Source organism: Leopardus geoffroyi, chromosome E2 (genome assembly GCF_018350155.1).
Source record: "Leopardus geoffroyi isolate Oge1 chromosome E2, O.geoffroyi_Oge1_pat1.0, whole genome shotgun sequence".
Classification (NCBI taxonomy): domain Eukaryota; kingdom Metazoa; phylum Chordata; class Mammalia; order Carnivora; family Felidae; genus Leopardus; species Leopardus geoffroyi.
Window position 1 is genome coordinate 16,709,470 of NC_059335.1, and position 109,329 is coordinate 16,818,798.

Sequence of the window (109,329 nt, forward strand, 5' to 3'; positions counted from 1 at the left end):
AGAGTAAACTCTAAAGAGAAAAATAAAGCTTGGAAATAGGATAGCAAGTGCCAAGGGAATTGCAATTTTATGGTTTTTTTTTTATTTTTTTTAACGTTTATTTATTATTGAGAGACACAGAGACATAGAGCATGAGCAGGGGAGAGGGAGAGAGAGGGAGAGACACAGAATCTGAAGTAGGCTCCAGGCTCCGAGCTGTCAGCACAGAGCCCAAACGCAGGGCTCAAACTCCCAAACTGTGAGATCATGACCTGAACCGAAGCTGGTCGCCTAACCAACTGAGCCACCCAGGTGCCCCTGTGTTGTTTTTTTTTTTTTTAAGTTTTATTTATTTAGGTAATCTCCACACCCAATGCGGGGCTCAAACTCACAACCCCAAGATCAAGAGTTGTGTGCTCTTCTGACTGAGCCAGTCAGGAACCCTGGGAATTGTCCTTTTAAATTTTTTTTTCAACGTTTATTTATTTATTTTTTTGGGACAGAGAGAGACAGAGCATGAACGGGGGAGGGGCAGAGAGAGAGGGAGACACAGAATCGGAAACAGGCTCCAGGCTCTGAGCCATCAGCCCAGAGCCCGACGCGGGGCTCGAACTCACGGACCGCGAGATCATGACCTGGCTGAAGTCGGACGCTTAACCGACTGCGCCACCCAGGCGCCCCAAGTCCTTTTAAATAGAATAGTTAGGAGAAGCCTAAAAAGAAAATATTTGAGCAAAACCAAAAAGAAGAAGCAGTGGCATTTAAAGGTATTTAGACAAAGCGAATTATAAACAGAGAAAACACCAAAATAGAAATGCCATAGGTTGGCTATAAGCCTGGTATATTCAAAAGCAGCAAGTTGGTCACAGTGACAAAGTGAAGAATAGTAGATGAGAAGAAGGAGCTAATGAGGGGACCAATTATGGAAGGTCTTAGCATTGTAAGAACTTTGCTTATTTTTCTCAGTGAGATGTGAAGGCAATGTTGGTTCTGCACAGAGGAGTGACATGATCTGACTTGTATTTAAAAGAGATCACTTGGGGGTGGGGGTGGGGGTACCAGGGTGGCTCAGTCATTAAGTGTCTGACTCTTAATTTTGGCTCAGGTGATGATCTCACGGTTCATGAGTTCAAGTCTCGCATCAGGCTCTTCACTGACAATGAGCAGCCTGCTTGGGATTCTCTCTCTCTCCTTCTCTCTCTGCCCCTCCTGAGCTCTCTCTCAAAATAAATTGATAAGCTTAAAAAATAAAAATAAAATAAAAGAGATCACTTGGTGCATGGCTGATTCAGTCAGAAAACTGTGCAACTCTTGATCTTGGGGTAGTGAGTTCAAGCCCCACATGGGGTATAGAGATTACTTAAATAGCTAAAACTTTAAAAACAGAGAGAGAGACCAGGGTGCTGATTAGAGAATACAGTGTAGGGGGACCAAAAAAAAAAAAAAAAAAAAAAAAAAAAAAAGAGGAAGCAGGGAAACTAGCTAATGAGCTGTTGGAATAATCCAGGTAAGAGATGATGGTAACTTGGTCTCGGGTGATTGCACTGGTAGTCATGAGAGGAGTTGGATTTCAGATATATTTGGAAGATAGAGCTGAAAGAATCAGGTAACAGATTTGATGTTGGAAATGAAAGATAAGAACCTAGGCTCATGCGAGTATTTCAGCTTGAGTAACTGAAAACCAGAATTGTTATTTACTGAAATAAAACTATGGAATGAGCAAATTTTAAGGGGTAGATGAAGAATTTTGTCTTTGCTCTCCTAAACCACTGAGACAGTCCATGTTAAAGAGAAACATTTATTTGTTGTCAGTATCTAGATGTCATTTATAACAGTAAGAGGATGAGGGGTGCCTGGGTGGCTCAGTCTGTTAAACCTCTGACTCCTGATATCGGCTCAGGTCATGATCTCATGGTTCATGAGTGCGAGCCCCAACATCGGGCTCTCTGCTGTCAGTGCAGAGCCAGCTTCAGATGCTCTGTCTCCCTCTGTCTCTGCCTTCCCCACTCACACGTATGTGCACGTGCGCGCTCTCTCTCAAAAATAAATTTAAAAAAATAATAGCGGGAGGATGAGAATTCTAAGGAAATCTATTAGGGTAAGAATAAACATAGTAACAGATTGCAGTGGGTTAAATTGTGGCCCCCAGAGATATGTCCATATCCTAACCCTGAGACTTGTGAATGTGACCTTACTTAGTAAAAGTAATTTTCTTTTCAGGCATAATTAAGAATCTCTAGGTGCATTCATTCTAGATAATCTGGGTGTGATCTAAATCCAATGACAAGTGTCTTTATAATAGAAGATGAAAAGACATACAAGAGAAGGCCATGTGAAGACAGAGTATAGATTGAAGTTACACGGCAACAAGCTAAGGATACCTGAGTCTAGTTAGGATTTTTTTTTTTTAATCTCTTGGGAACATCTTGATTTTTTTTTTCTTGTATTTTCATATGCCTTTTAATTTTTTTTTGTTGTTGAAAGCCAGACATTTTGTTTAGGACACTGGTGTGCAGAAAAGTCTTAGCATAGCAGACCTGAGAATTCTTATCCCTGGAAATGTCTGCTTGCACAGTTGGCCCTTGGCTTGCACCTAGAACTTAGATTTCCAGAGGGGATTCACACTATCCTATTTGACAAAAATGGCTCACTATGCCTGTTTGTGTAAATCATATTTGTTAAATATCTGCTTTCCTTCTGAAATTCTAGTATGTGCCTGGCAGAGGCTCCCTATGTGACCAGCACACAATAAAAACTGTAGGTACTGAGTCTCTAGTGAACTTCCCTGGTTGGCAACATTTCACATGTGTTGTCAAAACTTGTTGCAGGGGAAATTAATGTCCTCTTTGATTTCACTTGGAAAGGATCCTTGGAAACATGTGCTGGTTTTTCCTGGACTTTGTTCCATGCACGTTTTCTCTGCTAATTTCCCTTTGTATTGTTTCACTGTGAGTTCCTCTAGTGAATCATTCAACCTTGGACAGAGTGTTGATCTTGGGGTCCCATGACACAACAGTAATGAGGAAAATAATTTTCACCCTGAGTGGGCATACATTTTCTTCTGCAAAGTCTTCAGTGTAGAGTTTTGAGTTAATTCAGTTAGGATTTTAAGAACTAAGCAAGATAAATTCATACAATTTGATATGTGCTTATGTAAATTTTAAAGATAGAGAACTGACAAGCCAAGATATTTGTGGGGTCCCCTGATTCGATGGGAGCCACCAAATGTGGGGTGACAAGATCTGGTAGAAGCTGACAATGGGGATGGTGAAAGAATTCATCCAAGGCAGAACAAAGGAGATAGAAGTTTATAGAATATACCGCAAGAAAGCAGTGGGCACAAAGGCAAAGCAGAGACTGTCTGCAGTGTGGCAGGGGTGGGGAGCTGTAGTTAATTAAAGAGGGAAAGTGAGGAGGTGTGGTAACTAATTACGGCTTCCCACCCCTTAATTTTCCTTTTATGGTCCCCGTGTCCTGGTGTAAGTAACCCATTGGTCAGCTGGGGCTTATGGATATTTTGAGGTGGGTCACCTAAAGAGCATGTTTATATTCTGCCAGGGGGTTACTATGGGCCCTTCTACCTTACTCAGGTTTCCATTGTTAAAGTTAATTGCCCCAAAGCAGCCTTCACAATATTATTACCCCACCATCCAGGCAGGATAGTTAGTGATCAGCTGGGGCCTGAGGATCAGAAATATTATATGCATAGGCTGTTTCTTCTTGAGATACCAAATATACTCTTCATTACTATTGAGTTACACTGAACATACACATTCTATGCACTTGTCTTCAGGCCTTTCCTATTTCACAATAAAAATATTTTAAAGGCAATTCTTTTTTTTTTTCTTTTTTTTTTTTTTAATTTTTTTTTTTAATGTTTATTATTTTTGAGAGAGGGAGAGAGAGAGAGAGAGAGAGAGACCAAGCAGGGAAGGGGCAGAGAGAGAGTGAGACAAAGAATCCGAAGCAGGCTCCAGGCTCTGAGCTGTCAGCACAGAGCCCGATGTGGGGCTGGAACTCACAGACCGTGAGATCATGACCTGAGCCATAGTCGGCCGCCCAACTGACTGAGCCACCCAGGCGCCCCAAAAGGCAATTATTTTTAAAGGTTGGATTTGAAAGTACTGAAAAAAGTCACTCCATCAGAAAGTTTAGACATAGTGTCCATCTACATAATGAGCACAGAGAAAGGGAAGCAAATTTTAAAAGCCAGCAAGTATTAACTTCAGGAAAAAAAAAGGCTAAGACCTGAACAACATTTACAAAATACTAATGTAAGCTTGAATATTAATTATTTTTTTCAACGTTTATTTATTTTTGGGACAGAGAGAGACAGAGCATGAACGGGGGAGGGGCAGAGAGAGAGGGAGACACAGAATCGGAAACACGCTCCAGGCTCTGAGCCATCAGCCCAGAGCCTGACGCGGGGCTCGAACTCACGGACCGCGAGATCGTGGCCTGGCTGAAGTCGGACGCTTAACCGACTGCGCCACCCAGGCGCCCCAGCTTGAATATTAATTTAAACCAAACTCTCTAAGGGTAACTGGAGGATAGGAATAAGGTATTTGAGGATGTAAGGGATACTACACCTCATTAAAGACGCAGCTCCCATGACTTCGCAGATAGGGGACCCTCCTGGGGCCGGGCCCCTTCATCCTACCCCCAGGTCGAGCCTTGTGGGATAAGAGATATCCACCACACCTGGCCAATGCTCAGACGGAGATAGTAAGGACTCGCTGGTCCCCGGACCATTCTGTCACACCATATCTATCAGATGCCCAGATAAAGAACTCAACCTGCGAAGAATTACATCCTTCCTCTGAGCGCTGAACTACGTTTCCCAGGGGCCATCGCGTCCAAAGCTACTTCCGGTGAAAGGCCGCGTTGGTTTATTGTCCAGGTTTTCAGACTGGAGCATCCATGTGTGGGGAAGCAGCGTGGAGTCCTGGGTTGAGTCTTGCATTCTAAACGCGGCCTGGAACTAATAGCTCCTGGCCACGGATGTGAACAACTGTGAAGGCGATGGTTTTGCCCAGGGAAAGGATGTGGGCCCGGGGCCAAGGCCTGTGAATTGAGATCGTGAGATCTCTGAAAGGCTGTCCATGCTCTGACTGCATTTTCCAACGTCCATCATAGCCGAAGCAGCTTCCTGTCCGCACACTGGCCCTTTCAGGACCATAGGAAGGCTTGCGCCCGAGTCCCTGCGGAACATTTTTGAAGGGACCGCAGGGTCAGGTAAGTCTAAGATCCGGAAGCGGAATGACCCTGAGGAGTGCAGTGAGGGCTTAATGTTTTCGGAGTCTCAGGCCTTGCTAGCAAGAGGGTTTGGGAAGGCAGACGGTAGGGAGCTGTATTTGTGTGTGTCCGCTTCCGCGCCAGCGATCTCGATGGGATCTGTGGGTGCCTGTGTGAAATTGGTACGAGATCGGGATATGGGTAATCGCTCAGGAGCGGTAGGGGTGGGGTGTGTGTGTGTGTGTGTGTGTGTGTGTGTGTGCGTTTGCATGGGCACGATGGTGACGGGAGCTGTACGTGATAGTAATGACGTATTTACTAAATACGTATTTACACACGTATTTAGGTGTGACTGTGCATGTATATGATTGTGACTACATCACTCTGTGCGTGACCATGTGTGGAAGTGTAGTAACAGCAGCGGTGGAGCCAGAAACAGACTATTGTGTTTAGTAACAGTCATTCGTAAATGTGTGGAGAGCAGTTTCTGTGGTGGCCGTTAGGTGGATTGGGTAGGGTAGTGTAGAATGAGGGGAAAGTAATAGGAGACAGTGTAGAGAACACATTCCAAGAGTTTCTCTGTAAATATGAGCAGAGAAATGGAGCAGCAGCTGATGGGGGCAGAGACCGGGAAATAACGCCTCAGTATGCTGGTGGTAATGAGCCACGAGGGAGGGAAAAAGTTTTAAGGGCAAGTAAGAATGAGTGAGCCAAGCCCAAGAATAAAGCAGGGTACTGTAGTGTTGCAGAGAATGAGCCATGAGCTCACGTTTTCAAAAAACAAGGGGAAATATCCTGAGATGTGGTGAGTTACATGTAATCGCAAGGCGTGAAATTCCAACTTGGAGATTTTCTGGAGGAGGGAGAAAGGTCTGAAAGTAATAAAAGCAAGGAGGATACCTGCCCTGCTTCCATACCCAGTGGCAAGAGTCGGGGGGGGGGGGGGGGGGGGGAGAAGGGGATGTTGAAAGCCTTCAGAGTCCTCTGGGGAGAGCCAGGTTTCCCTTAGACCCAAAGGTGAAGGGAATATTCAAAGTGGTTGGAGATAAAAGAGGAGTTTGTTATTAATGAATTATGAATTCCAGAGAGCTACTAGAAAGTGTCAAGAGTTAGAGAGGGATGGGAAGAGGGGACATTCAGCCAGTGGGGAGTGCACTGTCTGAAAAGAGAGATAATCAGGGAATCTAGGGCTTCTTATGATGGACACAGGGACAACATGGACACAGGGGATATTGGTGCTGATATTCTGCTTGGATTCAAGACTGTTGGACAGGAAGTGATGGGGTAGAAAGAGGTGGATTTTTGAGTATCCCTCAGAAAGAGGGAAGCCAAGGATAGAAGCTTTAAAGATGGTTGGGGTAGGCAGAGTAATGCCCCTGCATAGGGTATAATCCCTGGAACCTGTGAATACTTTGCTTTACAAGGCAACGAAATTAAGTTAAGAACCTTGAAATGAGGGAGTTATCCTAAGTTATCCAATTAGGCCCAATCTAACCAAATGGATTCTTAAATCAGTAAACCTTTCGGATCAGAGGGAGATGTGATAAAAGAAGAATGGTCAGAGATATGCGAAATTGCTGACTAAAGGCAGGGAGCCAATGCCAGTGGCCTCTAGAATCTGGAAAACATAAGGAAATAAATAATTCTCCCTTAGAGCCTCCAGAAAGGAACACAGCCCAGCTGACACCTTAATTTTAGCCCGGTGAGAACCATGTCTGACTTGTACCTAACTGCCTAACTAACTGTAAGATAATAAATTTGTATTGTTTTAAGCCACTATGTTTATGATAATTTGTTACTCAGAAAACTCATATAATGGTATAGCGTCTTAGCCTTTAGTACTGTGGAGGAGTCTTGAGCCCTATGACATGAAGGGAACTCAGTCCCTATTGATAAAGATGAGGAATTCAGGTAAAGCACATAGGCCCTCTCTTCACATGTAATTTCCAGTTTTGCTGCATTGTGATTTCTTTTAAGTTTTTAAAAAATATTTATTTTGAAGGAGAGAGCAAGTGAGCAGGAGAGGGGCAGAAAAAGAGGGAGAGAATCCTAAGCAGGCCCCACACTCAGCTTGAAGCCCGATGTGGGCTGAATCTCACCATTGTGAGATCATGACCTGAACTGAAATCAAGAACTAGATGCTTAACCAACTGAGCCACCCAGGCACCCTTGCACTGTGCTATTTTTTAACTTTGGAATTTAATGAACTTTTCCTTGTGATCTAATATATGGCCAGTCTGTAGTTACTTACTTGTTTTCCACTTTATTTGTCTTTGATTGATTAAAATGTATTAAAATACTCTATGAATGAAATTTTATCTTATATAACCTGTAACTTCTGCTTTAAGTTGCTTCTGTGAGTTGATATATGAGATATTCATATTTATTTTGATCATGAATTTTAGGCTTTTGTATTTTAGAATGCCCAAGATCATGGCCCCTGCTTATTATTTTTTATTTGCATTTGCCTTTTCTATATTTCTCCATAATTTGTACAATGAACTTAAAAAAAATTTTTTTTAATGTTTATTTATTTTTGAGAGTGCACATGAGCATGGGAGGACAGAGAGAGAGGGAGAATCTGAAGCAGGCTCCAGGCTCTGAGCTGTCAGCACAGAGCCCAATGCAGGACTCAAACTCACAAACTGCGAGATCATGACCTGAGCCGAAGCTGGATGCTTAACTGACTGAGCCACCCAGGTGCTCCTGTAAAATGAACTTTTTATTCGAGTTTATCATATATAGTCAAGTGTATACATGATAATATAATCAAAACTGTACAGCTTAAGTGAATTACCACAAAGGGAACACCCATAAAATAAAAGCTCAGATGAAGAAGTAAAACCTGCACCCCAGAAATCTCGCTTGTGCTTCTGTTCAGTCAGGAGCTCCCCAAAGTAACCACCATATATTGTCTGTTTTTTAACTTACACATATGTAGAATCATACAGTATGTAACCTTTTTTGTTGGCTTCCTTTGTTCAACATTTTGTCTGTGAGATTCATCCATATTGTGTGTTCACCTTTCTAGGTGCATGTTCCAGTGCATGAATACACCAACTGTATTTGTCTGTTCAATAATTGTCATAGTATTGATGCACATATGTTTTGTTTCATGAATAATGATGCTAGGAGCATTCTTACACTTGTCATTTGGGGTTCATATGTATCCATTCTTTTGAGTCTATTTCTAGGAGAAAAATTGCTGGGTCATAGTGTAAGCGAATCTATTTAAGCAGATAATCTCAGTTTTCCAAAATAACTGAACTCATCAACAGCGTGTGCAAGTTCCAACTGCTCCCCTTTCTCATTAACACATAGTATTGTCAGACTATAAAATTTTTGTCAGTATGGTGGCTATATACTGGCATTGCAGTGTGGTTTTCTTAGACTAATGAAGTTGAATGCTTTTGTTTTAATGTCCATGGACCATTTGGATATCTTGGGGAATGCTTGTTCATGTCCTTTGCCTTTCCTTTTGGGGAGCTGTTCAAATTTGGGGGAGCTTATCTGTCCTTTTATTGTTGATTCGTGCAAGTTCTTTATTTAGCTTGGATGTGAATCCTTTGTCAGCCATTGTATTGCAAATATCCTCTAATCCATGGTTTGATTTTCACTAGTTCTTTTCTGATTAACAGAAATTGCTTTTTAAAATGTAGTTTTATTTAAAAAATAAATAAATACAAATCAAGAAGTAAATTGTAGTTTTATTTATTATCTTTCCCTTTGTGGTTTGTACTGTCTGTACCCCATTTAAGAAATCTTTCCTGGGGCACCTGGGTGGCTCAGTTGGTTAAGTGTCTGACTTCGGCTCAGGTCAGGATCTCACAGTTTGTGAGTTTGAGCCCTGCGTCATGCTCTGTGCTGACAGCTCAGAGCCTGGAACCTGCTTCAGATTCTGTGCCTCTTTCTGTCTCTGCCCTTCCCTGCTCATGGGCACTCTCTCTCTCTCTCAAAAATAAAATACACATTAAAAAAAAAAAAAAGAAATCTTTGCCTATCCCAGAGGCATGAAGATATTTGTATCTTCTATATTAATATCTTTCACATTTAGGTGTACAAACCTTCTAGAATTGATTTTTGTGTATGTTGTAAGGTAAAGATCAATTCATTTCCCCCTTATAGATATTCAATTGACTTGGCATCATTTGTTGAAAAGTCTATCTTTCCTCCCTGATAATCTCTGCTCTGAAATCTACCTTGTGTCATATTAATGTAACCACTCTAGCATCCTTTTGATTATGATTTCCATGGTATATCTTTTGCCATCCTTTTACTTTTAACCTTTTTATACCATTATATTGCAGATAAACTGACATCTTGAAAATAATCAGCCTTTCATCTCATAAATGTGATAAATTCCTCCATTCATTTAGATGTTCTGCAATTTCACTCTATTGTTTGTAGTAATTGATGCAGAGGCCTTGTACTTATTTTGTTAAATTTATAAGTATTTGAAAATTTTGTTGCTATTGTAAAAGCTGTTATTTAAAAAAAATTTTTTTATGTTTATTTATTTATTTTTGAAGGAGAGAGAGCATGAGTGGGTGAGAGGCAGAGAGAGAGGGAGACAGAATCCAAGGCAGGCTCTAGGCTCTGAGCTGTCAGCACAGAGTCCGATGCGGGGTTTGAACCCATGAGCAATAAGATCATGGCCTGAGCCGAAGGCAGACGCTCAACCGACTGAGCCACCCAGGTGCCCCAAAAACTGTCATTTTAAATCTAACTTTTAATTTCCTAATTTTTACTTGTAAGTTGAAATGTAGTTGACATTTTACTCTCTCTGACTTCATGTTTTTATTCTTAAATATTTCTGTATTTCTACTAATGACTTGGCTGCTTTAAATGATATCCTTTCTCTCTCAGTTATTATAAATGAGGCAATCGGTGAACTTGTCTCTTTTCCATTTTGTAAGCTTTATCCCTATATTAGTTATTGCTGTAAAACATACTACCCTAAAAATCAATAAAACTGTATTATCTTAACACCATTTTTGCAGATCAGGAATTTCGGAGTGGCTTAGCATGGAGTCTCTGGCTTAGTGTCTCACAAAGTTGCAGCCAAACTCTTGGCCAGGCCACAGTCATCTGAAAGCATGACTGAAGCTGGAGGATCACTTTCTAAGATGATTCTCTCACTTGGCTATTGGTAAAAGACCTCAGTTCCTCTCCATGTGGACCTCTGTAAGGCTGCTATAGTGTCCTTGTGACATGTCATACAGCTTTCCCCAGAGCAGAAAGACAGCAAGAGTACGTACGGTAGAAGCCATAATGTCCTTTTTGACCTATCCTCCTCCATCGTTCCCACAATGTCTTCTTGGTACATAAATCTGCTCTATTCAATGCAGGAGGCAACTACACAGTGTTAATACCAAGTAGTAGATACCTTTGGGGACCATTCAGCATACTGGTACCATAATCTCCATCTTATTTTTTAATTTAGATTTGCTTTTAAATGTGTTTGGCAGTAACGCCGAATATGTCCTCCAGTAATTTAGAAAGCACTCCTGGGAACAATATTCCCTAAGTTCGTGCAGCCTAAAACTTTTTATATCCTTTATACTTGAAGGACAGCTTGACTGCATATAAAATCTTTGACTCTGGGGGCCCCTGGGTGACTCTGGAGGCACCTGGGTGGCTCAGTTGGTTAAACGTCCGTTTTTTTTGCCTTGGGTCATGATCTCGCAGCTCCATGATCACGCAACTTGTGGGTTCTGGCCCCCTGTGGGGCTCTGTGCTGAGAGCTTGGAGCCTGGAGCCTGCTTCGGATTCTGTCTCTCTCTCTCTCTCTCTCTCTCTCTCCCTCTCTCCCTCTCTCCCTCTCTCCCTCTCTCCCTCTCTCTCTCTCTCTCTGTCTCTCTCTGCCACTCCCGACTTGCACTCTGCCTCTCTCAAAAATAAATATACATTAAAAAAATTTTTTTTAATTCTTTGATTCTATCATTTATTTTCCCACAAGTATACTGGAGAGACTAACCTCACTATTTGGGGAATTGAATTTAGTGGAGAAGTCTAATGACAACTGAATTTCCTTTTTCTCATGGGTAACTTGATATTTTTATCTTGATTTCCCATGGGTTTTAGCCTAATAATTTTATTAAGAAATGTTTATTAAGAAATTTTATTAAGACCCAAAATGAACATTTTGAGTCCTTTCTCTCTGCATATGGGGTGTCTTTTCATTATGTATATTCATGCTTTATTTCAGGAAATTATTTTTTAATGTTAAAAATGTAGTTTTTAATATTTGTTCTCTTCCTTGATTTGGATTTCATCTGTAGGGATCTGCTTAGTTACAGGTTGGATTGTCTCTGACTTTCATTGTTTTCTTCCAATAATTGTTATCTCTTTCTTTGTTTCATTTTGTTCCATTCACTAATTTCTGTATTCTTTGTCCATGCTACACTTTCTATGTTTGTCATACCTTGTGCTTCTTGTAGTTTATTCTTTGTTCCTAAAGTGGTTTTGCCTGTGTTCTCTTTCATACTTGAATTCTACTAACTCTTGTATATAGTCTATTCATCATTTCTTCCCCATTCCTGAGATCATTGTAACATTTGTGCATGTAGTCTTGCCTCAGAGCTGTGATTGTATCATCAAATATTTTTTTACTCGTAGTGGAATGTTAGGTAATACTTCTAATATTCTCTGATTTTTTTTAGGCAGTTTTCTTTATAGTAATGGGAATTCTGGCATTCATTTCAAACTTATACCTAACAATATCTTTGGACACAGTACTTCTAATTTTTTGTGTGTGTTTGTTTGTTTGTTGGAATGTGATAGATTACCTCAGAATAGCTGTCACTGGTACTTTCCCCTGAAAAGGTAGTTTTTAGGTTCTTCTGCTCAAGAGTTCCCTCCTCTGTTACTGCAGTAGAAGACAATTTCTTTAAAATATGGTTCCTCTGAACAACCAGGTTTTCCTTGTTGTTCAGAATGTAACCTGGTTCAGGAGGACTCCTACTATCAGTTCTGAGTTCCCCAGTACCTTCTCTGCTGCAATTAAAGAATACAGCCAATCCCTCAACTTATTTGATGAGGCCAGTATTACCCAGATACCAAAACTAGGCAAAGCATATCTCATAAGAATGAGTTTAAAAATCCTCAACAAAATACTTGCAAACCAAATCCAGCAACATATAAATGCATTCATACAATATGACCAAGTGGAATATATCCCAGCATTGTCTGAACATCCAAAAATCAATTAATGTGATACATTACATAAATAGAATAAACCTAAAAATTACAGGGTCATTTTAATAGATATAGAAAAAACATTTGACAAAAGCCAGTACCTTTTCATCATAAAAATACTCTATAAACTAGGAATTAAAGGGAATTTCCTTGACGATATAGGGCACCTACAAAAATTTCATACTTAGTAGTGAGTATCTGAATGTTTTCCCCCTAAGATCAGGAATAAGAAAAAGAATGGCTGCTTTTGCCACTTCTATTCAATATTGTAGAGATTTTACAGGGCAGTTAGACAAGAAAAAAGAAATAAAAAGCATCTATATTGGGAAAGAAATAAAACTCTCTATTTACACATGACATGATTTTTTAAATATAGAAAATCTTAAGGAATCCATATACAGAAAAACCATGAGAACTAATAAAGGAGCTTAGAAAAGTTTTAGGATACAAAGGACGCCTGGGTGGCTCAGCTGGTTAAGCATTCGACTCCTGATTTAGGCTCAGGTCATGATATCACAGTTGCGAGATTGAGGGTCAGGCTCTGTGCTGGTTGCTGAGCCTGTTTAAGATTCTCTCTTTCCCTTAGGGGCGCCTGGGTGGCTCAGTCGGTTAAGCATCCCCCTTCAGCTGGGTCATGATCTCTCGGTTTGTGAGTTCAAGCCCCACGTGGGGCTCTGTGCTGACAGCTCAGAGCCTGGAGCCTGCTTCAGATTCTATGTCTCCCTCTCTCTCTGCCCCTCCCCCACTCATGCTCTGTCTCTCTCTGTCTCTCAATAATAAATAAACGTTAAAAAATTAAAAAAAATAATTCACTCTTTCCGTCTTCCTCTGCCCCTCCCCTGCCCCTGGGGTAAAAAAAAGGTTTTGGATACAAGATCAATAGATAAAAATCAAGTGCAATGAAGAATCCAAAAATGAAATTAAGAAAATAGTTCCATTCACAATAGCATCAAAAAGCGTAAAATGTTTAGGAATAAATTTAATTGGTGAAGTGTAACTCTCATAGTCTGAAAACCATAAAACAGGTATTCAAACAAAAACTTGTACATGAAAGTTCATAGCAGCATATTTATAATAGTCAAAAGGTGGAAACAGCCCAAATGTCCATTAACAGATGAATGGGTAAACAAAATGTGATCTAGGTCATACAATGGAATATTATTCAGCCACAGAAAGCAATGAAATACTGATACATGCTACAACTTGGATGAACCTTGAAAGCATTATGCTAAATGAAAGACACTAGTCATAGTAAGTTCACATATTATAAGATTCCATTCATATGAAAGTCCAGGATAGAGAAATCTACAGAGACAAAAAGTAGATTAGTGGTTACTTAGGACTGAGAGAGAGGAGGAGGGAGAATGAGGACTTGGATTTTGGTTTGGGCCAGGATTTCTGCAGACTCCCTCTGACCTTTCTTCAGGGAAGAAAATGGAATTCTTAGTCCATTTGAAAGCTGTGAGGAAAACCTGACCTCTCACGATTCCTTCCCTCTAGCTCTGCTTTCTCAAGACTGTGCTTCACCAGGAGAGGAATCTAGAAGACTGATTGAGTCTTAGAATTTTAAGTCATGGCCCATGTGAGTTGGAATTGCCTCTTTCCAAAAATTATACCATTTATATCACATCATATGAGCATTTTTATTTCTTATCCTTAAACTGCTTGCTTAAGTCACTATTCAGTGTGGTAAGTGATAGCTGGGAAACAGTCCACTGCCTTCCCTAGGTGTCCCTCTTCTGTCCAACATGGCATTCGGCCCCCCCTGCATCCTAATACTTTGACAGAGCACTGAAGGAGGAGAAATATTTTGCCTTAAAGGAAATAGTAGAGACTTTCTTTTCAAATCCGTTGCTTGACAAAGTGGAACTGAGTGGCTAAACAGGATATACTACATGAAAGCTTTTATTTACTCTGTAGAATGGGATATATCGATTTTTAAAGGTGAGAGTTGGTAATGGTTGGTATTCATTTTAGTATGTGGCACTTTATCATGGCTTTTAAATAGAGGGTATGATGGAAGGTTAATAAGTTCAGAGAGATCAGGGATCTTGCCAGGAAATCAATGAGAGATTAATATTAATAAGACATGTGCTGATTGTCACTACTTAGCCTAGAGCCCAGAGATTTTATACATTCCCACAGAAAATGGTATTCTCCACAGAAAATGATACTCAGTTAGGGAGTGTATCTCTTCCAAGAATCCTTTCAGTTTCAGCTAATAGAAAATTCAACTAAAAATAGCCTAAGGAGGAAGGGAAACTTGGCACATAATAAATCTGGAGTTAGTCATTTAAGCCTGGTGTGGCATCCCTGTGGTATCAACAAAGAACTCATGATTCTGGGCTGTCATCCTGTTGTCTGCTATTTGTCACGGAAAGGTCATAAGGATGTTGTGACTGAACAACAGGAGATTTTAAGAACATATAGGCATTCAGCTTCCATGTCATTTCCCCCTGTCCCCCATACTACAGGCAGCCAACTTCAGTTTTTTGCTCAGTGAGAGTCCCACTTCCTACAGTGCCCTTTTTCATTTGTATCCCTTCTACCTAAAAGATTTCTTTTAATTTCACCATTGATGCTTGGGTTTGTTGTTTCAGCAGTTGATGATATTCAGGGATATAGCTGTAGACTTCTCTCAAGAGGAGTGGGAGTGCCTGGACTTGGAACAGAGACATTTGTACAGAGATGTGATGTTGGAGAACTACAGCAACATGATCTCACTGGGTAAGATTCACAAACTGACCCCAGAACTTTCTGCTTTCTACATTGTGAATTTTTAAATTGTCTTTCAAGTGTCTAGGGGAATGTCTGACTTCTTTCTGGAAAAATGGCTTACACTTTGTAAATTTGGTTCTAGTGATCCTCAGTGGGAACATCCACCCTCTCCATCCTTTGGAAATACTTTATGCTTTTTTCTTGCTCTTCCTATAAGTGTTTTTCTTCCTTCATAACTAAGGGACTAGATGCAAACTTTGAAACCTCTACCATTTGGTCATTTTTTGTTTCTTATCTCTAATCAGGACTTTGCATTTATCAGCCAGATGTATTCTCTTTACTGGAGAAGGGAAAAGAGCCCTGGATATTTTTACAGGATGAGACAAGAGGACATTGCCCAGGTGAGTGATGGTTGAGCCAGCACAGGAACACCATCATTGCAGCTAAGAGCCCAGATGTTTATTGAGGCAGCACCATCTCTGAAATATTGGTCTCAGGTTTCTTCCTCAGGGAATAAAAACCCATGGACAAAAGCCTGAGACCTAGAGCCAAAAGTAACCTTTTCAACATGAATTTCCAAATGACCCTTCTCTTCGCCTCCAAATTCCACTCCCAATTCAGTCCTCTTCATTTTCTTTTCCTCATATTATAAAAAGGTGTCATTCTTTTTCTCCAGTAGTCAATTTATTAATGCTTTAATTGAGTTTCTTTCTCTTTTTTTTTCATTTAGATATTTGTAAATGTCTTCATTTAGATATTTGTAAATTTCTAAAATTTTTTTTTTAATTTTCCCTACTCAATCTTGTATTTTTCTTACTCTGCCTAAATTCTCCTTGGTTCTGTATTTCTTGCACTCATTAATTCATTCTTTTAACTAACATCTATTAATTTTCCAATTTCATTTTAGGATAAGAAAGGTTGACAAATAGTATATAATCTATTAAGAAATTTGTATTTTTTTTTTGACTGGAATATGTCCATAAATTTAAGCAAAATAGGCTCTAAATTAAGAGAAGATGTAATAGGTTGCTTAGTTGAAAATCAGGAATGTAGGGGAAAATGGCTTCTGGCTATAGTGAATAGGAAGTGGCAGAAGAGAGGTTAAGGCTAATGGAGGACAACAAAGAGAATGCAATGTCATAAAAGTCCTAGCAGTCAAGAGGAAACAAGGGGTATATTTGGCAAGTTGAGGTTAATTAATGAATTTTCTATTATGAGCAAGACTCAGATTGAAATAACATACTCTTGGAGCTTCTTTTTTATTTGAAATACCGAGGAAAGAAAATAAATTTTATTTCCTTACTGGACTCATGTTTGTAAATTCCAGAAACTATATTTTGTATTTTAAAATTGTTCTTTTTCTGAACTATTGATACTGCAACAACTTGAATGAATCTCAAGGACATTGTGCTGAATGAAAAATGCCAACTCCAAAGGTCACATGCCAAATGAATCCATTTATAGAACGTTCTGGAAATCACTAAATTATAACCATTGAAAACATATTAGTGGTTGCTAGTGGTTAGGGATGAGCACGGGAGAGTGATGGTGGTGATTATGGCTATAAAGAGGGAGCACAAGAGGTAAAATCGGTGTAGTAATGGTCTTGGTCTGTGTCTTGATTGTGGTGGTGTTTACAGGAATCCACGTATGTGATGAAATGATATAACCATACATATGCGTTGTGCCAATATCAGTTTCATGGTTTTGATATTGTGCTTTATGTAAGATGTATTCGTTGGACAAAACTGGGTAAGGGGTACTCTTGCAACTTCTTGTGAACTTATAATTACAGTTGACCCTTAAACAACTCAGGGTGTTTCAGGGCACCGACCCTTGCACTGTCAAAAATTCATGTATAAATTTTGACTTTCCAAAAACTTAACTACTAGCAGCTTACTGTTGACTGGAAGTCTTACCAATAGCATAAATTAACACATACTTTATATGTTACATGTGTTATATAATGCTTCCTTAAAGTAAGCTAGAGAAAAGAATATGTTATTAAGAAAATCATATGCAAGAAAAGTTAATTTACAGTACTGGAAAAAAATCTACATATAAGTGGATCCATGCAGTTTAAACCTGCATTGTTCAAGGGTCAACCATATTTCAAAATAAAAGCTTTTGTAACATATTCTGGTCCCTAAGATCTATGCAATTTTATTTTATATTTTTATTTCCTAAACACTGTTATATACTTTTAAAATTTTGGTTAAATTATAAAATTTTCCATACTATAAATGTAAAATTTTCACATACTATAAATGTACTATTATACATTAAGGTTATTCTGTATTTCTTTTTTTTTTTTTTTTAATTTTTTTTTTTTCAACGTTTATTTATTTTTGGGACAGAGAGAGACAGAGCATGAACGGGGGAGGGGCAGAGAGAGAGGGAGACACAGAATCGGAAACAGGCTCCAGGCTCTGAGCCATCAGCCCAGAGCCCGACGCGGGGCTCGAACTCACGGACCGCGAGATCGTGACCTGGCTGAAGTCGGACGCTTAACCGACTGCGCCACCCAGGCGCCCCTGTATTTCTTGTTACTAAAGTTATAATTCTTAGTACACATCAATTATTCATGGGTTTTTTTCCACATTGGATGATGGTTGTGTCTCAGATATGAAATTCCCTGGCCAAAGGATTTAAAGTTAGAATACAATGTGCCCAATTAATTTAAGATAGTTAATTGATTTGTCATTGAAAAAGTTACTTTAAATCATAGAAAATTATGTGAATACCTTAAACTATATTTATTTACAACCCATAACCATTTTACCCGTGTTTCATTATAGGGCCAGGGCATGCTCTCCCTAATTGGAGTTCTGCCTATTCATATATTAACCACACTAGTAATTCATTCTCCTAATTTTTTGGTTTCTGTTTTGAATAAGAATTTAGTTAATCTTACTGTGGAATCTTTTCCCCCCAGTCTTTATAATTGACTCCAAACTACTAAAATAAAATTTGTAGCCTTCTTAAATGAGTTTTTTTAGAGTATTCACTTAGTTTTCATAAAAAACAATCTTTCTTTCATATTTCTTTATGAAATTTATCTTTATATAATGATACTAACATATACAAGTTAAAATGTCAAAAACAGTTGGTATAAACAGGTTTGGAAACAAATAGCAGATTCATGGTAAACACATGGGTATCTGGGAGGTAGCTATGACTTGAATGTATTTGTATATTGTGGAAATTAATACTTATGTTTTCAGAAGGATCAGAGGGCATTGGTTCACATGAAGGTATTTTTATTTTTTTTAATGTTTATTTGTTTTTGAGAGAGGCAGAGTGCAAGCAGGGGGAGGGACAGAGAGAGAGGGAGACACAGAATCTGAAGCAGGCTTCAGGCTCTGAGCTGTTGGCACAGAGCCCGATGTGGGACTCAAACTCACTAACTGTGAGATCATGACCTAAGCCAAAGATGGATGCTCAACTGACTGAGCCACTCTGGTGCCCCCGAGTGAGTTATTTTTAAGTAGAGACTTCTAATAATTTAGTAGCTTAAAGGCTATTGATTTCTGGGGAGGATGGATATTTCTTGTTTACTGAATTACTGGTTGTATTTATTTGATAAATGTCTGCTGTGTGCTTGATCTATCCTTACCATTTGTTGGCTGAATATTTTGTATTTTTGGTGTGAGTGGGCATTCACATAAAAGAAACACTAATACACTAATACCTAGTTAGGGTGGCCAGAAGAATATTTATCTTTATTTTCTTTAAGACCTTAGTTTTATTTTGGTCCTAAAATTTTTGCTTTACAACTTAAGATAAAATGGAAAAATAATAAGCTGCATATATTTGAAATCTGCAGTTTGGTCTGTTCTGACATTATGCTATATACATGAAATAATCACCATAATCAAGAAAAATATACTTCAAATATATACTTAAATATACAAAAGTATACAAATATACAAAAGTATACAAATATACAAAAAGTATACAAAAATATACTTCAAAATTATTGCCAGATTTTCCTTGTGCCCCTTTGCCATTCATTTCCCTTTTGACTCCCATCTTTGAGAGATCACTACCTGCTTTTTGTAACTCTAGATTCGTTTATATGCTCTAGAGTGTTACATAGATTGTTATACAATGTATACTTTTTTCCTTTTTGCTAGCCTTGTGTCTTTTGCTAGCATGATTTTGAAATTCATCTGTGTGGTTGCATGTATCAATAGCTTATTTGTTATTTCTCTGTAGTGTTCCATGTATGGCTATACTTTATTCATTCATTCACCTGTTCATGGAATTTGTTCTGAAAATTCTCAGCCATTATCTTTTCAAATATTGCTGCTTCTCCCATTCTTCCTCTCTTCTCCCTTTAAGCTTCCATTTACATTTACATTTAATCTTCTAACTGAATCTGTCATAATGCTTCTGTTAGGACTTTTCCAACCTTTTTCTCTTGGAGTTTTTCTTTTGACTTGTATTGGTTTCTTTCTTTCTTTTTTTTTTTTTTTTTACTTGTATTGGTTTCTTGTTCTCTGCTAAAATGATTAATTTTGTTTTTAGCTTTTTGAGCATAGTTACTTTTAAACCCTGTCTCATAACTCCAATATCTAGAGTGCTTTTAGGTGTATTTCTACTATTGTTTCTGTGGTCTGTTTACATTCATATTGTCTGGTTATTTATTTAATTTTGTGCCAGACAGTGTTTTCAAAATGGTAAAACTAATGCCCAGGATACCTTCCTTTATAGAGGATTTCTTTTTTTTTTTTTTTATTTTTTTTATTTTTTTTTTCAACGTTTATTTATTTTTGGACAGAGAGAGACAGAGCATGAACGGGGGAGGGGCAGAGAGAGAGAGGGAGACACAGAATCGGAAACAGGCTCCAGGCTCTGAGCCATCAGCCCAGAGACCGACGCGGGGCTCGAACTCACAGACCGCGAGATCGTGACCTGGCTGAAGTCGGACGCTTAACCGACTGCGCCACCCAGGCGCCCCTTTATAGAGGATTTCTATTTGCTTCTCTCAAGTACCTGAAGGCATTAACATTTTGGTTGATATCTTAATCCATCACCCTCCTTAGATAGTTTGAAACTGAACTATAGTTCCTGTGTAGGTCTGCCTCTGTTTTACTCAAGTTTCTTATTTCTAGCCTTTCAGTTATAACAGCATGAGGAATGCAGACAGACCTTGGATACTAATCTCTGCCACCTTAGCCCTGAGATGTCATAAATTCTATCAGTCTTTAAGCCAAATGCTAGTGCCAGTACAATCTGAATAGTAAAAATTGGCTGAGCCTTTTCAGTATATCAAATAATGTCATAATATTTTCTTATTTTGTTCATCTAAAATATTTTACCAGTAAGTTTGACAACACATAGAGATTTGGTTAGAGATGTTTGTTTTCTTGTATAAGTTTTAAAGTTTTTTTTGCCATTGATGTCTTTAATTTACTGGTAGTTTTTGTTTATATATAGTATAAAGAAGAGTTACAATTTTTTCCCCACACAGTTATAGTGAAACACCACTTGTGGAATAATCGTATTCCTTCTGTCATAATCTTAAGTTTCTGCGTTGTTTCTGAGTCCTTGATTGTCTTCCACTGGGTTATATGTAGAGATACTATTTGACCAGAAATATGTAAAAATTCTTGACACGGCTGAGAACCTACTCATGGGTGTTTTTTTTTTTTTTTTTCTTTTTAATATAAATTAGAAGTGATTCTAGTAGGCACTATTTTATTTTTTCCAGCTATGTTCACTTGTTTAGTTCAGGCTCAGGATAAGCAGCAAGTTAGGTTTCACCAAGAAGAGATGTATAAAGAGTCATAATTAAGGACCTGGAATGTAAATAGAAGTGAGAAAAATCGGAGGGTGATACAGAGTAAAAATGTAGTAGGATCATTATTTCTAACTTTCATGTTTGTGCTGTGTTTGGGGTGTCCCATAGCTTGTTTATTAAATTAAGAATATGCAGATCGTGACCTGCTTAATGAGGAGGCACAAGCCACCCACACAGGGTTGGCAGGTAGCTCCCTCAGCATCCAAGCTTGTACTTTGGAGAAGTGAAAATGCTGGAGTCATTGTGATTGAAGGCACAGGTTTAATACAATTACACAAGGGAAGTTAAATCACAAGATTTATTACTTATGAATTGTAGAAATTGGGGCAGGGGCACACAGTGAGCTGTGGGAAGGACAGTCCTCCATCCCAGGTCATGAGCAAGTGGGAGATAAGAAAGCAGAGTAGCAAGCACCTTACTTAGAAGGTAGTTGGGGTTGAGGTCACTAACTTTTTGTGGGCTCAACGCTATGTGGCTATTTTTAAAGTGACTGGGAAAAACCACACAGGAACTCATGGTGGGAATCCTAAGCTCAGATCTTTATCTAAATGCTGAGGTTCTGGGTGTGGGCAGGGTTGTCATACTGTAAGATGCCTAGGCAAACATCTCAAAGTAACTTTTCTCATCACATTCTATTATGTGAGGAATTTATTTTAATGTCTTTGATTTATATTCATTTGATATTTCATTTATCTTAAATGCCTTGCCTGTAATAATTAGCACAGTAATAATAATCATTTTCTAGTAGTTGTTTATGTGTGAGATACTGTTAAACCATTTCCAGTCCCCTCCGTTTTTCTTCTCTAATCGTTAATCATCATCATCATCGTCATCATCATCGTCATCATCATCATCATCATGTACTACTTGTGTGGTGCTTTTTCTGTGTTAGACACTTTATAAAAATAGTATGTTTTCCCAACCCTCTCAATAAATCTCTTTAAAAAATATATTAATGTCCCTATTTATCATATGGAAAAATAAGAGCTCAGTGAAGCTCAGTAATTTTCTCATAACCTAAAGATGGTGTTAGTGAACAGAACTGAGCCTGAAACTGTGGTCTGTCCTTTTTCCACTACAATACACTACTACTTATACATGTAACTGAACTGCCTCTCAACTTCTTCAGTCACTGCTAGAGTACTTGCTCAGTTCTCACCTCTCTCCTCCCAAGAAAAATTTGTAGCATAACCACATGACAATTGTATCAAATCCTAGCACATATCAAAAATGAGTCACGCAGGGGTCCTACTTATTCTTAGCTCATGCCAGACTCCTTGCCCTTGACAAAACTTCTCAAAGTATTTTCCTTTTTGAACTATTACCCATAATTATGTCCTTTAACCTAAATGCAACATACCTGTGTTACTGAGTTCCTGCTCTTCTGTTAACTCTAGACCAGACAACTTCCCACATATAAGACTGATACTCTTATTTCCCAACATTACTGTTTTTAAGCTCGGAATTATGTAAGATATTCATTGTAGTATCTGGCATAGTATTTGAAATTTGTAAATATTTTGTGAAATATTTTCAGTGGCCTTGGATAGAAGGGAAAGGAAGAGAAGACCTGTTGGAAGGGCCTGAAAGCATAAAGCAGAATGGTTGAGCAATACTGTAAACTCAAGAATAAAGAAAACAAAAGCACCTTGGTTGAAGTCATGTGACAAAAAGATGGCTTGGTTTTATACAGTGGAGGAAATGAGCAGGGTGAAGTCTTTAAGTGTGCAAAGGCAAATTGAAGCATAATTAAGTAGCTGTAATTACATTTCTGCATATTTGTCTTTGAGTTAGTTTAGATGTGCTCTTGTTTCATCCTATTTGTACAGAAAGTAATATGGAAGCAGGATATTCAGTAAACATGGAAGGGATTAGACAGTGAGATGTGTTATGTTGTTCTCATATGACTAAATGATCCCAGTTGTGCTTCCTGGTACCTGGTTTTTGTAATATTATCCTTTATTCCATCCTAAATTCCCCCTACTCAACTTTTTTTGTTTGTTTTATAGTGTATTTTTTACAGAATTATTTTTTTAATGCCTGACATATGCTGAAGGTTGATTTATCATACTGAGTGAAACAGTTTTATCTTTACATTGGCTTTCCATGATTGGGTGGTACCTGAATAATTATTTTCTTAAATTGAATTGCTCAGGTGAATTTGACCAAAACAAAGGTTTTGGGTTTTTTTTTTTTTTTTTTTTCCTTGAGAGAGAGAGTAGGGGAAGGACAGAGGGGGGAGAGAATCTTAAGCAGGTTCCACCCCCATCATGAGCCCAATGCAGGACTCAGTTTCACAACCATGAGATCATGACCTGAGCTGAAATCAAAAGTTGGATGCTCAACCGAATGAACCACCCAGGTGCCCCTAAAACAAAGCTTTTATATATCGAAACACCCACCTCAACTTTTATTAGTTCTCTTAAATTTCTATTTATTTTCCACCTTTTTTTCATATCACCCAGAATTTGAGAATTTCTTAAGCCATTCACTTCTTGTGTGCTTTATGTATTTTAAGATTTACTTCTTATATCTACATTGGAGGTTTTATTTCTTTTTGAACAGTAAAACAGTAGGAATTTACCTTCTTATCTTTCAGACATGCCATTCAGATGTCAAACCAAGGAGTTATCACAAAAAAGTGTTACTTTTGAGAGAGAATTATCTCAATTGGAAATCTGTAAAAAACACAACCTTGAATATTCATGTTTTAGGGCTGATTGGGAAAGCAAAGGTCAGTTTGAAACACAACAGGAAAATCAGGCAGAATGTTTAAAGCAAGTTATACTCACCGATGAAAAAATGTCCACTTTTAACCATCACACAGTTCACAGACTTGATACAGGAAAGAAACTGAATGAATTTAAAGAGTGTGCGAAAGCCTTTTGTTCTGGCTCGGACTGTGATCAACATCAATTAATTCACACTGGTGAGAGATTTGAAGATAAAGAATATGAGAAGACCTTTCTTTCTGATTCAGAACTTACTCAATATCAGACAGTACACTCTGCCAAGAAAACATATGAATGTAAAGAATGTGGGAAGGCTTTTAGTTTGCGTTCAAGTCTTACTGGTCACAGGAGGATTCATACTGGTGAAAAACCTTTTAAATGTAAGGAATGTGGGAAGTCCTTTAGATTTCATTCACAACTTAGTGTTCATAAGCGTATTCATACTGGTGAGAAATCTTATGAATGTAAACAATGTGGGAAAGCCTTTAGTTGTGGCTCAGATCTTACACGACATGAGAGAATTCATACCGGTGAAAAACCTTATGAATGTAATGAATGTAGAAAGGCCTTTAGTCAGCGATCACATCTTACTAAACATCAGAGAATTCACACTGGTGAAAAACCTTATGAATGTAAGCAGTGTGGAAAAGCGTTTACTCGTGGTTCACACCTAACTCAACATCAGAGAACTCATACTAGTGAGAAATCTCATGAATGTAAGGAATGTGGAAAAGCCTTTATTCGTGGTTCAAATCTTGCTCAACATCAGAATGTTCATGTTGGTAGGAAACCCTATGAATGTGAGAAATGTGGAAAAGCCTATATCTGGAGTTCGCACCTTGCTAGACATCAACGAATTCATAATGGTAGGAAACCTTATGAATGTAAGCAATGTGGGAAGACATTTATTTGGGCCTCCTATCTTGCTCAACATGAGAAAATTCATAATGAGAGGAAACTCTATGAATGTAAGGAATGTAGAAAGACCTTTCGTCATGGCTCAGAGTTTAATCGGCATCAAAAAATTCATACTGGTGAAAGAAACTATGAATGTAAGCAATGTGGAAAGACCTTTTTTCGTGGTTCAGAACTTAATCGACATCAGAAAATCCACACTGGAAAGAGACCATATGAATGTGAAGAATGTGGAAAAGCCTTTCTCTGGGGTTCACAACTTACTCGACATCAGAGAATACATACTGGTGAGGAACCTTATGTATGTAAAGAATGTGGGAAATCTTTTATCTGGGGTTCACAGCTTACACGACATAAGAAAATTCATACTGATACAGAATCATATGAATGTAAAGAAAGTAGCCAGATCTTTAGTCCCCATCCATATTTTACTGAACAGAAAATTCACAATGGTGAGAATCTCTATCAATGGAAAGACTATAGGAACACCTTTAGTCAGGACTCAGACTTTGCTCAACATCAGGATATTTACACTTTTGAGAAATCCTATGAATGTAAAAATTTTGAGACATTTTCTCCAAGCTCGCATCTTATTTCACTCTTGTGAGTTCTTATAATATAAAAATATAGGAAGTCTTTATTCATAACTCCTTAATTGATGTCAGTTAATTCCTTCTTTCGAGGAACTCACAAGTATAAGTAATATTGGAAGAACATTTGACAGAGCACACAACGCACTAAATAGCAGAGAATTCATAATGCAATCTATATTAATATAGGAAAGCATTTACTGATTGGTTTTCCATTTGGAATATCAGGGTAAAACCCTATGAAAAAGATGACACTGTGATTCTCTTGAATCATTCTTAAAAGCATTCTCCACATCATTGATACTACTCTGCATAGAATTTAAATCTAACTCACATAGGGAAACCTTCCATTCCTATTAAATTTTGTTATAGTTCCACAAAATTATACCAAAGGTGAATTTCTGTTACGTAATTAATCTTGGAAAGCCTTGAGCTGTGTCATGCAGTTTATTTGGCATGTCTTAGTTTCAACACCTCTTATCTTTGTATTTTTTGGAAAGTAACTTGAATCTGTGTTTCCTTATTTGATTACAAGGGTTAAATGAGCTTGATGACTTCAATGACTTAATAACCACCATTAATATTAGTGTTAGACAACTTCTATGAGAGGAAGACCTTAACAATATAATGAATGTAGACAAATATGCCATCTATATGTGTGTCTTATTGAACAGCAGGATGCTAATTCTGAAGAAAAACCAATCAAACGGAAGGGAAGAAAGCTTTGAATCAGTATTAAATTCATGTGCTGCATAAAAAAATTCATACTATAAAGAAAGCCTTATGGTTTTAATGAAAGTGGAGTTGTTGAATGCTCACCAGTGGTTTTGTTTTTTTTTTTTTTTTTTTTGGTTTTGTTTTTAAAGGCATTTAGAAATGATTTGTCCCTAACAGATTTCTAAAGCCAAATGTCATATCCATTTTATCACCACAATGACAATTTATTTTTTTTAAGTTTATTTATTTCGAGAGAGAAAGCATGAGCAGGGTAGGGGCAGAGAGAGAGAGAGAGAGAGAGAGAGAGAGAGAGAGAGAGAATCTCAAGCAGGCTCCCCACTGTCAGCAAGAGCCCAATGTGGGGCTCAATCTCATGAACTGTGAGATCATGACCTGAGCGAAAATCAAGAGTCAGATGCTTAACTGACTAAGCCACCCAGGTGCCCCTGAAATTTAGAAATTAGAAAATAGCCAAATGAATTCTGATCTCTTGGAAATTTAACACTACATTTATAAATTATCAAAGTAACGAGCAAATCAAAAGTGAAATTACAGGCTTATTTAGATGTGAATGATAACAAAACTCCTATATGTCAAATCCTATGAACATGACCATGGCAGCTCTCGATGGAAATTACTCTTATGTATATAACAAAATTGAGGGAAGTTTACTTCTTGTCACCACTGTATTTCCAGCACTTATAACAGTGCCTGTCATATTGTAGAGTCCAAGTATTTGTCAAATTAAATAATGATTACTTAACAAGCTAAAGTAAGAGCTAATGCCCCAATGGGCATTTGAATTGATAGAAATGTGGTTTTTTCTTAATTTTTTTTATGTTTATTTATTTTGAGAGAGTGTGTGTGAGCAGGGGAGGGGCAGAGAGAGTAGGAGAGAGAAAGAATCCCAAGCAGTCTCTGCACTGCCAGAGCAGAGCCTAAGGTGGGGCTTAAACTCACGAACCATGAGATCATGTCCTGAGCCAAGATCAAGAGTCGGATGTTTAACCGACTGAGCCACCCAGGTGCCTCTGAATTGATGGGAAGCTTTATTTAACAAAAATAAAGAAAAATTCATGGAATAAATAACAATACAGAAGGTTTTTTATTTTCAGTCAAAATGTTTCTTGGTAGCAATGCCTTAACATTATCATAAGAAAGGAGAAATGTGGTACATGTTTTAGAGGGTATTTTTAATGGCAATATAAAGAGATATAAACCTTACTAGAAACAAATTTTAAATAGAATATAGTTTTCTAGGAAAATATTAAATTTCAAGAGTAACTAAAAGGGGCCAAAAAATTTAACAGTTAGAAAAAATAATCTTTATAACTCATGTAGGAGTACAGGCTGCTCCCTGAAGAAACAAAATCCTATGGAAAAATTGCTAGCAGATGCTAAAAGACTAACGTAATTCTGATAACAAAATTAGATGTGGAGTAGCCCTTGAACAACAAATTCCAGAAGAATTTTTCTCATGAACATACATGACAAAAACTAATACAGGGGCACCTGGGTGGCTCAGTCAATTAAGCATCTGTCTTTGGCTCAGGTCATGATCTCATTAGTTTTTGTCATGTATGTTCATGAGAAAAATTCTTCTGGAATTTGTTGTTCAAGGGCTACTCCACATCTAATTTGCAAAATTAAAAATTTAAAAATTTTTTTAGCAAAAACTAATACAGGGGCACCTGGGTGGCTCAGTCAATTAAGCATCTGTCTTTGGCTCAGGTCATGATCTCACAGAAGTTCAAGCCCCACATCAAGCTCTGTGCAGAAAGTGCGATGCCTGTTTGGGATTCTCTTCTCCCTGTCTTTCTGCCTCCCCCACTTGTGCTCACTCCCTCTTTCTCTCTAAAAACAAAAACAAAAAACTAATACAATAGTCAAATGATGTTTACCCAGAATGTTTAAACTCTGACCTGGATAGGTGATAATTCTGTAGTTTATGCATAACAGCAAGGTGTATCATTGATGAAGATGTACTTTACCAGTTCAGCACTTAATTTATTCTAAGAGTATTTTCTTGATATCTTTTAGTATTACATAAGTTAAAGAATATTGAGTTTATGTACATGTATGTAGCACATAATTCAGTTCTTTAACAGTAGTTAAACAGTATTAGGGAACATACTTCCCTCTGAAATTATTGTCTTCTGTGGAATTTCTCAACTCATGTGGGGAAAGTGAAATTTTTTGTTATATTACGTTATTGTAATAAACCAGCCATTTTCATTCATGCTGACTATTTTTGTTAAGGTGATGATTACACTGAGAAATGTAACAGCTTTCTGGACGTCCATATACAGATAACTATGGCCATTCCTTTTTCTTTTGGCCTAGACTTCTGTGTTGAGTTTAGTATCAGTGTGCATATCTGGTGCTCTTGTCTCCTTCATTGTGAATTCCTGGATCTCCTTGAATGCCTGAGGTACGTGTTTCTTGAACCCCTTTCCATTGGTATGTTTGTGAATTTTGATAATGTCTTCTCTAGTCTACCATAGAGATAACAGAAATTCTTTAGTCATTCCCTAATCACCTTTCTTTGCAGGAACCATTCTGCTAGATTCATTTTGGGAAAGAATTTTTTAATCATTAGTATTAGCACAATTGGATGAAATTTATGGAAAAAAAATCAGTTTCCTCTCTGACAGTGTAAAGTAGGATGAATTCCCAATAAATCCAGATATCTAAATGTAAAAACTAAAAATAAAACAGAAAGAAACTTTACAAATACTACATGGGTGAATTTCTTTATAACCCTGGAATGGAGATATTCAGAAGTATGACTCAAAAATCTAAGTAGAAATAAAGAAAAAAGTAAATAATTTTTATAGGACTCCATGTTAAAGATAAAGGACAATGAAAAATTGGAGATATTTGCAAGTATATCACAGACTAATATCCTTAAAGATTCTAAAATTTGAGATGAGCATGCAAGTTACACTACATTGAGATACCACTTCATCCCTACCAGATGCACAGAAATCCTAAAGGGTATTAATATACACTATTGTCAAGACTGAAAAAACAAGAACTCTGAAATTGCTGATGAAAATGAAAAAATATAGTACGGTCCATATAGGAGGGAATTAAGCAATGTCCAGGGGTAGTCTCGTGCATTTACCATAAGACCAGCACCCTTATTTCTATCCCAAAGATACACTCATAAAATTACAAAATATGGTATACACTAAGGAATTTTTTAAAAACATGATTTGTAAATGCAGCAAATTGGAAACAACCTAGATGTCCAGCAATAGACTGGGTGAATTAACTATCATATGAATGTACAGTGGAGTATTGTGCATCTGTGTTTTTCTAGGGAGTGATCTTCAGAGTATCTTAAATGAAAAAGAGGTAAGTGCAGAATATGTTTATTATACTAATATTTGTGAAATTAGAGGGGGATACTATATATACCTGTACTTTAAAAAAGAAATCTCGGGGCGCCTGGGTGGCTCAGTAGATTAAGTGTCCGACTTCAGCTCAGGTCATGATCTCATGGTTCATGAGTTTGAGCCCCACATCAGACTCTGTGCTGACAGCTCAGAGCCTGGAGCCTGCTTCAGATTCTGTGTCTCCCTCTCTCTTTGCCCCTCCCCTGTTCACACTCTGTCTCTGTCTCTCAAAAATAAATAAACATTGAGAAAAAAAAAAAAAGGAATCTCAAGATGAAACAACAGGGGAGGGCAAGGGTGAAAGGTTTATCTTTGGTTATACCTTGTTTTTTGTTTTGACTTTGGATCCATGTAGATATTTTACATATCAGCTTTTATTTTAAAAATTAAGTCAAAAAGGAAAATAAACCTGTATCAAAACCAGTGGATTTGATTCTACATCATGTTCTGGTATAACAACATAAAGAATAATAATTTCAAACGGTGTTAAAATATTTTGACTTACCATTAGGAGAATATCTCAAAGATATTCTGTATCTCAAGCACAAAGAGAAATATAAAGAAATCTAAACTGCCTTTATTAGTCTTTTGTTAGTGGTAATATTGGTATTATTTTTCTACCTAAGGGGTTTATTTATTTTTTTAAGTAGGCTCCATGCCCTATGTGGGGCTTGAACTCATGATCCTGAGATTGACAGTTGCATGCTCTACCAACTTAGTCAGCCAGGCACCCCTACTAAGGGGTTTAAAAACATTAGTGACCTAGAAGCTATGAGTTGCCCATGTATCCAGACTGTAGTTTTCAAATTCCATTTTCTATAAAAAGAAAAAGTTCTCCTTAGAGAAATGGCATAAGACAGGTCAACAGTAGAAAATGTATATATAATTATCATAAAATGTCTTATTGTACCTAAAAGCAATAAAGCTATCAAAGACTACAGGATCATTAACCTAAAGGAACTGACCAAAGATAGGATCAGTTAAGCATCAGAAACTATTGCAATGGGTTGAAACTGTGTAGGTAAAACTGCCTAAATTCAAAATGAAAATAAAAGGGGGGGGGGGGCTTTATGGAGTTTGCCAGAGTACTAGCATATTCTGAAATTTTGGTAAGGAACAGAACAGAATTTTGGTAAGGAACCAAATTTCCTTTGGTAAGGAACAGAACCAAGTATTTATCATGATTTTTCTGTACAAGCTGTAATCAAATAGTTGGCAAGAGGAGGTTCAGAAATGACAGAAAGTTACATTTGGCATCATTTAATAAAATAATGGAATTGGCAACAATTCATAATAAATGGGTTATTGGGAATTTCAGAAGATAACAATAAGGTTGACAACACTTCAGTTGGCCAATCTTAACACTAAATTGGAACAACATGGTATTAATATGCCTCGTGTGATGCCATAGGAAGTAGGAAGTACTACCTAAGTTATATTTCCCAACACTGAATCTTAATCTAATTTAACCTCCAGATCTAATTACCAATTTATAGGAAATAAAATGAATAAAAACTTGTGAGTGGTGTATGAAGGTCACGAATTGGCCAAATCAGAATGTGAAAAATTCTATGGGACAAATTGCCAAGTTTCTTCAGTAAATGAGTGGCATGGTAAGGAGGGAGAAAAATGAACTGCCTTAGTTCAAAAGAGACTTAAAGGTAACTTATCAACCAGATTCAGAGTGTGGAACATTCTTGAGTCCAGACTTGGAACAAATAACTGAACAGATATTTTGAGGAAATCATGAAAAATTGAACATGGATTGGGTATTAGATACTAATTAATTTTGTTAATTTGGTTGGATGTGGTAAAGAGACTGCATATGTCCTGGTGCACATGCCTGGGGCGGGAGGGGGAGGGGAGCCAACCCCGGGCTTGGTAGCATTCTCAGGGGTGCACTTTGAGAAAGCCCCCTCCCTTGAGCACTGTGGGAAGAAGGTTTATTGCCCCTGCAAAGACAAAAGACCCTGAAGGCGCCAGCCAGAGGCCCTTTGTCAACTGAGCAGAGTGCTATTTCAGAACTGGGTGTCCACATGGAGCAGGATCCTTTAAGACATTGGGTTTTGGATCCCAGTCGAGCACTGGGGAGTCAGGGGAGACTGTAAAGCAGGGCAAATCGGCCACTGAAGTCTGTGCTGCTCTGTCAGGGCAGCATAAACAGTGTGGTTTGGGACACCTGGTAGGAGGAGGAGAGATTGGGGTGTCGCCATTTTCCTCCCCATCACTAACACAGTGGGGCTTCAGGGAGCAGCACAGCCACCTCCAGTGGAGGTGGGACCCACTTACACCAAACGTTGCCCTTCCGAGGCCAGGAACTGCTTATTTGCCAGGGTGAGATTGACACTCACTGAACTAGTTGGTCCCTCCTCCAGACCAGCACAACCACTGTTTCCAAGGCACCAATAGACAACTGTCCTGCAGTTTTGTATGTTAGTCTGTTTTTTTTTTCTTTTTAAATTATTATTATTATTACTTCTTCTCTTTTCCCTGCATTACCTTTCTACTCTCCTTCCCCCCCACCCCCACCTTAGAATCAGCCTTATAGTTTCTGATTTGATTTTTGGTCAATACTTATATATTTTTCCTTTTTTTTTTTTTTCTTTTTAAAATTTCTGTTCTGGTTGTTTAATCCGGCATTTTTACTCTATCCTTTTTTTACCTTTTCTGTATCTCCTTTATTTTCCTCTGTCTTTCTGGATTAAGCCCAATAGTTTCTTTGATTCTCTCTGCCTGGTCTTTTTTCCCCTCCCCTATCATTTTTCTCTTTGTTTAGGATAAGGTTTCTTCCCCACCCCCACCAACTCCTCTTTTCCAGGGTTACCTCAATGAACAAATCAAAGCACACCTGGTGGACAGTCCAATCCACCACTATGAGTAGTTAGATAAAGCAGCCAAGACACAATAATAGAGTGCATGTAACACATTCCAAAAACACCTCCTAAAGTGCCAGGCCCTGAACAGTGTATGACCCCCCCCCCCTTTTTTTTTTTTAAGATTAAAAAAAAATTTTTTTTTTTTAACATTTATTTATTTTTGAGACAGAGAGAGAGCATGAACAGGGGAGGGTCAGAGAAAGAAGGAGACACAGAATCGGAAGCAGGCTGCAGGCTCTGAGCTGTCAGCACAGAGCCCAACACGGGGCTCGAACCCACGGACCACAAGATCATGACCTGAGCCGAAGTCGGACGCTTAACCGACTGAGCCACCCAGGCGCCCCACTCCTTTTTAATATAGTAGTACTTGCAGGTGCAGGACACATGACAAGCTATTAGAAGATGTAAAGGACAGAAAACTAGCCAAGATGATGCAACAGAAGAATTATCCTTGAAGGGAATCCCAGGAAGAAATGACAGCCAGAGAATTGCTCAGAACAGATATAAACAATATATCTGATCAGGAATTTAGAATAATAGTCATAAGACAAATAGCTGGGCTTGAAAAATAGCATAGAAGACAGCAGAGAATCTGCAGAGATCAAGGACCTAAGAAATAGTCACAGTGAACTAAGAAATGCTGTAAATGAGCTGCAAAATAAGCTAGATGCAATAACACCAAAGATAGGTGAAATAGAAGATAAAGTATGGAAAATGATGAAGCTGAGAAAAGTAGAGAAAGGAAGTTACTAGATCATGAGGGAACAATTAGAGACCTAAGTGATTCAATGAAATAATATCCATATCATAGGAGTTCCAGAAGGGGGAAGAGAGAAAGGGGAAGAAGATTTATTTGAACAAATTATAGTGAGATGTTCCGTAATCTGGGGTAGGAAACAGGCATCCAAGTCCAGGAGGCACAGAGAACTCCCAGATCAACAAAAATAGGTCAACACCATGACATATCATAGTGAAATTGGCAAAATACAAAGATAAAGAGAAAATTCTGAAAGCAGCTAGGGACAAATGGCCCTTAACATACAAGAGTAGACACATAAGGGTAGTAGCAGATCTGTCCACTGAAATTTGTCAGGGCAGAAGGGAGTGGCAAGAAATATTCAATGTGCTGAATAGGGAAAATATGCAGCCAAGAATCCTATATCCAGCAAGGCTGTCATTTAGAGTAGAAGGAGAGATAAATGTTTTTCCCAGACAAAAACTAAAGCAGTTCATAAACCAGCCCTGCAGGAGATCTTAAGGGGGTCTGTGTGAATGGAAACCAGAAAAGACTACAAAGGACCAGAGACATCACCACAAGCGTGAAACCTACAGATAACACAATGACACTAAATCCTTATCTTTTAATAATCTGAATGTAAATGGACTAAATGCCCCAATCAAAAGACATGGGGTATCAGAATGAATAAAAAACCAAGATCCATCTATATGCTGCCTACAAGAGACTCATTTTAGACCTGAGGACACCGGCAGATTGAAAGTGAAGGGATAGAGAACCATCTATCATGCTATGGGATGTAAAAAGAAAGCCAGAGTAGCCATACTTCTATCAGACAAACTAGATTTTAACCAAAGACTGTAACAAAAGATGAAGAAGGTCATTATAATTGAGGGGTCTATCCATCAAGAAGCGCTAACAATTATAAATGTTTATGCCCCAACTTGGAAGCACCCAAATATATATATCAGTTAATCACGAACATAAATAAATGTATAGATAACAATACTGTGATTGTAGGGGACTTTAATACTCCACTTACAACAATGGACAGATCATCTAGGCAGAAAATCAGGAAAGAAACAATAGCTCTGAATGACACATTGGACCAGATGGGCTTAACATATATTCAGATCTTTTCATCCAAAAGCAGCAGAATGCACATTCTTCTCGAGTGCACATGGGACATTCTCAAAATGGGTCACAAAACAGACCTCAACAAATATAAAAGGATTGAAATCATGCCATGCACCTATTTTCAGATCACAACGCTATGAAACTTGAAATCAACCACAAAAATAAATTTGGAAAGCCTCTAAATACATGGAGGTTAAAGAATATCCTAAGGAATGAATGGGTCAACCAGGAAATTAAGGAAGAACTTTAAAAGTATATGGAAGCAAATGAAAATGAAAACATAACAGTCCAAACCTTTTGGGATGCAGCAAAGGCAGTCCTAAGGTGAAAATACAGCGTGATCCAGGCTTATCTCAAGAAACAAGAAAATTCCGAAATACAGAATCTAACCTTACAGCTAAAGCAATTAGAAACAGAGCAGGAAAGAAGCCTCAAAACCAGCAGAAGAAAAGAAATAAAGATTAGAGCAGAAATAATATAAAATAATTTAAAAAAGAACAGAACAGTTCATTGAGTCTAAGATCTGGTTTTTTGAAAGGATAAACAAAATTGGTAAACCCTTAGCCAGACTTCTCAAAAAGAAAAGAGAGAACCCAAAGAGATACAATCACAAATGAAAGAGATCACAACACCACAGAAATACAAACAATTATTATAGAAAACTATGAAAAATTATATGCCAACAAACTGGATAATCTGGAAGAAATGGGCAAATTCCTAGATACCCATCCACTACCAAAACTCAAATGGGAAGAAATAGAAAACTTGAACAGACCCATAAGCAGCGAAGAAACTCAAGCAGTTATTTTAAAATCTCCCAACAAATAAGAGTCTTGGACCAGATGGCTTCCCAAGGGAATTTTATCAGACATTTAAATCAGAAAGAGTTAATTCCTATTCTTCTCAAGCTGTTCCAAAAATAGAATGGAAGGAAGGCTTCCAGACTCATTCTATGAAGCCAGCATCACCTTGATTCCCAAACCAGACAAAGACCCCACTAAAAAGGAAAATTACAGGCCAGTATCTCTGATGAACATGGATGTGAGAAATCTCAACAAGACACTAGCAAATTGAATTCAACAGTATATGAAAAGAATTATTCAGGGGCGCCTGGGTGGCTCAGTCGGTTGAGCGTCTGACTTCAGCTCAGGTCACGATCTCGTGGTCCGTGAGTTCGAGCCCTGCGTCGGGCTCTGGGCTGATGGCTCAGAGCCTGGAGCCTGCTGCAGATTCTGTGTCTCCCTCTCTCTCTGCCCCTCCCCCATTCATGCTCTGTCTCTCTCTGTCTCAGAAATAAATAAACATTAAAAAAAATTTTTTTTTAAAAAAAAGAATTATTCACCATGATCAAGTGGGATTCATTCCTGGGTTGCAGGGCTGGTTCAATATCTGCAAATCAATCAGCGTGATACATCACATTAATGGAAGAAAAGATAAGAACCATATGATCTTGTCAATAGATGTGGAAAAAGATTTTGACAAAATACAACATCTTTTCTTAATAAAAACCCTCAATAAAGTCGGAATAGAAGGAACATACCTTAACATCATAAAAGCCATATATGAAAGGCCCATAGCTAATATCACCCTCAATCAGGAAAAACTTTCCCCCTGAGATCAGGAACATGACACGGATGTCCACTCTCACCACTGTTGTTTAACATAGTGTTGGAAGTCCTAGCCTCAGCAATCAGACAACAAAACAAAAGGCATCCAAATCGACAAAGAAGTCAAATTTTCACTTTGATACTCTACATGGAAAACCTGAGAGACTCCCCCCAAAAAACCTGCTAGAGCTGATACATGAATTCAGCTCTGAGCCTGGAGCCTGCTTTGGATTTTGTGTGTCTCTCTCTCTGCGCCTCCCCCACTCACACTCTGTTGCTCTCTCAAAAATAAATACACATTAAAAATTAAAAATATATATATTACAAAGAAAGAATTGAAATCATACTGTGTTCTTTGACTGCAAAGGAATTAAACTAGAAATTGTTTAGCAGAAAGATAACATGAAACTAAACAATACACTTTAACTCTTGGGTCAAAGAGGAAATCTCAAGGGATGTTTTTTAAAAAGGTTACACTGAATGAAAATGAAAATAGAACATAGGAAAACTTGTAGAATACAATTAAATCTGAATTTACAGAAAAATTTATAGTACTAAATGCTCATCAAAAATGGGGTAAAGTTCTCAAAAAAAAAAAATACCGCTCAAATTCCTTCCATAAGACACTAGAAAAAGAGCAAAACAATGCAAAGTGAACAGAAGGAAGGAAATAAATATAAAGAGCTTAAAATCAATGAAATTGTAAACAGAAAAACAATACAGAAAAATAAACCAAAATCTCATCTTTTGAAAAGATCAGTGAAACTGATAAACTTCTAGCAAGATTGTCATCAGAAATGTAAGAGAATATTAGTAAAAATCCAGCAAACAATGATAGGATAATAAGGGAGCATTATGAGCAATTCTACTCACAGAAACTCAACAACTTAGAAGAAATGGACCATTTCTTATAAACCATGAACTAACTAATGCATCCAAGATTAAATAAATAATATGAATAGTAAAGTACAACTACTTAAGTTAAATTCATAGTTTGTTTCTAATTTTGAAATAGCTTTATTGAGATATAATTTACATTCCACATACTTTACCCTTTTAAAATGTATTATGTAATAATTTTTGGTAGGTTACATTACCAACTTTTTACAAGTTGTAAAATATATACAACATAAGATTGCCATTTTCACCATTTTTAAATGTACAATTCAGCAACATTAGTTATATCACATTGTTGTGCAACTATCACTGCTATCTATTTCTAACCTTTTTGTCACCTCAAACAGAAACTGTAACCATTAGGCAATAACTTCTAATCTACTTTCTATGAAAATCTATTAATTTGCCTATTCTTGATATTTCATATAAGTGGAAACATACAATACTTGTTCTTTTGTGTCTGGCTTATTTTACTTAATGTAATGTTTTCAACACTAATCCATGTTGTAGCATGTGCAAGAATTTCATTTCTTTTTGTGCCTGAATATTATTCCATTGTGCATATAAACCACATTTTGTTTATTCTGTTGATGGATACTTGAGTTGTTTCTACATTTTGGCTATTATGTATAATGCTGCAATAAACATTTGTGTACAAGTATCTATTCAAGTCATTGCTTTCAATTCCTTTAATACCTGAGTGGAATTGTTGGGTCATATGGAAATTCTGTATTTAGCTTTTGAAGAACCACCAAGTTATTTTTATAGGAACCACACAATTTCTGGCAATATCTGAGTGTCCCAATTGTTCCATATCCTCATCAGCAGTTGTTATTTTTTAATTTTTAAAATAGGGATCCTAGGGGGCCCCTAAAAGCCTCCAACTTCAGCTCAGGTCGTGAGATTGAGTTTTGAGTTCATGAGTTTGAGCCCTGCATTGAGCTCTCTGCTGTCAGCACAGAGCCTGCTTTGGATTCTCTGTCTCTCATTCTTTCTGCCCTTTCTCCCCACCGCCTCAAACATAAATAAAAACATTTAAAAATAAATTTAAAATAGGCATCCTAGTAGGTGTTTAGTGTATTTTTCATTTCAGTTATTGTACTTTTAAGTTCCACAACATCTTTCAGCTTTTTCAGCATATTTAGGACAGTTGATTTTGTTTCTTCATTCATCTGGTGATGGACATTTGGGATGTTGGCTCAGGTGCATATATCCTTATGATTGTTATGTCTTCTTGATGGATTAGCCCTTTTTGATGATAAAGTGTACCTCTTTGTCTCTGGTAATTTTGTCTTAATGCCTGTTTGATCTGATAGTATAGCCACTCCATTTCTGTTATGATTGCAGTTTGCATGGTGTATCTTTTTCTGTCCTTTTGTTTTGAAATTTGATATTTGAATCTAAAACGTATATCCAGTATATACTTGAATCATATTTTTAAATTCTCTGCCAATCTCCACCTTTGCCTGGGGACCTGTATATACTCTTTCTCACCTCCAGGAAGAAGTAGGCAGCCTCTTATTTTTGCTCACTCAGTCTGTGCTGAGCTGGGAATGGGGGGTTGTGGCATCTATCAGTTGAAACCATTGGTTCTGTTTTCCCAAAGGTGGATAGGCTGTGCCAGACCTCTCAGAGCTGTAAGACTAAGTCAAATGCCAAGTCGTTGGATGGCCCTAGCAACACTGGAGTGTTGGACACACAGATCAACTCTTTTCTTCCCCATGGGAAAGCTGAGGGCTGAGGGCTTGCTTTGTGTTGAATAGAGGTAAGGATTAATGGTATCTACCAGCCCAACCCACCATCTCTGTTATCTACCCAGTGGCTAGATTTTACTGGACCTGTCAGAACTCCACAACTGGCAAGACCTAAGTCAGTGTTCTGGGAGCTCCCAGGAAACTTAAGGTACAGAATGTGTAAAATATCCCCTTCCCCACCCCACCCCACCCCCAGGTAAAGCTGGTAGCCAGGAGCCTCTCACTGATCATATGATGTTGTACCGTGTGCCTGGACTCTGGCGGAAGGGTGTCCCATATCTCCCTGTGGGTTTTGAGGAGTCTGGCTTTGCATTCTCCCTAGGTACAGAGGCTTTCACTCAGTTTTTGGATTTCTCACAAAGGGAATTTTTCCATGAATTGCTGTATCAGTGTGTTTGTTAGAGGAGAGAGGGCCTAGGACATCCAATTTTACCATCTTGCTGACATCTCATTTACACAGAACCTGCTTTAATTTGTCCACAGGTCATTGAGGCTCTTTTCTTTCCGTCTTTTTCTCTCTGTGCTTCATTTTTCCAAACATATTTTCAAGTTCACTGAATTTTTCCTTCCTCTATGTTTAACCTCCAATAAAATGTTCTTCTCAGATATTTTTCTTTTATAGAAATTCCATTTGTATCCTCTATATCTGTCCTCATTATGTTGTGGATTTTACAAAATTCTTAAGCAGAGGCACCTGGGTGGCTTGGTCAGTTAAGCATTTGACTTTGGCTCAGGTCATGTTCTTGTGGTTCATGGGTTTGAGCCCTGCATTGGGCTATGTGCTGACAGCTCAGAGCCTGGAGCCTGCTTCAGATTCTGTGTCTCCCTCTCTCTACCCCTCCCCATTTGTGCTCTGTCTCTCTCTCAAAAATAAACATTAAAAAAATTAAAAATTCTTAAACATATTAAGCATAATAACTTCTTTAGTAATTTTGTACTGATACCATTTCCCCTGCCATTTTATTTGGCCAACCAATTGATTTTTTTCTGGTTTTGTGTCACGTGGTGGGGGGCTTCTTTATACAGATAGTGAACATTACGCAATTTACATTGTTGAATGTGGCTATTGTTACATTTCTTTTAGAGGGTGAAGCTTTGCTCTGTAGGCAGCTGGGTTACTTGCTTGATTCTTTCAAAACTTTAAAAAAGCAGTTTAGGACAAGTCTAAAGTGCTTTACAGATGGTTGACCTCTGTTCCTCATGTGTGACTCTTCTGGGCTATCTACTAAATGGTATGGGTGATCATCAGGGTCAAAATTAGAAACATCTCTGCCCTGTGTCAGCTCTGGGCATTTTACAACTTGCAGCTCTCTGATTACACTTTGCTCAGACTTGTAGAATCACAACCTACACATGTACTACTTAATGTTAGGAAAGACTGAAGAGGACCCTTTCACACATTTCTGAAATTCTCTGCACAGCTTCCTTCTCTCTGGAACTGCTCTGCAACTTCCAGGAACATCAGTCTCTTTGATCTCAATCTTCTCAACATAGACCAGCATGCTCAGTTTGGGATAAACCTTTTTCATTATCTAGAATGTATCTCCAGGTAGGAAGTTGGTGTGATCATACTGCTCACTTAATTTGTATCTTTCTTGTTGAGGATCACAGTCGCTGTTTAAACCTGTTATTCCACCATGGCTCCTTTTGGCTTTATTTTTTTTCCTGGTGATGGTATAGGGAATGAGCACTCTCATACGTTAATGATGAGAATGTAAACTGACTGTTTCAAAACAGCATAATCTATTAAAACAAATGTAAAATGTATACATATTTTGACTTAGCAGTCTAATCTGTAGGAATATATTCTGTAGAAATAAAAACACAAATATGCAAGAATAAGCATATAAAGACATTTATTGCCTGGTTTTCAGCAACAAAGAAATAACCTGAATATTCAATCTGGAGAATATAGGGAGGATATATCATGGCATTGCTGTTACCATGTTTCTGTTTTGTTCTGTAGGCATTTTTAAAAAGACAAAAGCAAGTGTACAAGAGACACAGCAACCAAATGTAATGAGCAGATGTCTTTTAAATCCTGACTCAAATAACCCAACTATAATCACTAATATCTCAAAAATTACTAGATATTAATTAAGTCCTTATCTGTTGAAGATACATACTGAAATATGTAGAGGGGAGATGATAAAATATACTGGTTTGGGTACAATAAGGAAGATGGCGGCGTAGGAGGACGCTGGGCTCACCGCGTCCTGCTGATCACTTAGATTCCACCCACACCTGCCTAAATAACCCAGAAAACCGCCAGAAGACTAGCTTGGCTCTCTGGAGCCAAACGTAGACAAGAGGCCCACAGAAGAGGGTAGGAAGGGCGGAGAGGCGGTGCATGCTACATAGACTGGCGGGAGGGAACCAGGGCAGAGGGGCAGCCTGCCGGCAAAGCAGAGCCCCTGAGTCTGGCTTGCAAAAGCAGAGGGGCCGGAGTATATTCTGACAGCAAGCGGGACTTAATATCTGGGAGGTTATAAATTAACAGCTCTGCTCAGAGAGTGGGAGGGCTGGAGGACAACACAAGGGAGAGGAATTGAGCCCCAGATGACAGAGCACAACTTGGCGGGGAACAAAGGCACTCACCAGCGCCATCTCCCTCGCCCTTCCCCAGCCAAAATCCCAAAGGGAACCAGTTCCTGTCAGGGAACTTGCGTGCACCGTGCAAACACCCAATGCTGTGTTTCTACAGATCCATCCCTCTGGCGGTGGGTCTGACTCCCTCCTGGTGCCGCAGGGCCCCTCCTGAAGCGTGTCACCAAAGGATAAGCGAGCTGAGCCTACTCCTCCTGCCCCTGTGCACCTTGCCAATCCACCCCAGCTAATATGCCAGATCCCCAGCACCACAAGCCTGGCAGTGTGCAAGTAGCCCAGATGGGCCAGGCCACACCACAGTGAGTCCCGCCCCTAGGACAGGGGAAGAGAAGGTACACACCAGTCTGACTGTGACCCCAGCAGTGGGCCGGGGGCAGACATCAGGTCTGACTGCCGCCCCGCCCACCAACGCAAGTTATTCAAGACAGCACAGGGGAAGTGCCCTGCAGTTCCGCACCACTCCAGGGACTATCCAAAATGATGAAACGGAAGAATTCCCCTCAAAAGAATCTCCAGGAAATAGCGACAGCTAACGAACGGATCAAAAACGATTTAAACAATATAACAGAAAGTGAATTTAGAATAATAGTCATAAAATTAATCGCTGGGCTTGAAAACAGTATAGAGAACAGCAGAGAATCTATTGCTACAGAGATCAAGGGACTAAGGAACAGCCAGGAGGAGCTAAAAAATGCTATCAATGAGCTGCAAATAAAATGGAGTCGACCACAGCTCGGATTGAAGAGGCAGAGGAGAGAATAGGTGAACTAGAAGATAAAATTATGGAAAAAGAAGAAGCTGAGAAAAAGATTTAAAAAATCCAGGAGTATGAGGGGAAAATTAGAGAACTAAGTGATGCACTAAAGAGAAATAATCTACGCATAATTGGTATTCAAGAGGAGGAAGAGAGAGGGAAAGGTGCTGAAGGTGTATTTGGAGAAATAATAGCTGAGAACGTCCCTGATCTGGGGAAGGAAAAAGGCATTGAAATCCAAGAGGCACAGAGAACTCCCTTCAGACGTAACTTGAATCGATCTTCTGCATGACATATCATAGTGAAACTGGCAAAATACAAGGATAAAGAGAAAATTCTGAAAGCAGCTAGGGATAAACATGCTCTAACATATAAAGGGAGACCGATAAGACTTGTGACCGATCTCTCTACTGAAACTTGGCAGGCCAGAAAGGAATGGCAGGAAATCTTCAATGTGATGAACAGAAAAAAATATGCAGCCGAGAATCCTTTATCCAGCAAGTCTGTCATTTAGAATAGAAGGAGAGATAAAGGTCTTCCCAAACAAACAAAAACTGAAGGAATTCATCACCACTAAACCAGCCCTACAAGAGATCCTAAGGGGCATCCTGTGAGACAAAGTACCAGAGACATCGCTACAAGCATGAAACCTACAGACATCACAATGACTCTAAACCCATATCTTTCTATAATAACACTGAATGTAAATGGACTAAATGCGCCAACCAAAAGACATAGGGTATCAGAATGGATTAAAAAAAACAAGACCCATCTATTTGCTGTCTACAAGAGACTCATTTTAGACCTGAGGACACCTTCAGATTGAAAGTGAGGGGATGGAGAACTATTTATCATGCTACTGGAAGTCAAAAGAAAGCTGGAGTAGCCATACGTATATCAGACAAACTAGACTTTAAACTAAAGGCTGTAACAAGAGATGAAGAAGGGCATTATATAATTACAGGGTCTATCCATCAAGAAGAACTAACAATTATAAATGTCTATGTGCTGAATACGGGAGCCCCCAAATATATAAAACAATTACTCACAAACATAAGCAACCTTATTGATAAGAATGTGGTAATTGCAGGGGACTTTAATAGCCCACTTACAACAATGGATAGATCATCTAGACACACGGTCAATAAAGAAATAAGGGCCCTGAATGATACATTGGATCAGATAGACTTAACAGATATATTTAGAACTCTGCATCCCAAAGCAACAGAATATACCTTCTTCTTGAGTGCACATGGAACATTCTCCAAGATAGATCACAGACTGGGTCACAAGACAGCCCTTCATAAGTATACAAGAATTGAGATCATACTATGCATACTTTCAGACCACAGTGCTATGAAGCTTGAAATCAACCACAGGAAAAAGTCTGGAAAACCTCCAAAAGCATGGAGGTTAAAGAATACCCTACTAAAGAACAAATGGGTCAACCAGGCAATTAGAGAAGAAATTTAAAAATATATGGAAACAAACAAAAATGAAAATACAACAATCCAAACGCTTTGGGATGCAGCGAAGGCAGTCCTGAGAGGAAAATACATTGCAATCCAGGCCTATCTCAAGAAACAAGAAAAATCCCAAATACAAAATCTAACAGCACACCTAAAGGAAATAGAAGCAGAACAGCAAAGGCAGCCTAAACCCAGCAGAAGAAGAGAAATAATAAAGATCAGAGCAGAAATAAACAATATAGACTCTAAAAAAACTGTAGAGCAGATCAATGAAACCAGGAGTTGGTTTTTTGAAAAAATAAACAAAATTGATAAACCTCTAGCCAGGCTTCTCAAAAAGAAAAGGGAGATGACCCAAATAGATAAAGTCATGAATGAAAATGGAATTATTACGACCAATCCCTCAGAAATACAAGCAATTATCAGGGAATACTATGAAAAATTATATGCCAACAAATTGGACAACCTGGAAGAAATGGACAAATTCCTAAACACTCACACACTTCCAAAACTCAAACAGGAGGAAATAGAAAGCTTGAACAGACCCATAGCCAGTGAAGAAATCGAATCAGTTATCAAAAGTCTCCCAACAAATAAGAGTCCGGGACCAGATGGCTTCCCAGGGGAGTTCTACCAGACGTTTAAAGCAGAGATAATACCTATCCTTCTCAAGCTATTCCAAGAAATAGAAAGGGAAGGAAAACTTCCAGACTCATTCTATGAATCCAATATTACTTTGATTCCTAAACCAGACAGAGACCCAGTAAAAAAAGAGAACTACAGGCCAATATCCCTGATGAATATGGATGCAAAAATTCTCAATAAGATACTAGCAAATCGAATTCAACAGCGTATAAAAAGAATTATTCACCATGATCAAGTGGGATTCATTCCTGGGATGCAGGGCTGGTTCAACATTCGCAAATCAATCAACGTGATACATCACATTAACAAAAAAAAAGAGAAGAACCATATGATCCTGTCAATCGATGCAGAAAAGGCCTTTGACAAAATCCAGCACCCTTTCTTAATAAAAACCCTTGAGAAAGTCGGGATAGAAGGAACATACTTAAAGATCATAAAAGCCATTTATGAAAAGCCCACAGCTAACATCATCCTCAACGGGGAAAAACTGAGAGCTTTTTCCCTGAGATCAGGAACACGACAGGGATGTCCACTCTCACCGCTGTTGTTTAACATAGTGCTGGAAGTTCTAGCATCAGCAATCAGACAACAAAAGGAAATCAAAGGCATCCAAATTGGCAAAGATGAAGTCAAGCTTTCGCTTTTTGCAGATGACATGATATTATACATGGAAAATCCGATAGACTCCACCAAAAGTCTGCTAGAACTGATACATGAATTCAGCAAAGTTGCAGGATACAAAATCAATGTACAGAAATCAGTTGCATTCTTATACACTAATAATGAAGCAACACAAAGACAAATAAAGAAACTGATCCCATTCACAATTGCACCAAGAAGCATAAAATATCTAGGAATAAATCTAACCAAAGATGTCAAAGATCTGTATACTGAAAACTATAGAAAGCTTATGAAGGAAATTGAAGAAGATATAAAGAAATGGAAAGACATTCCCTGCTCATGGATTAGAAGAATAAATATTGTCAAAATGTCAATACTACCCAAAGCTATCTACACATTCAATGCAATCCCAATCAAAATTGCACCAGCATTCTTCTCGAAACTAGAACAAGCAATCCTAAAATTCATATGGAATCACAAAAGGCCCCGAATAGCCAAAGGAATTTTGAAGAAGAAGACCAAAGCAGGAGGCATCACAATCCCAGACTTTAGCCTCTACTACAAAGCTGTCATCATCAAGACAGCATGGTATTGGCACAAAAACAGACACATAGACCAATGGAATAGAATAGAAACCCCAGAACTAGACCCACAAAAGTATGGCCAACCAATCTTTGACAAAGCAGGAAAGAACATCCAATGGAAAAAAGACAGCCTCTTTAACAAATGGTGCTGGGAGAACTGGACAGCAACATGCAGAAGGTTGGAACTAGACCACTTTCTCACACCATTCACAAAAATAAACTCAAAATGGATAAAGGACCTGAATGTGAGACAGGAAACCATCAAAACCCTCTAGGAGAAAACAGGAAAAGACCTCTCTGACCTCAGCCATAGCAATTTCTTACTTGACACATCCCCAAAGGCAAGGGAATTAAAAGCAAAAATGAACTATTGGGACCTCATGAAGATAAAAAGCTTCTGCACAGCAAAGGAAACAATCAACAAAACTAAAAGGCAACCAACGGAATGGGAAAAGATATTTGCAAACGACATATCGGACAAAGGGCTAGTATCCAAAATCTATAAAGAGCTCACCAAACTCCACACCTGAAAAACAAATAATCCAGTGAAGAAATGGGCAGAAAACATGAAGAGACACTTCTCTAAAGAAGACATCCGGATGGCCAACAGGCACATTAAAAGATGCTCAATGTCACTCCTCATCAGGGAAATACAAATCAAAACCACACTCAGATATCACCTCACGCCAGTCGGAGTGGCCAAAATGAGCAAATCAGGAAACTATAGATGCAGCAGAGGATGTGGAGAAACAGGAACGCTCGTGCACTGTTGGTGGGAATGCAAACTGGTGCAGCCGCTCTGGAAAACAGTGTGGAGGTTCCTCAAAACATTAAAAATAGAGCTACCCTATGACCCAGCAGTAGCACTGCTAGGAATTTACCCAAGGGATACAGGAGTACTGATGCATAGGGGCACTTGTACCCCAATGTTTATAGCAGCACTCTCAACAATAGCCAAATTATGGAAAGAGCCTAAATGTCCATCAACTGATGAATGGATAAAGAAATTGTGGTTTATATACACAATGGAGTACTACGTGGCAATGAGAAAGAATGAAATATGGCCCTTTGTAGCAATGTGGATGGAACTGGAGAGTGTCATGCTAAGTGAAATAAGCCATACAGAGAAAGACAGATACTATATGTTTTCACTCTTATGTGGATCCTGAGAAACTTAACAGAAACCCATTGGGGAGGGAAGGAAAAAAAAAAAAAAAAAAAAGAGGTTAGAGTGGGAGAGAGCCAAAGCATAAGAGACTCTTAAAAACTGAGAACAGGGGCGCCTGGGTGGCTCAGTCGGTTAAGCGGCCGACTTCAGCTCAGGTCAAGATCTCGCGGTCCGTGAGTTCAAGCCCCGCATCGGGCTCTGTGCTGACAGCTCAGAGCCTGGAGCCTGTTTCAGATTCTGTGTCTCCCTCTCTCTGACCCTCCCCCGTTCATGCTCTGTCTCTCTCTGTCTCAAAAATAAATAAACGTTAAAAAAAAAATTTCTTTTCAAAAACTGAGAACAAACTGAGGGTTGGTGGGGGGTGGGAGGGAGGGGAGGGTGGGTGATGGGTATTGAAGAGGGCATCTTTTGGGATGAGCACTGGGTGTTGTATGGAAACCAATTTGACAATAAATTTCATAAAAATAAAATAAAATAAAGTATCTTAAAAGATTAAAAATAATAATAATAAAATAAAATAAAATATACTGCTTGGCTTTAAAATATTTCAGCAAAAAATATTTGGAAGATTAACAAGAAAGGTAAAATAGAAGTGATTATTAAAAATATGTGATGCTCGGTGCCTGGATGGCTCAGTCGGTTAAGCGTGTGACTTTTGATTTCAGCTCAGGTCATGATCTCACACTGTGAGATTGAGCCCTGTGTTGGGCTCTATTGCTAAGTGTGGAGCCTACTTGGTATTCTCTCTCTCTCTCTCTCTCTCTCTCTCTCTCTCTCCCTCTGTCTCTCTCTCCCTCTGCCCCTCCCTGCTCGCTCACTCTCTCTCTCTCAAAATAAATAAACATTTAAAAATGCGATGTTGTATGTTATCTATAGTTGAATTAAAAAAAAAATAAAAACGTGATGGGTACATGTCTGTTCATTTTACTATTCTATTTTTGTTACGTTTGGTATGTTCTACAATAAAAAGTTAAAATAAAACAAGTTACAGATGAGTGGGTAGCTATCTCATTAAAACATACTTTTGTTAGACTCAAATGTGGACCATATTTGAGAACAGAAGGAAACATCACAAGATAAAAACCAAAGTTTTAACAGTAGATGGATGAGCAATAGTGAATGTGATTCTTTTTAATTTACACTGTAACTTTGGTATGGGGTAAACTTTGTTACATAACTTTGTAAGAGGAATGTAGTGACCTTTGAAAAGAATTGTATGCATGTAGGGAAAATAAAGCTTAATTTGAACAGGTATCATGGTATCAGTATACCTTAAAGTAGCAACTAAGGCAGTATAGCAACCACAACCTGTTTGTCTTTATGAATTCTTTGATTAGTGTACATTCCTATCCCCTCACCATTACCTCAATAGGGAAACTCTTAGTTTCAAAATGATTTATGAAATAAAGTACTGATAATATTCACTCAAGTTTCATACTAAACCGTCTTTTTTAAAAAGTTTTTTATTTATTTTGAGAGAGACAGAGATAGCACAAGTCGGGGAGGGACAGGGAGAAAGGGAGACAAAGAATCCCAAGCAGCCTCCCCGTGTGGGACGTGGGGCTCAAACTCCTGAAACTGGGAGATCACCTGAGCCAATACCAAGAGTCTGATGCTTAACTGCCTGGGCCACCCAGGCTCAACAGTCTTATAACAACAGCATCTAGAATAAAAATCTAATTAAATAAATCTAGATGATGAGAGAATAGGGAAAGGGTTGTGAAAACTTGAGCTAGAGGGACTCTTCTTGTATAGTGTACTGATTAATTTTAGAACACAAAAGTACTGCACCACCCACTAAATTTAACTAACTTCCATAATGCCTTAAATTTTCTCTTATAATTATTCTTTTTGGTCAGCAATGGATTTCTCAAAGTGTGTTCATAACCCAAAGATAGTAAATATTATGGAGGGGAAAGAATTCATGGTCTGGACTGGGAAACAGTGTGTTGAATAATGGTAATGTTTTCTTTATTGCAGGTCTTCTTACAACCTTTTAATTCGGCTTGCTCAAAGTGTAATTCATTGGCAATAAGGGAATTTGGTTATGTACCACAATATGCAATGAGACAGAGTCCTCTCCTCCAATGGTATTTAGGAGATTATTATCTCTTGAACATATTTTGGAGAGTCTGGTTCAGAGTATTTTCTAATATGCAAATATGTTATATGCCAAATATACGTCAATGAATTATGATCAATGTAGCAAATAATATTTTAGGGGCGCCTGGCTGTCTCAGTCGGTTGAGCGTCCAGCTTCAGCTCAGATCATGATCTCACAGTTCGTGAGTTTGAGCCCTGCCTTGGGCTCTGTGCTGACAGCTCAGAATCTGGAGCCTGCTTCGGATTCTGTGTCTCCCTCTCTCTCTGCTCCTCCCCAGCTTGCACTCTGTCTCTCCCTCTCTCAAAAATAAATAATAAACATTAAAAAAAAATTTTTTTTAAGATGAATTTAAGTTACATTTCGGAAAACTGATCAGGACACTTGAAAGGGCCAGAAGCATCATTTTCCCCACTTAAAATAATGAACGTAGGCTCTGAAATGTGGGCATCTGAAAATTTACTCTTCAACATATTATCAGATACAGATAATGAGAAAAGCTGTAGTTAGTAAATTTTGTTTTGATTTCTCATTTAAGACAGTAATAATTTATATAGTTTTATTTTAATGGAGCCACTTGGCTATAATTTTCTTGATAAAAAATTATCTTTCCCTTAAAGAATTAGAAAATGTAGTAAAATGACTTCTGCTTTTGGAATTTGCTGTAGAAAAATGACCTCCCCTTGATTTTATAAAAAATCTCTACAACTCTAAAGGAATTTCTTCCATAGTTTTTTTGCAGTATGAATTATCTGGTGCAGCAAAATTTATGAGCTCTAAAATGGAGGCCTTTCTGCCTTTATGATGTCCTAAAGCTTCTGTCACAGAATAAATTATCTGGTGTTCAAAAAGGATAGATGGTAAAACCAGACCAAACCCAAACAAGAAACAGAAAGGGATAGATGGTAATAGAATGCTTATATCTTACTGTACTCAAAAATATTCCATGGGGCGCCTGGGTGGCGCAGTCGGTTAAGCATCCGACTTCAGCCAGGTCACGATCTCGCGGTCCGTGAGTTCGAGCCCCGCGTCGGGCTCTGGGCTGATGGCTCAGAGCCTGGAGCCTGTTTCCGATTCTGTGTCTCCCTCTCTCTCTGCCCCTCCCCCGTTCATGCTCTGTCTCTCTCTGTCCCAAAAATAAATAAACGTTGAAAAAAAATTAAAAAAAAAAAATATTCCTACCCTTTGACTTCTCTAATAGCATATAATAATGATAATACCAGTGATAATAATAGATACTATCAGATGCTGTCCAAAGGGAGTTACATGTGTTTAATCATCTATAATTCAATCCATGTAATATCATTACATTATTTTACACAAAGAAGCTGAGGCACAGAGAGGTTAAGTAACTTTTCCAACTTCACAGGAAATGGTGAAATAGAGATGGTACTCAATAAAGGATATATTTTAGATTACATTCCAAGGCTATAGAGATTGTTAAAATTGTTTAATAGGGGGTGCCTGGGTGGCTTAGTTGGTTAAGTGTCTGACTCTTGATCTCAGCTAAGGTCTTGATCTCAGGGTCGTGAGTTCAAGCCCTAAGTTGGACTCTGTGCTGGGCATGAAGCCTACTTTAAAAATAAAAAATAAAAAAATGAAAATGAAAATAAATGTTTACTGTGTTTCAGAAGTTATTTCTGCATTCATTAATATAGGCTTTCTAAAAATGAGTTCATTATGAGCACAAGTAAAAGGATGTCCTACATTCATTACGAACATAATATGGGTTCTCTAATATTCCAGAGGTGTTGAATACAGTTGAAGTCTTTCTTATATTAAATCATATTCAAAGCTTTTTCAATTATGAAGCCTCATATGTTGAGTAAGTTGTGAATGACGTCTAAAGTCTTTACCACATTGGACACATGCATAAGGTTTCTCACCAGTATGGATCCTTTGATGTAGAGTAAGTTCTGAGCCACGACTAAAGGCCTTCCCACATTCCTTACATTCATAGGGTTTCTCACCAGAATGAGTTCTTAGATGTTCAGTAAGATGTGAACCACGAATAAAGGCCTTCCCACACTGCTTACATTCATAGGGTTTTTCACCTCTATGAATTCTCTGGTGCTCACTAAGTTGTGAGCCATAAATAAAAGCCTTGTCACATTCCTTACATTTGTAGGGTTTCTCACCTGTATGAATTCTCTGGTGATATGTAAGTTGTGTGGCACGAAAAAAGGTCTTCCCACATTCCTTACATTCATAATGTTTCTCACCATGAATTTTCTCATGTTGAGTAAGATATGCACCACGAATAAAAGCCTTTCCACACTCCTTACATTCAAAGGGTTTCTCACCTGTATGAATTCTCTGATGTTCACTAAGCTGTTTGCCAGAAATGAAGGCCTTCTCACATTCTTTACATTTGTAGGGTTTTTCACCTGTATGAATTCTCTGATGTTGAGTAAGATTAGAATTAGAAATAAAGGCTTTTCCACATTCTTTACATTTATAGGGTCTCTCACCTGTATGAACTCTCAAATGGTAAGTAAGTTGTGAGCCACGAAAAAAGGCCTTCCCACATTCTTTACATTCATAGGGTTTCTCACCTGTATGGATTCGCTGATGTTCATTAAGTTGGGAGGCACATAAAAAGGCCTTCCCACATTCTTTACATCTGTAAGGCTTTTCACCAGTATGAACTCTTTGATGATAAGTAAGGTGTGAACCAAGAATAAAGGCCTTTCCACATTCCTTACACTCATAGGGTTTCTCACCACTATGAATTCTCTGATGGTAAGTAAGTTGAGAGCCAAGAATAAAGGACTTCCCACATTCCTTGCATTCATAGGGTTTTTCACCACTGTGAATTCTCTGATGGAGAGTATATTGTGAACAATAACTAAAGGCTTTTCCACATTTCTTACATTCATATGGTTTCTCTCCTGTATGAACTCTCTGATGTTCAGTGAGCTGTGAACCACGAATAAAAGCTTTCCCACATGCCTTACACTGATAAGGTTTTTCATTAGTATGAATTTTCTGATGTTGAATCAGATCAGAACTACGACCAAAGGCCTTCCCACATTCCATACACTCATAAGGCTTTTCACCATTCTGAATCCTTTGATGTTGAATATATGTTGGCTTTTTGCTGAAGGTCTTCCTACGTTTCTTAACTTCAGAGTGTTTTTCTTTATTATGGCTTTTCTCATGTTGAGTAAGGCATGACAGGTAGCTGAAAGCTTGTTCATATTCCTTACATTTGTACAATTTTTCCCTGGTAGGATTTAGCGGATGAAGAGTAGGTGACACAGAATGGCTTTGGGTGGCCTTTTCTCCATAGGTAATTTTCATGTGCATGTAAAGTCCTTCCTGACTTCCCTGATGATCCTCAAATTTGCCTTTGCCCTCCATATTATCTCTAAGACCACTGTAATCAAAATTATGGCTGATAGGTTTCCTCCTATTTTCCCATTGCAGTGATTCCATTTCATAAGCTCCCTTTTCTGGAGATGACTTTTTGGTCTCACAACTGGATTCCAAGTCTGTAAGATAACAAGAGAGCAAATTCCTTCTTTTTTTTTTTTTTTTTTTTTTTTTTTAACAAGGGGAAATAAAACTTCTAAAATAAAAATGATAGGTAAAATAAAAATTCTGATAAGAACAAATGGCTTAAACAGTGCTGAAATGTTTTGTGCAATTAAAACAAAAGGCACAAGGAGAAAACATAGAATGAGGGGAGTTTATAGGGAGCAAAGTAATTAGGAAAACAGTTTAAGTGTGTGGTTCTCAAACTTTGGAGTAGATTAGAATCCAACCAAAGAAGCTTATAAAATAACAAAAACACTCCCCTATAAACATTCAATCAAATGTCTAGTTAGATATCCAATCTACCAACAAGACCTACTACCTGTCCTATTAAAAGTTTATCAAGGGACGCCTGGGTGGCTCAGTTGGTTAAGTGTCTGATGTTGGCTCAGGTCATGATCTCACCTGGCTTTGAGCCCCACATTGGGCTCAGGGCTGACACTCAGGGCCTGGATCCTGCTTCAGATTCTGTGTCTCCCCCTCTCTGTGCCCCTCCCCTGCTCACACTCTGTCTCTCTCTCTCTCAAAAATAAATAAACATCAAAAAAAATTTTTTTAAGTTTATCAAGTATGACCACATCCACTACTATCACTCTAGGCCAAGCCACTTGCAATTGTCCCTGCAATCTGTTCTTCACACAGCAGCCAGAGGAATTCATTTACAATGTAATTCATATCACCTTATTCCCCTATAAAAATCTTCTGAGTTTACCATCTTAGAATAATATCCTAAGTTCTTACTTATTATGGCTCACAAGACCTTACTATGGTCCACAGACTCTACATGAGTTTGCCCTTGGCCACTTTTCTGATGTCGTCTCTTGCCACTCCTAATTATTCATTTTGTTCTCACCACAATGGCTTCCTTGCTGTTCAAAAATACCAAGTGTATACCTCCGTGTTTACCTTTTGGAATGCTCTTTTCCCAGATACCTGCATGGTTTGCTCTCTCATTTCAGTTTTCCATTCAAATGACACATTACCAAAACACCCAATATACAAATGCACCTATATTGCATTTATCACTAATGGATATACTAGTTTTAAAGTTTGTGCCTTGTCTGTCTGCCCATGCTTAATCAAAGCAATGACTTTGTTTCATTCTCTGCTTTATTTCTAGTACCTAGAGCCATTACTGGACACTCAGTATTTGTCAGCAACTTTAAAAATACAAATTTTCTTTCATTTTTCATTTCCCCAGATGCTTCTGATATTAAAAAAAGAAAAAATTGAGAATACTGCTTAAAACCTTTCAATGGTTTACCCCTTTGTACTTCAAATAAAATCCAAATTCCTGTTCAAAGCCTAAAAGCCCCTGCATGATCCATTTCTTGATTACTTTTTTCACCTCATTTTGAACCACCACTATCTTCAGGAACAATGCTCTAGCCTTACTGGCTTTATTGAAGTTCCTGGAACATATCAAATCCTTTCCCATTTCACACTCTCACATGCTGTTCTATCTGCCAGGAATGCTCTCTGCATGGCCAGTTCCTTTTTGTCTGAAATGTCCTAACTAAAATGGCAGCTGCTCAGAAAGACTATCCCTGAAAACTCGAATTGGGTTCATGCTTTATCTTATTCTCTCATTTATCTGATTGTCTATACTTGTCATATAACTTTAATATGTAGAAGAACACTATCTAATGTGACTGGAACAGCAGCCACCATCTCTGACAACAATGCACATAAGCTGTAGAGTGTAATAGAGGATGGTGTTGAGAAAGGAAATAAACATAAATCAATAAATTGAAGATTGAACAGTCTTTAGAAATGAGTCAGAAATCCAAGGAAAACATGCTTTTGTTGAAAAGCAGAAAGAAATTGTAAGCAACAACAAAAACAAAAAACCCCACACAGCTCAGTTTAACATCAACTCATGTCAGCAAAATGTACTGGGATGAGAGTACCTGGCTTTTTACTTTGTCAGAGAAGCACAATATCATTTATAAAACACTAGGTAAGAACCCAACTGGAATATGGTGATCAAGGGAACAGTGTAAGAAACCAAATGAATCCATTTTAGGTCCCAAACTGCTCTCCATGTCACATAGAGTAACATGATCAAATAGTTCTTTTTTGATGTTTATTTATTTTTGAGAGAGAGAGACAGAGCACGAGCAGGGGAGGGGCAGAGAGAGAGGGAGACACAGAATCTGTAACAGGCTCCAGGCTCTGAACTGTCAGCACAGAACCTGACGTGGGGCTTGAACTCACGAATTGAAAGATCATGACCTGAGCCAAAGTTGGACGCTTAACCGATTGAGCCACCCGGGTGCCTCTAAACAGTTCTTTTTATTGTCATTAAATTAATGGAAGAAAAAAATGAGAAAATACAAAAGGGGTGATGGCTGAAAATGACAAAATGGCGTCTGAAAAGCAGAAGTCATTTCAGGAGGCCTCTTTCATACTTGCCCCCCTCAACAACTCTGGCTGAATTGATCCTCTAAATCTCTCTTGAATCTGTTTCCTTATCCCCAATGCCATTACCAACACTCAGAAAGCCCAGAGAGCACCACACATTTGAAGCAGAACAATAATCCCCTCAGTCGTATCCTGAGATCCTTTCTTCTAATCTCCATCTGACAGTCAAGAGTGATATATTAAATATGTAAATCACATTATGTCACTGTCCTACTTAAGATTCTTCATTAGCTTGCAAATGCTTTGGGGACAAAATTCAATGAGAGATAAGAAATACATGTTATTTTACGGTCAAATACACACCCACAACATAAAACAAACAAGTCATGAAATAATCTTTACCTCTGCTACATGTGATGCATTCTGATATTTTTAAAAATTTTCTGCTCTATGTTATTGTATTTAAGAATCAAAACATGGGGCGCCTGGGTGGCGCAGTCGGTTAAGCGTCCGACCTCAGCCAGGTCACGATCTCGCGGTCCGTGAGTTCGAGCCCCGCGTCAGGCTCTGGGCTGATGGCTCAGAGCCTGGAGCCTGTTTCTGATTCTGTGTCTCCCTCTCTCTCTGCCCCTCCCCCGTTCATGCTCTGTCTCTCTCTGTCCCAAAAATAAATAAACGTTGAAAAAAAAAAAAATTAAAAAAAAAAAAAAAAAAAAAAAAAAAGAATCAAAACAAAACTGGGGCGCCTGCGTGGCTCAGTCAGTTGCACATCCAACTTTGGTTCAGGTCATGATCTCGATGTTCGTGAGTTTGAGCCCTGCTTTGGGCTCTGTGCTGACAGCTCAGAACCTGGAGCCTGCTTCAGATTGTGTCTCCCTCTCTGCCCTTTCCCACTCACACTCTGTCTCTCTCTCTCTCTCTCAAAAATAAATATTCTTTAAAAAAAGAAAAAGAAACAAAACAAAAACAAAAACAAAAACAAAAACAAATGCTGTTCACAACCTATCAGGTCATTTTTATAATCCCTAAGGTTCTGTCTGGCCTAGACCCTGGCAGACTCTCCAAACTCACACCTGGCACCCTTCCCTCACTAGGCTCCAACTATAAGGGCCTTCTTTGAATACCTCCTATTACACCAAGCTGCATCACTCTATGGCCTTCAGGACACCATTTCCTCTGCCAAGAATGTTTTTCTCTCTACCCTCGGCCTCCCTACTGCTTTACATCCTTTCAGGGCTCATCCTTTCACATACCTTTGCTTTTCCTCAAAAGTCCTTCCCAATCTCAGACTCCAGCAATGCTGCACCTGCAATTCTCTCTTACAGTAAGACAGCCACAGCTCATGGGCTCATGATAGTGAAATTGAGCCCCACATTGGGCTCTGCACTGAGCATGGAACCTGCTTGGGATTCTATCTCTCTCCCCCTCTCTCTGCTTCTCCTACCTCCCCCCCCCCCACCTCTCCACACTCTCTTGCTCTCTCAATAAATAAACAAACAAACAAACTAAACTAAACTAAACATAAACATAAAAAAAAGACAGCTACTCTACCCACTGCAGCCTACAAGGGAGGCCCCCCATAGCTTTGGATGCTGGTAAGACTGCCACATCCTGCTCTTAATGCTGGATTCTCCTAGGAGGTCTTGACTTCCATAACTCTCAATGTGACAGTCTCACTACCTTTAGTTTATGACAGGAATAAGTACTCACCCTCCCCAAAGAAACTACTCCAAGACCTATCCTGTAATGCTTGGCATCTCTGGGTATCCCAATACTCCTGAAAAGCCCTGGCTTTCTGTATCCTTGTTCATCACTAGGCCTCTCATCCCATTCCAGGTCTAGACATCTTTTATTGTGACTCAGTGTTCTATTACTCTCTGACCACTAGGGCTCCAGGAACTCACTATATACTTTCTGCAAATACTCCACAACCTCAGCCTCCTTCCCTCTGTGTATTCTCTTCACCTCTTGCTCTGATTGCAACCTTGAGCACCCTGCTTCCCAGAAGCACTGTTTTCCTCCACCTCACTCCACCTACCATCCCCTGAAGTAGACATAACAGACCTTGTTATTTCTAATTAGGACAGTACCTCCCAAAACTCAATTTCAAGTAACCATCCTTACTGACCACTACCACCCATATTTCCAGATCACTTACTCTTGTACCATCTCTCCAATATTTACCTCCACCTTAAAGACTCTCCTTCAAAATCAAAACAAAACAACTCCTTTGATTCTATGGTTCACCCTGTAGCTCCTATCCATTTACTGTACTCCTTCCTGGTAAAACTTCTCAAAAGAGATGTCTGTATTTCCTGTCAATACTTTTTCCCCCTTTGTCTCCCACCCTTATAACTAACATTTTTCCCATATTTGCTCCCAGGATTTTTTTTTCTTGCACTTTTATACAGTTGAAATAATTCTACATATATAAACTTAAACCATACTTCTTTGTCCTAATTATTAGGGCACTATAAAAAACTTCTAATACATTTTAAAACTCTATTTGTACTTTTGAGAATTCCTCAAATGGGTCCTCAACACTGCCTGGTGAGTTAAGTCATTACCCCACAACAGTTTTTATTGTTGGCTTATTTCTTCCCTAGTCTCTCATCTCGCCCCATCATCCAGAGATTTACCTTATATTTATCCCTCAGTCCTGACTACCATCTTGCAGGCTTTCAAATGCTTATCTAACTTCTCTGTCAAGAATATCTAATGGCCATCTCCAATGCATAACTCTTGACTTCCTTCTGCAGGCTTCCAAACTCTGATGCTTCTTTCTATTTCCAATCCTTCAGCAAATCCTATTAATTGTACCATCAGATATAACCCATTCTCATTTTCTTCACATATTAGACCCCATTCCAAGACACTATCATCTCTAAAGTGGACTCCTGAACTAGTGTCCTCTAACTGGCCTTCTTGCTTTCATTCTTAACCTCATTCTACATAAGCACCCAGAGTGATGTGTAAACAAAGATCCCTTACTCATCTGCACAAAACCCTTCAACAGCTCCTTATACTTAGAATAAAATCACATTCCTTGCAATGGCCTACATGGTCTTATGTGATCTGTTCTCTGCCTATTTCTCTGACCTCATCACTAATTTCCACTTTCACTCTCCTTGTTCTAGCCATGCTGACTTTGTTCTAGCCATGCAGCCAGAAGGCTGATCCTCAAATAAGTGAAGTTCAGCATCTCCTCAGGGCCTCTACACTTCTGTCCCATGTGACTGAACACACACTTCCCTTTTTTTGCATGGCTAATTTCATTCAGGCCTCAGTTCAAAATTACTTCCTCTGGGAGATCATCCCTGATTATCCTAATCTAAGAACACAGCAAGCTCTCCATAAACATTTGCTGGCTAGAGACACCAACTCAATTAAAAATAAATAAAAGGATTATCTTTGGAAGAAATGAAAAGTAACTTCCTCATTAAAACAAAAGGGGAATATGAGAGAAGAAGAATGGTAAATGGGAGTTGGAAAGGAAGTTCCTTTGGCAACTTATATTGATACCACCTTCCTGCTGAGACCTTAGACTTCTTTCCACAGGCCTTTGAAGAGAGCTTCATGCAAACATCTCCAAGTGTTGCCACCTCACAGACCAGCTGTATTATTATGAGCAATAGCTGCTCCTATGTGACTTGCTCTTTATTCACCTGAGCTCCATCTTCTTGTCATGGCTCTTGTCACCATCCAGGGGTTCTTCCCTTGCTCCAATAAAGAAAACACATCTGGTTTAGGGATCGCACATCCAGCTTAAAAGAAAAGAAATGGGATATGGTCATGGTATAAGAGTCCCAGATTCAAATCCAGTCCACTGGTCATCAAAGACACTGAAGGAAGTGACAGAGGAATATGTGAAGGTCTGAAGGATGAGAAATAAGAAGGTACACAGTGGAGGGGCTCCTGGGTGGCTCAATCGGTTGAGCGTCCGACTTCAGCTCAGGTCATGATCTCGCAGTTTGTGAGTTTGAGCCCCGTGTGGGACTCTCTGCGGACAGCTCAGACCCTGGTACCTGCTTTGGATTCTGTGTCTCTCGCTCTCTCTCTGCCCCTCCCCCGCTCACACTCTGTCTCTCTCAAAAATAAATAAACATTAAAAACAATTATATAATGGGGCGCCTGGGTGGCGCAGTCGGTTGAGCGTCAGGCTTCAGCCAGGTCACGATCTCGCGGTCCGTGAGTTCGAGTCCCGCGTCAGGCTCTGGGCTGATGGCTCAGAGCCTGGAGCGTGTTTCTGATTCTGTGTCTCCCTCTCTCTCTGCCCCTCCCCCGTTCATGCTCTGTCTCTCTCTGTCCCAAAAATAAATAAACGTTGAAAAAAAAAAATTTTTTTAATAAATAAATAAAATAAAATGTCTGGAGATTTAAAAGTTAAAAAAAAAACAATTATATAATGAGCACTGGGTGTTGTATGGAAACCAATTTGACAATAAATTTCATATATTGAAAAAAAATTATATAAAACAAAAGAAGGTACACAGTGGAGCTGTCTACTTCTGTTAGCTAGAATGAAAGGGGAAGTTATTCCAATAAGAGGGCCTAAAGCTATCAGCAGAAGGGAGGAGGGGAAAAGACAAAAGCAGAATCAATAATTGTTTGCAGAATGGTTTTCCAGAATCAATATTTCCAGCCAAGGAGACACCTAAATAGGTGTTTCACCTGACAGTTCCTTGCTAAGTATGTCTAGCCCATTAGCTCCTTATGTGAGCCAGTCTGAGCCAGAATAGAGCTGAGGACCCGCACAGAAGCCCCCCTGAGCTGACCTGAAGTTACCTTAGCTCATTATAATAATAAGATGTCCTCTAGGGTGCCTGGGTGGCTCAGTCAGTTAAGCATCTGTCTTGATTTCAGCTAAGGTCATGATCTTGCAGTCGTGAGATCAAGTTCCATGTCAGGCTCCATGCTGATCATGCAGCCTGCTTGGGAGTCTCTCTCTCCCTCTCTCACTGTCCCTCTCTCCTCCTCAAAATAAATAAATAAACATTAAAAAAAAATAAGATCTCTTATCATGGGTAGAGTTTTCCACCATTTTTTGAACATACGATGTACATACTGGCATGTTGATATGCTGGACATGCTAATTGAACCAAAAGTGCTTACTTACACAAACTCCCTGCCCCCACCCTGATACACTGCATAAAAATTTCCTGTAATAATCCCACAGGGAGACAGTGCATTCAGACCAATCTCCCTGTCTCTGTAGCAAGTAATACAAAGTTCTTTGCTTTCAACATTTCCTTGGCTTGTGTGCAATTTACTGCACCTTGAGTTCGGTTACATTTCTACCTCCAAAACACTCAAACCTTTCTGTACAAGATGATCTTACCTAGTGAGATCAGGTTGCTGTAGTTCTCCAACATCACATCCCTGTACAAATCCCTCTGAGTGGAGTTAAGGCATTCCCACTCCTCCTGAGAGAAGTCGATGGCCACATCCCTGAAAGTCACCAACCACTGAAACAACAAATCCATTTATTGTTGGTGAAAATATGGCAATGACTTCGAGGTAAAATGAGGAAAGAAAGAGGAGGGTGTGAAGGAAGGGGATGACAATAAATAGGCCATGGCTGAACACACTGTAACATTAAAAGAAATTAGGTGCGGGGCGCCTGGGTGGCACAGTTGGTTAAGCGTCCAACTTCAGCCAGGTCATGATCTTGCAGTCCGTGAGTTCGAGCCCCGCGTCAGGCTCTGGGCTGATGGCTCAGAGCCTGGAGCCTGTTTCCGATTCTGTGTCTCCCTCTCTCTCTGCCCCTCCCCCGTTCATGCTCTGTCTCTCTCTGTCCCAAAAATAAATAAACGTTGAAAAAAAAAAAAAAATTAAAAAAAAAAAAAAAAAAAAGAAATTAGGTGCCTGAACAAAGACAAATCTTCCAGTGTATAGTAAGACAATTCTATTATCCAGAAAAGTCCAGGAATACAAAAGGCCAGATGAATGCAGTTCTCCAATTAAATGAAATATTATATGTAATCACACAGTATATTAAGCTTTGCAGATTCTCAAAAAATAATAAATTCTCAACAAATATGAGTTCTTTCCTTTTCTTCTCCCCTTAAAGAAAAATATAAACAAATTTAATGAAATCTTTCCAAACAATTTTTAACAAATCTCTAGGCTAAAACATAGAATTTGGATATAACTTAAGAATTTTTTGAAGATTAAGGCACCTGGGTGGTTCAGTCAGTTAAGCATCTGACTCTTGATTTTGGCTCAGGTTATGCTCTCACAGTTCGTGAGATTTAATCCTGAGTCGGGCTCTGTGCAGAGCCTGCTTGGAATTCTCTCTCTCCCTCTGTCTCTGTCCCTCCCTGGCTTGTGCATACATACACACTCTCTCTCTCAAAATAAATAAATATTTTTTAAAAAAGAATGTTTTGAAGATTTGAATTCTTCAAGTCACAATATTATGATGTTTCCATTTTACGTATGAAATGATCTGTTTATTTGGGAGTATTTCATTTAATTCTCCAATGTCTTTGAGCTCTAAGAATCTACAGTTCTCAAGAGAGTAGGCATTTGGCAGGTTTTATTTCTACTTTCTGTGTTCCTAGGCTACAGCTAGCTTATGGATGCCAATCTAGGTGCCTCAGGTATCACTGACACATTCTGGCCAACTCCAAGGTAAACCTGACTGCTGGTCATCCTTTCATTGGTTCCTGGGTAAGAGGACTGTGGTACATAGAATAACACCCTCCCCAAGATGTCCACATCTGAATCTCTGGAAACTGTGAGTATGTAACCTTATAATGCAAATGGAACTTTGTAGATGTGATTAAGGATCTTTAAAAGGGAAGATTATCCTGGATTATCTGCTTGGGACCAATGTAATCTTAAGAGTATTTTATTTTATTTATTTATTTTTTTTTTCAACGTTTATTTATTTTTGGGACAGAGAGAGACAGAGCATGAACGGGGGAGGGGCAGAGAGAGAGGGAGACACAGAATCGGAAACACGCTCCAGGCTCTGAGCCATCAGCCCAGAGCCTGACGCGGGGCTCGAACTCACGGACCGCGAGATCGTGACCTGGTTGAAGTCGGACGCTTAACCGACTGTGCCACCCAGGCGCCCCATCTTAAGAGTATTTTAAATGGTAGAGGGAGGGGCGCCTGGGTGGCTCAATAGGTTGAGCGTCCGGCTTCGGCTCAGGGCATGATCTCACGGACTGTGAGTTCGAGCCCCATGTCGGGCTCTGTGCTGACAGCTCAGAGCCTGGAGCCTGCTTCTGATTCTGTGTCTCCTTCTCTCTCTGCCCCTCCCCCATTCATGCTCTGTCTCAGAAATAAATAAACATTAAATGGTAGAGGGAGGCCGAGAAGGAGATGTGATAATGAAAGCAGAGGTCAGAATGATGACTGCTGGCTGTAAAAATGGAAGGGAGCCACAAGCCAAGGAACGTGGCAGCCTCTAGCAGCTGGAAAAATGCAAGGAAATAGATTCGCCTCAGACCTACCAACACCTTAAATTTAGCCTGTAAAACTAATTTCAGACACTGACCTCCAGAAATATAAGATAATAAACTTATGTTGTTTTAAGTCACTGAGTTTATAGTAATTTGTCATGGCATCAACAGGAAACTGCAAGAGGCAAGATCTCTTCCTTCTCGGGACTCAGTTCCTCACCCAATCTTAAAAGCCTTGCAGAAAATCTTATCATACACTGAGACTTGGAACACCCAGCAGAAATGCTGTCACTTCCAAGTGGGAAACCCAGGTCTATAGAGATCAGTTTGCCATATGTCCCATGTAACTACCTCACCAAACCATTATACTAATACTGCTCTTAAGGGGAGTATTAGTATTAGGAATACTGCTCTTAATACTGCTTCCTTAGGACTCCTGGCAGAAGACTTTGCATGTAAAATATGTAGAATGATCTGAAAAAATACTTAAACACTCTCTGGTGAGGGGAAAAGCATTTAGAGAAGAATGGAGCTCTTTGCTAGGATTAGCCACTGGAATGGGAGAAAATTGGGAGTGGTTCCTTCAGGCAGCTAAGCAAGGCAGAAAATCTGGGGATAAATAAATCTGGTGTTCACATCACTCAACACATCACTTCAAGAAGGAAAAATGAGGGGCCCCTGGCTGGCTCAGTCGGTAGAGCATGCAATTCAATCTCGGGGTCGTGAGTTTGAGCCTCACATTTGGTACAGAGATTATGAAAAAATTTAAAAAAAAAGTCTAAAAAAAAAAAAGGAAAAATGAAATAATAACTCACATGGGGCATGTTTTCTAGAACTATCAGGACTGATTGGTTTTCTGGGTTCTTTTCCTGGAGATGTGCAGAGTTCAGAGAACGCAGGGCTGGAGAGAGAAACAGAAGCCATGAGATAAACCTTGCCTCAGAGCCCACAAAATAAGCACCTTGACACTAACTTTATTTCACCTCTTTTTTTTTTTTAATTTTTAATGTTTATTTATTTTTAAGAGAGAGAGAGAGAATGTGAGCCTGCCTGAAACAGGCTCCAGGCTCTGAACTGTCAGCACAGAGCCCGATGTGGGGCTCAAACCCACGAGCTGCAAGATAACGACCTGCACTGAAGTCAGATACTTAACCAACTAAGCCATTCAGCCACCCCTATTTTACCTCTTTGAGGGAGTTTGGAAAAATCTTAGCTTTCCTGCAAATCCAGTGGAATACAGCTACAGCAGAAAGAATTCAGGCCAAACTTCTCCTGAATCCCCCTGATGCTGAATAGGACCTCACAGGGTGCTAGTTTTCCAGGGCATCTCACATCTTTAGGATAGGGGCATACCTAGGGAGCCCTGAGATCAGCTTCTCCAGATACCTCCCCTCCCCCCCCTCCCCCCACATATACACACAAAGTGAGATGCTTTGCTCCCACAGCTTAAGGGCTCAATCCTACAAGACTGCTCCTGACTTCAGAAGTCAGTCTGAAATCCCTGGCCACCAGTACTTCTGATCACTCAGCTATAAATTGGGGGCTCCCACAGTCCCCTCCTAGGTTTGATACTTTGCTAGGATGGCTCACAGAACTTAGGAAGCCACAAAAAGGATGAAGTATCTAGGCCTAAGGTTGACAAGAAATGCATAAAACCTGTAGGAAGAAAAACTTGAAATACTTCCTGAAAGACATAAAAATAGATTTGTGCAAATGGCTAAAACAGTATTTCCCAACATTGTTTTCTATCATTGCCCCTCTGAGGAGCCATTTTAGACATTTTTTCCTAGTTGTCCCCCTCCAGCATGAAATTTTAATAGGTCAGATACACTGTAATATATGTATTTATGTAAGTATATATAAGTTATATATAAGTTTATATAAATATATATAAGTTTATATAATATAGAGGAGCCTGGGTGGCTCAGTTGGTTAAGCGTCCAACTTCAGTTCAGGTCACAATCTCAGTTTGTGAGAGTTTGAGCTCAGTTTGAGCTCCACATTGGGTTCTGTGCTGACAGCTCCAAGCCTGGAGCTTGCTTCAGATTCTGTGTCTTCTGCTCTCTCTGCTCCTTACCTGCTTGTGCTCTGTCTCTCACTCTCTCTCCAAAAATAAAAAAACATTTAAAAAATCAAAAAAAAAGTATATAATATAAACAATGTAATTAAAATTTTAATATATCATTCAAAACCATTCTTTTTCAACAAAAGGTAAAACAATTGAAAAATTAATTTCTTAAAAATTCTTTTTAGTGAACTTAACTTCTACTAGATAGAAGAAACTTTTAACTGGTCACTTGATCTTCATTCACATATTGTCAACATTTTAACTTCTCAGCCCTTGACATAATTGGTGGGTTTCACAATGTTAAACTTTATCCAAGAACTATGATCCTGAAAAATAGCCATAGCCACAATGAGAGATACCCCCTCATCCTTTATACACTAGGAAACAGCTGAATGAAATGAACCTCCCTTCCCTCTATGACTTAGATAAGACTGTAGGATGACCCTTCCTCCCTTTTTTAACCTATGAGAAGGCCAGGCAGAACCTCCAAATGGCCATTCTTTGTCTCATAAATGACTAGCTGAGCTGTTTGACCCCACTCACTAATCTGGACAAAAATGCCTGATAACTTTACTTGACCAAACTTTAGCCAGGCTTCTCTCCTTCTCTCAGGCCTTTGAACTTTGGCCTACCCTGTATTCTGAACCAGCAAAGGATGCAAACAACCCTCTTAACAATGATACAAGCTTCAGAGAACAAAATCTACACTTCTGACTCCCCACTTGTCCCAGTTCTTTCTGGCTTTATCTTCCTTATAAAAAAAAAATTCTTTTCTGCCTGACCTTTTAGATGCCTGCAGATCTTATGGTTGGAGTGTTCTCCCAGTTACAAGTCTTCCTTCCCTCACTGCAGTGATCCTTTAAATAAAGTCATTCCCAGGGGTGACTTCAGCTCAGGTCATGATCTCACAGCTCGTGGGTTCAAGCCCCACGTCCGGCTCTGTGCTAACAAGCTCAGAGTCTGGAGCCTGCTTCTGATTCTGTGTCTTTCTCTCTGACCCTCCTCTGCTTACACGGTCTCTGTCTCTCAAAAAATGAATAAATGTCAAAAAAAATTTTTTTAATAAATAAATAAAGTCATTTGTTAGCTAAGTCCAAATTTGTCTTTTATGAGACATGGTGAATAACTTTTGTAGAATAAAACATTACTTTTATTTAATCCTCAAATCCCAAGTCAAATAAAAAAGCATGATCAAATACAAACAACATCCACAAGGCAGCCAATGGGCATACACAAGGAATTATTTCAGATTAAATAAGATTAAAGAGATGTGATAACTAAATGAAATATTTGATCCTAGATGTGATTCTGGAATGGATCCCAGATCAAGGGAAAAAAGGCTATAAAGGGCAGTACTGGGACAACTAGTGAAATTTTTCTATGAATTCTGAATTAAATAATTATTATATCTATGCTACATTTCCTGATTTTAATAAATGAATGATAGTGGTAGTCCTTGTACTTAGAAAAATACACTGATGTATTTTTATGGATAAAGGAACATGATATCTGAAAATTACTACCGACTGGTTCAGAAAAAAAGAACATATGTAGAAGGAAAGAGCAAATGAAAAGCTAATGTTAACAATTTAATAAAACTATAAGGGCATATGAGAATTCATTCTACTATTTTGGGGGTGTAATATTATATCAAAACAAAAATTTTTTGGGGCGCCTGGGTGGCGCAGTCGGTTAAGCGTCCGACTTCAGCCAGGTCACGATCTCGCGGTCCGTGAGTTCGAGCCCCGCGTCAGGCTCTGGGCTGATGGCTCAGAGCCTGGAGCGTGTTTCCGATTCTGTGTCTCCCTCTCTCTCTGCCCCTCCCCCGTTCATGCTCTGTCTCTCTCTGTCCCCCCAAAAATAAATAAACGTTGAAAAAAAAAAATTAAAAAAAAAAAAATTTTTTTTTGAATAAATGTTATGAGAACATTTATACTTGATTAAGATATTAAGAGACATAACCAAATGTAACACATGAACCTTAAATATAGGGAATATGATAACCAAAATAAATTTACAAACATTCCCTATTTTGATAGTTGTAATGTTGCCATTGTTGTTTTGACACCATAATAAGTACATTTTCAAGTAAAACAGACTAATTATATTAACGTTGTTAGCAACCAAGAATGTCAGTATAAAAGGAGAGACAAAGTTATAAAATCAAATAGAAAAAAACCTTGTTATCATTGGTCTAAATGGAAATATGATTATGAATTCATGATTATGGTTTATACATTAAAAACAAGTTATGAGCTTTGTCCTCTGAAAAGCCTTAGAAGAAATGACAGCCCTATGACAATGAATATTCCTAATATCCAAACTGTAGTCTCTATATGCCATGATCCATAACAAGAACCAGAACTCCTTAGAGAGATGGCTCATTTTGGATCTGGCACAGGAAATGTACAAGGTGAACTTGGGACAGCTTGTGCCAGAAAGTAAATAAGCTATCAATCCTTATATGATCATGTCAAAAGACATAGGAACTGACCAGAAGGGACTCCCACTGGCTAAAGAGAGAGCAGTTCAGGGTACCTGGGGGGCTCAGCCGGTTAAGTGTCTGACTCTTGATTTCGGCTCAGGTCATAATCTCACAGTTGGTGAGTTTGAACCCTGTGTCTGACTGCATGCTGACAGCACAGAACCGGCTTGGGATTCTCTCTCTCTCTCTCAAAATAAATAAATACATTTTAAAAAGTCGGGGCGCCTGGGTGGCGCAGTCGGTTAAGCGTCCGACTTCAGCCAGGTCACGATCTCCCGGTCCGTGAGTTCGAGCCCCGCGTCGGGCTCTGGGCTGATGGCTCAGAGCCTGGAGCCTGTTTCCGATTCTGTGTCTCCCTCTCTCTCTGCCCCTCCCCCGTTCATGCTCTGTCTCTCTCTGTCCCAAAAATAAATAAACGTTGAAAAAAAATTAAAAAAATAAAAAAATAAAAAGTAATAAATACATAGAGGGCAGTTTGAGATAAAAAGGAATAATGAGGGGTACCTGGGTGACTCAGTTCGTTAAGTGACTGACTCTTGATTTCAGCTCAGGTCCTCATCTCACAATCATGAGATCAAGCCCTGCATTGAGCCCTGAGCCCTGATATTCTCTCTCTGCCCCACCAGCTCATGTACACATGTGTCCTCTCTCTCTCTCTCTCTAAAAAAGATTACAGTGGTTGGAAACCTATCAAATGTATTTCCAAAACCCATGAATACTCCAAATAAACTGACTCACTTACTTTTGGGACTCTTTAGGAGGTTGTAGGATGCGAACTAATTTCTCTGAAAACTAATATATAAAGGGAAAGAATCAAATAGATATTGTCTTTCTATATGAACTGAATTTGAGGATAACCAAATAGTTTTGAAGCAAATTTCTTATTTATAGAACTCCAACTAGGAAATGCAGAAGGAAGTGAGAGAATTTAAAAATCACTATATGTAGGGGCACCTGGGTGGCTCAGTCAGTTAAGCATCTGACTTTGGCCCAGGTCTTGATCTTGCCGTTCATGAGTTTGAGCCCCATGTGGGGCTCTGTGCTGACAGCTCAGAGCCTGGAGCCTGCTTCGGAATCTCTCTCTCTCTCTCTCTCTCTCTCTCTCTCTCTCTCTCTCTCCTTCCCTCTGCCCCTCCCCTACTCATACTCTCTCTAAAATAAATAATAAAACAATTAAATTTTTAAAAATCACTGTATGTAATCTTTAATGAAATAACAGATCTCACCATCAATCATAAATGGATGTTATAAACTTTAGGTGTTTCTTGACCTTTTTTCCCCTTGTTTCCCCTAAAAAGGCTGAAAGAGCCTTTTTAGACACCTTTTTTTCCCTAACCACTATTCAACTATAAAATTTTAATGCCATGGTTATACTGTATATGTGTTTATGTACTGTGTGGCTCCAAGGGCCACAAACCATTGCAATATCTTAAGAGTTTGCCCTGCTAAGAACCAAGTTTTATCCCCCGGGAGGGAGGAGGGTGGGTGGGTGGACAATACCTTCCTCTATTAATAGGTGAAAAAAGAAAGGAGAGCCTTATAAAAAGGTTAAGTGGACAGCCCTTGAACACTGATCAATATAGCATCACCAGAAGTGGGACACCAGACTTTAAAAGCCTCAGGATATGATGTAATAGGAAGTACAAGACACCAACTATGAATTATTTTTGTCTGAAAGTGGGATTTATGCAAAATATGATCTGGATTTGATCAAGTTTCTAGATCTAACTACTCATTTATAGAAATACGGGGCATAGGAGAACAAATTATATGACACCCTAAGGAAGCAATTAGCCAAAAGCAGAATGTAGAATATTCTATAAACCTAGTTTTTTTAAAAAACAAATCAGTAATACCAATTAAAATAAAACAAAAGCAAAAAATAGAAGGGAAATTTACAGATTAAAGAAATTAAGATGTTTGGCAACCTTATGCACTGTGTAGACCTTATCTGGATCATGATTTGAACAAACCAATTGTAAAAATCTATCTTTGAAAAAATTGGGGAAACAAATATGTATGTATTGCATATATGATATTATGGAATTACTGTTAGTTTTTCAAGTTGGGGTAACATCACTGTGGTTACCTAAAAATATGTTTTTTGGTTATATATGTATACATATGGATAAAATTATACAATATTTGAAATGCTACAGAAAAAAAGGAGGAAGGATGTAAGGATATTTGCAAACGTTTTAAATTATAGGTGGGTATTGAGCACATTGGGTTTATATTACTTTCTATCCTGCTTGAAATTTTCCATAATAAAGTTAAAATAAAAATCTTCAAATTTCCTCCGGAGGGTGTAGTTCTCTCTCATCAAAAATCTTAGAAATGGCCGACTTGCCATTGGGTGGAGAGAACAGGTGTAGTGTGGTTGGGAGTGGAGTTAGCCTAGTGAGCTCATCCCTGGAGCGCCATCATTTATGGGGATAGCTAATGCCTAAGGACAAGTCACTGAATGGCTGGTTCTTCCTTAAGATGTTGCAGAACGTACTGCAACATCTTGAAAAGAAACTTGAGGGGAGGAAGAAAATGGTAGCTCATTTTAGGCGTCTTTTAGATGTGCAACATTCTTTTCCTTTCCTGTGTGGCTCTGTTAGAAAAAGTAGAAGGGACTAAACAATCATAGGCTATCAAGCCTTTCTCACAGCCAACAAAATATTTAGGATCATCTCCCACAACTTCAGGCCAGAGAAAGGGATTGATTTTCCCCACAGGGCTCTCAAAGTAGAATGGGGCATCCTATTTTGGTGGTCTTCTCCCTTCCTAGGGCGCTTCAGGTGTAAATCCTCATTATACAGCTTCAAAATAGTCACGTTCTCAGCACAGTAAAGTGAGGAAAGTGCAGCACCTGGAACCGCGCGATTCTCAACGAACTCTGTCCGTGTCATACGGGGGTAAAGTACACAGGTGCGAAGTATCCCTGGCCGCCAAAAGCATTAGAAGACGGCAGGCGAGCCCATCGCGCCGCCACAGAAAGGGACACACACATCCAGCACGGTGGAACGTTAAGGGTAACATATTCCCTATCCCGTCCTACCGGAACCAAAGGTAAGGTGCGGAGTTTGCCTGCCGGAAGGGGCGCTAAGTGCACGCCCACATCACAGGGGCTGAGGGGAAAAAGGTAATAGCACCACGCCCCTGCCGGTCTGAACCGAAGTGACGGTGCAGATATTGCCGGAGAAGAAGGTCACAGCTACTCCCCAGGCAAGGCCGACTTCCGTAAGGAATCAACCTGGAGCTCTATGACCTAAAGGAAACGTAGTCCAGAGCCGGGATCGTCCCGATTCCTCACAGCACCGAGCCCCAGCTGGCATACCGGTATTCCCAGCACCATATGAGAACTTCTTTCTGGATGCTCCAAATTAAATGCAGCGTGCGGGTCCCAGTGAGACGGTCCACTCACCTGACCGCTGCAGACTGGATCCCTGCATCAAGACGTAACGGAATAAGTGTACGAAATGGCGCAGGGACGCGGTGGCCTCCGGGAAATGTAGTCAAAAATGTGACCACCCTCCCCCCCACCCCCACCTCCCGCCGCTCGATCCAACAGAATGCAGAGGCAGTGGCCACATTCTGCGGCCCGGAATAGGCCCGAGCCTTGAGTCTCCCTTGCTCGAATGGGGGATCTCAGGCTACTACTACGTGTGTGCCGACCTATCTCATTTGACTCAAGTGACTCCTCCAGAAAATCCCAAAAAGATTACCAGAGTTTGGGTCTTGTAGTGAAGCCTTCAGACAAATGTAGTCCAGGGCTGAAAAAGCTGCAGAAGGCCAGGAGGTAGGGTCCAGATTTCTCAGACAAGAGCTGTGGCTCAGACGCAGTAGCTGTGACCACCCGGGTTTCCGCTCAAGAGGCATCAGAGGTTTGACACACTTCACGGACATGTGTTTGTTATCCAAGTGTCTTCTGCAGGGGAAGAGAGGTCTGTGGGGAATGTGCTGTGTATCAGATTGTGTTTGAGACTGTAAGAGGCATGTTAGTGGATACGCGTGTGATCCATTTGGGATTGTGAGAGTGTCTCGGGAACGGTGTGACTATAAGGGTGATGCCTGGGATTAATTAGACAATCTAAGTATTTTATGACTTACAAAATGCTTTTTCTTTGCATGGTTATGAATTTAGAATAGATTCCTATATAATTATAGAAATGTTAAATGAATGACACATTGAGAGTTCATCTGTAGCAGTGAATATGGGAAAAGAAGTGAATGCAGCACTGTGTATCTCAACACTTCAGTTTTCTCACCTTTAAAATGAACTTTTATGTAAGTTTTTGGAGTACAGCTGCCCAACAGAACTTTCTGTAAAACTCAATTCTGTGTTTTGTATCTGCACTGTCCAGTATAGTAGCCACAAGCCACATATGACTATTCAAGCCCCTTAAGTGTGGTTAGTTTGACCAAGGAATGAATGTTTAATTTTGTTTAATTTTAATAAACTGAAATTTAAACAGTTACCAGTGGCTACCTAAATTGGAGAAACAAGAATTTCATCTGGCAAATAATTTGAAAAATGAGTTTTATATTGAAATGAAGAGAGATGGGAAAAAGTGTAATTTCAGCCTTAGTCTTTTTTTTTTTAGAGGAATAATTTACATAAAGTCTACAAATATTATATATACACCTCCATGATTTTTGCATACACAGGCAATCACCACACACAGATCAAGATAAAGAACATTGATTTCCAAAATGCCAGAATGTTCCCTTGTGCCCCATCCTGGTCAACTGTGACTCTACTTAGAAGGGACCATTATTTGGACTTCTAACACCACAGATTACTTTTGTGTATTCTTGAACTTCATTTGAATACAATCAATGTAATGATATGTGCCTGGCATGTTTTTGTAACATTAAGACTCCGAGATGAGTCCTTTAACCAGCAAATAAATATTTTTGGTTTTATGTGCCAGATGTTGTCTGTCACACCTACTCAACTCTGCTATTCTAGCATGAAAGCAACCATAGATAATATGTAAACAAATTAGTGTGGCTGTATTCCAAGAAAACTTTATTTATGGACGCTGAAATTTGGATTTCATATAATTTTTTACATATTGCAAAATACTACTCTTATTTTTTCAACCATTTAAAAATGTAAAACCTTTCTTAGGTCATTGGCCATACCAAAATAGGTGACGGGCCATATTTTGCCTGCAGGCTGCCATAGTCTAAATCTTGATACAATATATTCATTCTGTATTGATACACATTTGTGTGGGTTTCAGTTTTTTCTTTTCTTTCGTTTTTTTTTTTTAAGTTTATTTATTTATTTTTGAGAGAGAGAGAAAGCATGAATTGGGGAGGGGCAGAGAGAGAGGGAAAGAGAGAGAATGCCACGCAGGCTCCACACTGTTAGTGCAGGGCCTGATGCAGGGTTCAAACCCACAAACTGTGAGGTCATGACCTGAGCTGAAGTCGGGCACTTAACTGACTGAGCCACCCAGGTGTCCCTCCAGTTTTTCTTATTAATAAATCTATGGTCAATCTTACATATTTTGGGAGACATAGCATTCATTTCTATTAGGAATCCAAGAGTGGAATAGCTGGATCGTATAGTAGATTTGTATGTACCTGTGGAGATACTGCCAAATCATTTTCCAAAGTTGTGTCAATTTACACTTCTATCAACAATGCAAAGGGTTCCAGTTGCTTCATATCCTTTTAGGCACCTGGTATTATCAGTCTTTTTAATTTTTACAATACTAGAAGGTGGGTAGTGGTATCTCAGTGTGATTTTAATTTGCATTTCCCTGATGAATACTCACTTTAGCATCCTTTCATATACCAGTCACTTGGATAACTTCTATGTTGAGTTGCCTGTTTAACTTTTGACCATTTTATTAAAATGAGTTTGTGTTTTTTCTATTTATTCATAGGTATTTGTATATACTAGGATATGAGGTCTTTGTAGGACATTTGCATTATATCTTTTCCAGGCTATGGCTTGCCTTTTCACTCTAATAATGAAGTCTTTTGAAGAACAGCTGCTTTTAATTTAAATGAAGTCCAATTTATTAATATTTTATTTATAGCTGATGTCTCATTCTGTTTAAAAGCCTCTGCCTACCATAGGACCTGAAGATATTCTATTTTTCTTCTAGAGATCTTATTGTTTCACCTTTCACATTTATAGTTATGATTCATCTCAAATTAATTGTTTTGTTTCTTTCTTTTGAGGTGAGGATCAAGAGATTTTTTCCCCCATACGTATCACCAGTTGCTCCATCACTATTTATTGAATTGCAATGGTGCCTTTGTAATAAGTCAAGTGACTCTATATCTGTGAGCCTATTTCTGTACTATATTTTCTCATTGGTATATTTAGCTATCTTGCACTAATACCAAGCTGTCTTTAGAGTAAGTATTGAAATATCATGGTATACATTTTAAAGTTTATTCTTTTTCATTATATTGGGCATTCTAGGTCCTATGCAATTCCATATATATTTCAAGAATCAGCTGGTTGATTTACACAAAGAAACCTGGAGGGACTTAACTGGCTTTCTTTGACCTTGTAAATGTAGGATGAATTGATATCTTAATACTAAGTCTTGCAATTCACAAATATTGGCATATCTCTCCATTTCTTTGAGTCCTCATTAATTTATCTCAGCAACGTTTTATAATTTTCATTGGAAAGCATTTATGTCTTTATAAAAAACAGCTTTATTGAGATATAATTAACATACCATAAAATTCTCCCATTTGAAGTGTTCACTTCAGGGGCACATGGGTGGCTCAGTTGGTTGAGCATCTGACTCTTGATTTTGGCTCAAGTCATGAACTCATGGTTCGTGAATTTGAGCCCTGCAAATTGTTCACTTCAGTGGTTTTTAGTATATTTACAGTTATGCACCCAATTACCCCACAGTCAATGATTTTACATTTTCATCGCCTGAAAAAGGAATCCCACACCCCTTAGCAGTAATTCCCAATTCCCGTCTCCTGTCCCCCAGTCACAGGCAACCATTTATCTTCTATCTGTATCTATAGAATTGCCTATTCAGGATAGTGCATATAAATGGAATCCTACAATATTTGTTTTTTTGTGACTGGCTTCTTTCACTTAACATAATTTTATCAAGATTTATCTTTGTTGTAGCATGTAACATTACTTGATTACTCTTTATTGCTGAATACTCTTCTCTTGTATGGATTTTCCACATACCTTGGGGGAAATCATTGTCTTAGTTAATTATGATGTTAGCTGTCAATTTTTCATAAATTCCCTTTACTAGAATGAGGAAGTTTTCCTCTATTCTGACTTTGTTGAGTGTTTTTATCATGAAAGGATAGTAGATATTGTTAAATTTTTTTTCTTTGTCAGACATCATGTGCTTTCTGTCCTTTATTCTATTGATATATTACATTGATTTTTTGCATGCTACACCACCAACCTTGCATTCCTGGCATAAATCTCACTTGGTCCTGGTGTATAAATTATTTTTTTATTTGTTACTAGATTCAATTTGTTAGTACTTTGTTGAGAATTTTTGTGCCTTTTTGTTATTTTCGTGTTTTATTGCTATGAGAAATACTTTTGTTTTTTTATTTTACTGTTTAATTTAAGCTGGTATATAGAGACACAAATTATGTTTTTATATGTACTTAAATCCAGTGATCATGCTAAATTTGCTTATTTATTAAGAGTTTTAGAATTCTAGGGGTGCCTCGGTGGTTCATTTGGTTAAACTTCCGACTCTTGATTTCAGCTCAGGTCATGATCTCGAAGTTCTGTGGGATTGAGTCCCATGGCATAGCCTGCTTGGGATTCTCTCTCACCCTCTTTCTCTACCCCTCCCCTGCTCACATTTTCTCTCTCTTTCTCTCTCTTACTCAAAATAAACATTAAAAAAAAAAGTTTTAGAATTCTTTTTTGGATTTTCTACATACAAATTATGTTATTGACAGATAACTGTTATATTTCTTCTTTTTCCAATCTTTATACTTTTTCATTTTTTCCTGTTTATTGCACTGGCTTGGGTCTCCAGTATGATAATAAATGCAAGTATCAAATGTAGATATCCTTGTTTTATTCCCTTGAGGAATCCATTAGGTTTGTTATCTGAGATTATTTAAAGATGTTCTTTATCAGATTGAGGCAATTTTCTTTCCTGCCACTTTTGTTGAGAATTGTTTCAATGGATGTTGAATTTTTTTAATGGATAGCCTGCACATTAGATGATCATAAGATTTTTCTCCTTTATTCTGTTAATGTGGTAAGTTACACTGATTATTTTTTGTATGTGAAACCATCTAGCATTCCTAGAATACTCATTTGGTCATGATTTATTATCTTCTTTATCATTCACTGAATTTGCCTAGCTATATTTTGTTTAGGGCTTTGCTTTTATGTTTTTCTTGTCCTGAAATTTCCAGGGTTAATATAAAGATGTTTTTGGCTTCATAGAAGAAATCAGGAAGTCATTCCCCTTTTTCTTTTCTTTGTAAGAATTTGTACATGACTGGGGCGCCTGGGTGGCGCAGTCGGTTAAGCGTCCGACTTCAGCCAGGTCACGATCTCGCGGTCCGTGAGTTCGAGCCCCGCGTCGGGCTCCGGGCTGACGGCTCGGAGCCTGGAGCCTGCTTCCGATTCTGTGTCTCCCTCTCTCTCTGCCCCTCCCCCGTTCATGCTCTGTCTCTCTCTGTCCCAAAAATAAATAAACGTTGAAAAAAAAAAATTAAAAAAAAAAAAGAATTTGTACATGACTGATATTTTCTGTTCCATCAAATATTTGGAAGAATTCACCAGTGAAAACATCCGGAACTGGAATTTTCCTTGTGGGAGATTTATAAATGAAGATTTATTTTTTTTAACAATTACTCAAATTTTATATTTTTTCTCATGTCATTTTTGCAAGTTGTATTTTTTAAGAAATGTTTTATTTCTTTGAAGATCAAATTTATTGGTGTAAAGTTGTCCATAATGCCTTCTTGTTTACCCTTTAATATCTATAAAATCTTTTTCCATACCTGATATTTGTGGGATTGTTTTCTTTTTTGGTCAGTCTTGCTATGGCTTATCAATTCTGTTGATCTTTCAAAGAACTAGCTTTTGGCTCAGTTTATTTTCTCTATTACAAGTTTGCTTTCTATTTTAGTGATGTCCATACATATCTTTATTTCTTCTTTCCTTTTACTTTCTTTTGGTTTAATTTGATATTCTTTCTTTTAGTTTCTTATGATGGAGGCTTACATTATTCATATTCAGTATTTGCTCCTTTCTAATATATGCATTTAGAGCTACAAACATGCCCTCAAATTACTGCTTTTACTGCATCCCAGTGAAAGCAAAAATCCCTTTTTGATTTTCACTATCAAAAAGTTCAAAATATCTTTTAAATTCCATTGTCATTATTTGATCCACTGCTTTTGTAGAGTTATGTTGCTTAAGTTTGGATAACTTGGGAAGTTTTCAATGTTTTGTTTTGTAATGGTTTTTGGTTTTTAGTTTAATTCCATTGTGGTCAGACACGAGACTATACATGATTTCAATCCTATGAAGTATATTAGATTTGCTATATGGCCCAGTGTATGGTTTATTTTGCCACACAGTCCACATTCACTTGAAAAGAATATATATTCCAGGGCACCTGGGTTGCTCAGTCAGTTGAGCATCAGACTCTTCATTCTGGCTCAGGTTATGGATCAGGTTATGATCCCAGGGTCATGGGATTGTGCCCCACATTGGGCTCCATGCTGAGCTTGGAGCCTGTTTGGAATTCTCTCTCTTTCTCTCTCTCTCTCTCTCTCTCCCTCTGCCCCTCTCCCCTGTGCACGCACACACACACACACACACACACACACACTCACTCTCTCTCTCTCTCTCTCTCTCAAATTAAAAAAGAGACAATAAAATTTAGAATTAGTTTTTCTGTTGAATTGCTCCTTTTATCATTATGTTCCTATTTATTTTTAGAAATATCTATTTTCTAGGGGCGCCTGGGTGGCGCAGTCGGTTAAGCGTCCGACTTCAGCCAGGTCACGATCTCGCGGTCCGTGAGTTCGAGCCCCGCGTCGGGCTCTGGGCTGATGGCTCAGAGCCTGGAGCCTGTTTCCGATTCTGTGTCTCCCTCTCTCTCTGCCCCTCCCCCGTTCATGCTCTGTCTCTCTCTGTCCCAAAAATAAATAAAAACGTTGAAAAAAAAATTAAAAAAAAAAAAAAAAGAAATATCTATTTTCTCAAAGTCTATCAGCTATTAAAATAGCTACCCCAGCATTTTTTTGGTTAGCATTTGCATGTTGTTCCCTCCACCATCTTTTTACTTTCAACCGTTCTCTGTCATATGTAATGTATGTCTTGTAGATCTTTTTACATAAAATCTAGTCTGATAGTCTCAATTTTTTTTAGAGAGCCAACTTGCCAAAGCAGGGGAGAAGGAAGGGGTGAGAAAGAGAGAGAGAGACAGAAGAGAGAGAGAAAGGATCTCCAGCAGGCTCTACACTCAGCACAGAGCCTGATGTGGGCCTCAATTCCATGACCCTGGCTGGGATCATGACCTGAACCAAAATTAAGAGTCTGATGCTCAACCAGCTGAGCCACCCAGGCACCCTGGTAGTCTTTATCTTTTAATTGAAATACTTAGATCATTTTTATTTAAGATATTTACAGACATAGTTGGTGTGGTTAACTATAAAAACAGTCACAATAATTTATGCCATTCTATATTCACTTCATAATGTGACTTTGCTGCTCCTTCCATCCTCCATTAAACACAGCAAAATGAAGCAGTGTTTATTTCTCCATCTCCTGAATCTGGGCTTAACCACATGCTTTTGCTATTGGGACATCAATAAATGTGATATAAGCAGTGACTTGACGAATGGAATTTGCCCATTTTTGTGTGTGAATGGTGTGAATGAACCTGGTGTGAATGAATCTGTTGTAGCATGCTAGAATAGTCATCTAGTAAAGAACCAAGATACACTGGTAGCCAACTTGCCAACCACCGGTAAAACTATCCTAGACTAACCAGCCCCAGCCAAACTGTCTAGAGCTTCATGGATGTGTTAAACTGAGACTCTCCTTGCCATAGTTTTTTCTTTAAAAAAAATTTTTAAGACTTTATTATGGAGCAGCTTTAGGTTTACAACAAAATTGAGAGGAAGGTACAAAGATTTCCCATTTACCCCCTGCCTGACACATATGTAGTTTCCTCCATTATCAATATCCCTGGGGAACCTGGGTGGCTCAGGTTCCCCTTTTCCAGATTTGCCTTTTCCAGAATATCACATACTCAGAATCAGACCATCTGTAACCTTTTCCAAGATTGATTTCTTTTACTTAGTAATATGAACTTAAATTTCCTTCATGTCTTTTTTTTCACGTTTATTTATTTTGATAGAGCACATGCCCAAGTGAGTGGGGGAGGGGCATAGGGAGAATCCCAAGCAGGCTCCAAGCTGGTAGCTCGGAGCCCAACATGGGGCTCCATCTCACAAACTGCAAGTTCATGACCTGAGCCAAAATCAAGAGTTGGATGCTTAACCAACTGAGTCACCCAGACACCTCTCCTTCATGTCTTTTGGTGGCTTGGTAGCTCATTTCCTTTTAGCACTGAGTAACTATCCCCAGGAGGTACCATAGTTTATCCATTCACCTACTGAAGATCATCTTGCTTTCTTCTGAGTTATGGCAATTAAGAATAAAGCTGCTATAAATATAAACATCAGTGTGCAGGTTTTTATGCAGACATAAGTTTACAACTATTATGAGTAAATACAAAGGAATTCCATTGCTGGACTATATGGTAAGAGTATATTTAGTTTTGTAAGAAACCACCAAACTGTCTTCCAAGGTGTCTTTGCCATCATTTCTTAACTGTAAAATAGGATTACCCACTTCATAACATTATTAGGAGTGGGGGATAAGTTAATAGTGTCAATTCCTTAGACCAGCCCCTGGTACATACTAAAAGCTCAGAAAATTTTACCTGTTATTATGATGTGGTAATTCTTAGCCAGTCCCCCTCATGTTTCTGTAGATCAGCAACAATGACAATGTAAACTTAAATTTATTGGCACTTGTAGGTAAGAAAATGAAGCAAATGCTAAAGTCGTATAGAATACCATTTAACTTGGGGCGCCTGGGTGGCGCAGTCGGTTAAGCGTCCGACTTCAGCCAGGTCACGATCTCGCGGTCCGTGAGTTCGAGCCCCGCGTCGGGCTCTGGGCTGATGGCTCAGAGCCTGGAGCGTGTTTCCGATTCTGTGTCTCCCTCTCTCTCTGCCCCTCCCCCGTTCATGCTCTGTCTCTCTCTGTCCCCAAAATAAATAAACGTTGAAAAAAAAAAATTAAAAAAAAAAAAAGAATACCATTTAACTTTATGCCATTTGCCTTCATTTGTGGACTTCCAGGAAACAATTGATTCATTAATTTTCCCCCTCACCTTTATTGAGATATGTTTGACATATAACATTGTATAAGTTTATGATGTACAATGTGAAGATTTGGTATATATAAATATTGTGAAATTATTACTACATAAGGATAGTCATTACCCTTAACACATCATTACCTCACATTACCACATCACCTAACACACATTAACAGATAATTATCTCGCAATTAGCTCTTTATGTGCATTCATGTGTGAAAGAACATTTAAGATCTACTCTCTTAGCAACTTTCAAGTATACAAGTATATGGTTGACTCTAGTCACCAAGCTGGACAGAAGATCCCTAGAGCTTATTCATCTTCTAACTGGAAGTTTGTACCCTTTAACCAACATTTCCCCATTTTCTCAATATCCTAGACCTTGGTGGACACTAATCTACTCTTTGTTTCAGTGAGTTCAGTTTTTTAAGGCCCCACACATAAGTTAGAATAATACCCTCAAAGTTCATTCATGTTGTCTCAAATGACAGGATTTCCTTCCTTTTTATAGCTGAGTAACATTCCACTGTGTGTGTGTGTGTGTGCATCTATATCTTTATATACACTAAATGTGTTATATATATACATATGATAACATGTACATATGTTAGGTACATGTATATATAACATTTTCTTTATCCACGTGTTGGTAGGCAAACAGGTTTGTTGCCTTCCCTTGGCTATTGTGAATAATGTTGCAATGGACATAGAGGTACAGACATATCTTTGATATAGAGATATGAGATAGTAATTTCATTTCCTTTAGACATATACCTAGATGTGGTATTGCTAGATCATATGATAGTTCTATTCTTAAGTTTTTGAGGAACCTCTATACAGTTTTCCATAATGGCTGTACCAATTTATATTCCCACCAACAGTGTGCAAGGGCTCCCTTTTCTCTGCGTCCTGGACACCACTTGTTATCTCGTCTTCTTAAGGATAGCCATTCTAATAGATGTGAGGTGATATCTCCTTGTGTTTTTGATTTGCATTTCCCTGATGATTAGTGATGTCAAGCATCTTTTCATATAACTGTTGACCATTTGTATGTATTCTTTAGAAAAATGTCTATTCAAGTACTCTGCCCATTTTTAAATCTGATTGATTGCTTTTTTTTTCCTTGTGAGTTGTATGAGTTCCTTACACATTTGGGATATCAAATATATGGTTTGCAGCTATTTAGTTTGCAAATATTTTCTCCCATTCCAAAAAGGCTGCCTTTTCATTTTGTTGATTCCTTTTGCTGCACAGAAGCTTTTTAGTCTGATGTAGTCCCACTTGTTTACTTTTGCTATTGCTGCCTATGCTTGTGGTGTCATATCCAAAATATCATTGCCAAGACCAGTTTTCCAGTGTTTTCCTCTAGAAGTTTTATGGCTTCAGGTTTTATATTTAAGTATTTAGTCCATTTCAACTTAATTTTTGTTAATGATTATGTTTTTTATTTACTTTTTTAATGCTAATGTTAATTTTTGTTTATGTTAATGATGTAAGATACAGGTCCAATTTCACTCTTTTACATTTGAATATCCACTTTTCCCAGCATCATTTATTGATTATCCTTTCCTCATTGAGTATTCTTGACTCCTTTATCAAATATCAGTTGGATGAATATATGTGATTTTATCTCAGAGCTCTCCGTTCTGTTCCATCAGTCTAGGTGTCTATTTTTATGCCAGTATCATATTGTTTTGCTTACTATAGCTTTGTAGTATAGTTTGAAACCAGGAAATGTGACATCTCCATCTTTGTTCTTTCTCAAGATGGCATTTGGATATCCAGGGTCTTTCGTGGTTTCATAATTATTTTAGGATTGTTTTTTCTGTTTCTGTGAGAAATGTCAGTGGAATTTTGATAGATATTGCAATGAATCTGTACATGGCTTTGGTAGTATGAACATTTTAACAATATTATTCTTCTGATCCATAAATACAGAATACCTTTTCATTAATTTGTGTCTTCTTCAATTTCTTTCATCAGTGTTTAATAGTTTTCAGTGTACAGATCTTTTACTTCCTTGGTGAAATTTATCCCTGAGTATTTTAATATTTTTTAGGCTACTTTTTTGGTAATTTTTAAATTTATTTGTTTATTTTGAGAGACAGCAAGCAGGAGAGGGGCAGAGAGAGAGAGGGAGAGAGAGAAACCCAAGCAGGCTCTGCACTATCAAGTGAAGCCCAATGCGGGGCTTGAACTCACAAACCATGAAATCATGACCTGAGCCAAAATGAAGAGATGGATGCTTAACCAATGGAGCCACCCAGGCGCCCCTATGCTATTTTCAATGGGATTGTTTTTTTTCTTTTTCAGAGAGTTCAGTGTTAGTATATAGAAACATAACTGATTTTTGTATGTTGATTTTATATCCTGTTAACTTTACTCAACTTGTATGTTAGTTCTAACAATTTTATGGTGGCATCTTTAGGATTTTCTATATGTCAGGTCATGTCATTAACAAACAGAGACAGTTTTACTTTCTGATTAGGATGTATTTTATTTTTTATTGTATTGTATTGTATTTTTTATTTTATTTTATTTATTGTATTGATGGGTCTGGCTAGAACTTCCAGTACTATATGAATAGAACTTCCAGTACTATATGAGTGAGCATGGGCACTCTGTGTTGTTCTTGATCTTAGAGGGAAAACATTCAGCCTTTCAGTGTTAAATAGGATGTTAGCTGTGAGTCTGTCAAATATGGCCTTTATTATTTTGATATATATTTCTTTCATACTCAGTTTTTTTTAAGTTCTCAATATGAAAGGATGTTAAACTTTATCACTTTTTCTTCATATAAGGTTATCATATTTTTAACCTTCATTCAATTAATGTGGTATAACACATTTATTGATTTGCAAGTTAATCCATTCTTTTTTTGTAATTTTTTAAAACGTTTAATTTTTATATGAAATTTATTGTCAAATTGGTTTCCATACAACACCCAGTGATCATCCCAACACGTGCCCCCCTCAGTGCCCATCACCCACTTTCCCCTCCCTCCCAACCCCTATCAACCCTCAGTTTATTCTGTTTTTAAGAGTCTCTTATGGTTTGGCTCCCTCCCTTTTTTTTTCCCCCCTTCCCCATGGTCTTCTGTTAAGTTTCTCAGGATCCACATAAGAGTGAAAACATATGGTATCTGTCTTTCTCTGTGTGACTTATTTCACTTAGCATAACACTCTCTAGTTCCATCCACGTTGCTACAAAAGGCCATATTTCATTCTTTCTCATTGCCAAATAGTATTCCATTGTATATATAAACCATAATTTCTTTATCCATTCATCAGTTGATGGACATTTAGGCTCATCCATTCTTGCATCCCAAGGAGAAATCCCACTTGATAGTGGTGTATGATCCTTTCAACATGCTGTTGAATTTCGTTTGTTAATATTTTGCTAAGAATATTTGCATCTATATTCTTCAGGAATATTAGCCTATAGTTTTTGTATTAACTGTAGTATTTTAAAAATTTATTAAAAATACTTTTTAATGTTTATATTTAAGAGAGACAGAGGCAGATGGAGTGTGGGCGGGGAGGGGCAGAGAGAGAGAGAGAGGGAGACACAGAATCTGAAGCAGGTTCCAGGCTTTGAGTTGTCAGCACAGAGCCCTATACGGGGCTTGAACTCACAAATCACGAGATCATGACCTGAGCTGAAGTCAGACGCTTAACTGACTGAGCCACCTAGCCGTCCCTTAAATTTATTTAAAGTTAGTTAACATACAGTGTAGTATTGGTTTCAGGAGTAGAACCCAGTGATTCATCACTTCTCTGTAACACCTAGTGCTCATCCCAACAAGTGCTCTCCTTAATGCTCATCACCTATTTAGCCCAGCCTCCCACCCACCTCCCACCCCGGCAAACCTGTTTGTTCTCTGTATTTTAAAGTCTCTTATGGTTTACTTCCCTCTCTCTTTTTACCTTTTTTCCTCTCTGTGTTCATGTTTTGTTTTTTAAATTCCACATATGAGTGAAATCATATTTGTCTTTCTCTGACTTGTTTTGCTTAGCATAATACACTCATTTCATCGTTGTTGCAAATGGCAAGATTTCATTCTTTTTTTAAAAAATGTTTAAATGTTTATTTATTTTTGAGAGGCAGTGAGAGGGACAGCGTGAGCTGGAGAGGGGCAGAGAGAGACAGAGACACAGAATCCAAAGCAGGCTCCAGGCTCTGAGCTATCAGCATTTAAAAAGGAACAAACTATTGATAGATGTGACAACTTAGATCTCAAAAACATTGAGTTCTGAAAGCCAGTCTCAAAAGGTCACATACTGTATGATTCTATTTATGTAACTTCAACAAAAAATTATAGAGATCTAAAACAGATTAATGGTTTCCAGGGATTAGTGATGGTAGGCGAAGTGCAGGTGTGATTATAAAGAGGCAGCATAAGAGAGATCTTTGTATTGGTGGAATAGTTCTGTATCTTTAGTGCAGTAGTGATTACATGAATCTATACTTATACTCATGATGACATGTAACCACATATATATGTCATATTAATGTCAAATTCTATGTTTTGATATTATACTTTATGTAAGATGTGACCACTGATGGAAACTTCGTGAAATGTACCATTTCTGTAGATTCCTGTGTACCTATAATTATTTTCAAGTAAAAAAGTTAAAAAAAAAAACTTAATGGACTGAAAAACAGAATGCATACAGCTGAATTGTGAATTAGGAAGCCAGATTTCATTGCTATACAGGTCAGAGGAACCAAATGTAACAAAGTGATGCAAAGTATTAGAATAAAACTTGACATAAAAGATTGAAGTAGAAATTCCACCATCCACTTAAAAGAAGCCCCAGAAGATAATAGAAATAATTGAGGAAAGGTAATGTTTGAACTAGTAATCAATGAAAGTAACCTCAAAACCAAGAAGGATGTTAAGTACTCAATTTGAGAGAGCCCTAGCAAGTTAATAAAATTCCAATTATCATTAATTCTGGGACACATTTTGATTTTAACATCTGTGAGACCAGAATGCATCTTAATATCAGTGACATAGCATAGTTTAATTCAGTGTTTTCTTTCCTTTAAAATGGTAAATAAAATAACTGGTTCTAAAAGTGATGGCTTTGAAAAAATTAAGTAAAATAGTAATACCTGAAATACCAAAAATAAGTTTTAAAAAATACTGAAAGTTTCAAGAAAGATTTAAAAAACAGTTTACATACATAAGAATAAGAAATACATTAACATTATACTTTCACAGATTATACTCATGTAGGAAGACAATGGAGTAAATCATCAAATTCAGAGAGAAAAACAATTCGTACCAATTTCCAGACTGTGCCAAACTCTCATTTAAGCATCAATGGAATAAATTAGGCATTTAAGAAACCTTCTCTGAATGTATTCCTGGAAGCTATAATCCAACAAAAAGACAAAATAACCAAACAACAGAAATAAGGTGACAAGGTTGCAATCTTCATACAAAAATCAATAGCTTTCTTATGTATCAATAATGATCAATTAGAGACTGTAACAAAACATTTCCAGTCATGAAATCAACAAAATGTATAATGCATCTATGATTGAACAAAGCAAGGGATTTGTAAGCTCTTTATCTAAAAGTGTAACGACTAGGGGTGCCTGGGTGGCTCAGTTGGTTAAGTGTCCGACTCTGGCTCAGGTCGTGATCTCACAGTTCCTGAGTTTGATCCCCACATCAGGCTCTGTGCTGACAGCTCTATGCTAACAGAGTTAAATTAGTTTTAATGCATGGAAGATCTAATATTGTAAAGATTTCAATTTTTATTTTCCTTTTTAAGTACCCTGTCTGAATAGGATACAGTATAACACCTTGCAGCTTAACAGATTTTCTTTGGTAGAAAGGAAAATAGAAGTGATCTTGATTTTTTTTTCATTATGTTTCTGTATATTTTCTCAATTTTTATAGAAAGTTATTTATAAAGAGCAAAGGTAAAAATGTTTAGAAGGATACAATACTAATATATATTAAAGGACATTAAAACAGCAACAATAAAAAAGTTATAATGGATATTCTATGCCATTTTCCTGTCTCTGCAATGCTATATTTACATATATATAAATATATATTATACATATACATACACACACACACACACACACACACACACACGTATTTCAGAAGCAGACAACAGGACACAATGATAAGGGAAGAAATTATTCAATAAATAAGAGTGTAAAAATTGAAAAATTTTCCAGCCTCAGTTAATTATTCCCCTTCACAAGTCAGGATGATATAAAAATTACATGCCAAGCACCAGTCTATCATCAAATTAGTAGTAACTGATGAGAAGTAATGCCAGGAGGAATACTATGACAGTGGATAAGGCATTCTCTAAGTCCATGGATGGTAGTTTTATCAGAAGCTTGGCATGCAGGGAAAGTAAATCCATATCCAGAGTTAAGTTTCTAGTCCAGTAAGGTCAAAACGCTGCCTCTTCTATGATGGAAGTGATCGAAGGTAACCAAACTGCTTCCAGTAGCTAGCTGAACACCTCAAGGAATAGTGTTATGTTGGGGGGCTCAGTATTGTCTCTGCTTCTGGCAGATTGAGCACTCAGCAATGGTCATAGCCAGGTCAGCCTTGGTGAGTGGAAGTCCATGTTGCTGATCACATGCATTACCTCCATCCCTGCCACCATGGCCACTTTGTTCATGGGTCCATTGGATGACAAGGGTGGCTGGGGAAAGAAACTATTAACCACAGAATGGGCCATCCTGTCCACTTGATTATTAAAATCCTCCTTTGCTGAGGTCACTCATTTATATGGGACACAGGTATCTTCAATTTTTTTGCCCTAATTCAGAGAGGTCTACCCACCTACCTCTCCCCCAGATTTCATTGTCCAAATTTCCAATCATGTTCCTTCCACTACAATGCCACACACTTAGTATCCATTTCCACACTTGTTCCCTGGATTTCTAAGTTAGAAAACTCAGGTAGTTCTTTTGGACTGTAGCACCCCTCCTCATGGGTCACACTTTGCACTGCACTTTTAGGAGCCTGCTGGGACAGAGTCTAGTGATAGGTCTAGAAACAAAAGGGGGTGGTTGTGGGGGTTTCTGAGAAGTAGCATTGTCTTGCATGGCCACTACCTCAAGGGAGGTCATTAGTTTCCTCAAGCAATGCATAGTTAATTCCATCAGATGGAAATGGAAAGGCTGATGTCACTGTGGGTGGGGATGCCACTGCCACTAGGGATGGAAAGGCCACCTCTGCTGATGAGGCTGCTTCTACTGGGAAGAAGACTCAGAATATAGGAGCTCAATGTCACAGCTACGTCAGAGCCTTCCCACTTGTCCCCATACCATCTTACAGGATCCCATTCTTTCCCAATCAATACTCTCACTTTAACATTACTTAACTATTCAGCTGAGAATTTCCCAAATCTCGTTTGAAAAATTCCATTGTTAAGTAATTTCTCTCTACTTGCATTTTTTTGTAATCAGCCAGGAGCCAAGCCACACCTTCAACTTCATTATTGTTCACAAGTTCTACTTTCCACAAAACACTAGAATGGAATGCAATTTCACCAAGTTCTTTGTCACTTTATAAAAAGAACTGCCTTCCTCCGGTTTCCAATATGTTCCTCACTTCCACCTGAGACTTCATCTGTACTGCCTTTACCATTCATTTCTATGAACATTCTGTCGATAATGTATTCTCTAAGGTTGAAGTTTTCTCTTCAGCTCTTTTCTGAGATATCACCAAAATCACCATTAATGTCTCTATTTTTTGCATGAATCTAAAAACTCTTCCAGCTTTCACCTATTATTCAATTCCAAAGCCACTTCTACATTTTGAGCTATTTGTTACATTAGCACCCCACTTCTGGTACCAATATCTGTCTCATTCATTTCAGTCTGCTATAACACAGTACAATAGATGGGGTGGTTTATAAACAACAGCAATTTATTTCTCACAATCCTTGAGGCTGAAGTCTGACATCAGTGTGCCAGCATGGTTAGTTTCTGGCAAGAACTGTCTTCCAGAGTAAAGACTGCCATTTTCTTGTATCCTCAGATGGCACAAAAATGTAAGAGAGCTCTCTGGGATCCCTTTTACAAGGGGACTAATCTCAATCAGGAGGGATCCACCATTGTAACTTAATTTCCTCCAAAAGGCTCCACTTCCTAATGTCATTATATTGGGGGTTAGGATGTGGACACATGAAGTTCAAGGCCCAAATGGCTTCACTGGAGAATCCTACCAAACATTTGAAGAATAATTAACAATTCAACACTACCTCTACCAGAAATGGAAAGGAAGCAATTCTGTGAAACTCATTTTATGAGGCCATAATCACCTTGATAGCAAAATGAGGCAAAGACAGTAGAATGCAAGAAAACTACAAACTAGTATTCCTCATGAATATGATACAAAGATCCTAAAAAAAAAAAAAAATCCTCAAAATATTAGCACATCATAGCAATCTCAGCAAATCCAGCAATGTATTTATGTACTACATACAAAATGTACACTAAAAACAAATGGAACTTATTCCAGTGATGTAAGTCTTGATCGATATTTGAAAATTCATAAATGTAATCCATCATAACATAGCAAAAGAGAAAAATCACATTTTATTCCTATCAATTGCTGCATATTTCAAATAAATTTCAAGGAAACATAGAGGGTTCCATGGCAGTGTTTCCAGAGAGCAAAGGGTTTTCAAAGTTATAATGGGCCTGGGGCGGGGGTGGGAATCAAATATATAGTGCTGTCCTGAAAATATAGCCTCCAAATAATGATGAACCCAACTTTTATCTTTCCTGTGAAATACTAGGGCTTCTAACAATTTCAAACTCATTTTTCTACAGCAGCCTCATAGGGAACCTAATAGAGAAGAGCCTGTTGATTCTTTGAGTGAACCCTAATAAAATTCATAGAAAATACAGTTTTTAGGGGTGCCTGGGTGGCTCAGTTGAAGATTGACACCACATCTTGATTTCAGCTCAGGTCATGATCTTAGTGTTGAGATGGAGCCTGGTGATGGTCTCCATGCTGATAGCACAGAGCGTGCTTGTTATTCTCTCTCCTTCTCTCTCTGCCCGTCCCCTGCTTGTGTGCATGCTCTCAAAATAATAATTTTTTAAAATTAAAAAAAAAAAAAAGAAAATACGTTTTTTAAGACAATGGTACTACTTGAAGCACTGCAAGCTTGAACCTAATGGGACAGAAATAGTACAAAGTGAAAGGGCCTTGGGATCCCAAGACATCTACAGGCTAAAAACAGTCTTAGAAAACTATCCAGCTATAAACACAGGCTACCTTTCATGAAGGGGAGGAAAACAAAGGATGATTCAGGGTAGAACCAAGACCTCAGTATGCAAACATGCCACTTGGAAGCAGAAAGACACTTATATTGGGTTCTGAATATCCCACTGAATATCACAGCAGAGAAACACTGTGAGAAACAATATACATTACATTCTTTTAAAAACTAAATCTCCAAAACCTCATGTGTATTTTACACCTAACACCATTTTAATTTGAACTAGCCACAATTCAAGTGCTCAATTTTGAGTGCTCAACATGTTGCTGGCAACTATCTTATTTGACAATGAAGGTCTAGTCCATTAATTTCCACATTTAGTTGTAGTAACTGCTTTTTAAACTCATTCTTTACACATATCAAGTACTGTGGGACAGGCATGGTAACAGAGGTAGCAATAGGTGAACTAGATAAAATTTGGATCTTCCATCTGTATTTCCCAAATACAGTATAGCATATTTAATATCCCAATGTGCAGAACTTCGACAACACCCAGAAATTTTGATATGCAGTCATTTAAAAAAATCATTTACTTCAATTTGGTTAAAATTCCAGAGCTAATTATATCTTTAAAATAATATTATGGAAAAATTCAAATACATAAAAGTAAAGAAAATAGCAAGAACAAAATAAAAACTATGTACTCAAGACTTATCTTACCATCACTTTAACAAGCTTATCCTTTTCTTTTGCATGAGCACTTTTTTTTTTAATTTTTTTTTTAACGTTTATTTATTATTGAGAGACAGAGCACGAGCAGAGGAGGAGCAGAGAGAGAGGGAGACACAGAATCCAAAGCAGGCTCCAGGCTCCGAGCTGTCAGCAAAGAGCCCAACATCAGGCTCGAACTCACAAACTGTGAGATCATGACCTGAGCCAAAGTCAGTTGCTCAACCGACTGAGCCACCCAGGTGCCCCATATGAGCACTTTTAAAAAGTTCCAGACATCATACCATCTTATGTGTATAAACTTATCTCTAACATCTTTATATAACTACGATGCTACCTAACAAAAACATAATTTCTTAGTATTATCTGTCAATATTCCCATTTCCCCAACTGTCATAAAAATGTCCTTTTTACATATTTGTTCAACTTGTGATCTAGTTCACTGCATTTGACTGATATACATTTCTTCAGACTCTTTAAGAGTTCCACCTCCTTTTTTTCAATGCTATTTTATTGAATTTGAAGGCAGGTCATTTCTCTTGTGGAATTACCCACATTTTAAATTTGTTTCATTGCTTCTTCTTGTGTCATGTTCTTCTGTTCTGTGATTCTTCCCTAAACTGGGAGTTAGATCTTGATGCTTAGATTCAGTTCAATATTTTTTTGGCAACATGTGTATGTCTTACTGTAACTTATTAGGGGGCACAAAATGTTTTGTCCTATTTTGAGATTAAAATTGATCAGTGGGTATCTACTGGTCTTAACCTCCACTGAGAATTGTGCCTAGATCCATTATTTCATTATGTGCTGCAAAATTCTCTAATAAAGAACTTTAGCTCATCAACTTCTAGTTACTCTAAAATACAGTTCAACAGGAAATGCAGGCTAAATGATTTTCCTTTCAATTATCAGTTTTTGGAATGAGATAGTGCCCTAGCAACCTTCATAGATATATTATACAGATGGGAAAAATAGAGGCGATGATAGGTAAGATTAAAAGCTCTTCTATATTCACTCCTTTAAAAAAGAGTTTCTTTCTAGAACACATTTCCCAAAGTTTAACATAGTTTTAATGATGAGAAAAGGCTTCTAAAAATTCATGAAATTTATCCTTTCCTTCAAAGAAAACCTAACTATTTAGGTTAGCTGTAAGCACGAAGCAAAAGGGATTCCTATATTCAAAAACTTTTCCCCTAGAATTTATTTTCTAATGCCCCTTAACACAAAATTCACAGTGGAAGGCTTTCCTAAATTATTTAGTTACATTATGAATTCGCTGATGGTAAGTAAGATGTGAATGTTGTCTAAATGCCTTTTTACATTCCTTACATTTGTATGGTTTTTCACCAGAATGAATTCTCTGATGTTGAATAAGTGATGAATGAAGTCTAAAGGCCTTTCCACATTCCTTACAGTCATAGGGTTTCTCACCAGTATGAATACTCTGATGTTGAGTAAGTTGTGATAGCAGTCTAAAAGTCTTCTCACATTCCTTACATTTATAAGGTTTCTCACCAAAATGAATACTCTGATGTTGGGTAAGTTGTGAGAACAGTCTAAAGGTCTTCCCACATTCCTTACAATCATAGGGTTTCTCTCCAATATGAATACCCTGATGTGAAATAAGTTCTGAGTAACGACGGAAGAACTTCCGACATTCCTTACATTCGTAAGGTTTCTCACCAGTATGAATTCTCTGATGGAGAGTGAGATGATAGCCACGACTAAAAGTCTTTCCACATTCTTTACAATCATAGGGTTTCTCACCAGTATGAATTCTCTGATGGAGAGTGAGTTGTTGCCGCACCCTGAAGGCCTTTCCACATTCCTTACATTCATAGGGTTTTTCACCAGTATGAAGTTTGTGATGTACTCTAAGGCCTGTACTACACAAAAAAGCCTGCCCACAGTCCTTACATTCATAACACTTCTCAGCAATATTAAGTCTCTGATGTCGTGTAAGGTGTGCATACTGTCTAAAGGTCTTCCCACATTCCTTACATTCATAGGGTTTCTCACCAGTATGAATCCTTTGATGAAGATTAAGTTGTCCTCTTACTCTAAAGGCCTTCCCACATTCCTTACATTCATAGGGCTTCTCACCAATATGAGTTCTCTGATGTACTCGAAGATCTGCACCACATGTAAAGATCTTTCCACATTTTTTACATTCAAGGAGTTTGTCAGAAGTATGAATTCTCTGATGTCGACTAAGGTGGGCACACTGTCTAAAGGCTTTTCCACATTCTTTACATTCATAGGGTTTTTCACCAGTGTGAATTCTCTGATGGAAAGTAAGTTGTTGGCGTACTCTAAAGGCCTTCCCGCAATCCCCACATTCATAGGGTTTCTCTCTATTATGGATACTCTGATACAGAGTAAGAGAAGTTAGTTTTCTGTAAGTGGGCATTTTTTCAGAGGTGGTTTTTTTCACTTGCCGGAAATATCCCTCTTGAAGGTGTTCTTGTCCCTCAAACTTCTCATATTTATAATCTTTTCTGATAAAGGAGTTTTCAAGGCCACAACTTCTAATTCTTCCCATTATCTCCCACTGAGATAAATTCATTTCACAAATATCCTTTTCTTGAAATAACTTTTTAGTGTCATATCTGGATTCTAAATCTGAAAGAAAACAAGATAAATACATGCTATCTTCTTATTTTAGAGAAAGCAAACAAGCATATAAAAAAACTTTATAATAGAAAATAAAGCTCTATTTCAAGTAAATGAGCTAAAAAAACCTCACCAAAGTTTGAGAATCTTTAAATTTTTTAATGATTACTTTTTAACTAGAATAATGCACAAACATCTTACCATGAATAACATGGCCTTTGTTTACCATATCATCTCAAGCCACTGCCTGGTTTGCTCCCTATATTCCTATCCCACTAGCCTCCTTTCAGTTCCTAGAATATGTCACAATCTTTCCATTTCTTAGAGCTTTTCACTGACAATTTAAATTCATAGGAATTTCAACTTGCATTTTCTACATAGTTGGGTTCCTTTCATCCTTTAGATACCATGTTAAAAATCAGACCCATTCTGGGGCACCTGGGTGGCTCAGTCGGTTAGGCAGCCGACTTCAGCTCAGGTCATGATCTCGCGGTCCGTGAGTTTGAGCCCCGTGTCGGGCTCTGTGCTGACAGCTCAGAGCCTGGAGCCTGCTTCTGTTTCTGTGTCTCCCTCTCTCTCTGACCCTCCCCCATTTGTGCTCTCTCTCTGCCTTTCAGAAATGAATAAATGTTAAAAAAAAAAAAAATCAGACCCATGCTGACTTCATCTAATTTATATACTTTATTTTCTATCCCAGTAACTTGTTCCATGTTTCTTAACACTTTTTTGATTTTGTTGTACATATTCATTACTTTTCCCATTTTTAAATTCTCTTTATTTTCTTACCTTAAACCTTCCCAAGGGCAGAAGCAACCTTTCATTTATCATTGAATAACAAACTCATAGCATATAGTAACTATTAATTATGAAATCTCATAATTGGTTAACAGTTATTGCATATGTTCCCTTGCCTCTAATCTTATACCTTATTACAGATTAAATATTTTTTATTACTTCCTATAGAGATAGGAAACAAAAGCACATCTAAGCTATCTCAGTCAAATATATAAATGAAAAATGGTGATGTCTTCACATCTGATCATCTTCCCAATTGTCTACTTTCACTTAGGTATCTCCACTACATCTGATTTTCTACCTTGCATAGTCATGAGTAAACTTTGCCTGTTTTCACAAGGTAACAAGAAGCTCATCTTTATTTCAGTTTATATATCTACACACATCTATGTTACAAACAGCCTGTTTAGTTCCTTCATGCCCTTCCCTATACTCTCCCCAGAGTCCTCAAAGCTAATGCCACTTAGATTCTACCTAGAGAGTATTTTTGTGATTTTTCAGGCATAAGAACAGTTTTATACCATACTAGCATGCTAATAAAATTCTGAGCAAAGAGATGTTTTTCTCAAATGTGTATTTCCTCAAAAAAATTCCAATTAAGAGTTCACTACTTTTCAAAATGAAAATGGGATTTTTAAAAACTGAGAATACAGGAACATTAGTTTTAATATGCCCAAACTGGAAAGAATCCATCAGAATGGCTATGCAAATTAAAACATACTGAAACAACACAATACTGTATACCAAGGAGAATGAATAATATACAAGTACATGCAACAACATGGCTCAATCTCACAAACATAATGGTGAGTAAAAAAGCCAGACATAAAAGAACATATACTGTATGGTTCCATTTTTATAAGTTTCAAAAAAAGTAAAATTAATCTATGGAGTTGCTAACAGTCAGGATAGTGGTTAATTTCAGTGGGGAGGAATGACTCGAAGGAGTTAGGAGGGAGCCGCTACTTCTCTCTCTTTTTTTTGAGTTTTTTATTTATTTAAGAACTCTCTACACAGAATGTGGGGCTCAAACTCAGGACCTTGAGATCAAGAGTCACATGCTCTTCCAACTGAGCCAGCCAGGCACCCCAGGAGGGAGCTTCTAATATCCCAGCAAATCTCTATTTTGCTGCCGGTCAGATGGGTGTGATCACTTCGTGAAAATTCAGTAAGCTGTTTCCTTATGATTTCTGGATTTTTTTTTTTTTTGGTATACATTTATGTTTCAGTAAGTTTGCTTAGGAAAGGATTACCGAAAACATTAAAAAGTAACAATGATTTAAATAGCGTAGATAAAATATAAGCAGAGACAGGTAAATGATGATAGAAAATATCACTATCGGGGCACCTGGGTGGCTTAGTAGGTTAAGCGTCTGACTTTGGTTCAAGTAATGATCTCACGGTTCATGAGTTTGAGCCCTGCGTCAGGCTCTGTGCTGACAGCTCAGAGCCTGGAGTCTGCTTTGGGTTTTGTGTCTCCCTCTCTCTCTGCCCCTCCCCGACACGTACTCTGTCTCTCTCTAAAAAATAAGTAAAACATAAAATTAAAAAATATATATATCACTATGAAATCTGTGTGTCTTCCTCCCTCCCTCTCCCCTTAGTTCCTTCCATTCTCCCGCTTTCCCTCTTCCCTTTCTCTCTGTCTCCATCTCCCTACCCCAAAAAAGCAATAAAAAATTATGGCAACTTTGTAAGAATCTTTAGGAAAAAGTCAATTTAAGTCTTCATTAAGATAAATAAGATATAAATGACATAGTAAATGACTAGTAATTAGCTAAATAACAGTAGTAAATAAGTAGGAGGCTATAAAGGTATGACAAATGTTATAAATGGTAATTTCAAAGGATTTACTTATAAATTTAAAAAGTAAAAACCAGCAATGGAAAAGGAAAGTCATAAAAACATTTAAAAACAGGAAAGTCATAGTTAAAATAAAAGTAAGCCAAAATATTTGTAAGAAAATGAGAAAGTGTTCACAGCATAAATGCTCACACAAATTGACATAAGAAACATTAAACAATGGAATGGAAAAATAGAATAAAGGAGATGAGCAGACAGTACACAAAATATATATAAATATACACGAACTTAAGACAAAATGTCCATATTCCCACACACACACACACACACACACACACACACACACCACAAAGTAGAACAAGTTATAAAATTTATCCTATAGAGGTGCCTGGCTGGCTCAGTTGTTGGAGCATGCAACACTTATCTCAGGGCTGTAAGTTCAAGCCTCACATTAGGTATAGAGATTACTTAATAAAATCTAAAACACACACACACACACACACACACACACACACACACACACACACACATCCTATAAATTTAAAGGTTTTCATTAAAAAAAAAAATTCTGAAAGTGGATATAGTGAACCTGAGACTCTCATATATGCCCCCACCCGTTATAAGACATGCCAGATTAAGACCCTGGCACGTTGAGAATTCTCACCTAGGAGACTACTCTATAGTATGAACACTGAACTGTAATCTTATGATTTCTGTAAACAAAAAGTCAGCCATATTTGTTTATGCCAGTTCTTATCCTTGCAAGCTACTAAGACAATCATTTCTATAAAAACAAAGCTGAATATTTTAGGTTCTTGTTCTACTTTAAACTGAAACTAGAGGGGCACCTGGGTGGCGCAGTCGGTTAAGTGTCCGACTTCAGCCAGGTCACGATCTTGCGGTCCGTGAGTTCGAGCCCCGCATCAGGCTCTGGGCTGATGGCTCAGAGCCTGGATCCTGTTTCTGATTCTGTGTCTCCCTCTCTCTCTCTGCCCCTCCCCCGTTCATGCTCTGTCTCTCTCTGTCCCAAAAATAAATAAACGTTGAAAAAAAAAATTTTTTTAAACTGAAACTAGAAATAATAGCCTATGTAATATATATATGATCTAAACAAGAAAAAATTGGCTGGACCTACAATGAAACCAAAGGCCAAACTAAACATCCAAAGACTGGCCTATGGTAAGGAATTTTAATATTTTGATTTTTAAAATATATGTAAAATATTTAACTATTTAAAATTAATAAACCAAACACTACTTTGGATTCTACTGAATCAAGAACTTTAGTAAACAATGCTAATATGAAAACAGTGTTAGCCCATCTTAGATCAATATGAAAGGAGAAATGTTCTTTCCTTTTGCAGGGTATCAGCTTAAATTAAAAAGAAAACGAGGATCATGCTACCTGGTCACAGAATTAATTTGTTTTCTGAGGTATGATGTCTTTCATTACCTTTCTTTGTTGTTACTGATACAAGATAATATGGAATACAGAATATTTATGACAGAGGCAGTATTGGTTATATTAACACCAGGGTTAATGTATCAAGAAGTCTGTAAATATTAAAACCCTATGACCACAGAATTGTACTTCTGAGAATCAATACTTACTAAATACTAAATAATCCATACTGAATCCTAATAAAATACTAAATAATCCTCACATTCTGCTGATAATCTTACTGCTTACTTAAACAAGGAATCAGAAGCAACTGAAAGAAAAATACATATTCTCCCCTTCACATTATTCAATCAACCTGTGTCCATATCATTGCCATAAGCATGGGTTTTCTTCATAAATTGGCTCCTATTCTTTCCCATCTACTGAAGGCCATTCCGTACAATATTATCTATCTTTCTACTCCATCAATTTTCATTTCTTTGAAATCATTCCCTTCAACATTTAATATGTTCTAATACCTCACATCATAGAAGACATTTCCTGTATCCTATGTGTCTACTTTTATGGTAGAATTCCTTCAAAGAGTTGTATATATTTTTAACACGGTCTCATCTCTCATTTTCTCTTCATTTCCCAAAAACTTTAAAAGTTTACCACAGAGCAACTTTAACATACACAAAAGTAGAATAGTTTAATAAATGTCTACACATCTATGACCCAGCCTGAACAACCATCAACCCCTGACCAACCCAGGCCAATGCACACCCCAATCTACTCTTCTCATATTATTTGACACAAATACCATATATTCATTTTTTCTACTTACAGGATTTATTTCTAATAATACCATTATCCAAACCTAAAAAAATGGACACTAATTCTTTAAGAATATCAAAAATGAGTGTTCATACTTCCAACTGTCTCAAAGATAAAATTTTAAGTAATTTAAAAATAGTAAATTTATCCCCCCAAAAAGTCCATAGAATACAACTGGTTGACAGGTCTTTTACATGTCTTTTAATCTATAGGTTGGTTCTCCTGCAATCTTTCAATTTCCCTTGTAATTTATTTGTTGAAGAAACGGTTTTGACCCCATAGTGTTTCCCATTTCTTAATTTTGCGGACTATATTCCTAAGGGGCAGTAGAACATGTTCCTCTATCTTCTTCCCATAAACTGGTAGTTGGCTTTAGAAACTTGATCAGACTTAGGACCAATTTTATTGGCAAAGTTACTTCATAGGTGATATTGTGTCCTTTCATTAGAAGAAGTATGTCTGATTTTCTCTATTTCTGTGACATTATCAGTATTGATGTTCAATGCCTAGATTCAGTTGTTCATTATGGGTTCCAAAATGGTAATACTCTAATTCTGTCATCTTTCATTTATTCACTGAATACTTTTAAGAAAAACATCCATCTAATACCTATTGGTACAGTTCTTATAAGGAATGCAGAATACTTCTTTTCCTTTATATTTATATTTTCCAAGAAGTTAAATCTCTAGTAGTTTACAATGGTGAACAATTTACTATTAGTAACACTAAGAATGTATGGAATTAAGCATATTTTATGTATTATAACATATTGCAGTTATGTGTATAGTCAAATAGTTCCATCTTTGACCAGCTAGAGCCTCTTCAAACTGCTTCCTGTTCTCTGACCACCCTATTTAAAGTTACCCAACTCACCCATCATAATTCTCCATATTCTTACCCTACCTTTCTTTTTTTTTAATATGAAATTTATTGTCAAATTGGTTTCCATACAACACCCAGTGCTCATCCCAACATGTGCCCTCCTCAATACCCATCACCCACCCTCCCCTCCCTCCCACCCCCCATCAACCCTCAGATTGTTCTCAGTTTTTAAGTGTCTCTTGTGGTTTGGCTCTCTCTCTAACTTTTTTTTCTCCTTCCCCTCCCCCATGGTCTTCTGTTAAGTTTCTCAGGATCCACATAAGATACTTTCCTTCATAATACTTAATCACTTATGATATTTGGTAACCCATTTGTTTGTTTATTGTATGACTTCCCTACTACAATGTAAACTTTATGAAAAGAGCAATGAAGAAATACATATACAAAAAATGGATTGGAAACAAATTAGATCCAAAGTACAGGTAAAATGGTTGTCATTACAGGGGTACCTGGGTGGCTCATTCCATTAAGCACCCAACTCTTGATACCAGCTCAGGTCGTCATTTCACATTCGTGAGATGGAACCCACCATGCTCAGGGCTAAGCATGGAGCCTGCTTGGGATTTTCACTCTCCCTGTCTCTCTGCCCCTCCCCTGCCCATGCTCTCTCCCTTTCTCACTCTCTCAAAATAAATAAATAAACACTTAAAAAATTTTCCTTATTTAAAAAAAAGGTTGTCATTATGGAAGAAAGCTTTCCCCCACTGAAATGACAGGGAAATAGAAGTGAAGAAACAAGTAGCAAGCCATAGTACAGATGAAATTTCCTTGGTGGCTCATGCTGAGATCTAAGTTTTCTTCCCAGGTTTCAGGTCTTTTCTTCATTACCAGTATCTATGGTGTGCGTTTCCTTCCCAACCAGTAGGCCATGCCATGCCATAACCATGTATCTCTGCCTGATTAGCACTTACTCACCTAGGCTCCTTCTTCTTCTCTCATCCCTCACAACCATCCAGGGTTCTTTCCCTTGCTCTAGTAGGGTAATCACATCTGGCTTAGAAATGGTACACCCTGCTTGAAAAAAACATAAGGGTATGTAATAAAGAATTTATTTGATCAAGCCTGCAGAATGAAATAGAGTAATGGGATTGAAAAAAACATTCATAATAGTGTTACTTCAGGATCACAAGGAATAACAAGAACAGAAGTAGGAACATTGTCTTATTTAAACTCATACAAACTCTGTCTCTTAAGAGGAAGGAATGATTTTTTTTTTTTTTTTTAAAGAAGAAATAATGATTTGAGAACACTGGTTTTCAAATCCTGGCTCTGCTACCTGGGTCACTATGGCCTTATTTTTCTGTTGTAAAAAGGAAATACTGTATCTAGCCAAAGGACTGTTGTGAGGTTTGATTTAATAAATGTAAAGTGTTTGGATGAGTGTTTAGTACACAGTACACGCTATGCATACTTATTAGGGACTTTTATTAGATATTTTTGCTATTTTTTGTTCTTTTGCTAAGAGGAAAATAATTAGTTTCTTGCCAGGATATTCATCCAATATCAAATGCAAAATTCATGTATTTTAAACTTTTACGCATAAATCACTTAAAAGGTAATATGTCTGTTGTGGTAAATTCAATGGTCCACTTGAGTTTTAATAAACTGTTGATTCAACCCAGCAACACATATGTTGTATAAGCTTTTCAAATAGATATGCGGAGCCAGATACCTCTGGTCTTCCTACTCACATTCAGGTGAAGTAACAGATAATAGACCATGTATAGTAATAAGAAACCAGATTTCTTTGATAACTGGTTTTTCTGTAAGTGTCTCAGAATTTATATCTAGCTGTCATTAAAGAGAAGTAATTACGGAGAAGGCAAAGAAAGACATAAAGGTCACTAAATTATCGGGGAAGCTGAAGGAGCTATTTAAATGCTTAATGGCTGCAGGTGCCTATTCCAAAATACAAAGAAAATATTCAGCTAGCTTCTAGAAAGACAGCCGTGAAATTCAGTCCTATGAATTTCTAAATTATACGACACAGATAAGCTTACCCACTGACACCAAGTTGCTATAGTTCTCTAATATCACATCTCTGTACAAATTCCTCTGATATGAGTTCAGGCATTCCCACTCTTCCTGAGAAAAGTCTACAGCCACATCTCTGAACATCACCAAATGCTGAAATGACAAAACCATGTATTATTTCTAAAATTATTTATTTCTGTAAAGGGCCAATATTTTAAGCTTTGCATGCCACATATGGTCTGTTCCATATCCTTTCCTTTTCCCTTCTTTTTTTAAACAATTCCTTCAAAACATAATTAGCTCAAAGGCTGTATGAAAACAGGCCAAGGGGGGCACATGGGTGGCTCAGTCGGTTAAGTCGGTCTGACTTCGGCTCAGGTCATGATCCTGTGGTTCATGTGTTTGAGCCCTGCATCAGGCTTTGCGCTGACAGTTCAGAGCCTGGAGACTGCTTCAGATTCTGTGTCTCCCTCCCCGCTGCCCTTCCCCTACTCATGCTAAAAAATAAACATTAAAGAAATTTTTAAAAATTTTAAAAAATAGGGGCGCCTGGGTGGCGCAGTCAGTTGGGCGTCCGACTTCAGCCAGGTCATGATCTCGCGGTCCGGGAGTTCGAGCCCCGCGTCAGGCTCTGGGCTGATGGCTCAGAGCCTGGAGCCTGTTTCCGATTCTGTGTCTCCCTCTCTCTCTGCCCCTCCCCCATTCATGCTCTGTCTCTCTCTGTCCCAAAAATAAATAAACGTTGAAAAAAAAAAATTAAAAAAAAAAAAAAAATTTTAAAAAATAAAAATAAAAACAGGCCAAGGGACGAATCTGGCTCATGAGCTATAGTTTGCCAACCACTGCTAGAGACAAAACTTCCCGTGGGAAGGGGGATACTTCCCTTAATTAAGCACTGTGGGATACATAATTTTATTTACTTCTAGATATGTTCACATAAATTAATCAGAATTTCACAATTAACTGGAATAGTGATCATAAAAACACTGCTTGCAATGGGCTTAAATGGGCCTAAAAAAATTCTCAATAAATGTGTTTCATTCTAACTCCTTTTCCTTTAAGGATTAGAAAAAAAATTGATGGATTTTTTTCCCCTTCCAAATGAACCATAAAATTTCTATTTTTAAAAAGTAGAGTTTGGGGGTGCCTGAGTGGCTCAGTCGCTTGAGTGTCTGACTCTTGATTTCGACTCAAGTCAAGATTCCAGGGTCGTAGAATAGAGCCCGTGTTGAGCCCTGCTTTGAGCCATGCTCAGCATGGAGCCTGCTTAAGATTCTTTCTCTCTCTCTCTCTCTCTTTCTTCCCTCTGCCCTTCTCCCCCACTTGCACTCTCTCTCTCTCAAAAACATAAAAAAATAAATTTAAAAAGTAGAGTTTGTATAAAACTAAAAATTTCTTCCAGACCTCTCTTCATCATTGTATCATTAGCATTTTTTGTTATAACAAATATTTTACTGAATATTTTTAATTTACTAAACAATGGTCCATTTGTGTTAGACTTAGTAATGATTATATTCATATGTTTCTATACTTTTAAATATATTAAGTCATATTTAAAATTTAAGTTATACAAAATCTCTGAAGCTGCAATGTCCAGTATTCTAACTTAGACACATGTAGTTATTGAACACTTAAATTGTGGCTAGTCCAAATTTAGATGTGCTATAATTATAAAATACATACCTGATATTAAAGACTTTAGAAAGAAAAAAATGTAAAATATAATTTCCATACTGATTACACTTTAAATGATAACATTTTGACTATATATACTGAATTAAATAAAACATTAACTGTACATGTTACTTTTTACTTTTTTTTAATGAGACTACTAAAAAGTTCAAGATGACATAAGTGCCTTGCATATTATTCTATACTCTTTATGAGATGATATGCTGCCTACTGCACTTAAGGCACTAATTCTTTGGGATGCCTGGGTGGCTCAGTCAGTTGAGTGTCCAACTCTTGGTTTCAGCTGAAGTCATGATCCCAGGGTTGTGGGATCGAGCCCCACATCAGGCTCCACTCTGAGCATAGAACCTGCTTAAGATTCTCTCTTTCTCCCTCTGTCCTTATCCCCAACTAGTGTGCGCTCTCTCTTTGTATATCTCTAAAATTTTTAAAACGACACTAATTCTATACTTTTAATATGTGACTACTAGACAATTTTAAATTACATAGGTAACTCATATTATAATTCCTTTAGATGGAGCTGCTCTAAAGTGATCTCCAGTACTGAGTCGCACAGATCAAACAATTTCCTCTATGGACTTCACTTCTATTTTATCTCTGCTCTAGGCAAAGACTGAACATTTAGGAGATGCTGAATAATTTGGTCAATATACACATGGACATGGATGGAGAAGAGAGAGGCAAACAGAAGGGGCCTGGGCTGCCTGATTCCATCTCTTGCTAGAATAGAAGACTAGGAAGAAGCTGTTGGGTGGGGCTCTATTAAGAAGTTTCAGGATATCTAATGAGAATGTTCACATAACCTGAAAAAAATCACCATACTTTAAATAGAAACACCAACTTACATGAGCCATGATTTTGGAGTTGCAAGAACTGGTTAGTTTTCCTCAAAGGTCACTTGCTGGAGAAGCTGAGTCCATAGAAGCTAGAGCTGGGGGAAGAAGGTAAAGCCATAAGAACAAAATTGCCTCAGAGCTCCCAAATTTTAAAAAGCCATACTACTACTCCCTTCCTACAACCCTCTCCCCCCAGCAACACACAGACAAGTTATAAGAGGTAGGATGTAGTTTAGACAAACAGATGTCCTCAAATCCACAGGAAAATCAGTTGCACAAGGACAGACACAGAGCAGAGACTCTCTTGCATGGAAGCACATATTCATATACTTTAGCAGGAGTGTTTCCAGTTAGTCTCCTGCCCCAGGGAGGCTGATCTGGACCTGAGAATGGATTGTCTAGGCCTGTCCTGAGCAGATCCATTTCCCTCCATTCCCACCTTCCCAGCCAAGAAGTGGTTACATCATCTAACCCAGAACTTCTTTCTAAGACTCAGGAATGTGGCTGGGCTCCCTAAACCTAAACATAGAAAATACTATGGACAAGAATTTCCTAAACTTTGCTAGACACTGGAATTACCTGCAGGTCTTTAAAATATACTGATGCCTGGCTCACATCTCTCATTTTTATTTAATTAGTACAGAGTGTGACCTGGGAATCAGGATTTTTAAATTCCCCTCAGATTTTATAAAATTTCTGCCAGGTTATCATAATGAGCAACAAAGTTTGGTAATCAAACTTTGTGTGCATCAGATTCCCCTGGAGGGCTTATTAAAACACAGTTTGCAGGGCCTCACTCTTAGAGTTTGGAATTTAGTAGGTGTTTGGGGTTGGGCTTGAGAATTTGCAGTTCTAACAAGTTCCCAAGTGATACTTGATGTTGCTCGTCCAAATGTCACAATTTGAGAAAAACTTGCATAGCCCATGCTAGCGGTCTTTATCATGAGAAAACTATACTTGCACACTGGGATCCCTTCCCAGGGGGAGGATGAACTACCATTCGCAGGCCCTCAGAGCTCACCAGTCACTACATATCTGTTCAGAATCATCAATACTACCTGCATGATCTCATTTATCAACCCATCTCTCTTGGAACCCAGGCTGGGGAAAAGTGAACTTGTGAAACCTGACCATGGCTAATTCTCTAGAAAGTAGAAATAACTCATTCGTTAAAACTAACTAATAACTAAGGAAATCCATATTAAAGGAATTGGACTAGATTTGAAAAATTGATAATACTACTTACTACTAAAGTTGTGGGGAAATGGACACTTAAGGTATGATGTAGAATGATGTGTGGGAAGTGTTTATAATGGGACCAAAAAAGCTGTAAAGAACCTAAATATCTTTTAGCAGGTTAAATAAATTATTGTGTATTCACACAATGGTACTAAAAACCCATGAAAAATGAGGGTGCCGGGTTAGCTCAGTGAAGAGTGTGCAACTCTTGATCTCAGGGTCATGAGTTCAAGCCCCATGTTGGGTGTAGAAATTACTAAAAAAGTAAGTAAGTAAACTTTAAAAAAGTAAAATAAATTTTAATTAAAAAAAATACTAAAAATGAAGGTAAAATTCTTATTTGATATAATGGAAAGATGGTAACTACAAATTGCTGGTAGAAGGTAGGTTAGGAAATAGTTTTATAGTATAATTGTATATTTGGCAGGAAAACTACTTACATAAACATACATGTATATGATGAGGGAGCATAAGGCAAGCTAATACCTCACAAACCCTTCCCTCCCCCCCCCCCCAGGTGGGATATGTGTGATATTCCTCAGACCCTTCTGGCTGCCCAAGAACAAAGGAAAGGGAAGAAAACAAATGGTTAACTGATAGAGATCACAGTCATACAGGACATGAGTCTCCATCAGTTTACATATGTCTTAGTAAATGACAAAAAAAAAAAAAAAAAAAAAAAAAGAGGGCAATCTTATCAATAACCCAATCTCCAGAAACCTATAGACTCAGTTTCCTGGAGCCCTAACATCACCTTCCTCTCCATAGTGATGTGGGGGACAAAGGCCAAGAAAGAAATGGCAGGTAAAATTAAATTTTATGGTCTACTTCATACTGTAAAGAATCCTTCAGAAATTCAGCCAAACAATTCACAGAGTGTCACCTATATCCCACTTGGTAAAAAGTGTTCCTGTCTCTGAAATGACCATGAAGTGAAAAGTTGGGTAAGTAATAGCACACAGAAAGCCTGTTGAAAGAATTGCTCGAGGGCAGTTTGAACATTACCACCCAGTAACTGATTTCTTAAATAATTTATAAAACATTCATAAAATGGAATACACTAAAGTAATCATTAAATGCTAAGTTTTAGAAAACAGTTAAGGAATAGAAAGTATTTTCAAGATACACTGAAGGAAAAAAATCAGTTTACAAAACAATATATGATTAGTTATTTTATTTATTTATTTAGTTTTTATTATTTTTTAACATTAATTTATTTTTGAGAGACAGAGCACCAGGTAGGGAGGGGCAGAGAGAGAGGGAGACATAGAATCCAAAGCAGGCTCCAGGCTCTGAGCTGTTAGCACAGGGCCTGACAATGGCTCGAACTCACGAACCATGATCATGACTTGAGCCAAAGTTGGACGCTTAACCAACTGAGTAACCCAAGCGCCCCAATATGATTAGTTTTTTTAAATCATCAATATGAAACAGATATCAATAGATGGAGGAAAAAATCTCTATATTTCAATTCTGACATTTTAAAATTAATTTTAATTAAGTCTCTCAATTTAATTTCCATTTCTATCTTAAGAATTGTAGGGGCGCCTGAGTGGCGCAGTCGGTTAAGCGTCCGACTTCAGCCAGGTCACGATCTCACGGTCCGTGAGTTCGAGCCCCGCGTCAGGCTCTGGGCTGATGGCTCATGATGGCTCAGAGCCTGGAGCCTGTTTCCGATTCTGTGTTTCCCTCTCTCTCTCTCTCTCTGACCCTCCCCCGTTCATGCTCTGTCTCTCTCTGCCCCAAAAATAAATAAACGTTGAAAAAAAAAATTAAAAAAAAAAAAAAAAAAAGAATTGTAATTGCTTGGAAGATTTCTCAAACAAGAAGGGGACTACTGGGATTTTACCTTTCCCCATAGATCCATGATTCAAAAATCCATGAGGACACTGAATGTCTCTTTTAAACTAAGAACTAGAGGGGGACTCCTGGGTGGCTCAGTCGGTTAAGGGCCCAACTCTTAGTTTTGGTTCAAGTCATGATCTCACAGTTTGTGAGACCAAGTTCCACAACAGGGCTCTGTGCTGACAGCAAGGAGCCTGCTTGGGATTCTCCCTCTCCCTCTCTCTCTGCCCCTCCCTCACTAGCACTGTGTCTTTGTCTCTCTCAAAATAAAATAAACTTTAAAAAATTAAACTAAGAACTAGAGGTCTTGATTTCTTTTAAATTTTTAATTAGGGTTATACCATTATTCAGAAATAAAATCGTACACAAAAATACATGCTTGTAGAAATATTTTGGGAAAATATGTTCTAAATATTAATAGTGATTATTTCTGGATGTTGGGACCATGGATAATTTTATTTCACAAGCCTGCATTAATTCCATCGGAAATATCGTTTTAAAAAGCTATTCTCATTGGAGCGCCTGGGTGGCTCAGTGGGTTAAGTGTCTGACTCTTGATTTTGGCTCGGGTCATGATCTCATGGTTTGTTTGGGGTTCTGCATTGACAGCACAAAGCCTCCTTTCTCCTCCTCCCTCTCTCTGCCCCTCCCCTACTCATGCGCTCTCTCTCTCTCTCTCTCTCTCTCTCTCTCACACACACACACACACACACAAAGTATTTTTCAAAGCTAAAAATAAATAAATAAAAATTTATAAAAAGCTATTCTCACTAAAAATAATTTTTTAATGATTTGGGAGAATGGGATACCTTATAGTCATTAAGAAAACTGTGATTAGGGGTGTCTGGCTGGCTCAGTCCACAGAGTGAGTGACTCTTGATCTCGGGGCTGTGGGTTCCAACCCTACACTAGATGTAGAGATTACTTAGAAAAATAAAATGTTTTTAAAAATTTGTGATTAAATTGGCCTATGTAAGTGGTAAAAACAGGGAAATGAGAGAGAGAGAGAATCCCAAGCAGGCTCTACACTGTCAGTGCAGAGCCCAATGAGGGGCTAGAACCCATGAACCATGAGCCTCCGCGCTACCAATTCTTGAATATTGTATTTCGTCAACACCTGAGAACCTTCTGTGAAGGATCACAATGCTTTTCCAAACTAAAGACAGGGGAAAAAATGCTTATTTCATAGCATCTGCTCAAATATTTGAGCTTAACTCTACTGGGCTCCAGTTAATACACTAGTTATTAAACCCTTGTAATGTATCTTATAAATTGTTATCTTAGTGTTCAAGATACATATATAACTTAATTTCTTAAAGATTTTTATTCAGAATAAATACTTTTCAATGTTACATTATATACATATATATTTTTCTAATGACTAAATTACTAATAAATAGAATTTTTAGTATCGTATAACATCGCATCACATGGATGGAGTGTGAGCTACTTAACCATTTCCATATTGCTGGATGCTACTTTTATAAAAGATTATAACAAAAGTCATTCCCAGTTATCCCAAACTTCGATTCTACACCAGTAAGAATCAACCTTGTTGGGTCTTACACAACTTTGATTAGTACCATGAAATGACAGACTTCCTCCCCACCAAATTACCAACAAGTATATACAACAATCCTGTACATAATCTTAGATTTTTGTTGGCCTGAAAACCCATAAACACAGTCCAAAGACTTCATGTTAAGAACTCCTCTTTTGGTCCATTTGAGCATGTGATTCATTTTCCTGCTAGCAAGCATCCATCCTAATTAAGCTCACATTTTCATTACTCTTGGGAATACAGAAAACTGATAGAGAATGACTAACAATCATCATTTAATACCAATAGTTAATATTAGTTAAGCAGTCTTCTAATGTGCGGGGTACTCCTCTAAGAGCTTTACAGGTGCTAATTCAGGTAATCTTCAAAACCACTCTGCGACATAAATACTATTATAATTCTGATTTAATGGATGAAGAAACTGAGACACAGAAATATTGCTCAAACTCCCTCAGATTTAAGTGGTGGGCAGGATTCAAATTCTCTTAACCTAGGTTCAAAATCCTTTTATTTTTTATATATTTTTAATGTTTATTTATTTTGAGAGAGGCAGAGAGCCAGCAGGGGAGGGGCAGAGAGAGAGACAAAGAATCCAAAGCAGGCTCTAGGCTCCGAGGTGTCAGCACAGAGCCCGCCACTGGGCTGGAACTCTCTGACCGCGAGATAATGACCTGAGCCAAAGTCCCATGCTTAACCGACTGAGCCACCCAGGCGCACCCCTAGCTTCAAAATTCTTAAATACCTTATACACTTCAGTCTATCCAATAACATGCCCTAAATAAACTTATGCTACAAACTCTCAGTCATAAGTAAACTCTGAAGACCTAATGTACAACATGGTTACTATAAATAATGATAATGTATTATAGGCTTGAAATTTGCCACAAGAGTAGATCTTAAGTATTCTCACCACACACGTTTGAAATTTGCCACAAGAGTAGATCTTAAGTATTCTCTCACCACTCACCATAGTTATTTACACAAAAGTAACTATGGGAGGTGATGGATGTTAGTCTGACGGTGGTAATCATTCCATTCCACAATGTATACATATACTGAAACATGTATACATTTATGCGTTAAACATATACCATTTTGTATTTGTCAAAAATAAGCAAAATAAACTCATGCTACCAAATCTCTACCCCATCTGGCAGTTACCAAAAATCTCCAATGGCGGAGTCTCTTGGAAAAAAATTCCCACCCCTACTCTGGAATCAATCATTGAAGATATCTAAACAAACCCTGAACTACTCCTTAACAAATCACAGTCGAAAACAAAGCATGAACTTTCACTTCCAAAAGGGGCATTTCCATAATCAGAATATATAGCATATGGTTAAACTAAACGTAGAACTGTATTAGACGGGCACTAAGAAGTGTTATCTATTAATTAGGTCCTCTGCCATTAACTAGGTAGGGAAATCTTAAAGCACAAATCAATGAATAGATCATTCTTAAGCAGCACATTCCAAGGGAAGAAAATTTAAAAAGCCCAGTGTCCATAAAATCAAATCATTTCACGGAAACAAAGAATCAGCACAAACTCACACAGAACCTGGCTTTTAGAGGCGCGGCAGCGATTCGTTTCACTTCGAAGGCCTTCTCTGGAGACTGGCAGGGCTAGGGAAGCAAAGTGTTCATTACACCCCAGGCTTTTCTTAGTCCGTCAAAACCCACCCGCTCTGCCCCTTGCCCCTCGCCCCTCGCTAATCGCCACAGGCATGCACAAACAGAAACCAGAGGCAAACGAGGAAAGGTTTGTGGTCACCCGAGTCCGGGTTCGCAGCTCTGGGTACCCAATAGCTTGATCGTCGCTACTGCTCACCGCCTGGGACGGCCCACTGCGTCTTCTTCGGTCCAAGGGGTCGTTCCGTCCCCACAGGCCAGCCCTGAATCTGGTTCCAGCGCTCTGCAGGGGACCTTTATTCTGGGGCTCCACCTCCGACTTCCCTCTTACAGCCAGGCCTGGGTGGTAGAGAAGACCGAGGTGAGTAGGACCGCAGGGTCTCGCATTGCAGAACAGGCCGCGCCCACATACCCGGCCCAGCGGCGCTACTGGCGCACGAATTTAAACCCAAGCCGTCCGTGTCTCTGACTGCAAGCCCTCACTCGGGAAGAATCGCACAGTAGCCCGAGGCCCCAGGACCCACCCCGGGTCGGGTTCGCGGAATCTAGTCCTTCAGAAAAGCAGTCCGCGCACTCCGGCCGCCACTGGCTCTGAGGACCGCCCAGCCCTCAAGTCGGCTGTGTCGGGCTTCTAGAGTGTCTATCTCGGCACGAGTGCGCAAGCGCACAGGGGGCGGGGGAAGGGCCTCGGCTCTTCAGAAGCGCTCGCGGGGGGGAAATGGGGCCAGATTACCGTGGCTGGCCTGCGGAATGGAGAAGCATAATTCTGCAGGGCCAGGACTCCTCAGGCCCGTAATGGTGACTCTGTGAGTGATCGGTGCTACCAAGGGTAATCCGACCCTGCTCCCTTTTTGGAACAGTAGTCCAAAATCACAAAAGCTACGTATTCTGGCTTTCCTCTTTCGGTTCTCGGCTCCGCCCTCGGTTTGAACCGCGAGCACCGCACCGCCCTCAAGAGGAGCGTGGAGGCTCCGGGGAGTTGCAGTTTCCGTTCCGAGTATGCAGGCGCTGGGGGGGGGGGGGGGGGGGGGGGGCGGCGAACCCTGTCCTCTACTGAGGTCAGGGAGCCTCTTGGAGCCACAATCGCTGGAGGGTAGGGGAAGGGAAAGGGGTGCAGGTAAGAAAGGTTGGAGCCAGGAGCCCGGCTTGGGCCTGGGTATCCAGATCTCTAGGCTCGTAACGGGGACCCTGACTGATACCCAGTGCCCTGTGTGTGGTTCACGTGGAGCTTCCTGAGGGACTGGCGTGGTACCGCCAAGTGCCTGAGAGTGTAATTGCAGACTGGGTTGTGTTTTTTCCTACATGGAGCGATTTCCCCGCATATGTCATTCTTTGGATGTAAGACTGAGAAAGCGCCACAGAGAACACTGTGTGCATGATTGTGCCTGACTAGGGATCTCTGAAGTCTCTGTGGTTTGTAGCATTAAGAAACAAATTCAATTGGCTAGATCTAATCGGCTTTATTTAACTCTTCATGAGTTGGCAGCATCCCTTCTAGTAAATAGACATTCCTAGGAGTTTTACAGAATGGAAGGATTTCCAGGCAGGATGATGGGGCAAGGAAATTATTAGCAAAAGAAAAGAAAGGGTTGTTTCAGGCCAGGTCATCTTTTTGAGGGAAGGGAATAGGCAGGAGTCTTATTTTGCAGATTACTAGTGCTGTTCAGGAAATTTCAGGTTGACTGTTCAAAGGTCACATTTGTGGGAGTGGTTGGAACTGCAACTGTTGATGAATTAAAATTGTTAATCTTGGTTTGCTCTCCAGGGGTAAAATGACTCCATCTGGAGCTGGT

General features: G+C 38.4%; 2 protein-coding genes across 25 annotated transcripts; one reads left to right on the top strand and one right to left on the bottom strand.

The window, feature by feature from the left end:
* Positions 1 to 4,587: 4,587 nt before the first annotated feature.
* ZNF790 (zinc finger protein 790) lies at positions 4,588 to 60,956 on the top strand. Of its 8 annotated transcripts, none has more exons than XM_045441051.1 (8): positions 4,590 to 5,214; positions 13,912 to 13,993; positions 15,012 to 15,138; positions 15,435 to 15,530; positions 23,535 to 24,869; positions 28,233 to 28,320; positions 29,215 to 29,249; positions 32,336 to 32,383. In XM_045441051.1, exons 2-7 carry the CDS (start codon positions 13,985 to 13,987, stop codon positions 29,219 to 29,221), a joined length of 1,662 nt encoding a protein of 553 aa, XP_045297007.1. In that variant the 5' UTR covers positions 4,590 to 5,214; positions 13,912 to 13,984; the 3' UTR covers positions 29,222 to 29,249; positions 32,336 to 32,383. The 8 variants fall into 8 exon arrangements, with proteins under 8 accessions (XP_045297005.1, XP_045297003.1, XP_045297007.1 ...); XM_045441050.1 differs by lacking the exon at positions 32,336 to 32,383 and adding an exon at positions 32,109 to 32,328; XM_045441049.1 differs by lacking the exons at positions 29,215 to 29,249; positions 32,336 to 32,383 and adding an exon at positions 60,711 to 60,956 and having other exon boundaries at positions 4,588 to 5,214.
* ZFP30 (ZFP30 zinc finger protein) lies at positions 49,493 to 108,567 on the bottom strand. 17 transcript variants are annotated; one of them, XM_045440945.1, is made up of 11 exons: positions 108,061 to 108,202; positions 107,736 to 107,875; positions 107,459 to 107,530; positions 105,156 to 105,254; positions 101,272 to 101,357; positions 98,761 to 98,887; positions 97,676 to 97,774; positions 62,375 to 62,460; positions 59,486 to 59,612; positions 57,813 to 57,911; positions 49,493 to 51,740 (listed from the first exon to the last, which is right to left on the bottom strand). In XM_045440945.1, the coding sequence occupies exons 5-11, from the start codon at positions 101,278 to 101,280 to the stop codon at positions 50,047 to 50,049; spliced, it is 2,241 nt and encodes a 746-aa protein (XP_045296901.1). In that variant the 5' UTR covers positions 101,281 to 101,357; positions 105,156 to 105,254; positions 107,459 to 107,530; positions 107,736 to 107,875; positions 108,061 to 108,202; the 3' UTR covers positions 49,493 to 50,046. The 17 variants fall into 17 exon arrangements, with proteins under 17 accessions (XP_045296901.1, XP_045296902.1, XP_045296904.1 ...); XM_045440946.1 differs by lacking the exons at positions 105,156 to 105,254; positions 108,061 to 108,202 and adding an exon at positions 108,270 to 108,567; XM_045440948.1 differs by lacking the exon at positions 105,156 to 105,254 and having other exon boundaries at positions 107,707 to 107,875.
* Between the last annotated feature and the right edge of the window lie 762 nt (positions 108,568 to 109,329).

Coding starts and splice junctions, on each gene's coding strand:
- ZNF790 (XM_045441043.1), top strand. Junction 15,139..15,434: donor CAGCAACATGATCTCACTGG/GTAAGATTCACA, acceptor ATCTCTAATCAG/GACTTTGCATTTATCAGCCA. Junction 15,531..23,534: donor GACAAGAGGACATTGCCCAG/GTGAGTGATGGT, acceptor CTTATCTTTCAG/ACATGCCATTCAGATGTCAA.
- ZFP30 (XM_045440942.1), bottom strand. CDS start 98,905: ATGGTTTTGTCATTTCAGCATTTGGTGATGTTCAGAGATGTGGCTGTA. Junction 97,775..98,760: donor TAGCAACTTGGTGTCAGTGG/GTAAGCTTATCT, acceptor GTTTTTTTCAAG/CAGGGTGTACCATTTCTAAG. Junction 51,741..57,812: donor GACAAGAAGATGGAGCTCAG/GTGAATAAAGAG, acceptor GTTATCTTACAG/ACTTGGAATCCAGTTGTGAG.